Source organism: Taudactylus pleione, unplaced genomic scaffold (genome assembly GCF_031769625.1).
Source record: "Taudactylus pleione unplaced genomic scaffold, aTauple2 ptg000061l, whole genome shotgun sequence".
NCBI lineage: Eukaryota > Metazoa > Chordata > Amphibia > Anura > Myobatrachidae > Taudactylus > Taudactylus pleione.
In genome coordinates, this window is record NW_028284463.1 from 16,503,537 (window position 1) to 16,647,715 (window position 144,179).

Sequence of the window (144,179 nt, forward strand, 5' to 3'; positions counted from 1 at the left end):
CCTGCAATGGTAGGCGGTGAGGGGGGGCGTGGCAGCATGAACGTGGTCCCACCTCCCACTATACCATGCTGAGATTTCTGCCGTTGTAAAGCTGGGTGAAGGGCTGCGATGATGCGATTCAGCACAAATCGCGTCATCGGACCCCTTCCGACCACCCACTTTCGACAGGTAAGTGCGGAGGACAGTGGGGGGGTGCGGCAGCCAGTCCGGGAGACTTGCCCTCTCCTGCGACGGGCTGGGAGCGCCACACAAGTGATAGTGAGAGAGTCAGCACGTATGAGGGCCACATGTAAGCCTCTATGCCACAGGTTACACATGATTGGTCTAAACACAGCCTTGCTAGGACATCAGAATACTGCAAATAAAAAAAAAAGATGCTTGTATTTAGGAATTATCAGCTCACCAAGGCTGAAACCCCCTCAGTTTTATTATTGGGGAGGAGGGAATTCAGCTAAACAAAAAATATATATATCAGCTCTGCGACTAACAAAATATATTCTAATCTGAATTAAAATGATGTGCGTGGGAGTCAAATTCTAGGCTGCAGAGGTGAACCGCACCCCTGTGACCACTGACAGACACTGTCACACTGCTTCCTGGTGATGGTCTTGGTGGAACTGGTGACTGGAGGTTATTTTAGTCCATCCAGATGCATTATTGCAGCAGCAGATATGAGTCCTCGTATTGGCTTTTGTCATTATCTTTATTCCAAGCTGATCCTGAAAGGTGAGACCTGTGCATTTCCCCCGTCTGCTGCCGAAGCTTGACATGGGTTGACGAGTTGATGGCAGCTGTCCGACACTGACTAAACAGGGTGGCTGAAGCTGGAACAGGGCTAAATATAGACTGGCACATGCAATCGCAAGAGCCATCTGCCAAGCTAACCTGCTGGAAGCATGTGTGAGCGCGGTAAGTCTGACAACACTCTCTCTTATTTTGCCTGTGACTCTCCCAGCTGTTGGACAACTACAAGTACCAGCATGCAGGATATCTGCAATCAGCCTGATTCTACACAAACTATTCTATTGGACTTAAGGGGTGCAGATGCATATTTAAAGGCAGATTAATTTGGGTGGAAATAATGTCGGGTCGGGTGCACACTATAGGAAACACAGAGGATGGGAGAGGAAGAGAATAATAAAGCACAGGACATTAGGATTGAAAGCCTGAGGGGCCTATCCATCATACTTAAAGTGGCCCGTTAACGCAAGTTTCCGCATATTTAAGTTAATGGGCCATTCATCATCAGGGGTCCAATAGGACCACCTGGTATTCAGCAAACTCCGAAAACTGAAAGGTTTCAGAGGTTGCCTTCGAGAACATGCACTGCCCATCTTCATATAGGAGCTTATTCAGAGGCGGCCGTACGTCTACGACCGCACGGCCGCCTCGATGTTTTGCCAGTGCGCATGCGCACGAGGGAGCCGGCTTCCTCGTGCGCATGCGTGAGACCCGCTACGACCGACAGCGCTGGTCGTAGCGGGTCTCTTTCCAAAGGGGGCGAGCTGTCGATGTTGATTGACAGCTCGCCTCGTTTGGAAGGCGGGCCGGGGGGGTCTGCAGCCCAAACGGAGACGTTCCTATGGGAACGCCTGCCGTTTGGGGGAGGCCCCACTGACATCACTAGTGATGTCACTGGAGAGCTTCCGGCTCAGACAGAGCCAGAAGCTCTCCGGGGCTTACGACAAGTGAGACCCTACCCTAGGGTCTCGTCGTAAGCCCCGAGACCATCGCGACCATCACCCGAGCGGTCGTTAGAGATGTGGGTGTTAACCCACAGCCTAACGACCGCAACAGAGGCAGGCGGTCAGGATGCAAGTGGCCGCCCAGTTTCTGAGCGACCGCTTAGCCCCACTCCTTCCTATGGAAAGGAGTTCCGGGAATGCGAAGAGGGATAGGAGCAGATCCCTCCACCGCCTCCTCACCGACTCCCCGGTCACACATGCGAAGAAGCCAGCAACGGGGGAAATTCCGTCCACTTCTGAACCAGGCCCTTGATTCAGAGCCTTACGGAATCCACAAATAATGACAATGTTCACGTAGTTGAGCAACTGCGCATGCGCAAGAAACCCTATGGCGCACGCATTAAGCTAAGTGTACGCACAAAGGGGCTGTTGCGACCGATTCAGACGGTATTAGAAATGTGTTGGAAAACTGATGGGAGTTGCTGGGCGATGACTGGGAGATGGCTACCAGTGTACACAAATATGGTCCAGTGGGCGTGTTATGGGAGTGTCACGGGGGAGTGTCAATGAAAGCGGCTCCGTTCCCAGGCGCACAACCGCAGGCAGAGGAAACTGTGGTCAGAGGGAGTAACTGCACCTGCCATACGGCTAGCGCAAGTATTGATGGTGCGAGCGATGTTAGCTTATAATTATGCACCACTCAGTATTACAGCATGCACGGGAGCGCTAACAGTGGGCGTCTCAGTCCTTGCACAATCGGCTGCACGGATGTACATAAGGGAAGGAGCGTGTAGCAGACGGGCCACCACCCACAGACGCTTCTGCGTGCGACTTATAATCAGGACCTTTATGTGATCAATTATACCTATTGACGTAGTTAGTTTTAATGCTGGTCCCAGAATGAATGAATAGTTACATAAGCTCTCATTAACAAATATATGCTTAAAGCTCTGCTTGCCATACATATGTCCTGGTTAAGTAGAATAACTTACGCAATTTTAAAGGGGGTGGGGGGGGGTCATTTATTGCGGGCACCATATAAGCAAAGCACTGGCGGAAGCCTCCAGAGGTTGCCAGCACAGATGGGGTGACTGATTCCGGGCCAGTTTTGGAAGAGTCTGTCAGGAAGGATGAGAGAGAAGTCTCTTCCTCGGTCTGCGCTCCAACCTTCTATTTTCTGTACAGAATCCCCTTTTAGACAGCGGACAAGAGACTGGGAAAGCCGCCAAGGCTGCCTGTGATTCCCGGTGAAGCCAGAGACTAATTGGGCATCTGGTTAGTCTATCGGAAGCCAAGGAAAGCTCCGTAAATGGGCAATTCATTACAGCAATGGGAAAGAGGAAAAGGCTCAGCTGGGTGGCACAAGTAATGAGTCACATAGATTGTTCTCAGCCTGGGGAGGAAGCTCGAGGGCCAGTGGCCACCGGAGTGTAAGCTGCGTGCCCAGATAGGGACTGGTGTCCAATAATCCAGGAAAGCATGGTGCATTAACCTTTTACCTGCCAGCGAGCTCATCAACAGGCCAAACAGAAAAACACAAAGCGAAATCTCTTGTCTTTGTTGCGTTCATTTGTATATGGCATGTTAGTCATTTATTTCCCATTGTAGTAGGAGGCTTTTATCTAAGCATGGGACCCAAAAGGGACTATTCATAGAGATAACTCTGTATCACTATCATAGAGCCAAACTGAGTTAAGAGATAAAAGGGATTTTATGACATTGCTGTATATTTTATCTGTGAATCTATCTCCTCCCAGGCACCGTCAGCAGCACTAGGATAACCTAGAAGGCCATAGCAAATGGCCGCTACTAAACTATACGCCATACAAGCGACTGACCGCCATTTTTCCTAGATTTATAGCGAACCATTAAATCGCAGGTCTCTATTCTCCAGAAAGCTCATTTTCTATAGTGTGGTCGGAGCCTTTAAGGGATTTCTTTCCATTTTTCCTACAACTTTATTTCATCGGTATGAGCAAGCCCCACTGCAACTTACATACATTACGGCTGCCCTGATTCAGAGTCGCACAAAAAGCACCTGTAAGTGCGGCTGAAAGCCAGATTTACTACTGTACAGCTAATGCGAGTATCCATTCGCCAATGCGAATATTCATACGGCTAACGCAAGCATCTGTAGGGTTTTAAGATGGAAGCCGCACCGCCCACTGTTTTTTTGTCCATGACCGCAACCGTCATCAGTATCAACACTCACCCCTGACCCACTCTGGGTGCAAGGGATGCGTCAGAAACAGGCCTCCTTTCTACACAGGCACGGTGTAGAACAGCAGGGAACTCTATCTGCGCGCCCCACGACTCTCCCATGACGTTCCACGAAATGGATCTCCTGCGTGTGACGCCAATCTTTCCGTCCAGAGATTCCAATTCACACAAGGAGAGATCCAGCCAACATCCGTCCCACTGACTGCGGCCATATATGGCGCAGTGATCAACTCCAAATCAGGCCCAGTGTTTTATCATTCTGTCTTCTGGGTCTTTCAACAAAGCCTTATATCAGAACTGATTATACCCCTTTTTAACAGGATGCAGTTAATATACCAGCGTCAGAATCCCGACCCGGTACTAAAGATAGGCGCCGAAATCCTGATGCCTACCTTTAGACCGACGCTGAAATCCTAACAGCCGGCATCGCGTAAGAAGTTAAGCGGTGCCCTGTAAGGTGTTAGTTTTAGGGACCCCAGGGGGAGATTAGGGTTAGGCACCTCCCGGGAGGGTTAGGCTACGGGGAGGGGGGTTAGACCTAGGCACTCCCGGGGGTAGGTAAGGCTTAGGCACTCCCTGGGGAGGGTTAGGTTTAGGGTGCGGGAAGGGGGGTTAGGCACCCCCAGGGGGAGATTAGGGTTTGGCACCCCCTGGGGAGGGTTAGATTCAGGGTGCGGGAAGGGGGGTTAGAGTTAGGCACCCCGGGGGGGAAGTTAGGATTAGGCATCCCCGGGGGTAGGTTAGGATTAGGCACCCCCTGGAGAAGGTTAGGTTTAGGGTGCAGGAAGGGGGGGTTAGAGTTAGGCACCCCGGGGGGGAGGTTAGGGTTAGGCACCACCGGGTGGAGGTTAGGGTTAGGCACCACTAAGGGAGGGTTAGGGTTGGGGTGGGGCAGGGGTAGGGTTAGGCATATTTTTGCAATTGCACAGCAAACGAAATCACATTGGCGAATGCATTTTTCGTTCATCTCTAAAACAGGCCCACAGATAAGTAACCTGTGTCCTGTGGAAGAGCAATACAAACTTCTCTGCCTATAATGTATTTATTCAAAGTTGCCAGAGGGTATGGTCAAACTGACGGATTGTGGATGTCCGAAAGTAGAGTATCCTGATTCCTGACCTAACTGTAACTGTAAAAATAAAATTGTAAAGAGGACAGAAACAGAGCTTTGCTTTCACTCTCTGTGTGTTACACGGGTCTAAGGGCCTGATTCAGCAGGAGTAAGGCCCTAAAGTTAACTTCAGAATGTTGGCTCTGGGCATGTTTCTCACTTGTTTAAATATAACCTGCTGTGTGGGCGCGTGTATATATCATAAGTAATATGGACCGAATGCATAAGCAAATGCAGGGGGGTTTCCGGTTGCCTGGAACCCCCTCCCCCTCCAGCCCACACCATGACAAATATAGAAATAGTAATATAATATAATTTTATAGTGCAGCATGTTCTACTTAGTATCACAAATTAAATAATTAGCACCTTCTCCTGATCTTTTAACACTGCTATAGACCATCGATAGGGCTTATTATTAATAATAAGCTATCCGGTGCATAATAAGACCAATATGTACATATATGTCCAGGGCAGTGATTTGCTCCATTGCTCTGGAATGGTGCCCACATCTGAAATAAAAACACTCAACTCGGGCAGAATAGTCCTACTTCCGCACATAATGGCTTACTGTGATCGATGGTGCGGTATACGCTGGAATTATGATGCACAATACACTTTGTATGATGCATACTAAAGCTGGATAAGTGCTAATTATTCCCTCTTCATGGACTGACCACACTCACTCTAAAATCCAGCATTTGGAAACCCCCCCTCTAGAAATCCTGCGTTTGCCACTGGATTGTGTCATTTCCACAGCTCATCATGTTTTTGCAAAGCTGCTGGCTGGGCCACCTACCCAAAGTGTTGGCAGCAAGTACATTGACTTAGGTACTTTAAAAGGCACCATGACCTCAACGGAGCTTTGTCCTGTGGCTAACAGTGTGCAAAGGGGGCTTGTGATTATTTTAGGGAAGACTAGTATACTATACATAAACCCACTCAATTTAGAATCTTTTTTTACTGATTCAGCTGCAGGGTTGGGTATGAAAAGTCTACATTCTGAATTTCAACACCAAAATGTCGACATGAGAGCTGAACGAGACTGAGCTGCCTCGGCGATACTTGCGCTGAGCGATAAAAGGTACTTACTGCTTTGCCAGGTCACAACGGAACTTAAAGCCCGGGCTTTTTATTGCAGCGACGAACACAGACTTTTTGATGTGATTTATATCATGTTGTCTATGAATATCATGCCAAATGTTAATGTTTTGCCTTTGGCTTTAATTCCAAACACTTCACACCTCCAGCCCTCCAGGAGGGGGCAGCCAAGTCAACTTTGCAGATAGGGGCATGGCGCAGTTATGTGGGTGGTGCAGGGAGGGCGTGACAGTGCACTTGCGTCATTCTGGCCCACCCCCTGCTGTACAATGCCACGATTACCAGCATTATAACGCGGGGACAGTGCGATGATGCCCAGTGGGTCAGTATAGCTAGGAATGCCAGGATCTGATTGGCTCCCCCACTACACAAATCAAAATGCAGCACCCCAAACCATGCAGACACCCACGACTTTATATTCAGATCATCCTGTTTAAGATGGGTACCATAATTACAAAACAAAAATGCTGTTTGGCGGGTCGTTCGTAAATAGTCCTTAGTCCCCGTACACATGCAAGCGGCCCAACTGTCCAGAAAACAGTCCCTGTTTGACCGGTCTCTCCCACCATCCTGACCATTGGTAGATATGTCCTGACACATCCTGACAGTTGTATTGTTTGGCGACGTATCCTGTTCCTATGCAGATCAGTGTCGAACTGGTGCAGGTAATGAGCAGTCTAGCATGTAAGAAAGCGGTAGGCACACCATCGGCGAAGCCCGCATTGTGACATGGGCCTGCCCCGCTAAGCTAACCGATTTGCAGTGGACACAATCTGTCACACAGTCCAAAGACTTCTGACAAATATGAACCCTAGTGTGTCTGTGTGGTAGGGAATATAGCACAGCACAGTTGGTGTAATGGTTAGCATTACTGTCTCACAACACTGAGGGAATATAACACAGCACAAACTGTGTAATGGTTAGCATTACTGTCTCACTGCGTGGGGTTTCCTCCGGGTACTCCGGTTTCCTCCCACACTCCAAAAATATACTGGTAGGCTAATTGGCTCCAAACAAAATTAACCCTAGTGTGTGTACATGTTGTAGGGAGTTTAGATTGTAAGCTCCACTGGGGCAGGGACTGATGTGAATGGATAAATATTCTCTGTAAAGCACTGAGGAATATGTGTGTGCTATATAAATAACTGGTAATAAATAAATATAGAATATATATAAACTATAGGTCCTGATTCAGAGACGGACACTCTGGAAGAATGCTCGCTCTGAATCAGGGCTTTTTTTTATTTATTTTTTTCGTTCGGCCCCCTGGCCGCTCGCATAGCTGTGCGTGACCACCCACGACTATAGCGAGCAGCCAGGATGATGGTCGCGATGGTCAAGACCATTGCGACCATCAGGCTTGCGGCGAGACCCTTGTGGCAAGGTGTCGTGGCCGCAAGCCCCAATAGAGCCGGAAGCTCTCCCACTGACATCACAGGTGTTCTTCGGGAACGCCTCCGTTTGGCCAGCCACCCCTCCTGCCCGCCTACCAAATGGGGCGAGCTGTCTATCACCATCGACAGCTCGCCCCCTTTGGTACGAGACCCGGAGCGACGGAGCACCCGTCGCTAGCCGGGTCTCGTGCATGCGCACGACAGAGCCGGCTCCGTTGTGCGCATGCCCAGTGGGCAAACATCGACCCGGTTGCGAGCACTCAGCGCTCGCGACCGGGTCTGAATCAGTCCCATAGAGTGTAAGCTCCACTGGGGCAGGGGCTAATGTGGATGACTAGTCTCTGTAAAGCGCTGCAGAATATAAAAAAAAACGGTAATAGACTGTAAGAATGGAGGTCTAGGGGGACGCTCATTAAGTACATAGCAGCAACCTATGGTTTCAGCTGCACTCAGGAACACGCTTCTGACACAGTGCATGTTCTTGTTTACGCTGTGCAAGTGTCCGAGCCCTCAGCGTGTTGCTGTTTAGTCTGCACAGGCTGTTCCTGCTAGAGTATGGAAATAATACTACATACATTAGTAATACCGAGCGCCCTTCCTAGATCTGTTTACACCGCGACTCGTCCCTGCTTTTTCTCTAGCTGAGGAGGATTGTTGTAAACTAAATCCCAAAGTGTGGTCATAGGAAACAGAAGCTGCACTATAAACACACAGACCCTAAATGGAGTCCTGGCATGTGTTAATCGGACGGCCTGAGGCCACAGAGATTGAAATGTAAATGATACACTTCAGCGAGATAGACAGTTATGTGTAGCCTGGCAGAGGGTAGGAGAGGATGTGACTCATAGGGAGTGATGGGTTGGTGCCTAAACTCCCCAGAACCCCACTTTTAAGGCTTTATAGACTGCCTAGTGTATAAACTTTTAGAAGTCACAGGGAGAGATGTCCATTTAGAGCTGGGAGAGGCTGGGGCAGCCCAGCAGCTCCGGCGTGTTGGGGTCACCGCCAGCGTGACGAGAAACCGAGGAGTGACATTTGGTCATGCCCCCAAAACATCATACACCAAACGGCGGGAACAAGGCCATGTCCCCTTTGGCGCACAAAAAGTGTAGCAACGAGGTATGAGAATGTTGGTAGCCATGATCAAGCCTTGGAGCCGGATGTATCAACCCTAAAAATGTGGTCAAACCTCCGTTAGCTGCAGTTTTTGGAGGTTTGCCGCAAACTCCATATGCATAAAAGTGGCTTGCACACCGTCACTGCCGTCCCCATACAATGCTGAGGGCTACGATGTGCCCGGTATGCAGTTAAACTTTCCAGAGCTTGTTCCCCATAGACATCTATGGGCTTATGACCCCATTGTTCCCCGGACGGCCTCACAATGCAAAGAATAGCTCTTAGCAGAAGCGATGTCCTTTGCGTTTTCAATCGCATTTATTCATGCATATGGCGGTAATGAAAACAACTATGGATGCGATCAGTGGCGGGATGTATCGCATCAATATGCGCTGCATGATATATCCCGCACCTTGGAGAGAGATAAAGTGGAGAAGTTGCCCAAATCAACTAATCAGCTTCTTTCATTTCAAAAACTGTGCTAGATAAGTGACGATTGGATGCTTTGGGCAAATTCTCCACTTTCTCTCCAAGACTTGATACATCTCCCCTATAATGTTATCAACATTCATTAGCAATATCCCGGGACACATTCCTGCAGGGCTGTGGTGGAGCACTGCATCGCGTGGCCCTTTGCTCTACTCAGAAAAAAGCAGAGAGAGGATGTGTTTACTGAGCATGAGTATCCGGCACGTGCGCCCAGCGTTTGGGTCTCGGATGGTGCTGCCAATGCCCTTTGGGGTCCATTTCGGCCAGGCCCGCTACACTCAACATAGTTCAACCACTGCTGCTGGCCATGAGTATCAATGCACATCTCAGTTTGTACACATTGGGGGAGATGTACTAAGGGGGTCATTCAGACCCGCTCGCGACGGAAGTTCGTTCGCAAGCAAGTCGATGTTTGGCGCATGCGCGAGACCCAGCGAGCGACGAGAAATATGTCGCTCGGGGTCTCGCACCAAAGGGGGCGTGCTGTCGATGGTGAGTGACAGCACGCTCCCTTTGGTGGGCGTGCCGGGGGCGTGGCTGCCAGACGGAGGCGTTCCCATGGGAACGCCTACCGTCTGAGTCCGGCCCCACTGACATCAGTAATGATGTCAGTGGGAGTGATTTTGGCTCTGATAGAGCCAAAATCACTCCTGGGCTTGTGGAAGCGAGACCCTACCGCAGGGTCTCGTCGCAAGCCCGATGGTCGCGATGGTCTTTGACCATCGCGACCATCAACATGGACGCTCGCTATAGCTGTGGGTGGTAACCCATAGCTATACGAGCGTCCATGAGGCCGCTCCAAAAACAGGTAGGAGGGCCCTGATTCAGAGCGAGCGCTCTGGTCAGAGCGTTCAGCTCTGAATCAGGCCCTAAGTCTTAGAGAGCGTAAAGTGGAAAGTAATAAAGTACCAACCAATCAGCTCCTGTCAGTTTTCAAACAGCCTGTAACATGACAGTTAGAAGCTGATTGGTTGGTACTTTATCACTCTTAACTTTATCACTCTCTAAGGCTTTAGTGCATCTTCCCCTACTGCGAGGTAACTTGATATAAGCACTTGACACAGTAATAACATAGAGCTGTTTATTTATAAAAATTGTCACCCACGTGTTTCACAATGTAACTGTATAGCCATAAGGTTGTGTAGATATTGTCTCACCTTGGTATCTAGCACAGCGCCTCCATTCAAATCATGCTCCTGGTCCTCAGTACAAGTAGTGGCATCATATTCCTGTAGACTTGGGACTGACCCCTGTATTACTATGGTGGGTCAGAAAACGATCAAGTAGATTGTCTATAAGTTGTCAGTGCAATAACATTCAACACACAAAGGTGCTGATGCTGGGTTGGATGTTAATTGTTTGTAAATTGCACAAAAGAACCGTGTGCAGAAAAATTGCTAATTTTCGGACATATGCAGATCTGGATGCAACTGGTCATCATCATCATCAGTGAGTACTTCCACCAGCTCAGTACTATCATACAAAATATCCGCCTGTGTATAATCACCCACTGACCTTCGCCTATGGGAGACCGCCCCCTCACACCTCAGTTACACTTCTCCGGCCATAAGTGTAGAGGCGATGAATACGCGGATGACTGTGCACTGCTTGAACCTGCTTGCGCCCATGTCTGGACCATGAGCAGATACACTCTCCACAAATGGCCATTTGCAGGGCCGGCTAGAGGGCCGTTCCAGCGGAGCGGCTGAACAGGGGGAAGCACCACACAGCCGGGGTCCTGGACTGATCAATACTAATTATGAGTAAAGTTGGATTAGGGCGGCCCATCAACATTTCTCGCTCAGGGTGTTCGTAGACCTTGGTCTGGCCCCTGTCGTACATTCAATTGTGCATCATGGCCAAAGTGTTAACAATGAATCAGATCAATAAGTGATTTGCACAGGAAATAATAGTAAACTCTAGTTGATTATTCAACAAATGGCGGGTTCTCTCCCTCTGACACTTGTTCAAACCTACATGCGCCCAACCTGAACTGCTAACAAATAATAACACGAATTAGCTCAGACACTTTGTGGGCATATCCAATTGGCCGCGAGGATTTTCCTGCAAAAATTGGAGTGTCCAATGCGAGCAATTTTCTATTGCCGCGGGTATGCGCGCTGTTGTTACCTGCGGTATCCAATAGAGAAAAAAAATCGGTTGCAAAATGTTTTTTTGGGCAAAACCCCCTCAGGAAATGTAAATAAAAAATGGGGAACAGCCTGGACACCCCCCCATAAAAATAAAAAAAAATTGGGTAACAGTAATAGTTATTACTATCCCTAAGACAAAAAAACATTGCTGCAGGAAATGAATGATTTGTGCATTTTCTTTTAGTAATAAAATAATACACAGCAAACTTTTTTCATTTTATTGCAAACAAATAAAATAAAAAATTAAAAAAAAGTAGATTTTCTTATTTTATTTTGGGCTAATTTTAGGCCAATTAAAAAAAAATTTCAATCATAAATTATAAAGCAAGTTTTTTTTTTTTCTTTTTTTTAAATACTTGGTGTAATTAAAGTTGTGGTGCATAAATTAACTAAAAAAGTAGATTTTCGGGTAATTCGAAGTCATCGTTGGTGTTAATAATGGCATGTAATTATTGGATTAATTAGGCTAATTGAAAACTTCCAATTGCCTAATTAGTCATTATGTAGAGGAGGGATCCAGGGGGTTCTGAAGGGATTCCCGATACTTTAATCTTAAAATAATTATAGAAATTACTGCAGCTGATTTTCTACCTGGCAATTAAATATTAAAAACTTTGCAGCTGGGGCAAAAAATCATGTGGCTGCTGGAAAAACCCTGCGCCACAGGGTTTTTCAAAACCTCGTCTGCAATAGAATATGCCCCTTGATGTGCAATTTCTGATCGTAATAGCTAGTTTGTGCACGCACACTGCGAATTTTACGCATGCGCAGTTTAGTGAACATCGGTGGCGTACGACCGTGCGGCCGCAACGACCGACTCTGAGTGAGGTCCTATATGTGAGAGGGGCATGTTCAAACTCAAATCTAAATTGCAGTGTAAGAATACAGCTGTCCTGCATTTGTGGGCTACATACAAAGGCAGACAGTATTTGCCCTGCATGCAAAAATAAATATATATATATATATATTTGCACTCCTTTCATTGCAGTATGTCCAAATGCAAAGTTACCTGTTTTCCGATGCTATACTTCCTACTTAGAATCAGACCTGGGCCACGTATCAAAAAAAATAAAAATGCAGGCAAAAATAGAGTATATGCAGATTTGTATTTTCAGCCAAACTGCATGTTTGTGGACTTGGATTTTAATAGTTGGCGGCCCCTATAATGACCCATTTTGCCAGTGCCGTAAATTGTTACTTATGAGCCCCTCGAAAGCCACGGCTAGCGGATTTATAGTTTGAGAATGTTTCTGCTGCGCATCAGCCCCTGACATCACCCTAAGCAGAACACTTTGTAACCACAGATCTTTTTTTATCATATTCTCCAATACTCAGGCTGCATGCAGACAGTAAGGGGTCATCACAGTAACTCTATCTCATTCCCAGGCCCGGCTGTCTGATTTGATTATATTTCCATTAGCACAAATGGCTGGCGACAGCCATTAACTGTCATCCAGGAAATGCAGAATAAAAGCAAGCAGATGATGGTCTCGGGTGGCAGAGAGACCCTTCCCTATTGGGCCTTGGCATTATCGGTTGGATTATGTACAGTTTTATGTTACAGGGATTATTGTTATAATGTTTTAATATTGAATTAGAGTCTTTTGATTGCAAGTTATCTGCCTTCTGCCAACAAATAATATAGAAAGCTGCTTTTTTAATTCACAAGCAGTTTCCGCAGCATATACAGTACTATAGCATGTTGTACAGAGGAACATCCGCATTATGAGCTACTAGTCATTTATATATCAGTGTGCCCTTGCAGCAGCCTTTATTTGGTGCAAAAGATAGGCCTGGAGTTCCAAAGCTGCATAGCTCTTAGTTCCGCCGACGGTATGCAGCCGGGAAGCCGGCGGACCTAATCCCGATAGCTGGCTTCCCGACCGTCATATCTTGGCAAGGGTCTAAAGACAGGCGTCGATATGCCGACGCCTGACATTAGACATACACCGGGAGCCCGACGCCCGGCATCCTGATCGAAGGGACGCCGGGCACCGAGCGTGGATAGCCCCGGGGGGGGGGGGGAGGGTTAGGTTTAGGGTTTCCGGGGGGGACTCAGGGTTAGGCACCCCCCCGGGGGACTTAGGTTCAGGCGGCGGGGAAGGGGGGGTTAGGATTAGGCACTTAGAGGGGGGGATTAGGGTTAGGCCCTGGGGGAGGTTAGGGTTAGGCACCCCTAAGGGAGGGTTAGGGGGTAGAAATAGGTTAGTATATACTTACCTTTGACGATCGGGATTTCCTCCTCTGCCGGGATGCCGCTGTCGGGATTCCAACCGCCGGGCATGGGTTCGGCGGTAAATCATACCGATTCCCCGCCGACACGCCCTCATTCAACTTGCCTACATGAAAACGCCCAGTTACATCTCTTCAGTCATAAGTGGAAATGTAATTTAAATATTAAACTGCAGAACTGAATTAAAACTTCGGGCCCCGTGCACTAAAGACAGGCGGGCCTCCTTATGGTTTAAAATGAAGAGCAAAGTGTCATGTATAACACACAAGAGACAGAGACCTATGAAGGTAGGTAAAGAGGCAGGCAAACTCCATCATAAAAGAGATATTTATTTAGCATGCACCCAAACACAATAGTCCAAAATAATTTATTTTGTATAGCTGACCCAGTGACCACCCACTGAAATGGTAGAGGTAGAGATCACCTTGTATGTATCATACAATACAGATAGCATCCCAGGAACCACCATACAATACAGAGAGCATCCTAGTGAACCTGACACAGTACAGAGGGCATCCTAGTGACCACCAAACAATACAGAGATCATCTTAGAGACTACACAATACCAAGACAGAGAGCATCTTAGTTACTACTATACAATGAAGAAAACCTCCCAGCCACTGCCATACAGAACAGAGAGCATCTTAGCACCACTTGCACCCTAAAAAACCAATGATGGTAACTGCATGGTCATTCTGCAGAGGGTAAGGCCATCAGGCACAATTGAAGTAGCCAATATGCAGGCGTGGGTTAAACCAGTGGTGTATCTTTCACTCTCGAGGCCACACCACCTATCCATAGTTCTCGAAAGTTGGGAGGTGTAATGTACTTTTAATCTACAATAGGCATAAGTAATAGGATTATCGTATAAAGCTGGTCTTGTTTCCAGAGAACAATATCCTTACTTTCCAGTGATAAAGCACAGTAAACACACTTCCACTTTGAGTGGCACAGTTATCTTCAGCACTTGATACTATCAATAGCTCAGTCCCAAAGTGCATTTTAATCAGCTTATAATTAATTTTCTCACAAAATTACTTCCTGTCTTTATACTCATAGACTTAGTTGTTCAATAGTAACTCAAACAATACATATATCATGCTGTCAACCTATTCACATTTCTAGCTCAGTCTCTTGTAAATAACAGAGTTACTCAGTACTTTCAATATGCTTTCACCGTGCTTTCATTAATCTTTCACTAGGGACTTCTCTCTTTATCAGATCTCTGCTGTGGCTCCCAGCGCTGTCATACTGGGGCATATTTATTAAGCAGTGGATTATCAAACCCTTAATTTTTACAGATTTGCCAACCAAATGTCAGAGGTGAATAATACTTAATGAAAAACAAAACCGATGTTTGCATTAAATATTATTGCCCTTTTAAATATTGCAGCCAAAATCTGTTAAAAATTGAGGGTAATGAAAATCCACTGCTTAGTAAATATTCCCCACTTTCTCCAGATCTCACACTCACTCTACTGGTGTTTCTGCTGTGGTCCCAAGAGCACCATTAGTGGATTTTCAGAGGCCCTTGGCACCACTTCAGCATCGTCGCTTGCCCAGTCCTGGCTCATGGACCTGCGGCGTGGCACCTCAGCCCGCCCTCCTGCTCTGGGTCATACTCTCGTTTACCCGCAATTATGCTCCCCATGGAGCCCACTTTGCAAGGAAGTGGGCAGGATGTGGGAGGACCGCCTACTCTTCAGTGGGTGTGAGGGACTGCCTGCTAATTTGCGAGTCTCAGAAGAGGAGCATTTTTGCAGTTGTGTTATTGTACTCCGCTGCCAGAATGCCGATTGCATGGCATTCTAGGGCGCACAAAGGACACGTGATATCGGCAGTTCAAGGAAGTGGAATTATTTACTATGATTTCCAAAAATACCAGGGGGTAAGCAAAGCCTACATTTACATGGGATGCGACCGCATCAGGAAAAGCCCACCTACCTGTGATCTCATCCCAGGTGACCATGCCAGGTAAGTGGTTCTTCAATAGACTACTTAGGGGCCTATTCATCATCAATTAATTTTTACAAAAGCAGGTGACAATGAACATTTTCACCTGCAATTGTAAAAACTAAGGACCTGATGCAGACCCGCTCGCTAAGGCGCGATTGCTCGCTCTGAGCGATTTTCTCCCATCTGCGCATGCGTATAATTCGCAGTGCGCATGCGCAAGCCATTCGTTGCGATCTGATTTTGGTAGCCCGTAAGCCACTATCAGGTCGCTACTTTGAGTAACAGATAGCGCCGTTTGTGGATGGTAACAGGGGAAGGTGCCTGTAAACGGGGGAGTGGATGTGCGAACGCAGGCCAAAACGGCGTTTAAAGGGTATGCATAATTAGAAAGTTATCGTCATTGTACACGTCACCTGCACGTATTTCAGCCAGCGCTGATCTCTGTGCTTGCGGCAGGCTAAGGCAACCCCAAGGGCTGCGAGCAGCTCCGATGGCTCACAGTGGTCTCGATTAATCCTTCATTTCTTGGAGATGATGTGTGTTGTGAGTGGCAAGGGGGTGTCTTCAGACATTTGCGAGTGCACTTTGCCGTAGCTCGCTAAAACACAGTGGGCGTCCTTACGCGATGCAGTGCGAGCTCTTCATTTACACATTCGGACACTTTTTGCCAGCGAGCGATCGCATCTTGCGAGCGGGTCTGAATGAGCTCCTAAGTGTTCAGGCCATTCATCAAGAAGGTAAAGCAGGAGATATCACGTATATCTCCTGCTTACCTTCCTCAGACGGAATGGCCCTCTGTCGCCATACACTAGTATGGGGACAGAAATTAATTAATCAAGCCCCGAAAATATAATATTTTCGGAGCTTGGGTGCGGGAGCATTCGCTATTCTCTGATGCTATTTACTCCCACTTGTGTATCGCAACCCACTTCTGTCCTATGGGAAGGAGGTCCGGGTTTGGGAAGAGGGAACTTTTCGGATCGCTCCACCCCTATCCAGCTCCTTCTGTCGGACGTCGGGGCTCTTGTGTGAATGTGTGAGCTGTAGGTCACACATGCGCACTACCATCACTGCTCTGAAAGGAGCAGTGAAAGCCGCTCGCGGGACAGCTGATTTTTGCATCAGCTGTCACCGCGCCAGAGCAATGATGAATTGCTCTGGATTCCGCGGCGAGTTAGAGTGTTAATTATTGGACCCCTATAATTAACATCATGAATAGACCCCTTAATGAGCTGTATCAGCCAATGGCGAGACTCGGGGATGGCATCCACTTATTTGGGCAACAAAAAAATAACATAACATACCCTTACGTTCAAGTTTAACCAGTTCCCTCAACTTTGCACCCTGGGCCGTCGCCCCCCTCACGTAGCAAAGTTATGGCACTGTGGTTGAGATCTAAGCTGCCCACATTTATTGCTCCCTCCACTTGCAGAGCACTGTTACAGAAAGCACTAACAAACAAGGGAAAATCTGTTTATTATAGTGAGGCTGGCGCTGGCGCTGGAGATGGAGCCACGCAGCAAGTCAAATACTTTGGTTAAAATCACACAAAGTTGCTAAACAAGATGAAGCTAAAACAAATAACGAAAATCAGTAAAATACACGAGAACACACTAACACAGCAAGACTGCGATAGTTCACAAGGTCAGTCACTCTCAGGCTGATGCCGAGTTGGCAATAAATTGGGCAACGTGCAACGGAAAAAAATGCATAAATTCCCCCACGTGCAGAGCTGTCTCATGTTGCGCCCACATCTGCGTCTACAGCAAATGCACCTGGTTTGCTAATAGTCATCTCCGTGATTGGGCAATTGTACCTGCCATCAGGGCCGGCTCCAGGGGTCTGATCACCCAGTGCCGGCCCGGTAAGTAGCACCTGCAATCGCGCGCGGATAAGCGATCAAAATTGGGAGTGTGGCCTCATTACCATAGACCACGCACCCTAAGGGACATTGGCCCTGATTCAGAGCCGGACGCTCTGACCAGAGCGCTCGCTCTGAATCAGGGCCCACCTCCATAAATATGGAGCTTCCTCCTGGACGCTCGTATAGCTGTGGGTCACCACCCACAGCATATACGAGCGTGCAGGATGATGGTCGCGATGGTCTTGACCATCGCGACCATCGCCACTGCGAGCAGAAGCCTGCGGTTGAGTTTCTCAACTGCAAGGCCAGGAGTGATTTTGGCTCTATCAGAGCCAAAATCACTCCCACTGACATCACTAGTGATGTCAGTGGGGCCGGCTTGACGGTAGGCGTTTCCTTGGGAACGCCTCCGTCTGGGAGGCACGCCCACCGGCACGCCCACCAAAGGGGGCGTGCTGTCAATCAACATCGACAGCACGCCCCCTTTGATCAGACACTACGAGCGAAGGAAAGTCCTTCGCTCGTCGCGTCTCGCGCATGCGCACGACGGAGCTCCTTCCGTCTCGCGCATGTGCACGACGGAGCTCCCTCCGTCGTGCGCATGCGCAGTGCACACCATCGACCCACTTGCGAGCGGACAGCCGCTCGCGAGTGGGTCTGAATCAGGCCCATTATTTGGAGGTGTGCCCGCATGGCACGCCTCCAAATAACGTCAGGCTGGGGGTAAAACCCATCCCTCCGTCAGTGGCTGGGCTTCCCCCAGCCCTCTCCCGTCAGCCCTCTCACACTCCGGAGGTCCGGCACCGCCGCACAGCTGGGCGGTGGGGGTCCCCAACCTCCCTCACTTCGGCCTACGGGTAGAACAGCGGGACAGTACTTTACCGTTGACATCGGGATTTTGAGGAGGGGTGCGCCCGCACTGGTCGAACACCCCTAGAGCCAGCCCTGCCTGCCATATACCAGGCGCAAAAGATTTGCCTCCAAAACGGCGTATGGTCTCTTACACCCAGGTTTGCATTACCCATATTTGGCAGCACAGACAGTGTAATGGTTAGCGTTACTGCCTCACAGCACTGAGGTCATGGTTTCGATTCCCAACATGGCCCTACCTGTGTGGAGTTTGTATATTCTCCCTGTGCTTGCGTGGGTTTCCTCCCACACTCCAAAAATATACTGGTAGGTTAATTGGCTCCCAACACAAATTACCCCTAGTTTGTATGTGCGTGCGCATGTGATAGGGAATATAGATTGTAAGCTCCACTGGGGCAGGGACTGATGTGAATGTCCAGATCTTCTATTTAAAGCGTTGTGGAATATGTGTGCGCTATATAAATAACTGGCAATAAATAATAATAATAATAAATATTTGTGCTCAGTGAAGTTTGCTTATGTGAGAATGCCCTGAAATTCATGGGTTACCCGGACACTCCAGGCCTACTTTTGAAAAAGCATTTCACGGAGATTGTGAAAGCAGCACCTATGAGCGCGGCGATAAAGTGGGCGTGTACAGCTACATATGAGAGGCGTGTCATAAAATTGATTTGCATCCAAATGTAAATGACCTCCAAAGCAGTTAGTAAGATCTATTTGTTAATGAAAACACACTGATACTCTACTGAAAATGCATGTAGCCATAGGGATCATTGTGCCTTATAGCCAATGCAGGGAAATGATACTAATGATCCCATTTGAATGTATATATCTCTGGTGTTTTTTGTAATATATAACAGCTTCATAACGGGGGTAAGGTGCAATCAGACTCTTCAGGGAGACAGGGAGATTGCTACTATTTCTGGGAGTCTCCCTGGCAACCAGGGAGAATTGGCAAGTATGGGTTAGACCAGTGTTGGCTAACCTTGACACTCCAGCTGTTATGGAACTACATAACCCAGCATGCACTGCTACAGTTTTGCTATTAGGGCATGCTAAAACTGTGGCAGGGCATGCTGGGATATATAGTTCCACAACAGCTGGAGTGTCAAGGTAAGCCAACACTGGGTTAGACCATGACCCCTACCAGTAGGTGTCACCTTTTATGACTGCTAGGAATCATGACACATATATTCAGAAACACAAGGGCGCTAATTCTGAGTTGCACGCAAAAGCGCACGCAGCAGCGTCTTTTGCTGATTGCCCATTTGCGGGTTTATGCAAATGCCGCTATAAACTCCTTCCCTTGTGTACATCCGTGCAGCATACTTACCAACATCCGGGCTGCCCACTCTGGGAGGGGGCAACCAGGTTGGTGCAACAGGGGGCGTGGCGGCAGCATAACTGGGCAGGCGTCATCACAGCCTTGCCCCCGCTTTACAATGCCGATATTACCAGTATTGTGAAGCAGGGTGCGAGGCTACGATGACGCGATTCGGCGCAAATCGTGTCATCAGCCCCCCAGACCGCCCACTTTCGCTTGATAAGTGGGTGCGATCAGGTGCAGGGTGGCAGCGGCCAATCAGGGGGATTTGCCTTCTCTTGCTGGGGGGCAGAGAATGCCACCCGATTTTCGGAAGGCTCCCGGCTGTTCTGGGCGAGTAGACAACCATGCCATGCAGCCGAATGTGCAAGGACTGAGACGCCCAATTTTAGCGCCCATGCACGCAGTATTACCAATCGGTACGTCCTTATATGCCGCCCTAGGTCGCACCATCAACACTTGCGCCAGTCCTATGGCAGATGCAGTGTCTCCGTCTGACCACGGCCTCCTGTGCCTGTGTCTGTGCGCTGGATGGACCGTTTTGCCTGCACGACTAACCGCCACCCAGTCACAGCCATCACTTTTGTGCCACATTTCTGATACCATCTGACCCAATCGCAGCAGCACCGTTCTGCGTATGCTCTCTGCAGCGTATGCGCCATAGGTTTTTTTTAATTCAATGTTCGCACATGCACAGCTGCAAATAATCACTGGAATCACGTGATCAGCGTCATTGCGTGCGGGTTCCGTGCGGCGCTGAAAAAGGCCCACAGTTCCCTATGAAGAAAGTTTATGTGTTCCCCGGAACATTTATAGAAATGACTTGGAAATAGCGTTTATTTTCCCTCCTATGTTTCCGTGACAGCGATTCAGTTCGTCAACATCCCAGCATGACTAAGTGCTCATGCCAAGGTAGTGCCATCTCCGTATATTAGCAATGCCGTACAGATAATATGTACATAATAATATATGATGCTGCCATGAGGTAACGGACACTGGGCCTGATTCAGAGGCGCTCGCTATTTGTGGAGTTTTTTTTTTAAATCCGCCTCCAGGCCGCTCGCATAGCTGTAGGTGACCACCCACAGCTTTTACGAGCAGCCTGGCGATGGTCGCGATTATCGCGACCGTCGGGGCTTGCGATGAGACCCTTGTGGTAAGGTCTCGGTTCCCAGGCTTGCGATGAGACCCTTGTGGTAAGGTCTCGGTTCCCGAGTGAACTTCCTGCTCTAATAGAGCAGGAATTTCACTACTGACATCACGAATGATGTCAGTAGGGCCGCCCACAAACGGCAGGTGTTCCTTCGGGAACGCCTCCGTTTGTCCAGCCGCCCCCCCTCCCCGCCTACAAAACGGGGCGAGCTTTCGATCAACATCGACAGCCATCCTGTTATGTAGCGAGCCCCGGGGTTCGCGCATGTGCATTGCGCACGCCACACGTGCGCACTGGCCAACCATCGACCCACTTGCGAGCGCTATCCGCTCGAGAGCGGGTCTGAATCAGGCCCACAGTTATATTCTATCTGCCTTGATTCCTCTCTCTGTACTCATATCGCAAAAACGCGTTTGTAAAAGAGACGCAATTGAGTGTGCATGCAATGCTGCAACTATGCAAGATGTGCGCAGGCGGCAGTGGTAATATATGGACCCAGTTTACACCAGGCATACGGCACATTTATTACACACCCTTACTGTACGCAGCCTACATTAGCCAGCCCAACCCTGTGCCACCTCTGCAGGTGCAAGCAGCCGCAAGTGTCAGAATGGCGCAATTCTGTATAAGCGCATATGCACCAAGATGCTTTTCTGGATCTGTGCAGAGCAATTTTACACAAGTTACGCTCCGCAAACTGCTCTCACTCTGCAACAACCCCAGAGTGACCCTAGGGTGTGACTGAGTCAGCTTTCAGCATACATGCCGACTTTCTGGCTGCGTCTTCCGGGAGGCGGCAGCCAGGTCGGCGCTGCAGGGGCGTGGAGGCGCAATCATGTAATCGCTACCTCGCCCCCCCGCTATATAATGCAGACATTTCAGAGCGATTCACGTCATCAGCCCCCTCGGGACCACCCACTTTCACCAGGCAATTTTGTGTGTGTGTGTGTGTGTGTCACGGCTGGGAGTACCACTCAATTTTCGGGAGCCTCCCGCCCATTGTTGGGGAGGCGGCAAGTATGGCTCTCAGTTGTGTTTCTGCCCTATTAATAAATAACAGTGGAATTAGTCCTACATTTACAGGTCAGCCTTCACTTTGCTATTATATGCGATTTGGCGAAAGGTGTTGGTGTATAATGAAAGGTGCGGTTATAGTGGAAGCGACTCAGGGCCTGATTCAGAGGTACAGACAGTCATCGCCGCAGCTCTGTCTTTTTGCGGAGCCTCGGCGAGGATAATATGTAAATGCTACTTTCAGCCTTCACCTTGTGTACTAGCGTGCGCCAGTCAGTGCAAGCCCTGAGGCACCCATGATCATTTCTCGTACACGCTGAAACGCTGCCAGCGGTTCTGAACACTTCATCATCGCCGTACCGTCTACACTTGCACTAGTCCTATGGCAGGAGCAGTGTCTCCGTCTTATCTGATACCGGCGTGATAACGCATGCGGCACAGGGGGTTTTCAGAATATTTTGCGCATGCACAGTAGCGAGCACAGTAGCGAGCACTTAACGTGCACCTCTGAGTCAGACCCTCGCTGCGATGGCTTTATTGCAGCTTACAATCGATTTTCGATAACCAGCAAAGCAGCGCCGCGGATGTCTCTGTGACACCCTGTGTCAGTCACTTCGCTGTATTTGTTAGTTTAGTCATTACAATAATAATGATGTAAAGTAAGGGTATTGGCCTATAAAATGTGTTTGTATAAGGCAGGATAACCTTGGTGAGGGATCTGATAGCAGATGGGGATTAATGCAGCAAGCTGAGCCAGGCACGCACAGAACATCCTTCCACATTAAAAAGGGAAAAATTGTCCCAGTAGCTGGGCAGGGAGATCTTGTCTCAGACCTCATGGCCTTTATATTATCCATCTTTGTGATGTAACTGTAACTCCTGTTGCCTTGACATAGTGCTAGGGAGTGCCTTATCTCCTACCTTGCTGTATCCTTGGGTAAATGAGTAGCCCAGGTTCTCTCACCTCAGTGTCTCCTGGGATAGACCAGCAAACAGCTGTCCTGGCACACACAGGTTTAACTAGATGCAGCACTTGTGGCCGAGTACAGTCACCAGCTTATAACTGACCAAAGAACAAGGTAATATAGGGGTCTATTTACTAAGCAGTGTTAGGAGACAGACTGAAAAGTGATAAGAAAGTGATAAGGTGCCAGCCAATCAGCTCCCAACTGTCATTTTTCAAACACAGCCTGTGAGATGACAGTTGGGAGCTGATTGGCTGGCACCTTATCACTTTCTTTTCACTCTGTCTCCTAACACTGCTTAGTAAATAGACCCCATAGTTTGAATTCAACCTCCTCCTCCACCCCAGTGTTTCATACGTCCACAGTCTCAGAGTCAATTACACGCGAGCTGCCGCCGGAACACTTTTGCTGGATGCGTCTCTCGCTCTGTATCCGGATTAAAGATTGACATTGTCTAGCTAGACACTCAATCGGTCGACAGGCAATAGGTCAACAGGGAAAAAAGGTTGACAGATGCAAAACGTCGACCGACAAATGGTCGGCAGTGACAAATGGTCGACGCACAAATGGTCAACATGTTTTTTTATTTTGTTTTTAATATTTTCAAGGTTAGGGTTAGGGGGTAGGGTGAGGGTCAGGTCCTTGCCGGAGGGTTAGGGTTAGGCTGCTGAAGTGGAAGTCTTTTTAAGGTTAGGGGTTAGGGTGAGGGTTAGGCACTTGCCGGAGCGTTAGGGTTAGGCACTAGGGTAGAGATGGGGAACCTTAGGCCCGGGGGCCTTATCAGGTCCCCGAAATCTTTTGGTGTAGCCCTCTGAGCTTTTATCTGCTAGCCTCATCTGGCTAGCAGGGTACCTAGAGTGGCACCCTGCAGCCAGAATCTATGCAGCAGTGCAGCCTGGAAAGTCCTTTGGACGCTTCAGATGGTCACACCACTGCCCTTACAGCTCCCCGGAGCATCCTCAGGATGCTCCCGGGCATTGCTGTAATAACTGGTGATTGTGCCCCCATGTGACATCACACAGAGGGGGCGTGGCCTGCACCGGGCCCGCAAAGCATGTTATATATACCAAAATGGCCCTTGGCAGAAAAAAGGTTCCCCACCCCTGCACTAGGGGAAGGATTAGGGTTAGGCTAGAGTTAGGTTTAGGCACTTGGGGGAGGGGTAGAGTTAATAAGCAGGGGGAGGGATGGGGTGAAATTAGTCTTAAATTACAAAAAAAAAGGTTTCAACCATTTTTGTGTCGACCATTTGTCCATCGTCCTTCTGTACCTGTCAACCATTTGCACTGTTGTCCATATGTTTGTCGCCCATTTGTACCTGTCGACCTTTTGTCCCTGTTGACCTATTGTCTGTCTAGCACGGGGCTCGACAAAACCCGGGGGCCAGGTTGCCATGGCAACCAGGTTTGGCTGCCTGGCGACCAGATTTGCAGCACCCGCCGCTAATGTAGTGCAGACCGCGAGCGTGGTCCACACTACACAGTTTACAAACACACAGCCGCCAGACAGACTCTCATTGGCTGCTGCGTCCCCCCGGAGCAGGTGATGAGAGAGACGTCATGACATCTCTCCCATAGTGCAGGAGAAGAGCGGGCAGGGACTCGGAGCGGACAGTGGCGGTCGCATCAGGAGTGGGGATTCAAGTAAGTTGTGTGGGTTTTTTTTGTGTGTGTGTAAGGGGCACTGCATATGGGGGATGACACTACAGGGGGCACTGCATAGGGGGGGTGACCACTACTGGGGGCACTGTATGGGGGGCCGCTACTGGGGCACTGCATGGAGGGGGCGCTACTAGGGGCAATGCATTGTGGGGACTACTACTGGGGCCACTGCATAGGAGGTACTACTGCTGGGGGCACTCTATAGGGGGGACTACTATTGGGTGGACTACTACCACGGGCAATGCATAGGGGGGACCACTTCTGGGGGCACTATATAAGGGGCACTGCATAGGGGGACCGCTACTGAGGACACTGTATATGGGGACCACTACTGGGGGCACTGCATAGGTGGGGTGGTTGCTACTGGGGGCACTGTATGGGGGGTGGCCACTACTAGGGCACTGTATAGGGGCGGCGCTATAGGGGGTGCTACTAGGGACAATGTATATTGGGGACTACTACTGGGGGCACTGCATAGGGGGACTACTAATGGGGGCACTGTTAATGGGGCATTTTACCTGGGGTACCCCGTTAGTGGTGTGGCCATGGGGGTTGGTTGCCTGGGGCGTAGGTGCTCAGTAATGCTGCCCCGGGGGAAGGGGGGGGGTCTGGCTCCTACACTTTCATCTTGGCTCCTAGATTTTAGAAACATTTGTCAAGCCCTGGTCTAGCATCTGTTGTCGATATATGGAGGGTCTATAAGTAGTGTCTACCCCCCCCCCCCCCACAGGCAGAGGAGAGGAGACTGCTCAGCGGCAACAGTCTTCCTGGTCTCCCACTGCAGCCCAGCACACAGCAGCGGGTGGACTGCTGACTGGTAAGAGGCATGGGGAGTGGTGTTGGACCAGAGCCCCCGCCGTGCCCCTCCATCAAGCCCCCGCCTTGGTGCCCCTACATATTTGTTATCATGGGGTCTGTTTCAGAGATGCACGCTAATGCAATGGCAGCTGCGATCCTGCACGAAAATATGTAAATGTCGCCAACGCCGCGATATGTATTGAGATGTCCAAGCAACAGCATACACATACGCAGCCGCCGCCGCAGATCGTTCGACAATCGGACATCTGAGTAGCTCTATGGTGGCGCAGAATGGCCATCTCAACTGAGACGTTGGAACCACTTTATCTGCGTATGGGATCGCAGTTGTAGGCTGACACGCCCAGTAAACGGTCGCAACACGTCTGCATTATTGCCGCCACTCCCCATAACTGCTCCCAAACGGTCCCTGACTGCCACAGAAATCTTCACTGGGAGCGGCATCGCTAAGGTACCTTGGCGCATCCACAGTGCGACCGTGACGCCTGAGCAGTCAGATGATAGTTGCTCAGCTACGTAAACTTAGGCATTGCGTTCATATTTGAATCAGGCCCATGGTTAAGAGTCATTTCAATCTGATCTCCCGGCTAATGTACATTCCATAGATTTAAACTGAAAAGAGGACCTGACGGGCAATGATTACGCTGCAGAAAGTCGTCCTTTTTGGAGGGAAGCTCGAAATTGTTTCAAAGTTGTTCTCCAACTGGTTCTACAGTTCAAAGGTTGTCAATGAGTTCCCGAGTAGAAAGATGAAAGGAGTCTGACTGTATATTGAAGCTAGTATGAACATATCCAAATATCTAATGACTGTGCTGTATAATATTATTAAATTTTTCCATGATAAGGGCAAATATACTAAGGGGTAAATTTACTAAAGTGAGAGTTTTTAGAAGTGAGTTTTAGAAGAGATGTTGCCCATATCAACCAATCAGATTCTACTTAACATTTAACTAGCACCTTATAGAAGTTAATAGCTAGAATCTGATTGGTTTGCTATGGGTAACATCTCTTTTAAAACTATGGCCCTGATTCAGAGCCGGACACTCTGACAGAGCGCTCGCTCTGAATCAGGGCTGTCCTCCCTGATTTTTAGAGCAGCCTCCTGGCCTCTCGTATAGCTGTGGGTGACCACCCACAGCTATAGCGAGTGGCCAGGAAGATGGTCGCGATGGTCAAGACCATTGCGACCATCGGGCTTGTGACGAGACCCTTGTGGTAGGGTCTCAATGCCGCAAGCCCTGGAGTGCTTTTAGCTCTATCAGAGCCGAAGGCACTCCCACTGACATCACTTGTGATGTCAGTGGGGCTGGCCCCAGACAGTACGCGTTCCCATGGGAACGCCTCCGTCTGGGCAGCCATGCCCCTGACACGCCCACCAAAGGGGGCATGCTGTCACTCACCATCGACAGCACGCCCCCTTTGGTACGAGACCCTGAGCGACGGCTTGCACGCATGCACACTGGGCCAACATCAACCCGTTTGCGAGCGCTCAGCACTCGCGAGCGGGTCTGAATCAGACCCTCAGTTCTAAAACCTCTGTGACCCCAAAGTGGGTCGCGGCCATCTCAGCTTGGGGTCGCGACTCACATGGGGTTAGGTTGATGACTCCTCTGATCTCTCAGCCAGTGATCTGAGGAGAGTGAAACCAGTTGGTCTGTTATTTCAGACTCCTCGGAACACTGGCTGAGAGATCCGAGGAGTCATCAGGCAGCCCCGTCCCCACCCCAGTGCTCAGCGTCTCCTGTCCTCCTGCTCAGCAGCAGAAACTGACACACAGGCAGCAAGCATCAGCAGCAGACAGACCCAGAGGAGCTATCTGCCGGACTCTCTCTGCAGTCTGTGCAGATGTTCTTAAGTAAGTGCAGCCTGGGGGGCCGCAGCTGCCAGGGTGGGGGGACACAGAATGTGTGATGATTGCTGTGGAGGGGGAAGAAACATCAGCAGGGGAGCATGAGGAATGAGGGGAGTGCTGAGCACAGACCCCATGGAGCAACAAGGGAGCACATAGTGTGGGAACTGGAGGCGGGAAACAGAAAATAAATTAATTTATTAAGAACCCACTGCCTCCCGCTGTCATCCACCACCTCCCCCTGAACCGCACTGCCCCCCTCTGTCTTTCTCACTGACTGCCTCCCCCTGTCACCCTCTGCCTCCCCGTCACCCAATCACCCCCTGCCACCCTCTGTCTTTCTCTTTCACCCTCTGCCTCCCCCTGTCACCCACTGGTTCTCCCTGTTACCCACTGCATTCTATGTCACCCTTAGCCACCCCTCCCCACTGCCTCCCAGTCACCCACTGTCTTTCCTGCCATCCTCTGGCTCTCTCTGCCACCCTTTGCTACTCCTTGCCACCCACTGCCTCTCTGTCACCACTTCCTCCCCTGTCACCCACTGCTTGCTGCCTTCCACTGCCTCCTCCTGCTACCCACTCCCTTTTCCTGTCATCCACTGCTTCTCCCTGCCACCCACTGCCTCTCTGTCACCCACAGACACCCTCTGCCTCCCCCTGTCACCCACTGTTCCTCCCTATTACCTACTGCCTCCTACATCACCTACTGCCTCTGTCTCACCCTCTGACACTATCTGCCTCCCTCGTCACCCTCTGGTTCTCCCTGTTACCCACTGCTTCCTATGTCACCCTTTGCCTCCCACCGCCTGCCCAGTCACCCACTGTTTCCCCTGCCACCCTATGCTGCTCCTTGCCAGCCACTGCCACTCCCTGCCTCTCCGTCACCTTCCAACACACTGCCTCCCCATCACCCACAGCTTCTCCCTATTAGCCCCTGCCTCCTACATCACATATTGCCTCCCCAGTCACCCTCTGCCTTTCCATGCCACCCTCTGCCTCACCCTCTACCACCATCTTCCTCACCCCTGTCACCCACTGTTTCTCCGTTACTCACAGCTTCTCCCTGTTATCCACTGCCTCCTGCGTCACCCTTTGCCTCACCAGTAACCCACTGTCTCCTCTGACAGAGCCGTAACTAGACTTTTTGGTGCCCTGTGCCAGAAAGAGCATTGGCGCCCCCCTCATTTTTCATAGGTACATAATACACCCAAAAAAGTGGAATTGCCTCATGGGGATGGGCCAGGGAAGAGATAGGGGAGGCCAGGAGATGCTGGGGATGAATTAAGAGGAAACTGCGAGTAAGAATGATAATAAACAGAAATTTGACTGGTCCAAACAGCGCCCCCTGCCCTGTGGTGCCCTGTGCGATGGCACCGGCCGCACTATCCTACCTACGGCCTTGTCTCCTCAGTCACTCTCTGCCTTACCTTGCAGCATACATGCCTACCCTCCCGGTTTTCGCGGGAGGCTCCCGATTTTTCGGGTAACCCCCCGCACCCCCGGAAGGGTAGGCATTTCTCCCGCATTCTGCCCACTTCCTAGTGAAGTGGGCAGAATGAGAATACCCGCGGCGATCGTGGGCCTCCGTGAAGGGGGCGGGGCTTAAGATGTGATTCTGCATGAATCACAGCATTTGGCCCGCCCCCTATGTAAATTTTACCCAATCGCGCCAGTTTTGCCATGAGGGGGCGGGGCTTAATGACGCAATTCGTTAGGTCCCGCCCCCATCGGCCCCCTGCTGCTTCTCTTACCCGGGCTTCTCCCGGGAAGAGATTCTGAAAGGTAGGTAAGTATGCCTTGCAGGGACAGGGGCTTTGAAAATAGCTCGTCCCTGCAATGTGTAAAAAATTAAATGATTGCATTATCGGACACCTCACAGTTTTGTGCCTCCATAGTGTTACTGTGCATGAGCGGTCTGTTGACCACACGTGTGGCAGTCATTCTGCAGTAACATGCTGGGGTCCTGTAATAATTTTTATTGTTAGACGTGGTCCCAGAGCAAAAAAGTTTGAGAACCCCAGCTTTAGTAAATTTACCCCTAATGGACCGTACACACGGTCAGATTAGACAACGACCAGATATCGTTGTCTGATCGTCCTACATGTGCTGGATGATCGTTATCGAACATCCAGCACATGCTCCATTCCCCCAACTACTATAACGACCCTCGATCAACGACCGAGGGTACCTATAGTAACCGAGCTAATCTGGTTGATATTGACAAGGATGGCCTGCATGCATGGGCGATGGTCGATATCGATCATCCGTGCCCGCGCATCGTTTGGTCGTTTAAAGGTGCAAAAAAAGGTCGATTTAAACGATCAAACGATATCGTGATAGTTTAAATCGACGTAGAAATCTGACAGTGTGTATGCACCATAAGTCTCACTGTTCGAATGAAACAAAGGTAAAGATACTATATAATTATATAATTTAAGCTCGAACAGGCGGAAAATGCATTTTATAGTTTAACGTTTTATAAGTGTGAGCAGTGTGGACAACCTAATAATGCAGTGTCCACGTGGGCAGCCCGGTAACCCTTACTAATATAAATCAATGTGTTCCATCAAAGAGAGAGACACCTATGTGTAATAACATATCAGCTGGTATTTTACACAAGTCCTACAAGCTAACACAAACAGATCTGATGATGAAGCAGAAAGGATCTGGGGCTGCCAGTGAAGGCTCGGAGGGCCCTAGGACCACCTGGGCTGATTTGTAGTGTACCCACCCTGCTGTAGCCTGTCTGTACTCCCAGGCTCTGTGACCAATCATTGAGAGATCTGTGGGTCTGACATAAACCTATTTCAGCATGATGGCAATTACTATTATTCATATTTTAGAATATTCCCTGCTCAGCCTCATCCCAGCACCTGGCTAAAGTCCAGAGACAGTGCCAGGTTTTGCAGACTTGTCCCGTACAAATCTGCCAGCCAAGGAATATGCTTCTGTTCAAATATTGACCAAGTTTAAATCTGATAATGACTTCACCACACTTTCCAGCTGTTGTGGAGCTGGGAGTCCCAGCTTGCCGCAGGCTGAGACTTGTAGTTCCACAGTAGTTTGCCATTCCACTCAAAATCACCCACTTAGTAGTCTCTTGTGTTACTCCAAGGTTTCCTGTGGGTCTACTACCCACTCATTCTCCCTGGCATAGCACTATGTAACTCCTGTGGTGATTTTACTGTAATCATATCACTATTGTAGCTGTAATCCAGTGGTCAGGAAACGGGTAATTTACCTCACATGGGGTAAAAATGAAATTCCTGGGGGTAATGGACGGACAGCCGGGCATGCATATGAATCATTCTATAATATAGAATGATTCATATGCATGCCCGGCTGTGCCGCAGGGAGGTTCTAAGCCGGACGCCCGCTGAGATGTTATTACCAGCGGGCGCCCGGCTCCTTCCCTACTGCGCCGCGTTAGCCGGAGGCTGGAGTTCTCTTCTGAACTACAGCTTCCGCCTCTCTCCATGCGCACTGTGGGAGAGACGTCATGACTTCTCTCCCATAGTTCCGAGGAGCAGCCAGGCGGACAGGACTGCGGCGGATGCAGGAGCGGGGACTAAGGTAAGTGTTTTTTTTTGTACAAGCGGCACTACAGGGGCATTATATGGGGGCACTACTACAGGGGCATAACTATGGGGGCACTGCTACAGGGGCACTATATGGGGGCACTACTACAGGGGCATTATATGGGGGCACTACTACAGGGGCATTACATGGGGCACTACTACAGGGGCATTATATGGGGGCACTACTACAGGGGCATAACTATGGGGGCACTACTACAGGGGCACTATATGGGGGCACTACTATATGATTTCCTTCCTTTCAAATCAAGTGGGTAACGTCGGCATATCTAAATATATTTTGGGGTAAAAGGTAAAAAAGTTCCCTTACCCCTGCTGTAATCGTATCACTATTGTAGCTGTAATCATATCACTATTGTAGCTGTAATCATATCACTATTGTAACTGTAATCATATCACTATTGTAGCTGTAATCGTATCACTATTGTAATTGTAATCATATCTCAATGTCTATGCACACATTGTACCTGCTACCTGTCTAGAGTACATCTCTCTCTCTCTCTCTCTCTTTTTTCTCTCCTCTCTCTCCCCCTCCCTTCCTTGCAGGCTCTTGTTTCCCTCTCACCCTCCTCCCTTCTCTCCTCCCCTCATCCTTCCCTGGCTTGCTCACATCTCTCCCTGGTCTGGGGCTGCATCAGACACCCGATCCTCTTCCACCCGTGGCCTCTGCTGCGCTCTCACCCGGAGTTGGGAGGGGTGGGGGGAGAGGAACACCCTCCCTGCCCCCCTGCTGCACGCAGACCCTCCTTGGCACAGAGGAGACCCCCACAGCAGGAACAAGAGAGCCCGTGGGGTGAGTGTGTGTCCCCCTTTTTTTCAGTTTTGGGTCTGGGTGGTGTTGTGCATGCATCTGGAGGGGGGTTACTATCCCTGCCTTCTCCATCACCAGAGGACCCTCTCTCCCTCCCATCCCTCCAGCTGTACAGGGGCCTGTTGCATGAGATGTGTAAAAGGAAAAGGCCTCTTATTTTTGGGTATGGGATGCATGCACCCCTCAGCTTCCTCTCTACCCCAACCCTGTCATTAGGTCACCCTCCCTCCACCATGCCCTTAAACATTCCAGTGGGCAGAGCATGTTGGCATCTATCAGTGTACTTGTTAAAATAACCTCTGCAGAGCCTGCCCTCCCTAAAATATTATCTCCTGGCACAGGACTCTCTCTGTGCTGCAAAGTGCTGGATACAGTACATCAGCAGTGTTATATACCCCACCCTGTGCCCATAGAAGGGCACCAGTGCCCACCAGCAGTGGGTAATGAATGCATCAGTCTGGCCCCTATGTTTAGTTGTTGTTTTTTTGCACATGGCTGTTTTATTTACTAAGTAACCCAGGCAGTTAGATTGCAGTAACCTTCCTTGGAGTGGCTGAGAGGTACTGTAGCTGCTGGCTGTGGGGGGAGGTGGTGGGTAAGAAGTTTAGGACAGCAGGACTCAGGTCTTGTATTGTGCTTTTTGCATTGTTAAGAAGGGTCTTGCATTGTGTGCTTGTTGGATAACTTTCAACCCACTGGTCTCCCCCCACCAGTGCCCCCCCCTCCTAATTTTTTTTAAAAATTTTTTATACTCGTTAACCCTTTGTTAATACGAGACAGTACAGGATTCCTATGCTTTGTGTGTTTTTAAATATTGTCATTTGTGTGCACAGACTTCATTTATTTCCTGGTGATAACACGAGTGTTGCTCTGAAAATGTAGAATAACCTGCTGCATAACACGTATATATCTTATTTTCAGAGAACATTTCTATATTTGGAGATATATATATGTAGGAGTAACAAAAATGTTTTGTTGCTCTTTATTGGGGATAGGCATTTTCTACGTTGATCAGTATAATTTTTGCTTGCAAAGTTTTAATCACTTTAAGCCTCAGCAATGGGGTTAAAACAGTTGGGCGTATTGAGATTTCTACGTGGAGCATACTGTAGGAATTCACACTTTAAATTATTACGCACCGCTCAGGTATGCTGCAGCAACTTTCCGAACACATGTACTGGTTGGTCTGTCAACATTCCACAAAAGTAATACAGCGATTATTGTACTATTCCCAGTTTTATCAGATATAGTTGCAGACTTTCCCAGGGTGCACTGCAGTGCGGCCCAGGATAAATCTCGCCCAACTTGCATGATGGCAAAGACCAGTAGGCCTGCCAGAGCAATTTAACTGACGCTGGGGGCGATTTGTTAATAAAGTGCTCCCCTTGCAACCGAACCAAACAGCCGATAGCTTTAAGCACTGTAGCGCAAGTTAGACAGTGAAGGGAAAATGTGATTAGTGGCTACGGTATGAACGCATAGGTAACGCAGTTAGAATAATGTAAGCACAGGGATTATCAGTCTGCATGGCGTTGCATCAATCCTATCCCTGTGTATGCAATAAAATACAAATTGTCCATTGATGGAATTTGTTTTTTTTGAGAATGAGTAAAATTAAGTTTATCTATACTACTAATTTACACTTATGGCGTGATTCAGAGGCGCAAAGTGATGGCCGTTCCTGAGCGGTGGCCTGAAGTGAACGCAAGAAAAGTCTGTCTTATGGGCGAGTTATGGTAGTGCCGCTGGTGTGTCAGTGATAGCGACCGCAGCCTCAGAGGCCATGTTTAGGCGGAGAAACTACACTTGCCATAGAGCTGGTGTACGTATCATGCAGTACATTAATTGTAATTATATGACCCAGAGTGGGTGCTACTATTTTGTAGCAATAATTATTTTGGGGGTGGGTGAGCATTTGGGCGTGGGGCCCCCGGAGTGGCTCTGGCTGGGCCTTTTTCAGGGCATCACCACTTAATTCACATAGATAATTTTTAATCACCTTTCCATTTGTTTGTTTATTATTTATGTAATTTTAATTCTTTCTTATTATATTAACACTTATTGATTATCTTGACACATCTATACTTTACACTTCACTATCACCTTTCTTCCATTTTTCGTGTGATGCCCTGGGAGTGGTCCTTGGCTGGGTTCTTTTGGGCTGCTCTGCGCCTGGGACGTGAACCCCTTAACGTTAGGGACGCCGGTATAGAGGAGCCTTGACGCTGACCCGGCGCTTAATCATATATTTGCAAATGTATGCAACCAATACCTCTGAATTTCTATTATCATGTCGGATTCAAGTATTTTTGCTAATATTGCTGCAGTGTGCTGGAGGGAATCTTCTTTTTTTCTGTGGTACGTGTCGATGGTGCACGCTACGGTGCGCCAGTGGTGGCGTGTCAAGCATCACCGGCGGTGTTACAGCATGCAGGGATGCTGAAAGTACTTGCACCAGCGGCAGGCTTCTACAACATGGGCAGACTACTACAATAGGGGCACGCTGAAACTAGTATTGCATATTATTATTGCTCAGTTGTTCTATGTATTTTTTAAATTATATTATCGCAGCTGTAACTGCAACAACAGACGCTAGAGTGGACGCAGCAGTGTCCGCCTTTGAATCAGGCTCTTAGCGTCCGCCATTTCAGCGGTGCTTATTTTAGGGCCCCTTTTGTTGATAAAGTTCTGTATGACATACATGACATCAGTAGACAGCTCTGTCAGTACATTTTTGTCCTATGGTCTGTAAAATGATTGAATAAGTTGGGCAATCCTCGAGCTTTGCCGTGAGTCACCCACTTGTGCAATGTGTGTTTCGTTGGTGTGAATGTCGCAGCACTTTTGCACGGAAGAATGGCCAGTACATGTATCAGGTAATTATTTCTATATGTCCAAGAGGAAGTGTTTGTGATCATTAGGTTATTGTGGCAGAGATGCAATTAGGTGACGAATGCCCGGGAGTAGTGTAAGTAATAGTACAGTCTTCCTTCTGTGCTTTCGGATTTCACATATCCTCCTGATTTCCAATCTGCATGTTCCGTGTCCATGTATTTCGGTGCCTGCGGCACTGTAATGTGTAACCTGTAGCTTTCCAAGTGCCGTCGAACCATGGTCCCAGCTTGCTTGAGCCTAATGTACAGTGACTGTTACAGACTGTGTCATTCATATATTTTAAATATGGATTTAATTGGGAAATAGCTCCCTAACTTAGCTATCCTATCAATGTAATTCAGACGAGAACTGTGTAACTTCCTCCTCTACTGCAAAACTTTTTTCACAACTCGCATTACAATATCATAACGGAGCCCATTGCAAATGCTGGCCGTAATAGCACAGTGATGACGGAAGAATTCTGCATTGGACTGTTGCAGAGAGATCTCCTGCAAAAACGATATAACCCAATCTTACCAATTAAAACAAGTATACGCTCATTAGTTTACATTTATGTAATAACATTTACTTATATAGTGCCAGAATATTCAGTTGTGTTTAAAAACAGTTACTTGGTAAACACGAGTACCTATCCTATTATGGTTAAAGAAGGGGACGTTTTACGAGAGGAGAGGGCCCATGTGCAGACTCAGGCCCTTATTCAGAGCCGGACGATCTGACAGAGCGCTCGCTCTGAATCAGGGCCGTCCTTCTTAAATTTTAGAGCGGCCTCCTGGCCGCTCGTATAGCTGTGGGTGACCACCCACAGCTATAGCGAGCGGCCAGGAAGATGGTCGCGATGGTCAAGACCATCGCAGCAATCGGGCTTGCGACGAGACCCTTGTGGTAGGGTCTCGTTGCCGCAAGCCCTGGAGTGCTTTTGGCTCTATCAGAGCCGAAAGCACTCCCACTGACATCACTTGTGATGTCAGTGGGACCGGCCCCAGATGGTAGGCGTTCCCATGGGAACGCCTCCGTCTGGGCAGCCACGCCCCCAGCACGCCCACCAAAGGGGGCATGCTGTCACTCACCATAGACAGCATGCCCCCTTTGGTACGAGACCCAGAGCGACGGCTTGCCCGTCGCTAAACGGGTCTCGCTCATGCGCACGACGGAGCCGGCTCCGTCGTGCGCATGCGCACTGGGCCAACATCAACCCGCTTGCGAGTGCTCAGCACTCCCGAGCGGGTCTGAATCAGGCGCTCAGTGCGGACTCCCGCCTCTCTGGCAGTGCAGTAGGTTCTGGCTCTACTGCGCATGCTTGGGTCTCCAGGATAATGGCACCCACACCTCTACTGCACATGAGCAAGTCACTGGGAAAATGGCCGCCGTTATTTTCCCTGTGATTTTTGCTGTTCTGCTGTGCCGGCCCGGCGCTTCAGAGCAGCACTCAGGACACTGCAGAGAGGTAAGTATAACTATATATGGGTGCGGTGTGGGCCCTGCTGGACCCTGGGGCCTGTGTGCACCGATCTCCCTGCACCCATTATAGTTAAGCCATTGGGTATGGCAAATAAGGAGGCCTCCATTACAATCAGGCCAGCAGCAGTATCCCACAATGCATTGCTGTGTTACCAGCTATTATTAATAAAATACATAAAGAATGTTTTTGTTTTTTTTAATCTGGAATGATGACTTGTGCTCATGTGTTACTGAACATTTATAGAAAAAGATCTGTTCATGTGTCTGGGTCATATGGTGGTTTGATAAGTTTTGTTCCCAAGTGTAGCATTGGAATTAATTTGTTTTCCTCTATCATATCAGCCCATTCTTATTTATAGGATTGCTGGTCAGGCAGCGAACTGGTTAGGAAACTGGTTTAATGCTCACAGCATCATGGTAATGGTGCATACACACGGTCAGATTTTTCTTCAGATCTGAACGATAACGATTTAAAAAATCGTTCCTACCTGAAGGAAAATCGGACATGTCTGAACGATGAACGATGCGCGTTCCCGATGGTCAGATAACGATATCTGACATCTGATGTGTTTGCAGTCAGATTTGGACGATTCCATTAATTTTAATGCATTCAAAAATCGTTCATAGTTCAAATCGTTGGTCAAATTGTTCATCAAATCGTTCATATCGTTCAAATTGTTCATCTGACACTAAGATTTTAATTTGGTACAATTGGCGCTGAGCAACCACATCTTGTCTGGCCCACCTGGGGCTTTATAATTGCAATTAGTAAATGCCCGAACGCATCAGCCATTGGCAGCCAATTTTCTGACCTTATTTACTTATTTAGCTTAGGGCTAGTGTAGATTTGAACGAGCATTTCCATTGCAGCTACACTTCTGACCAGTGAGGCGGTACTGGGTCGCAATGGGAAGTTCTCACAAAGGCAAAATAAAGTGAGGTATGTCGATGAATCAGATTTTTATACAGCAAAATGGGCATGGGGGCTTCTCTTGACCACAGTGCGCCCAATTTACTCACAGAGCTGGATGCTGGACTGTTATCGGACACTGCGGTCATTTTGAGATGACACACAACGCTGCATAGGCTTCATGGCTGCCGGAGATTGTGGTTAGCAAAAGAACGAGGCCTTATAAAATAAACATGATTAAATGACATGATATATTGATGTGTGCCTTCGTATATATGACAAAATACAGGATAGAACAGCTGTATCTATTAACGGCTTACACTGTCTGACGACTAATTAGCGCCTCTGTGACCTGTAGCAATCAACATACAACAAAGGCTGTAAAACAAATCGCGTTCTATGAAACTGTAATAGTAACATTTGCTAATAAGTTTCCGTAAGTGTTCAGCATTTGCGCAGGCGCCAATACTTTTATATTTTGGATACTGTCTTGGCGTACTTTGGAGAAGCATAGGGCCTGATTCAGAGCCGGACGCTATTTGCGCTCGCTCGTTCAGAAAAAGGGGCTGGCTATTTAAATGAACCGTTCGCTCTTTGCGGTCTGCTCACGCCTCTATGTCTGAACCAGCGAACAAAACATGCGAACGTAATTTTGAAAAAAATGCCCCCTGGCCGCTCGCATCCTACGTCATGTCCGCTATTTATTAGATTAATCGAGTACATCGAAAGGCGTCTGAACTGCTCGCTATTCTTGTGGTTGGTTTTTCCTACCACAATCATGCGAGCAGTTCTGACTATAAAACAACCAAGTGACGTGGTCAATGACGCTGCTGTATTAATTATGCGCACCCTTAAAACGCCCGTTTTGACCTTTAAGCACGCCTGCGTTCGGATCTCCACTCCCCGTTTTCAAGCACCTTCCCCTGTTACCCCCCACAAACGCCTCATGCTGTCACTCAAAATAGCAGGCATTCGCTATTTAGCGAGCACACGATTTTCGGCCGCACTGACTGGTTCACGCATGCGTATTAAAATCCGTATGCATGCGCAGTTGTGCGAACATCGGTAGGAACGAACGAGCGGCCGCTTACGAGCGGCTCTGAATCAGGCCCAAAATCCCCATCATATTATGTTTACTGTATAGAAATAGTGCACTTTGTATTTTACATACATCTTCTCAATAATACAGATGTGAATGCTTTGTAAAGCTCTGTGGAATATGTGTGCGCTACATATATATATACGTTAAGCTGCGTACACACACAACGATTTTGTTACCAACGATTTTTTGAACGATTTTCTGTCAGATTATCTGTCAGATTTTTTTATAGTGTAATGAACGATTTTTTAGAACTATAAATGATTTTTGCATATTCCCTTAATGAAAATCGTTCAGCTGGTCAGTCTGACTGAACTACAAACGTGAACGCGCATGAACGATAATCGTTCATCGTTTTAACTCAGAAAGTGAACGATTTTTACAACGATTGAACGATAAACGATATCGTGAATGATAATCGTTCAAAAAATCGTGTGTGTATGCAGTTATAATAATAATAATAATAATAATAATAATAATAATAATAAATATTAACATGAAAGGCAAGGGTGTCCAGACTACAGCCCGGGGGCCAAATGCGGCCTTCCATCTGCTGTGATACGGCACCCCATGTTCTTGTGTGAAACTGTGGAAAGTGCCCTGGGCAGCATGCCGAGAGTATCCTGGGAGAGAGGAGTTTGTGCTAGGGATGGCCATCGACCATCGATGATTCAGAATCATCGATGGTTTATGGTAGGGATGCGCCGGCTTGGATAGGTTTAAATTTTCCCGCCAAGTTCAGATTTTTCCCGCCAAAAATCGGCTCTCAGAAAGAGGCAAAACGTCATCTTCCATGGACTTTTGTCCAGCAATGATGATGTTTGTCCATGAAAGATGACATCCCTAGTTTATGGTTGATGTTGAATTTTTTTTTACCATCGATGCCGGAGAACCATCGATGGTAGCTGATGGCGGTGACTGCTCACTGAATTGCATTAATCATGGCCGGCGAGTTACCACTGGTGTAGCCCGGAGTTTCTGAGTTTTTGTGGATTACTGCTGGATGACACAGCAAGTGAGAGCAGGATGCAGCCTATGACACTGAGCTGCCTAGCAATTTATGGCTGAGAGGGATAAAATATCTCCCCTTATTGCCAGCAGCTCCCTGTATACTGCTTTCGCCCAATTATCCATGGAGTGTGCTCTGCGGGATGCTTGGAGATTAAACATCTCTGAACGCACCAGTAGCTCCAATCAGCGTTTTTTTGCGTGACCTGGGTCGCACTGTTCACACGGCACCGTTACCTGGGACCGTGCCGGATTCAACACTAGTAGCTACCAGGGTCGGATTCCTGGGTAACATGACCTGGGTTGACCCTTTCACACCAAACTTTGACCCCGGCAATAACCTGGGTTATAAGTTTGGTGAAAAAGTGGTATAAGTAAAATTGTAATCTGAAATCATTAAAAGGGCAGGATGTATTAACTGTGAAAATGCGGTAAAACCACGTTCCCCATACGTACAACGCACCAGAATGCGATGTATTCCGGTGCTTTGTCCCGGTGCGTAATGCCATCTTCAGGTGGCTTTACCAAATAGAAGCCTAAGAGCTTCTTATCCGGACGCTCCCCCTTGGGTGGGATCCGATTGGATCCCTCCCATCACCCTTCGTGGCCCGCGGCCTTCTGCGCATAAGCAGAAGGACGCCAGAGGGACTTCTGGGTGTTAAACGTATGTGATTCTTAGTGCATCCCGTCCAATATCTGTTTATTTCAAGACACTGTTATTACTTTTTGTGTTTCTGGGAATAAGATTTACTCAACAAGGATTTAACCATGACAAAAAAAATTCTGTCCCTCCCTTAAATTAATTTTCTCTCAGAAAAAAGTTTGGACGCCCCTGGTCTAAAGCCTATAGAGTAAGAAAGGATGGTGAGAGCTGTATCTGACAAGCAGAAAATTATGTAACTAATGGAAAATATATAGGGACAGAAAAGTTTCTGCCACTGGGAATCATGTATAGGTCGAACCATGAACTTTGTGCCTTGAAGCTTATTCTTCTATACATACCAGATGTCTGTGTGAATGGTTATTGAAGAACACTACAGGAAGCCACTTGAAACGTCTTATGTTTACCTTAGAAGACATCTCACAGTGTCAGCTATCCAAAAGTTTACCCCCTTTGCCTATACTCATTATTTTTGTTTGTTTGAAGCACCCACTGCAAGTGCTAAGACTTTGTTGGGGGCTTGCGACTCTGGACCATCTCCAAAAAAAAGACCCTCCCCTTTCCCTGCAGCCATAAGGCTCCTTGGGGGTATGGGAGTCTTCAGGCTGCAAGACTTTGATGGGCCCCTTTCTCGCTATCAATAGAACCTTGCCCTGGCGTTCTGATCTCCAGCTCCCCTAGAAGCATATAGCCTCCTCTTATCTTGGAGAGAGGATAACCCATGAGGGTTTCCCCCAGACCCCTTAGAAGAATGTGACACGCACCTATTAAAAAACAAACAAAAAAACTTGAAAAAGTGAGAAGTGAATGCAAAAGTCTAAAAAAATAAATAATTAGTGACATGTAGGCCCCAACCTTTCATCCGGGAAACGTAATATGTGTCCTCGGTTAAAAGATTGGAGAAAATGGAAAAATAGTGCTGCCTGACAAATTACATGGTACCGGCTAGCACTAGTGTATTTTCAGGAACCTCAGGCCTAGGCAGCACCTGGGGCACATGCCCCATCAGGCTTCAGGCAGTCGGCCCTCGGCCCAAGGTAGATCTACATTACTAAACTGATATTTATGAGCAGTTCTTTTTTTATTTTTGAAAAAAAACATAGCGGTACTCAGAAACAAGGTTCTGGTACTCACCTAAAGTTACAAGTTGATGCAAGAATTTATATTAGCTTCCATACTGCGGATAAGTCTTCACACACTTGTTTTTACTCATTTCTGGAATGCTTTTAACTGCATTATCGCATGTAAATATAATTGGCTTCGCCTACATTTAAATTGGGAAAAAAGACATGTTAGTCAATATCCAAATAGTTACATTACCCCTATGGGGCATATTAATTTTCAAGCGCTATTTTCATTTTTCCCGCGGCACAGGGTGTTTCCTGCAGTCGCAAGGTTTTTCCTATTCGGTAGGCTGCGAGAATTTCAGTCGCTGTTATTTCAATAGGATTTAACACACTCGCAGGTGAAAAGTCAGGGAAAATCCCTTTTTTAAGTTAAAAATGTCAGGACTTCCATCAGAACTCATTGGACACTCCCCACCCCCAATGACTAATTAGGCAATTGGAAGTTTTCAATTAGCTTAATTAGTCCAATAATTACATGTCATTATTGGTGTAAAAGCAAATAGTCTCAAATTACCCCAAAATAAACTTTTTCATTAGTTTATTCACCCCAAATTTAATTACAATATTTAATTAAATGAAGAAAAAAAAATGCTTTTTATAATTTGTAAAAAAATAAAATAAAAATGACAATAATTTTAAAGTGGCCTCGAATTACCCCAAAATCAACTTTTTTACGAGTTATTGCCAGAAAAATGATCAGGCTCAATTTTTTGTTTCAATTGGATAGTGCGGGAATCGGGAGCGCTACCACAGAAATCCCGCACCTAATTGGGTATGCCCCTCCGTGAATGTAGACGTGCACTATATCATGGCTGAGATGTTTGAGATATTTGACACTGTACTTATCATCTCTCTCACTGCAAGTTATCGTCTTCTTTTATCATACCTTCCAACCGTACCGATTTCAGCGACTCTGTCACGATTGCGACTGAATTGTCCCGATCACCGGATAGTTTGCAGGTTTATCTGTTCCCCGCTACGGGGAGAAGTGCGTCATCAGACCGTGACCACGTTCCAGGAAAATGCAGTGAATCGCGAGTATGGGCAATGGCGTCATTTTAACCACACCCCCTCCATACGGACCCGCAAATCCCGGTAATATCTCTCCATCTAGGAAGTGGGCGGGATGCGGGGGTTCCACCCACTCTCCTGGGGGGTGCGGCAGGGCTGTCTTAACAGCAGTGTGGGCCCTGGGCAAAGCAATGCGCTGGGGCCCTTACCCACCCATTCACGGGAAAAATTTTTAAATTGTCAATAAAATGAAACCCTTCTGCATGCCCATCAGACCTCCCACACATGCAGAGAGACTCTGTCTGACTGGTCTGAAGCCGGCGGATGAAGTGGACCTGGGACTGAGGGGAGTACTCGTCACCGGCAGGGGATGGGGTGGGGGAGGTTAGATCAGAATACAGTACACCAGCGGCCGGCTTATAAAACTATCACAAATTTACCAACTGGCCACAGCTGCAGGGGGGCAGGTTGGCGGGCCCCTACAAGCTTCGGGCCCTTGGGCAACTGCCCAACAAGCCCAATGGAAGAGATGGCCCTGGGATGCGGGGGACTACCTGAAAAATTGGGAGTCTTCCGCATTTTCCGGAAGACTAGACAAGTATGTTCTAAGACAATTTGCATGTTAGGTTCAGTGTTCTGTGATGAGAACAAGACATGGTAGGAATAGCTCAGCTGCGATTAGATAAGAAGCCTTTTAACTGCTGGCGGAATGCACCAGCAACTAAGACAATAAAAATTAAATTCCATTGCACAACTCAGGGATTTCTATTAACCATTTAAAAGCCTGGAGAAAAAAAATAGTTTAAAAAATTTAAGGAATCATCTATTGGATATATTGATAAGTCAAAGATTCCAGCACTTGGGTCGAAGGAAGAGGCTAAAAGGGACAGCATCATCAAAGTCGTTTAGATTTATTTAAACATCGGCCTGTGCACACAGTGATTACATATTACAACAATATAGAGAAAATAAGCATTGTCTAATGATCATGTCTCTTTAAGCTCCCCTGGATGTGTTCCTCTCTCATACAGGGTGCTTATGGACAGGGTTTGGACTGTGCCGGATGGGAGCAGACGCTAACGACGTGTTGCTTGGCAACCTCAACCTGACATCACGGAAAGTATAAATGGCACGGTGCAGTTATACCCATTATGTCCACTAATGAAATACTGTGGAAAAACATTGTGGAGTCTGGCTGGTAAAGGTACACAGAGCAGAGGTTGCTAGTATACACACATTCCTATTTCAGGCACCGTTTATTTATTTGTTCTCTAACTGCACCATTGTGTTAAACAAGACATGTAGTCTTGATATTAACTGAGGATAAGGGGGCCGTTCAGACAACCCCCAGAGACATTTTATGTAAATATTTGTCTTATACTTCTGCCAAAAAAATATGTAAAAATAAAATTTAAATAGATATATAGCTAGTTAAATAAAGCTGGGTGCACACTATACGATCTATCGTATGATCTATCTCTCCGATGCGTATCGGAACGATGTGTCATACACATCGTATAGTGCGTAGACCCAATCACGACAATCATTTATTGCATCGTCCCATCTGCTGTTCCGCAAGGCAATGAACGTTCCAGTGCTGTAACATGCAGGATGTAACGGCACATTGCGCTGTTATACACCGGATCGTGGAGTGTGTACGGCGCACGCAATGTATCGTTACATCGCATCACACCATCGCTGGGTTGGGCCATCGTATGATCTATTAAATAAATATTAAAATAGTAGCTCTTAAGTACATTGAATTGGAATCTATTACTTTATGTAACAACAATACACCGGATAAGAAGAGGTATTCAACAGTACCCTGCAATGTGATGTTCCTAGTGAATTAATGATTCTTAGAATATCCAAGATCTCCTGGAGAGGCCAAACCAGGACAGTCCCGCTTTTCAGGACCCATGGGTTTTGGGGGCAGAGGGACTGGGGGCAAGGCCAGCAGCTCCCGGAGCGCAGGGCATGCCCCAGGGTAATGAAAATGGGAGGCGTGGTTCACAGGTATGGAGTGTCCCTTGAGGCCACGTCCTCTGCCATGAAGCCACGCCCTCTTTTTTGGCCACTGGTTAAAGTTGGGAGGTATGGAATAACTATTGTCTTTGTTAAAGAAGCAGAGATTGGCAACAGATTGCAATGCATTGTGGGAGATGCAGTTTAGCCACAACTCTTGTCCAGCGGCGGGTCCTTACCTGTCTGGACGGGGGGTCTGCACATCGTAGGCTGCAATCTATGCAGCCCTTTCCTTCCTGCCATCCTGGAGATTGACAGCTGATGCCACCGGGAGGTGGGGCTTAAGTGTGGCTACATCGCGGGGCGGAGCCTAATTAAGGTTTTGAGTTCGGCGCTGCTAGCAAACTGGCTGGCTTCTAGGGACTGCATAAGCTGCAGCCCCTAGAAGCCAGATAGGGCTGCCGTTATAGCACGGGAGTGGCTTCTCTTGGGAAGCCCTCTCTTTGCTATTGCAGTCTTGACTGGCAGTACCAGGGGAAGAAAACACCTCCCCCTGGGACTGCCTGTCTGCCTGTGATCAGCTGGGAAGGCAGTCCCTTCGAGTGGTGGATTTTACTGAGGGCGCTTCAGTCCCGCAGCCCTTTGGTAAAATGAGCCACTGCTCTTGTCTTTTTGTTAATTAGCATACCTGTTTAAAATGTATTAGATAAATGGTAGGTTGAAGCTGATCGCATCATATTGGCCCCGCACCCTTCCTACTGACCCGCGATTCCCGGTATTATCTCCCTAGCTTGCTCACTTCACTAGGATGCTGGAAATCCACCCCACTCAGGGGACTAACCAAAAAATCATGAGTCTCCCTCACCAGACCTTGCGGGAGAGCAGGTAAGTATGGTTTTACGTTTGCCTGTGTACATGAAGATGAAGATTTGTGTGCAAGTGGTATTTTTGTGGGCACCCAGCAGGTGAATTGGCCTGTGCCATAGATACTAACAGATTTGGGGAATCTTCTGAATCAGTACAAAAACAAAATGACTTCTTTGCAAGGCTTCTCAATAATTTTATTTTTAAAAAGAGTTTTATTTTTCAAAGACAAAAATTCTTCAATCAATTAAAAAAGTTTTTTTCAATATGTAGGTTTGATAATGGCCATAGAAAATTTTTTTTTTTTTAATCAATTTTATTAATTTTCACAAAGTGTCAGTAAAGACGTATAGAAAAAAATACATGTGAACATTAGCATAAGGATTGACCATAATAGCGGACATGGTAAAAGACAGACACATATTACAACATTGGCCCTCATTCAGAGCCGTACGCTCTGAGCAGAGCGCACGCTCTGAATGAGGGCCGGGCTCCATTTTCATGGAGCGTCCTCCTGGACGCTCGTATAGCTGTGGGTCACCACCCATAGGCTATACGAGCGTGCATTGTGATGGTCGCGATGGTCGAGACCATCGCGACCATCGAATTTGCGAGCCGGAGCCTGCGGTTGAGGTTTTCAACCGCAAGCTTCGGAGTGATTTTGGCTCTATCAGAGCCAAAATCACTCCAGTGGGCCGGCTTCTGACGGGAGGCGTTCCCGTGGGAACGCCCCCGTCAGGGAGGCACGCCCCCGGCACGCCCACCAAAGGGGGCGTGCTGTCAATCAACATTGACAGCACGCCCCCTTTGATCGGACACAACGAGCGAAGGACTTTCCTTCGCTCGTCGCGTCTGGCGCATGCGCACGACGGAGCTCCCTCCGTCGTGCGCATGCTCAGTCCATAACATCGACCCACTTGCGAGCGGACAGCCGCTCGCGAGTGGGTCTGAATCAGGCCCATTGTAAGGATATTATACAATCTGCTATAAGTATTAGAAGGACTAACAAAATATAGGCCCTGATTCAGAGCCGGACGCTCTGACCAGAGCGCTCGCTCTCAATCAGGGCCCACCTCCATAAATATGGAGCGTCCTCCTGGACGCTCGTATAGCTGTGGGTCACCACCCACAGCCTATAGGAGCGTGCAGGATGATGGTCGCGATGGTCTTGACCATCGTGACCATCGCCAGTGCGAGTAGAAGCCTGCGGTTGAGTTTCTCAACCGCAAGGCCCGGAGTGATTTTGGCTCTATCAGAGCCAAAATCACTCCCACTGACATCACTAGTGATGTCAGTGGGGCCGGCTTCTGACGGTAGGCGTTCCCTTGGGAACGCCTCCGTCTGGCAGGCACGCCCCCGGCACGCCCACCAAAGGGGGCGTGCTGTCAATCAACATCGACAGCACGCCCCCTTTGATCAGACACAACGAGCGAAGGAAAGTCCTTCGCTCGTCGCGTCTCGCGCATGCGCACGACGGAGCTCCCTCCGTCGTGTGCATGCGCAGTGCGGACCATCGACCCACTTGCGAGCATACAGCCGCTCGCGAGTGGGTCTGAATCAGGCCCATAGTTCACAATGATCACACTAGAAAAACAAAAGTGTTATAGTGTTTGGTGGGGGGTAGAGAGGGGAACGGAAAAGACACACGAGGACAAAAACAGGTAATTACGAGCACTAGACAACAGAATACATCTGGCAGCAGGTTGAAGTATCGGGGGGTACAATTTCTGTATTGAAGGACCATAGAAACTGTTCATTCCAAATGTTTCACTAATCTGATGTGTAGAAAGATATGAACAGGTGCAAGCCCAAATGTAATAGCCTGTGATTTGCAGGCAAATTGGTTTTGGCCTAAAAATGAATTGCCGCTTTAATTCTAGTTGACATCAACAAAATCGTGCCAGGGCCCACATAATGCAAAATGCAAAAAAAGCGTCATTTTAAATGCTAAAAACCATGCTGCCATTTATCATGTTCAATTATATCTCTAAGATACAGGAAGTCATTTATTATCATGTGGTGTAATGCTGAAAACAGCGCATTTTCAAAGCTGATGATTCTCGGTGGCCTTGACCGCTGAATTTAAAACGGCAATAATGATAAATGTGAGATCAGGCCTGTTTATCATTTATTGCTATTGCCGTTTTAAATCCAGGGGTTAAAACCCGCACTCGAATCAGCAGCTTTGTACATCCGACATTTTAGGTTTTTATGACAGTGGCAAAAATCAAGTTTTGATGTAGTCTGATAACATACAGTATTATGGGGGAGATGTTTGTAAAACTGTCCCATCACTTGCCTTAATGATCAATGCGTCTCTGTTAGAAAAGTTAATGAATCATAGACAACTCTATAGCCATCCCTGAGTATAAAGCCGTAGTGAACAAAGGGCCTGATTCAGACACACTTGCAAGCACTATGCGCTCGCAAGTGGGTCGATGTTGGGACTTTGCGCACGCACGGTGTGCGCAATGTGCGTGCGCAAGCCCCGGAGCGAGTGAGAAATTCACTCGCTCCAGGGCTTGCTACAAACTGGGTGGCTGTCGAAGTTGATCGTCAGCTCGCCCCGTTTTGTAGGCGGGGAGGGGGGGTGGCTGGTCAAACGGAGGCGTTCCTGAAGGAACGCCTGCCGTTTGAGGGCGGCCCTACTGACATCACGATATTAGAGCCGGAAGCTCTCTGGGGCTTGCAGCAGACGGCCAGGAGGCTGGTTTATTAAGAAAAACGGCCGCCCTGATTTGCGAGCGGCTCTGAATCAGGCCCAAAATCCACATTCAATAGCATGGTGCCCATTGAAACCAATCAGCGTCTAATTGTCATTTTTCAAACACAGCCAGTAAAATGACAGATGACGATTGGTTGGTACTTTAGCTCTCTCCACTTTATCCCTCCAAAGTTTGATACATCTCCCCCTGGTTGCTCTGGCCCACACCTCCATTTTTCTTTATTAGAAGTTTTGGTAAATCTACAGCCAATCGGATATTGGGCCTGATTCAGAGCCACTCGTAAGCGGCCGCTCGTTCGCTCCGAGCGATGTTTGCCCAACTGCGCATGCGTACGGATCGTTATACGCATGCGCGAACCAGTCAGTGCGATCGAAATTCATGTGCTCGCAAATTAGCGAATGCCTGATAATTTGAGTGACAGAAAGAGGCGTATGTGGGTGGTAACAGGGGAAGGTGCTTGAAAACGGGGAGTGGAGATCCGAACGCAGGCGTGCTTAAAGGTCAAAACGGGTTTTGTGGGTGTGCATAATTAATACAGCAGCGTCATTGACCACGTCACTGGGTTATTTTATAGTCAGAACTGCTCGCAAGATTGTGGTAGCAAAAACCAACCCCAAGAATAGCGAGCAGTTCATACCCTGGTCGATGTACTCGATTAATCTAATAAATAGCGGACATGACGTAGGATGCGAGCGGCCAGGGGGCGCAGTTTTCCAAAAAACGACCGCAAGTTTTGTTCGCTCGTTCAGACATAGAGGTGTGAACAGACCGCAAAGAGCGAACGGTTCATTTGAATAGCCACCCCTATTTTCTGAACGAGCGAGCGCAAATAGCGTCCGGCTCTGAATCAGGCCCATTGTTTTTTGTTTCCTAAACTGCACTAAGACAAATGACAGCTTTGTGCACACTACACAATGTCATTACATAAAGACTGTGTCGTTATGTATAAATATTGTCATTTTCTACAGTGTCAGGTCCGTCAGTGCATGCTGAGATTTGTAGTGTGGCTATTGGTGCGATCAGTAGAATGACAGTCGGGTGAAAAGAGTGCATTTAGTGGACCCTCCTGTCTGATGTAAGTCTGTAACATCCTGAGCGCTGCCATTCTGCTGTATCCATTATCCCTACGCCAGAATACATTCCATGTGTTTGGACACGGCCCAAAATAAGTGTGCGGCTGTCTGCTGACAAGCGTGCGCTCAGGAACCTGTGTCGACTTGCTTTATTACCTAACAGGATGCAGGCCTAAGGGATTATGTCCTTATAAAGACACTGCAATGTGAGCTCTCACTGGGAATTAGCACTTATACAGCCAGGATTGTGGAGGCTCGTAGACGCGCTGCTGTAAGTAAGGTGCAAACCCCGGTATTACACTATTTAACGGCCTCTCATAAGGTGTTGTTGTATATACTGTATACAGTACATATATAAAATATTACTGCTCTCTAACTGTGTCACTTGCAACAAGTAATACACATTTTGATACCCATAGTAACGAAGTGCACAGTGGGCCTGATTCAGAGCCGCTCACTATTTGCGGTTGTTCGTTTTCTAAAAAGGGGTGGCTATTCAAATGAACCGTTCGCACTTTGCGGTCTGTTCACGCCTCTAAGTCTGAACGAGCGAGCAAAACTTGCGGTTGTAATTTTGAAAAATACGCCCCCTGGCCGCTCGCACCATACGTCATGTCCGCTATTTAATAGATTAATCGAGTACATCGTACAGTGTATGAACTGCTCGCTATTCTTGAGGTTGGTTTCTTCAACCGCTATTTTGCGAGCAGTTCTGAGTTAAAAAAAACCAAGTGACGTGGTCAATGACGCTGCTGGACTAATTATGCACACCCTTTAAAACGCCCATTTTGACCTTTAAGCACGCCTGCGTTCTGAATTCTAAATACTAGAATACTGAATACTAAAGGAAAAATGCGTTAAAAACCCTGTTTTCTGTGTTTTTACCGCATTTCCATATGTACTAAGCCCCGGCCACCCTATTATCGGTGCGGAGGGTAACGCCAGAAAAACCTGGCGTTACCCTATGAAAGCCTATGGGCTTCTTACCGCACCCGATGCTTCGCCACCATCGCCCAGCAATGGCCCCCACTCACCTGACTCTCCATGGTCGCCGTCCCGTGCTTCTCCTGGGTCCTCCGCCTCCTAATCTTCTTCCGGGTGCAGGGAAGAGGAGGAGGAGCCCGGCAGAGGTCACCAGCAGGAAGTTCCAGGGGCTCGGAGGGGGCGGAGTCCCACGGAGACCCCCTCGCACGGCGTCGGCTGCTACGCAAAGGGCAGCTCTTATCGCAAGAGCTGTCCTTTGTGATACTAATCGCATCTGTTAGTACATATGAGACTAGTAAGGCTGCGGTGACTGGCGGAATGGTCACCACAACCTTAGTACATCCCGCCCATCATACGATGGACCTTCAATCTGCAATAATTGTGGGGTGGGGTGGAAATCCTTAGTTATCTTTACTGAGATACTTGTCCCACTTCAAAATCAGTTTAGGTCTAGCTGTGCCGCGTTACAAGGATGATTTCCTCATTCCGGAATAGTCCATGAATATTCTCTTTTATATCCTCGTGTTTCATGAATCACTCTCCATCTCTGTGTAAAAACAGTGGAGGTTATATTCTCTTCCGCTTCCATATACTACAATGCTCACTTGTCTCCCTTCCTGTCTGGGATACCGGATGACCAATCACAATATCCAGTGCTGTAGTATAAGGCTTGGCACATCTAGACAACTAGCTGTAATACATAGCGCAGAAGTCTGCCATGCATGTTGAGATTTTGTAGTTACACAACTGTAAAATGTCAGGTTATTAGGCAGGGAGGCTGGTAATGTTGGACCTCTGAAGATGCTGCTTGTGTGATGTTGCAGTTCTCATTTCAGTGTAAAGTAACCTGTTGTTACAGCTGTGAGCTGGTTAAGGATCCATCTGAAAACAGCAATCCCACATAGAGGCTTCATTATTATTGTATTTCTTTAAATATTTACTTATGTTCCTTTTAAGCATGCATCATTTTTATAGCTGTCCTGCGAAATCATTATCTCCTTTTCAACATCTCTTTGGAAGTTGCAAAATATAACGTGAAGGTGCAGTGGCACTCCAAACGGAATCGGTACGGTATACCGCCGGACGTTAGCCCAGCGGATGTCATACCGATGCTGGAAAGCAGACAGTGAGGATCCCAACGGATGTAAGTACCCCACTATCACTAACCTTCCCCTAACCCTCCCTTAGGGGTGCCTAACCCTAACCTACCCCCCTAGTGCCTAACCCCCCCTGTAAGTGGCTAAACTTAACCCCCCTTCCCCGCAGCCTAAACCTAACGCTCCCGGGGGGGGGGGGTGCCTAACCCTAACCTCCAGCTTACCTTCGTTCGGTATGCCGGTTGTTGGGCTCCCGGCGTAGATATAATGACAGGCGTTGAGATTTTGACGCCTGTCATTAGACCCCTGTCGGGATTAGACAGTCGGGAAGCCGTCGGTCGGCATTTAGACCGTCGGCTTCCTGACTGCATCCTCTACAAACCTGCAAGGAACTTCTCTTAAGTCAGCGTAGGATGTAAGGGCTGGAAAAGGCATTGAAACGTTGATTCACACTACGCAGACTTAAGAGAAGTTCCTTGGTGTGCCGCACCACCTTTAACTGTGATGGCACCCAGCTAAGTATCCTGTTGCGCTAATTACCACCGGTCCGGCACTCCCAACAATAGGTCCCAACTGCGGTCGATGCCCTCACGAGTATCCAATCCACAAGCCAAAGGTCCGGCACTCAAGACTCAATAAGTCTGAGTTTTTTTATTGAGTCTTAAATGTTTGTTTGATCTAACAATGGACAGAGCAGAACTCAGGGCCTGATTCAGACCCGGGCGCTAAGCTGCGAACGCACGCTATGGGCGATAATCGCATGTTTGCACATGCGTCAATATGCGCATGCGTGAGTCACTCACTGTGCTCAGGAATTGTGCGTTCGTAGTACACAGACTGGACGCTAATTTGAGTGACAGATAGCGCCGTTTGTGGGTGGTAACAGCGGAAGGTGCTTGTGAACGGGGGAGTGGTGCTGCGAACGCAGGCGTGTCTGGGCGTCTAAACGGCGTTTTATGAGTGTGCATAATTAGCATGGAAGCGTCATTGTAGACGTCACCTGGTTGTATGTCAGCCTGCAGTGATCGCAGCGCTTGCGGTGGGGTAGGGTCTACCTCAAGCGCTGCGTGCAGCTCCGATGGCTCTCGATGTTACTGATTAATCACACACTTCCTGGAGATGATGTGTGTTAAGAAAGAAAGGTGGGCGTCTTTATACCGGCGTGCGTTCGCTCTGCCGTCGCTCTCTGAGACATAGAGGGCGTCCTTACACCAGACAGTGCGATTGCGGCATTTGCATACCCAGCCCTTTTGGCTGCGTGAGAGCGCAGCTAGCCGTCCGGGTCTGAATCGAGCCCTCAGTGCTTTTTAAAAAAAAAAAAAAAAAAAAAAAAGCTAATTAATCCCTATAGCTGCACACACACATGAAGATTTTCTGTCCAACCATCCAACTAGTTGATTGGTTGGAATGAAAATCTGGTAAGGTATGAAAGTAAATGACAATCAGCAATTTGCTCCCAAACACCGGAAAATGGACGAAAACTGTTGTTTGAACAAATTGTTTAGATCAAACATTTAACAAACTTGTCTGACGACCATTTCCATCTGTTTTCTGGCATTTAGGAGCAAATTGCTGATGATCAGTTACTCCCATACGTTACCAGATTTTCATTCCAACCAATCAACTAGTTGGATGGTTGGACAGAAAATCTTTACTTGTGTATGCAGCATTAGATGGGGATTAGGTCAGTGGTTCCCAAACTCGGTCCTCAAGTCACCCTAACAGTCTATGTTTTAAGGATATCCATGTTTAAGCACAGGTGACATAATTAGTACGTTAGTAAATTTGATTAAACCATCTGTGCACAATCATGGGAATTCTTAAAACCTGGACTGCTGCAGAGCCTTGAGGAAACCCTGATCTAGGCTGTTTGGTACAACACATGGAAAGTGGTAGTTAAACAGGACACAGCTCAGCCATGCGACTGACCACCCAAATGCATGCTCCCTAAGATTTTTAGCACCAGTTGTTAGGACTGGTAATGACTGTGCGAGTGTACAAAACCCAAACGAAAATCCGAATTTATACCATACATGCCTACTCTCCCGGGAACTACGGGAGGCTTCCGGCTTTTTGGGTAACCCCCTGCAACCCCGGAAGAGTAGGCACCTCTCCCGCATTCTGCTCACATTCTAGTGAAGTGGGCAGAACTGGAGGAATTTTTCTGACGATCGGTGTTCGGGCGAGTAGCCGGGCGGAGCTTAATGACGCAATTCTACAAGAATTATGTCATTTGGCCCCGCCCCATAGTTAAATATGCAGTATTCACGGTAATTTACTGTGAGGGGTGGGTCTTAGTGAAGTGACCAATCTGGCCCCGCCCCCCCCCATCACCGCCCACCTGTTTCTAAAGTAGGCAAGTAGGATTTATACGTGAATAACATTGTCTTGGTGTAGCTGAAAAATTAGTTGGCCTTATATTTCCTGAGCTTGTTGCAAATTGTAGCTGTATTGTCTGTGGCAGATGTTCCCAAACTCATGCTTGAGCACAGGTGACTTAATTAGTACCTCAGTCAATTTGATTTCACCATCTGGGCTCAAGCCTGCATATCCTCAAAATCCAGATCGTAATGGCGGAGTTGGGAACCTCTGGTCTAATGGCTACATGTAAGATACAGCTTCTGTATCAGAAGCCACATGTGTTCTGTGGCCTCCTGTGACTTTGAACAATGATTATACATAAACACACTGATCATGTATCCTGCCCACCGGCACGAGACCATAGGCAGCAGATAGCAAATACACGTTATGTCAGGCTTGTGTCACACGGGCGGCTTACAAGGAGAATTAGTGCTGCGCCAGAGCTCCTTTAAGAGCCGCAAAACTGCATCAGAAATGCTCTTTTGTATTGTCACATGCCTACAATTTGTGCTGATACTCCTATTTCCCGAGGATGCGCATGAAGTTGCGTGCTAAGATGGCGTCTGTGTTCATTTGAAATATGTTATATCTCAACATGGAATTAATAAAATTAAGTTTACAACAGTCATTTTGTGCTGTCTTATAGGTGGGTAAAACAATCAACCGTTTGGCTGCAACCTACCCCTTTTTTTTATAATATAATTCTTTCAATAATAGCCATGACCTTTTGTGAGATCACAGACCCCCTGTCATGGGTCCCCCACCCACATGAGCACATCTGTAATGCTATTATAACTACTTCAATGTGAATTTTCTACTAATATGTAAGGCCTGGCAATTTCATCAATACATGCGGAGGTTGCAAACTCGCAGTAAAATCTTTCCCTTCAGTTTAAGTTTAAACCCAATCAGAATTTCTATGCAATGCTCTATATCTGACTCCTATCTGCTGCACACAGCTTTCCATGGTGAGTATTCCCCAAGCAATAGCAGCTTTATTGCACACCAAGGGAATTACCTGACAGAAGCTGGAGGAGGAGAGCTACAATATTATAATAATAATACCTTGTGTAATCCCTATTTTTGCTCATATTGAGGCCCACTTTGCACCAACCGGTTGCAGTTTTGCATTCATACAATATTTCATAGGCCAACATAATAAAAAACATTGAAAGCAAAAAAGTAAGACTAGAGAGGAAGCGGTTTGGTTTTACTCGGGTATGTTCAGATTTTAAAAATGGCATCATATTGGCTATCTGTCTCATGTGTTTTGGATAGCCAATAAATTAAATCCAAACTAATCTGAACTTGTGCTAATTTGGTTAAAAGAACCGTGTCAAAACCGAACTGCTCATCTCTAAGTGAGACATAATGAAGGAGCTTGTCAGGCTCTGATTGGCTGTATTTTATCGGCAGGATAAAATAGGATGGGTATGAAATACCGGCGGTGGTGCCTAACTCTAACCCCCCCTCCCCCACCCTAAACCGAAGCCTCCCGGGGGGGTAGGGGGGAAGGGCTAGCCCTAACCTCCCCCCGATGGTGCCTAACCCTAACCCCTCATCCTTGCAGCGTGACCCTAACCCTCCCCGGGGGATGCCTAACTCTAAGTCCCCCCCAGGGTGGCTAAACCTAACCTCCCCCCCTGCAGCTAAAACTCATCTGGCTCCGGCATCTTATGATCGGGATGCCGGCTGTTGGAACTCCTGATCCCTAAGGGGGTTACAGCGTCGGCAATTTGCCGGGCAGCATGATTCCGGTGTCGGTTTATCGACTGCTAGCATCCACTCCGCCAGCAAAGTAACTACATCCCGATAAAACAGCTCCTGACTGGCTATTAACTAACCAAACAATTTGATTTTAAATCATCTGGGGAGCTTATATATGTGGGTATTTGTTTTGTTTTTTTACAATCCTTTTGGACTACTTTTAATCAAGCCAGGAAGGAGATAACAAGTAAGTATTAAGTTGGGTAATTATTATTATTACTATTATTACGTGGGTTTTTTCTGCGTGCCATGTTTTTTTATTTTCACAAAAATAGGGGCACTACTTTTTTTATTTTATGAATATTTTGGCGCTGTTTTATGTTTTAGTTATTTTATTTTATGGGGCACTATTTATAAGCAAGGGAGAAAAATTATATTATTCCTTTAAATAAGGGACACTATTTTATTTTATCTTATTTTAAAGAGGGCACTACTTTATTATATATTCTGTTATAAGACCACACAAAAAAAATGTAAAAAAAAAATAATATATATATATATATATATATAAATAAATTATAAGAGATTACACTATGTATTATACCCTGGACTGAGGATGTCAACATGTTGCCTGTCGACAGTTTGAACCATGACGATATTCAATTGTCTACATTTTGAATGTCGACTTGGTTACTGTCGACTCTCTGACCTGATAACCCATGGTGGGTGGAATGCTGAACAGAGTGCTATCTCTAGGTAATGGGAGCTACCCCCATTTTTTATTTTTTTTTAATTTTTAGTGGGTTTTGAATTAATTGTTGGCAATTTGGATTTCACGTTCCAAATAGCTGGCAATTAAATCCGGCATTTTAAAAGTCAGACAGCTCAATACAAAATCTGCAGGGTATTACAATTTCTGTGATGATACGCAATGGACACTTAAAAAGTATAACTTTTTTAAGATGAAACATCTCTGAATAACACGACTTATGAATAACACAAAACATATGAAGACCGACATAGAATAAATGAAAGGCAGGAAGCCATTTCCATATATTTACATCTATGTTTGTTGTTGCAAATTCTTCGGATGCTGGAACTTAAGAACGGCCTGGAATTGGCAGAGAAAAAATGCACATTATGGCCTGGGGACGTTTGTATAAAGTATATTTGACTCCCAACACCTCAGAGATAAGGTCAGCTCAATCTTCACTCACTCAGGGTAGAGATAAAGTGGAGAAGTTGTCCATAGCAACCAGCTACTGTCATTTTATATAACGATTGTACCCCATATCGTCACCTCCCCGTTCGGCCAGATTGGACAATGGCCCTGTCACTCGCGCCATGTGGCAGATTCAGCCAATGAAGGATAAAGCTTCTCACTCCATCTAATTAATATGTAAATAGCTGCTCACATCTCACAGCGAGAAGCCTCACAAAGACATGTACATCCAAAGTCCGTTATTTGCCTGATACTTTTTGCCCTTGTGTTTTGATAGGGAAATAACTTTAAACCTATGCAGTGTTTAATGCTGTGTCCAAAGCAGACGTAAAAGGGTATTCTGTATTGGTAATAAGTTGGTGACATTCAATATAAGGAACGTTTATTACTGTACTTATGGACTCCCTCAGGTGTCAGAGTTTTGCCTTTGGAACTGTCCCTGTTTTTCCCTATTGGCCATCTGCAGGGCACATTGTGCTTCTGTCTGAGGGGTCTATTTACTAAGCAGTGCTAAGAGACAGAGTGAAGAGTGATAAGGTACCAGCCAATCAGCTCCCAACTGTCATTTTTCCAACACAGCCTGTGAGATGGCAGTTGGGAGCCGATTGAAAAGTGATAAGGTACCAGCCAATCAGCTCCCAACTGTCATTTTTCAAACACAGCCTGTGAGATGGCAGTTGGGAGCCGATTGAAAAGTGATAAGGTACCAGCCAATCAGCTCCCAACTGTCATTTTTCAAACACAGCCTGTGAGATGGCAGTTGGGAGCCGATTGAAAAGTGATAAGGTACCAGCCAATCAGCTCCCAACTGTCTTTTTTCAAACGCAGCCTGTGAGATGGCAGTTGGGAGCCGATTGAAAAGTGATAAGGTACCAGCCAATCAGCTCCCAACTGTCATCTCACAGGCTGTTTTTGAAAAATGATAGTTGGGAGCTGATTGGCTGGCACCTTATCACTTTTCAATCTGTCTCCTAACACTGCTTAGTAACTAGACTCCTGAATGTGAGTAGCAACAGCCTGTATTATCAGGACTGAATAACTCAGGAACCCTCCTCTTCTTACTGATAATAACATGATGATTTTTGCACCCTTTCCCTTACATGTTTATCCAATTCCATTGCATCTGGGCCAAGTGGTTGTTGTCATTTTGTAAGTTTAGATTGGTGCAGAGGAATGTGACACTCGTCAGGACCGGTGGCCAGATATAAACCTGTAGGCGGCAGTAAAAAGCCGACATGGCTGAGAGCAGTGTGGGGAAACAGACAAATATTTGGGTGATTTAAACATAACCGTATAATTTGGTAAAAATAAAAACAAGAAAAGCGCAAAATAGTGCAGTGTGTACAGTAAAATCCCAATGGGAGCTATTCAATTCACTGCGCTGTTTGCTTAGTCGCTAAGCGATTAAGTAGGAGAATGCCGGTACTCGTGACTTTACCTGGGTGTTGAGACGTGAGAACCGGCATTCTCCGACTAAAGTGTTGGTCATCGCCGCACTAAGCATTAAAACAGCCGCGCAGCCAACAGTTTAGTCGGATTTCTCCTCGCATCCCCAGGGGGGTGCAAGAAGAAATCCTTAAGTTTGACAATGGCGCTGTGAATTGAATAGCCCCGGGGGCTCCCTCCCGAGGCTATTCAGCATTGCGCTGAATTGAATCACCCCCAATAGGTGTATTTAATGTGCTTAAATCATTATCTGGAGTCCCTCTCTTCTTTTTCATTAATGGAATTTTACGGACCCTTGTAGGAAGGACTTTTCATATCACACCCTTTATGTTGACATTAATTATGTTGACAACATATGCCGACGGAATGGTCTATTTACTAAACCTTGGATGTAGATAAAGTGAACGGAGATAAAGTCCCAGCTAATTAGCTCCTAACTGCCAGGCTGTGTTTTAAAAAATGACAGTGAGGAGCTGATTCATTGGGACTTTATCTCATTGCGTATGATAAAAGATGCCAATCAGCTCCCAACTGCCATTTTTCAAACAGATGACAGTTGGGAGCTGATTAGCTGGAACACCTTTGTCATACGCGTTATATCACTCTTAGGCCCGTATTCAATTACAGATGAAAAGTCGGCAAAGTTTTTCGCTTCTCCGACTTTCCGTCTCATTCGCCTGTTTCATAGTAGAAATCGTTGCGTGCGCGTCCTCTCTTTTTGCCTTATTCAATTCCAAAACAGGCGCAAAATGGAAAGCGGCCAATGTGGAACAGGTGGAAAGTACTGAAAGAATTGGGGAAATCAGTCTGTACCCCAGAAAATGTTGCACTAACATAGAAAATCAAAATAGATGTGTACTAATAGCCCTAATAAAACTATTTTGGGTACTTAAGTTGTGTAAGTAGCTTGCTATTAGCACCTTTGGAGAAGAGGTGAAGAATAGCATTTAGCAGTATTTTTTGTGTGAAAATAAGTAGTCCAGTCAAATTTCGGGTACTTGAAAATGGGTGCTAGCATATTTTTATGTCTCTAAAGTGAACTTCGAAAAAAAACGGGAAAAATCCACCTGCTGCATGCACCTACAATCCCAAAAACACCCTCCTCATCCTTGCAGTCTCCCAACAAGCCAATTTCGATAGTTTTTATACTTGTCCCCCCACTTTTTACTTTTTTTGGCGTAAAAATTATTATTCTTTTTTTTTTGGGTGTTCTTAGTTTTTTTGTTGTTATTTTTTTGGCTGATTTGTCCTTTGGGGGCTGTTCCAATGGTTCTGAATCATTTCCCCACATTTGCACCCCAAAATAAAGACTTTGCACTTTTTTTCACCTGCTATTCATTGGAGAAACTTTTTCGCCTATTACAATGCGTTGAGTTTCCGCTTAGGCGAAAAAGTCCTGGAATTGAATTAGGAGATAAGTCGAGAATAGGCGAAAAACGGCAATAGGCGAAACGTTTTGCCGATTGCGGCTTTTCGCATCTAATTGAATCCAGCTCTTAATCCTATATAGTACTTACAGAGTATATCGTAAAGTGGGAAGACAGAGATTTATTTCTTTCACTTTGTTTCACAATCACCATCCACCAATCTTAAATAATTCAGAGATTTCTTAAGTCCCATTCAATATCAGAAAAAAAATCACATATCCCTTCATATAACTATTTTCTTCCAGAGATATTTTGTATTTTGTATAAAACAAAAATGATAGTCTCTCTGTACTCAAATTGTTTCAGTAGCAAAAGTATCCAATCTTTTGTCTCTTTTCCAAACTCCATATATAGGCACACACTTTGCAAGGCAGTCAAGTATGCATAAAGGATAAAAAAGCTTCTTTATTTACTAAAACGATCCAAACAAATACATTGCTCCTGTGCCTCCGAGCCTACACCAGCAATATAAAGCAAAAACAACCAGGGAGCTCACCAGACCTTTGGAGACCAACTGTTATGCTGTTCACACGGCTGTGTTGCAGGAGTAGGTCTCGGGTGACAGATTCAAATCCAATACATAAGTTTATAGCTGCATACACACACAACAATTTTGTTACCAACGATTTTATGAACGATTTTCTGTCAGATTATTGGAGCGTACACACGGTCAGATTTGTCAGACTTGTCAGATTTGTCAGATAAACGATTGAACGATTAAACGATCTGAACGATTTGGACGATTTGACCAAAGTTTTGAACGATTTGAACGATTGAACGATTTTTAACTGCATTAAAATGAATGGAATCGTCCAAGTCTGACTGCAAACCCATCAGATGTCAGATAACGTTATCTGACAAACGGGAACGCGCATCGTTGATCGTCCATCGTTCAGGCATGTCAGATATGAACGATTTTTCATCAGATATGAACGACTGAACGATTTTTAAATCGTTATCGTCCATATCTGAAGAAAAAATCTGATCGTGTGTATGCACCGTAAGTCAGATTTTTTAAAGTGTAATGAACGATTTTTTTTGAACTACAAACCATTTTTACATATTCCCTTAATGAAAATTGTTCAGTTGGTCAGTTTGACTGAACTACAAACGTGAACGTGCATGATCGATAATCGTTCATCGCTTGACTCAGAAAGTGAACGATTTTTTTTCAAACGATTATCGTTAAATTATATCGTTTAACGATAATCGTTCAAAAAATCGTTGTGTGTATATGCAGCTAAGTTTATGTATTGGATTTGAATCCGGCACCAGAGACCTACTCCTGAGGTGGTAACAAAAAAGATTGGATACTTTTGCTACTGAAACAATTTGAGTACAGAGAGACTATCATTTTTGTTTTATACAAGATACAAAATATCTCTGGAAGAAAATAGTTATATGAAGGGATATGTGATTTTTTTTTTTATATTGAATGGGACATAAGAAATCTTTGAATTATTTAAGATTGGTGGATGATGATTGTGAAACATAGTGAGAGAAATAAATCTCTGTCTTCCTACTTTACGAAATTCTCTCTGGACTATATGGGATTTAGGGGCCTATGGGGTCTATTTACTAAGCAGTGTTAGGAGAATTGAAAAGTGAAGAGTGAAAAGTGAAAAGGTGCCAGCCAACCAGCTCCTAACTCCCATCTCAGCTGATTGGCTGGCACCGTATCACTTTCTTATCACTTTTCACTCTTCACTTTTCACTTCTCCTAACACTGCTTAGTAAATAGACCCCTAAGTATCAAAGCTGGGGGAAAGATAAAATTGTAACAAATAAATCACCAACCAGTCAGCTCCTAACTATCATTTTTTTAATGCAGCCTGCAAAATGTAAATTGGAAGCTGATTGGTTAGTACTTTATCTCTCTCCCAGCGTTGTTACAGAGGCTCCTATGTATCAAAGCTTGATGAGAGATAAAATTGTGAGATATAAATCACCAACCAATCAGCTTCTAACTTACATTTTATAGGCTGAGTTTGAAAAATGACAGTTAGGAGCTGATTGGTTAATACTATTTCTCTCACAATTTTATTTCTCATCGAGCTTTGATACATTGGGCCTGATTCAGAGCCGGACACAATTAGCGCTCGCTCATCCTGAAAATAGGGGTGGCTATTCAAATGAACCGTTCACTCTTTGCGGTCTGTTCACGCCTCTAGGTCTGAACGAGCGAACAAAACTTGCGGTCGTTTTTTGGATCAATACGCCCCCTGGCTGCTCGCATCCTATTTCATGTCCGCTATTTATTAGATTAATCGAGTACATCGCCCAGGGTATGAACTGCTCGCTATTCTTGTGGTTGGTTTTTGCTACCACAATTTTGCGAGCAGTTCTGGCTATAAAATAACCCAGTGACGTGGTCAATGACGCTGCTGTTTTAATTATGCACACCCATAAAATGCCCGTTTTGACCTTTAAGCACGCCTGCGTTCGGATCTCCACTCCCAGTTTTCAAGCACCTTCCCCTGTTACCACCCACATACGCCTCATTCTGTCACTCAAATTATCAGGCATTCGCTATTTTGCGAGCACATGAATTTCGACCGCAGTGACTGGTTCGCGCATGCGTATAACGATCCGTACGTACGCGCAGTTGGGCAAACATCGCTCGGAGCGAACGAGCGGCCGCTTACGAGCGACTCTGAATCAGGCCCTATGGCCCCTAAGAACATTAATAGCAGTGATGTTAACATTCACACAGTTTTCTTTTCATATGCATGTTTGGAGCAGTAGGTTGAACTGCTCATTTGTGAGAAACAGCGGCAGCTTGGAAGCACTAGGGCACCTATGTACTAAAGCTTGATGAGAGATAAAATTGTGAGAGAAAAAGTATTAACCAATCAGCTCCTATCTGTCATTTTTCAAACACAGCTTGTAAAATGTAAGTTAGAAGCTGATTGGTTAGTGCTTTATCTCTCACAATTTTCTCTCTCTCTCTCTCTCTCTCTCTCTCTCTCTCTCTCTCTCTCTCTCTTTATCTCTCTCTCTCTCTCTCTCTCTCCAGTCTTTGATACATAGGCCCCATTTAATTAGAGTTTTTCTATTTGGCAGTTTGAGTTATATCACTCGTTGTGAATGATAAAACCTGTTGATAAATAAGGCCGTTAAGGGCCTATAGTCATCTCTTAAGTATTGAAAAGATCTTCCCACTGTGCTAAGCAAAAGCCTGATGTGGCATCATCACGCTGGCTTCCGTCCGCCACTTCTAGGTTGCCCCATGTCAGGGCGGTTGCGGGACTCTATCAGAAGTTCCGTAGATCACCCGCTATTTCGAATGTCGGCTACTATAGTATGCTTACATACGTACCAGAGAACGCAGTGCAGGGTATATAGTATATACTAAGCGCCATTGGCCTCGCCATTGGCATAAAGACGCAGGCGCAACCGTGGCTGTGTCTGAATCAGTCGCTAAGTACAGTTTTATGTTACCCTTTATATGCTGTATTCAATTAGCGGCAAAAAAGGCAGTTTTTTTTCGCCATTGGCGAAAACGGCCGTTTTTCGACAAAAACACGGCGATATTTTCGCCAAGAACTGGAGATAAGTTTTCTCCATCCCAGACCAGGCGAAAAAAAATGCAAAATCCCTATTTTTGGCTAAAAATGTGGGGATTTCTTTCAGAACCCTTTGGACACCCCCCCTAATAATAAATTATCCCCCCAAAATTTCTTAAGTTGCGCACTTTGGCGAAAAACGACCGCGCAATTTTGGGGAAAAAAAATAAAACCCGTTGAAAATGATACAAAGCAATTTTTTTCCGGGAAATTACTGTCCCACGTAAATTGAGGGTACATTAAAATGCGTGCAAGTATATTTTCGTGTCGTAAAAATGCATTTTTAAAAACCATAAAAAGCCGCCTGCTGCGACCGCGTGCGATGTTTGAAACACTTCACACATCCATTCCGCCCCGCGAAAATTCAGACCCAATACATTAAAACCATTTTCAACTTTTTCTTTTCACCCAAAATTGCGTGGTCGTTTTTCGCCAAAATGTGCAACTTACAAATATTTTTGGGAATAATTTATTATTAGGGGGGGGGGGGGTGTCCAAAGGGTTCTGAAGGAAATCCCCACATTTTTGGCCAAAAATAGGGATTTTGCATTTTTTTTCCGCCTGGTCTGGAATGGAGAAAACTTATCTCCAGTTGTTGGCGAAAATATCGCAGTTTTTTGGTGGAAAACGTCCGTTTTTTCGCCGCTAATTGAATACGACCATATGCTGGCTATGAGCTAATTTATGTCATTGTGTCTGCTCAGCTCTTTACCGTCTCACTGCAGCCTCCGACCCAGCCCCCACATGTCACACGTATCCCTTACGATTACTCCACACCCCAAGCTATCGTATTGTCAGGGCATTATCTCACCTCCCAATACACTGACAGGGTAGATCTGGGAGGAAATAAAAGGATTATGGCAAAATCGGCAAACAGATTTACTGGCAGCATCATACAACAAGATAAAAACATGAAGCATGAACCATATGAGACACTCATCCATTAATATTTGATTGGACAAATCAGTGGGGAAAATAAGGCCAGAGACCCTTTAAATAAGTAATAATAGCGGCAGCGCTTTAATGGCTGAAATTTGAACATGACGATAAGTGAGATGTTAGTAGTATGTGATTGGTTAGCTGCGGCAACGTCCTTTAAACTTGTGAATACTACATGGAAACTAATACATTGAAGTGCTGTATTTCATCCATAAGGAAGCAGAAGCATCGATAACAATATTATCTTTCACTGAGGGAAACAAATAAAGATATAATGCATGAATAAAGTTGGGGTATTTTTATAAACAATATTGGGTGTAGATATCCTTTAAACATACATGGGACGCACCCAGATTTATCCTGCGAATAAAGTTGTGTGAAACTGAATGAGATGTTTTGCCTTTATTAACGTTTATATTTTTATGTTATTATTATTGTTGTTAGTTGACACTTTATCTTTTTATTTTTTTATTATTTAGCTTCCGGGGTTTAACAAAGTACGTTGGCTGAGGAGATGCTTTTAACCAAAACTGGGCCACATTTCTTCTCATGCGTGAAAACACCCCCCGACTCCTGCGGAGGATTTCCTTCTCTACCGTGTAAGGCAAGGACACCTCGGTCCTGGATTACCACAGTCTTTTTGTGATTCAAATTTGTTTTTAATTTAAAAAAAAAGAAAAGAAAGAAAAAAAGGGCCGTTGAGATATTTTAGTTGTTTTTTTTTTTTTTTAGTCCTTTACAAAAATGACGACCTCGTCCATAAGGAGACAAATGAAGAACATTGTTAATAATTACTCTGAGGCGGAGATAAAAGTCCGGGAAGCCACCTCCAACGACCCGTGGGGCCCCTCCAGCTCCCTCATGACGGAGATCGCTGACTTGACCTACAATGTGGTGGCTTTTTCCGAAATCATGAGCATGATCTGGAAGAGGCTAAATGACCATGGGAAGAACTGGAGGCATGTTTACAAAGCTTTGACCCTTCTGGATTATCTCATCAAGACTGGCTCCGAGAGGGTGTCCCACCAGTGTAAAGAGAACATATTTGCCATACAGACGCTGAAAGACTTCCAATACATTGACCGGGATGGCAAAGACCAGGGGATTAATGTACGGGAAAAGTCAAAACAGTTGGTGAGCCTCTTAAAAGATGAGGAAAGGTTGAAGGGCGAGAGGGCCCAGGCACTAAAGACCAAAGAGCGAATGGCTCAGGTCGCCACTTCGGTAGGGAGCAGCAACCAGATCAGTTTTGGCCGAGGATCTAGCCAGCCTAACCTGTCCACTAGCTACTCCGAACAAGACTACGGGAAATCTGGTGGCTCTCCGGCATCTTACCATGGATGTAAGTATCGCTATGTGTCTATATGTTTTTTTCTTAGGAACGCTTTTCAATTATTAGCTTATTGCTACTTTTTAAAGGAGCGATACATTGTGGTCATTAATAGGATTTAATCAAAACATTGGTTAGACATAGACATACTGGGTCTGATTCTCAGTCTCACTTGCTACTGTACTTGCGCGATCCGTCCTTCATTAAACTACACAGCCCCGCATGCGATATTATGTGATTGGTCGTGCAGCAGGCCAATCATACGATATCGCATGCGACGGTGCACGCAATCTCGAGTACACATTAGATGATCTGCCCGGTATATCGTTCGAACCACCTCATAACGATATATATTGGACGATATATTGTCTAATGTGTACCCGGCCTTAGGTGTAGATTCTGTCAGCTGCAGTTATCCAGTCAGGATTAAAGCGAGAAAGGTTCTTAATCCAGTAACTACTCGCAATGTGGGCTGCGTGAGGATCTGACGGAACTGCTTGTTTACATTATTGCATTGTTTTTTTACTTATTTCGCCAGCTTTACAATGTATCTGTAATTCTCGTATTTTTTTACCTCAGTGCCCAAAGCCTTCAGTAGCAGGGTGCTTGTTCTTTAGTCTTATGTTAATATGTCATTTATGTTAATAGTGGGAGCTGTTGACCTTGCACAGTCACGCACTTGCCTTTACCTGCTTTATTTTTAGCTCCATGTCAGGGAGTCTTACTCATGTGCTCTCATTTTAGAAACAGTCACATGACATTGATACAGAATAAATCTAATCCATGCCGCTGTGTCAGCCGCCATAAAACAGAATCATGTGTGTGCTGTGGGCAAAATGTAAAGTCCTGCAAATGTGGGCGTTATCAGGTCTCTTGCCTACAATTGAGTATATTAGTCACGTCCCTACTCCATAGTACAGTCTACCAAAGATTGGTTCAGCCCACAAAATGGCTGCCTCCTCTCTGTGTAGGTACATGATAAAGGCTGCCACGGCAGAGATTTAGCGGGCTGAATTAATATTCACAAGAACACTGCCTATCAGTTCACTAGGGGTATTGATACGAGTGAGGCATGAGGCTCTTTTGTGATTTGATGGACTACTGACATAAAACGCTGGGTGCAAGGCATACTTGTCTACTGTCCCAAAATGTCTGAGAGACTATCCAATTTCGGGGAGTTCTTCCGCACTCCTGTCTCAGAGATCCCACCCTCCCCAGAGAACTGGGCGGTCTGGGGTCTTGATGATGCGGTTGTCAGTGAATCCCCTGAAGGCCCCCACACATCAGCAATCGATTGTCGCAATTCCCGGATCCCCAGACGCCTGGGTTGCGGCATTGTGAAAAAACAATATTTTGGATTTTCGCTGATTTGCCGATGACGACCACAAAATGATCGGGATTGGCAAATCGGTGATTTTTAACATGCAGAATTTCCCAGATTCCCAAACAGATCACAGATCGAATCGGCGTTGGGGGATTGGGGAATTGTGGCGTAGATGTTTGGGCCCCTTTATAGGGGCCTCGCCCCCACCTGCACAATACTGCAAATAGCAGCACTGTACGTGGCACCTCGTACCTCTTTCACCTCTGAGAAGGGATTGAAAAGTCAAAAGTACAGTGTAAGTAAAGGATCCTTTTCATACACCTGCCCCACACTACCTAAAATTGGTCCCTGTATAAAATAATTGTTGCCAACTTGCCATGTGAAGGAACAGCCGAGCATTAGGGCTTCCAGACCTTATCTGTAACAAATATTCTACATACATGTTATGAACAGTCTCTATACATGTGGTGTCAGGACACACAAACCCTTCCCTCCACCTTATATTATTATCGCTCCCGGCTAATCCCATTTAGCCGTCTTTTGAAATGGAGATCGGCATTCTGCCTGCTGACTGGCTCCAAATTAATTACCCATTGAAGGAGACGGAGTGTTAAAAACATTTTGCTCTTTTTTTTTTTTACTTTTTCTCCTTGCAGCGCAGGGAAACCGGGAAATAAGCGGCTATTTGTCAGTGCATTTCTCATTCATTACATTTTTTTTTTTACTTTTATATTAAATTGGAACTAAACTAAGAAAAGTTGAGTTAAACTGCAAGGAAGACACTTAGGGCCTGATTCAGACCCGCTCGCGAGCGCACAGCACTCGCAAGCGGGTCGGTAGGTAGGGCAGTTAGCACCGACGAGCCCTGTAACGATTGAGAACTTTACTCGCTCGGGGCTCGCAGCAAAACGGGGCGGCTGTCGATGTTGATCGACCGCTCGCCCCGTTTTGTAGGAGGGGAGGGGGGTGGCTGGCCAAACGGAGGCGTTCCTGAAGCAACGCCTGCCGTTTGTGGGCGGCCCTACTGACATCACCAGTGATGTCAGTAGTGTACTTCCTGCTCTATTAGAGCAGGAAGTTCACTGGGGCTTGCGGTGGGCGAGACCCTCCCACAAGGGTCTCGTCGCAAGCCCGATGGTCGTGTTAATCGCGACCATCGCCAGGCCGCCCGCACAAGCTGTGGGTGGTCACCCACAGCTATGCGAACGGCCTGGAGGCTGATTTTTTTTAAAAAAATCCGCCTTAATTCAGAGCGAGCGCCTCTGAATCAGGACATTAGTTATATCTGTGTATATATATGTATTCCCACGTTTGCTCAGACTGTAAAATTGATGAGATGTAACTGTGAAAAATACAATTTATGATGGTACTTGTGTTATATAGATATCTCATTCTTACATAATTGGTTTTATTTTTATATTTTGTATTATTATTAATTATTATGATTATTATTATTATATGTAATGTGCAGCACAACCAATTAAATGCAATGTTATTGTGTTATCTCCTGCCACCTGTCAGTCATGTGTGAGGTCCTAGCAGGTGAGTGTCAGACATGGCGGGCTTGCACGCTTGGTTTGTGTAAGGCTGATGGTCAGACGGGGTCCAGCTGCATGGTACAGTCCCTCCTCCCATCCCCCACAATAAACAGACCCGCTGTTCATGAGAGTGAGATGAGGAGCCTGCTAATACAAGCTTACATAGAAGGCCGATTGTACCCAGTCTCTTTCACCCAAGACTCCTATTGTGATGCCACCGGGACATGGGACTCCCCTGTTCCAGATGCGCAGAGCTTCTCTAGTTCCCGGCTAGTGCATAGCAGACAGATCTAACCTATGACAAGCAATTAGACATTTGCTGTCACAGGACTGATGGAAGCTGATAGGTGATTGGCTGCATTGTCTACCCTGCTGAACACAATGAACAGTGGGGATGCGAAGTGAGAGAGGTTATATTGGTAAGTTATGTACAAGCTGTAAAAACTTATTTTAAAAAACATGCAGCACATCCCCACCTAGAGCTCCATTTACCAACACATCTTATTCCCAGCGGCATATTGTGTCTAGTAACGCAATAATACTAATGAATATGCCACTGGGATTCAGCATTACTCACCTCTCCATCGAGGTCCGGCAACGATCTCCCTCCTCAGCGGTGTCTTCTGCTCTGTTGCTGGCAGCCTATCGCATGACACCTTCACCCGCCGGGGACCCTACAGTGTCTGGAAGCCTTTGCTGAAGCTGGAAAGTCTTCTGCCGGGTCCCCATTTCCGGTAATGGGGACTGTATCGCTGTCACCATCTGAAGATGACGTAAGCGATACAGTGAGGTCTATTTATCAAGCAGTGAAAAGCGTGGAGAAGTGAATCAGTAGAGAAGTTGCCCATAGCAACCAATCAGCTCCTACCTATTATTTTATAGACTGTACTTGATAAATGCTACTTGAAAGCTGATTGGTTGCTGTGGGCAACTTCTCCACTGGTCCATTTCTCCACGCTTTTCACTGCTTGATAAATAGACCCCACAGTGACAAACAGCGGTAATCTTAGATTACCGCTGTTTGTTAAATATTGAAAAGATGACAGAACCCCTCTAGCGATTGCGTGTGCTAAAGGAGTTATGTATCGTTGATAAATGGAGTCCTAAACTTGGGCCTCTGGCTGTCACTTTCCACAATGCGTGGCTCTCTTTGTAGCAACAGATATCCCAGGCCGCAGACGCAGACCTGGAAACATCGGAGATGTACGTTCATGATCAGATGAACGTACATCTCGGAATCAGGTGTCTGGTTTTGTAGAAAACATCCGAGTGGATGGAAAAATCGGGTAGTTTAGCCTTGGGGCATAAAGGGGGTTTAAGTGCTCCCAGGCATCTGCAAGCCCTACAGGGAAATAATATTCTCATATATTACTCCTAAATTCTCCCGCCACCAATCTAAGACCAATCTAAGACCAATCTAAGACCAATCTAAGACCAATCTAAGACCAATCTAAGACCAATCTAAGACCAATCTAAGACCAATCTAAGACTTGCCCCCTTTGCTCTAGACATGTACAACTTATTTTGGAAATATGTATTTCACTTTCAGGCCCCCATTGACCAACGAAGGTAAATACAAGCAACATTTTTCGCTTAGTATTACTGTGATACTAGTGAAAAATTCACTGGTATTTAAGAAATAGTTATACCTCCGGCGAGGTCCCGCGAAGTCCTCGTCTTCGGTTAGGTGCTCCGCTAGGCTGCTGGCAGTCTAATGCTGCCAGCGACGGGGATCCGGTGATATGCGCATGTGCGACGGTCCATCTGCGCATGTGCATGGCACGGGGACGGGACCCGGCATTGCCTGCAAGGCTTTGATGGAGCCTGAAAGGTGCCGCCGGGTCTCCATTGCCGCCAAAGGGGACCGCATCGCTCTCGCCATCTAGAAGATGGCTAGAGAGTTGCTGTGACAAACAGAGGTAATCTTAGATTAACGCTGTTTGTTAAATGCAGAAACGAGGACATAACCCCTTTAGCGAGCGCTAAAGGGGTTATGCTTCCTTGGTAAATGGGGGCCTCATCATCTTATATATGGAAATGTGGATGAAAGGGTCACATAAAGCTGTGGAGCTGCTACCCTACATTTATGGGCAGGGCAAGTGTAATGCACATTCCGATTTCTCCTCCTACATGTATTTGGTCACCTCTTGCTTTCGCTGTCTATGCTCTATCCCTTTGGCTGAGGAAAGGTTTTGCTGCCTGTGGCTTTGCATGGCATGGCTCCAGCACAGGAGGTTATCTTAAAATCCTGGATCATGTATTGGCATCCTATGGTTTTTCCAGCTGTTGTGGAACTACAAGTCACAGGAAGCCCCGTCAGCCAGAGGATACAGTTTGTGTGCTGTAAACTGGAGAATAAAGAGTGCGTGTGACAAAACCCCTCTGCGCTTACGGGCCTATTCATTATGTTAATTATCGGGGGGCTGGGTGTCTCCGCGTACCCTCCACGAAAATTAGCACTGCCAAGTCTGACTCGGCACTGCTAGTGCACTTGTGTGAACTGGGCTTCACACAGGAGCACAAAGCCCCGGTGTCCTGGCGAAAGAGCAGGTGGTGAAGGGATTTGAATGGTGCCCTCTTTGCAACCGCATGCGCCATCTGAAGATGGCGAATGTTCCCGCTGTCAAGCTCCGAATATATTGTATTTCTGGAGCTTGATAAATTTATGTCTCCATACTAGTGAATGGGGACAGTGGGGCAGATCGGAGCTCTAAGGTAAACAGGAGATATCAGTGATACCTTAACACCCAGAAGTCCCTTTGGCGTCCTTCTGCGCAGAAGGCCGCAGGGGGTGATGGGAGGGATCCGATCCCCAAGGGGGAGCGTCCCGATAAGAAGCCCATAGGCTTCATTGAGTAATGCCACCTGAAGGTGGCGTTACCCATCTGGGCAAAGCTGCTTAGTACATTTGGGGAATGCTGTAAAACCCCAAAAACTGTATTTTTGGGGATTTTACCGTATCTTCGCCTTTAGTACATCCCGTCCTGTGAGAGGCCTCCTCCAGCTGTGCGTCATGTTTCGTATGCTGGAATAAGCAACGCCAAGGGTTTTGAAGCGTGTTAGGAATGTCAGACAATATAGCTGAGTAAAACAGAGTAAAAGACTATAACTGTGTAACAAATCAGACCCTGCACATTTATGTATACCATGTAGGGAAATAGCTCCAACTTCATGTGTCTGGTACTATTAGCAGAGATTAGGGAAATTCCACTTCACCATGAGACACTTATTAATCACGAGAATGCAGACTGTGACTTCACTATGAACTAGGGACACCACAGAGAGCCTCAGTAATGTCACTTGTTCCTACCCAATGACACTCTCATGTATGTAGGTTCAGCCCACAAAATGGCTGCCTCCATTGTATCCATGCGATGACCCTGGTTACTAGTGAATTGACAAGCAGCGTTCTCACGAATGATGACTTGGTCTTCAATATGGTTGCTTTTTTGACGGTGAGCTATGTGCTTTGGGTGTCTGATCCGATGTACTGTACAGGTTTTAATAATACTAGACAACCTGTCGAAAATTCTTGAAACCATACCCATAACCTGAATATTGAGCAAGATTCACAACGACTAGCTTAATGTTTGCAGCCAGCCTCAGTCAGTGTCTCTGACAGGTGCCCGCATCAGCCGTTGGCCCGCTGGCGGCAGCTCTGGCACAGAAAATGCTAAGTTTGAGAAGAGAGGAGAGGAGAGACAGATGGTGTGATGGGAATCCTGCTTTAGTGATTAATTTCTACTCTGCTGGATGCAAGCAGGGAAAACCAGCCTCATTGTTGGTCAATAAGAGTATTGGGAGTTTCCAGATACGATGCTGCCCCATATATGGCATGGTGACAGGTGTATGTACTAATCATTAAACTTCACTCATAGCAATAAGTGGGCAGATAATTGTTACATGCCCAGTCAGTGTATTACTGTATTTTGATATGAAGCAAATAAGATTTGTGTCATCCTGTTTCATTGTGTCAGTCCTAATATTACAGATTATATAACTCCCAATGTTTGTAATTCACGTTTCGGGGCAGAGTGTGCCTTGCAGCGTGGATAGGGGGCATGGTTCGTAGATATGGGCACACAACATTGGCCTCCCACAGTCCCCTCCCCTAAAAACACCCCTTAAATACAGCCTGCACCTGCCGCTGGGCACAGCCCAATTGGGACATACCGCCAAACTGTACCCCAATGATTCGGTACAAAATTAATTTTATGTGGGACGCAGGGACAGTCCCCTCAGATCGGAGCTCTCCGTCTTGAATCGGAACATTGGGGTGTATGCAGATTCATAACTTGGCTATCGGTTCCCAGGTTTATTGCTATGCAGCATTTTAAAAGTTTAGCTTTTCTTTTTATCTACAGCGGAGGAAGCCATTTTGTAAGCTGTACCTAATATTCACTAGATACTAGTAACATCACAAGTACATGAGGCATGGAAAAGGGAGACTATTAACACTATTAACTAGTGACATTACTGATGCATGAGGCGCTAGATACCAGTGAATTTCTGTGCCGCGCCCTTGTGATTATTGAATTAGCCCACAAAATGGACGCCCGCCTCTGTGCAGACTGAGGTGATTATTTTTTAAAATGTTGATGAGCGGAGTGGCCACAGATTGTGCAAGTTCTGCAGGACAGCACGACATGTTTCTGTACACTTTCTCCACCGCATCCCAGTACGGCATGTCCCTCTCACAGGAATTCCGGGAATGAGGCCCTGTGACCCTGTACATCCCATAGCACTGCCCCTGCTTCCTGCCTGTGGGGTGATGAAGTATTTTAAGGTTTGCTGACATCACCAGCTCTGGGAATCATTGTGCTTTCCAGTTCCCCCTCATGTTGAGGCCTTGCTGCGCCCTCTGGGCGATATTTTGACGGTGCCACTTGGACAGCTGTGAGTCTGAGATTGTGCAACATGGCAGCGTGTCTGCCCATCGCTGTTTCGGTTCCCACACTTTCTGTGCTCTGTGGATGTACGTACTTGATAGCGGCAGAGCAATGGAGGGTAAATGCTGCAATCTTTCTGCTGTGTAACCAAGTATGGTATACAAAACTCATTATTTGAGAATAGTCCCATTTATAAGTAACAGGTATACATTTTTGGGTTCACAGAAGCTGCCTTTCCTGCATATGTACTTATGCTATTATCAGCCAGCTGGCCTGCTCCTTAACTTATCACATTCCCAGAGCTACCAACATCTGTTTATATATATATTCAGGGACGCTTTCCTGCTGGGTGTAAGGGTAAAATGTATCCAAAATAATACACCGTGGCTTCAGGTGCGCCACACAGCCCCTCTCCGCGTGCTAGGCCCGGGTGACTCAGTTATACCAAGCGTCTTTTTACGCTCAAAGGCCCTCATTCAGACCCACTTGCGAGCGGCTGTCCGCTCGCAAGTCGGTCGATGGTCTGCGCATGCGCACGACGGAGGGAGCTCGGTCGTGCGCATGCGCGAGACGCGACGAGCGAAGGACTTTCGATGTTGACTGACAGCATGCGCGAGACGCGACGAGCGAAGGACTTTCGATGTTGACTGACAGCACGCCCCCTTTGGTGGGCGTGCCTGCCAGACGGAGGCGTTCCCAAGGGAACGCCTACCGTCTGAAGCCGGCCCCACTGACATCACTTGTCAGTGGGAGTGATTTTGGCTCTGATAGAGCCAAAATCACTCCTGGCCTTGCGGTTGAAAAACTCAACCGCAGGCTTTTGCTCGCAGTTTCGATGGTCGCGATGGTCAAGACCATCGCGACCATCATCCTGCACGCTCGTATATGCTGTGGGTGGTGACCCACAGCCATACGAGCGTCCAGGAGGACGCTCCATATTAATGGAGGTGGGCCCTGATTCAGAGCGAGCGCTCTGGTCAGAGCGTCCGGCTCTGAATCAGGGCCAAAATGTGCATCTTATTCGCACAAGTAAAACTGGAAGCAACCAAAATTCTTTGCTAGATTGCTCTACTTTGCTGCGATACGAATAAGATGCAAATTTGAAAGAGAAAAAACGGCACGCTACGCACCTCTCGGAGAGGCTCAGTTACCTCAGGTGAGGGCACATCTGTACGTGGAAGAAGTGGTACTGTGCAATACGATAGTTTCTATATTGGTTACATCTTCAGACAGCTGTGAGGATTTCAGCTTTGCCTTCTTTCGTATAAACCCATCTAGACATGGTGGATTTATTTTGTCTTTTTCAGCCTCACTTTGGGGGAGATGTGAGATAAATTGGATGGAGATGAAAAAAAAAAACCCAACCAATCATCTCCTGACAGTTTACAGGCTGTGCTTGAAAAGTGACAGCTAGGAGCTGTTTGGTTGGTACTTTATCTCTCTCCACTTTATCTCTCCCCAATGTTACATATATGTAACGCTTTATCGATAGCAATCAGTCTGAACCAGTATTTTCCACTTGCTTGCTGAACAAAATTGCTTGAGATCAAAGAGTATATTTACTGTCTGTGTTGGTTTTATCTAATACGCTAATGATCGGCAGCTTTGAAAGGTGGATTTAAAGGGGCAAGAGAAATAAATGGTAAAATCAGACTGCTTTAGCATTATTTTTCTGTTGCCGTTTTAAATCCATCTGTCAAAGCTCATCGGTGACTTTGATAAACCAACGGACAGTGAATATACCCCCAAGTGCTTGATGTATGTGAAGCAATTTCTATCAACCAATGGATCCTAGGGGGCAATTAAAATTATTGGGGTGCTTACATACTTCCCAGCCCCATATCTCTGAAAAAATGGCATATGATGTTTAGTAGTCAAGTATTGGGGGTGGTCAAACACCCACAGAGCTGGCACTTCTGCCCAAGATAATCAGTGGCACTGGAACAGAGAAATGTTTTCATGAGAAGATGGATCATGTTATCCTGTCTAGATGAGATATTTCTGGGGCATGGGAGCTGCCTTTCAGTGACCTCTGTCTGTGTCGTCCCTTAGCTACCTCCCCCCGCGTCTCGTCAGAGTTGGAGCAGGCCCGACCCCAGACAAGCGGAGAGGAGGAGTTACAGTTACAGCTGGCGCTCGCCATGAGTCGAGAGGTGGCGGAACAGGTGAGTGCACCAACACTATCATACAAATGCCGTGTATACCAGAGGGTGGGGGGGGGGACTCCTACCATTCATGTAATGCAGACCCTTCCATTTTAGACCCTTCCCTTAGGGTTATGTCAAATAAAGAAAGTTTTATTTAAAGAGATTGCAGCATGAACGATGTCCTTTCCTTATGTGCATAAGAAGAGAAGAGGAATCTGCTAGTAGAAGTTGGATAATGGTAGAGATTCATCTTGGAGAAGGCACTATCACACAGAGAGGCTTTATACACCATACCTCCCAACATGACCCACTCCAGGAGGGACACAATGCTCTGGTCCTGGACTTCCCTGGTAAGAGGTGGGGCTGCAGCGCAGTTCAAAATTCACATAGGGGAGTCACACCAACTGTCATTTCACACACTGCCAACATCACTGGCTGGGACTCACTGGCAGTTGGTGTGACTACCCTATTTGAATTTTGGACTGTACTACAGCCCCACCTCTGGAGCCGCCACCAATCATAAATTGCCAGGGAAGTCCAGGACCAGAGCATAGTGTCCCTGCTGGAGAGGGTCATGTTGGGAGGTATGATACACAAATGTTCATTCTTTACACATCCATACAATTATTCAGGTGGAAAGGGTGCAAAATGGGTCTGTAGTGGTTCATGGGCATCTTGACAGAAAATTATAGTTAATTATTATTAGACCTGTTCTCTACGGCACGCCTGTGGAGTGTAGATAGCTGTGCAAAGATCTCGGCTCTAACCCCATCCTACATTTTATATTCGGAAAGGAGGAGCGTATCCGTCGAGGCGATGACTTGCGGCTGCAGATGGCACTGGAAGAAAGCAGAAAACACACCATTAAAGTCCCCAAAAAGAAATCGGTGAGATCAATAACGAAAGCACATTGCTTCAAGCAAAGTGTCCTACTTTGGTTTGTCTGGGGAGGATGTTGGGGGATGATCAGTACGCTAAGAGGAGGGGTGTTGGTGGGCAGTATAGAGGCAAATTACCCATAAAGTGGTGAAGACTAAAACAAAACATGCACACTCTACTTTCCAATGGATTGAATAGTACATGGATCCCTGGCAGGGAAAAATCAGCTAACGACTGCTCAGGCCTGGAGAGTCACTGCTGTTCTGTAACAGAAACTTTTATCAGCTATCGACTGTTCAGGCTTGTGGAGTCACTGCTGTTGGGTAGCGGAAATGTTTATCGGCTATCGACTGCTCAGGCCTGGAGAGTCACTGCTGCTCTGTAGCAGAATCTTTTATCAGCTATCGACTGCTCGGGCTTGGGGAGTCACTGCTGTTGGGTAGCGGAAACGTTTATCAGCTATCGGCTGCTAAGGCCTAGAGAGTCACTTCTGCTCTGTAGCGGAATCTTTTAACAGCTATCGGCTGCTCAGGCCTGGAGAGTCACTGCTCTTATGTAACAGAATCTTTTATCAGCTATCGGCTGCTCAGGCCTAGAGAGTCACTGCTGTTCTGTAGCAGAAACTTATATGTAGGGGGTCACCATTTTCAGGTGTCTTTCATTTATTGGCTGATACCTTACTTGGCGTGACCATACATATTTTTAGTTTGTGCCATCACTTTATTCATAGTATGCTCATATATATTTATATATAATTTTTTTAATTAACAGCAGCAGCCTTCACTGTTGGACCTGATAGACACACTGCCTGCAGGGGCCGCGGCCTCACAGAAATCCGAGCCTTGGGCCGCAGTAGCAGCGACAACATCAAAAAGCCAGCAGGACCCCTGGGGAGGCGCAGGTGCCTCCCAAGCCTCTGTAGACCCCTGGAAATCTTTTGGTAAATACTCACCTTTTCTGCACAGTCATTACACCTCCCTTCCCAATGAGCTGAGAGCTAAGGTACTGTCACTTTAAGAGTAACTTAAGCCGCATATCCACAGGTTCTTAAACTCGGTCCTCAGGACCCCAACCAGTGCATGTTTTCCAGGTCTCCTAACAGAATCGCAAGTGAAATAATGAGCTCCACCTGTGGATCTTTTAAAATGTGTCAGTGAGTAATGAATACACCTGTGCACCTGCTGGGTGACCTGGAAAATGTGAGCTGTGTGGGGTCCTGAGGGCCGAGTTTGAGAACCACTGCTCTACACGATTAAATGAACTATAACGACATCGTTATCGTTCATTATATTGTGCAGTGGACATTGAGCCCACACTGAACGATATATCGTTCAGTGCCGGCACCCTCCCTCATCCCCGAACCTGCACAACTTGGTGATAATGTCAGGTGGGGCAACAGGTTTGGGCGATGAGCGACGGCGTCAACGATCAACTGGAGCGTGCATCGCTGGTCGTTGACGGCATATCCACTGGATGATATTGCGGACGATAGAACGATAATGATGTCGTTATCAATCAATCGTTTATTTTATCATGTAGTGGATACGCGGCTTAAGGCCCCTGCTTATGTTGCCTGCTTTAATGTTATGTAATGTCAGAAGCAAATTAGGTTCAAGCTGATTTCTTCTCTGGCAAAAACTATGTTACATTTAATATAACCTCCCTACACAAGTCTTGGGGGGGATGTATCATGCCTTGGAGAGTGATAAAGTGGAGAAGTTGCCCAAAGCATTCAACCAGCTTCTAAAGCTGCATACACACACAACGATTTTGTTACCAACGATTTTATGAATGATTTTATGAACGATTATCTGTCAGATTTTTTAAAGTGTAATGAACGATTTTTTTGAACTACAATCGATTTTTGCATATTAACTTAATGAAAATCGTTGAGTTGACAAGTCTGACTGAACTACAAACTACAAATGTGAACGCGCATGAACGATAATCGTTCATCGTTTGACTCAGAAAGTGAACGATTTTTTCAAACGATTATCGTTAAACGATATATTTTAACGATAATCATTCAAAAAAATCGTTCTGTGTATATGCAGCTTAACTGTTATTTATCTAGCACAGTTAGTACAGTCTTTGAAATGACAGTTAGCACAGTCTTTGAAATGACAGTTAGCACAGTCTTTGAAATGACAGTTAGTACAGTCTTTGAAATTACAGTTAGTACAGTCTTTGAAATGACAGTTAGTACAGTCTTTGAAATGACAGTTAGCACAGGTCTTTGAAATGACAGTTAGCACAGTCTTTGAAATGACAGTTAGTACAGTCTTTGAAATGACAGTTAGCACAGTCTTTGAAATGACAGTTAGTACAGTCTTTGAAATGACAGTTAGTACAGTCTTTGAAATGACAGTTAGCACAGTCTTTGAAATTACAGTTAGTACAGTCTTTGAAATGACAGTTAGCACAGTCTTTGAAATGACAGTTAGTACAGTCTTTGAAATGACAGTTAGCACAGTCTTTGAAATTACAGTTAGTACAGTCTTTGAAATGACAGTTAGCACAGTCTTTGAAATTACAGGTAGTACAGTCTTTGAAATGACAGTTAGTACAGTCTTTGAAATGACAGTTAGCACAGTCTTTGAAATGACAGTTAGCACAGTCTTTGAAATGACAGTTAGCACAGTCTTTGAAATGACAGTTAGCACAGTCTTTGAAATGACAGTTAGTACAGTCTTTGAAATGACAGTTAGCACAGTCTTTGAAATTACAGGTAGTACAGTCTTTGAAATTACAGTTAGTACAGTCTTTGAAATTACAGTTAGCACAGTCTTTGAAATGACAGTTAGCACAGTCTTTGAAATGACAGTTAGCACAGTCTTTGAAATGACAGTTAGCACAGCCTGTGAAATGACAGTTAGCACAGTCTTTGAAATGACAGTTAGTACAGTCTTTGAAATGACAGTTAGCACAGTCTTTGAAATTACAGGTAGTACAGTCTTTGAAATTACAGTTAGTACAGTCTTTGAAATGACAGTTAGCATAGTCTTTGAAATGACAGTTAGCACAGTCTTTGAAATGACAGTTAGCACAGTCTTTGAAATGACAGTTAGCACAGCCTTTGAAATGACAGTTAGCACAGTCTTTGAAATGACAGTTAGCACAGTCTTTGAAATTACAGTTAGTACAGTCTTTGAAATGACAGTTAGCACAGCCTTTGAAATGACAGTTAGCACAGGTCTTTGAAATGACAGTTAGCACAGTCTTTGAAGGGACAGTTAGCACAGTCTTTGAAGGGACAATTGGTTGCTTTAGGCAACTTGTCCACTTTATCTCTCTTCAGGGCTTGATGAAGTCTGAAACTCAGGACCCCCAAAACACTCCTTCAATGCTGCGTGCACCATTCACTGGTAAATGGCAGAAACTTGGGAGATACCTCCCAAAGTTCCCCTTCCACCACCTCTGCCCTTGTTATGCTAATGAATATAAAGTGTGTGGTTAATTGAATGCCTTTATTCTGCGTACCTTTATAGAATACACCTGATACAGATACTTTTTCCCCGCCTAATCCATCATCCTGCATACTGTTCCCCATGGGAAAAGAGTAGATTTTCATGTCTAAAGACGGGTGTGGGAAATAAATAAAAAAACTATTTTCATAACAAAGCACAGGGAAAAAATTTTTTTTCAGAGGCCAAAAAAAGGACATAAAAAGAGAAAGTTTTTACACTCCCCAAAGTCCTGTATTGTTATGAATATTGGTTCATCCCACAAAAACGTCTCCCGCTACTCTGCGTAGGCGAAAGGTACGCTCTATAACACAGAGGACTAAAACACAGTACAATGGCCTAAAGCTATTAAATCCTTTGGCACGAGGAATGTTAACCTGTAAAGCGCCAGCATAGTGTACCCTACTACTAGCCCCGGCTTGGTATTGCCCGCAGGACTCCTATTTCCCGTAGCAGCGGAGACAGTGGGAGGGGGAGGGGCGGCGTTGTTCTGGGAAATGTTTAGGTATTGTTCCAGGAGGCCATGGTAATGTGGCTGATGCGTCAGACACCTGCCCTCCTCCAATACACAGGAGCTCAGTGTTGGCCTGACATGACATAATTCATTTGGAAAGTTTCTTGGCAATTCTGACACATTCCTCCGTGTAAGGTCACAGCAGCGATGCCGGAAAAAATATTCCTCTGGAATTTGAAAGGCAGGTCTAATTCCAAGGCCTACGTAGGCGCGTCTGAGCACTTAGAAAGCCCTTATTGTATTATGTAATCGTAGACTACTGTCAGCATACATACAGAATAGCCGTCATGTCTCCTTACATCTTGGGAAAGTACAAGTGTTCCGTAAACCATAGCAACCAATCAGAGTTCTGTTTTTAAGTAATAGGGCATGATTCAGTTGATTGAGTTGTATGCTGCCGCAGGAGGTGACTTGTGTAATTAGACGCCTCCTGTCGGCTTCTGTGATCGGATACTGCGTCTGAGGATGCAGCATCGGATCACCACTGGGCACCCCCAAAACAGCTGGAGCCTGTCAATCAGGCTGCGGCTTCCCCGACACAGCGTCCAGAGCCGCAGCTGCAACGCAGCACGTGCGCAAAGCACCTGGCTTGCGTGCATCTCTGAATAAGGCCCATAGCCCGCTATTTGCTGGAACCAACACGACTTCAGCGCTGGTTTTGCCTTAAAACTAATTGCACTTTAAATCTAGCGGCACTCTCGCCAGGATCGCGCCAGTGCCTCAACATTGCGGGCTGTTACTTTTGGGCTGATATCCGATTGGCTGCTATTTTACATCATGTGCACGAGAGAATGATAAATCATTGAATCAAGGAAATTTGTATGTCCAGGTCTCTATCCCAGCATTTCATATGCCATTAGGGAAAGCAAGTAAATCATTACTGCTACTAGGCATTGATCACCTTGTGCCTCCTCCTGTGGGGAACATACCTCAAAACATTCCAGATAATCATTGACTTGCTGTATATTTAAATGGAAAATATAAAGCGTTAAGGATCTCCACTTTTCTACTTAAATCCCCTTTCGCCAAATGCGAGACCCTTGTGTTTCAGCCATAGATACAGCCCCCTGCCAGCGCCTCCTCTTGATCAATTCTGGTTGAAATCCATGGGGTTATATTTACGGAGCTCCCACTGGGATTTGACCTAAAAATTTAAAGCGGCATTCACATTCACACCGCTTTAAATTCATACCCGCATAGAAGCGGCGCTGCGCAAAAGCCGACGCTTCGCAAATATGCCCCATGGAGTATTTTTAAACTTGTAGAAACTCTGCCATGTGCAGATTAATGGTGCATACACACGGTCAGATTTGACAGACGGTCAGATTTGACAGATGAACGATTTTACAAACGGTTTGAACGATTTTACCAACGATTCGAACGATTTCTGACTGCATTAAAATGACTGAAATCGACCAAAACTGACTGCAAACACATCAGATGTCAGATATCGTTATCTGACCATCGGGAACGCGCATCGTTCATCGTTGCAGGCTCACATGTCAGATTTTCCTTCAGATATGACCGATTGAACGATTTTTAAAATCGTTATCGTTCAGATCTGAAGGAAAATCTGACTGTGTGTTTGCACTATAAGACTGCGGCAGTCATCCAATCAGATTTGCTTGTTTTACCCTGGCTGGCCAGCAGCTGTCCAATCAGCTTATTTCAACACCCTGGCCGATTTCCTATCAGACCCAAATAAAGGACAGGATTTGCACCGTAAATGAAGACGTATTTAGCAGGGAAGTGTTTTGCTTCCTGCAGTTTGTGACTTGTGCGGCACACATCAATGTGTTAGATGTAACATTCTGCTGTTAATGTTCGCTGTTACACTGCATTATATGGGCTGCTTGTATAGCAGGTACAAAGGCCACTGCGACTAGCGACCCTTGGGGAACCAACGCAGCTTCTTCGACACAACCTCTTCCAAAAAACCAAGACCCCTGGGCACCATCACCGGCCACGGGAGCAGCTAATTCTACAACCGATCCCTGGGGACCTGCTCCAGCAGTTAAACCTAGCACAAGCACAGGTAGGAAGGTCCATGGGATGGGAATACTGCATGCTATTTTGGCTACCTGGCTGTGACTGATCATTGCAGTACCGTTTCTGGCCATTGGTGGCATATTAATGAACAGTTCCACCCATCACAGTCCCAGTTTTCATAAGATAGTCCTGATTTTCAGTGGACAAAATGGCTGTGGCCTATCACATTGAGGCAAGCGAGTGGCCTGGGTGGATTAATGCATGTTCTTTTATAATGATTTTGATTTATTTTATTTTTAAAAATATATATTTCACGTCAGCAGGTGGCTCGTCCTTTGACCCCTTCAGCAATTTAAATGGGAGCGCGAAAGATGATTTCTCTGAGTTTGACAGCCTGAGGTCTTCTTCCAAAGTATCAGGTACATGACGTGTAATTAAAACCCTTTGGTTCAATCGTCCATATTAAACATGCAAAAATAAGTTGCTGATCTGGGAGTTTGGTGGCTAGTTACCAGCGGATGGCTGTTTTTGCAGCTGAAGGTTGGCATCTATGGAATAGCTGGGTCCTGGTGCCAATCGCCAGGCTTTCATTGGCATCACCTCAACACTAATAACCTATATAATCATCCATAGACACCTCTCTCAGCCATAGAAGGTTACTTGCATTGCCTGTCTGCCTGTCTTGGGGCTCCAAAACCTTCTTCTCATTTGATGCCTATCCAATTATGGCTCCATGATACCCTCTCAAGTCTGTTTCCTATTACTTTTTGTCCCCCCTTGTCTTGCGTGCTCCTGTCTTTGTCTAATTCCCCTTGTCATAATTTTCTGTCTTTCATGGCCAGCTCCAGTTCTCCTTCGTCTGTCCCAGCAGAACCATCAGTGTAGACTGTCCAGTAGTTATAAGATACGGTTGAGTCTAAATCCAAGTTGGTTAAAGGACCTTGTGGCTCCCACTACCCCTCCCCTAACCCTCTCCTCCTGCAGCCTAACACTAACTGTCCCTGCCCGCAGCCTAACCCAAACCGCCCTCTCCCCCCAGCATAATCCTAACCGCCCCCCCCCCTCTCAGCCTAACCCTAACAGCCCCCCACGACTTAACAGTCTGTCCCCCCCGCATCTTAACCCTAACTGTTCACGCCTCGAAGCCTAACCCCTAACCGTCTGCCTGCCACAGCCTAGCTCGGGTCATATGATTGTGATTCAGAGGTCCATTAGCCCGTTGGATCTAGCATTTACCATTTTCCCTTTGTGCTATAATTACTGCATTCTAAAGTCCAGACATTGTATGTATATATATATAAAGTGTCTATGAGGCTTTAAAGTGTGGGGAGTGGATCTCCATCTCTTGTAGAGCTACAAGTCCTTCCTCATACAGTTTCTGGAGACAAAAAAAGGTTATCGCCATCTCTGGTCTCTACATATACTTTTGTAATCTCTTGGCCACTTACGGGTTGCAGCCCCGCGGGCCAAACTGCACGTCCTGCTCCTTCCCTACTAAACATTCAATGACATCCCGACACCGTACATTTTCCTTTATGCGGTATCACAAGTCGCTCTTCAACACAGTGGGTCCCCCATGCACCTCCAACACAGACAACAGCTGCAGAAGTGGCCTATGGTGCATTAATCCAGCAGGCACATTCCTCCTATAAACTGAACCACCACTTGCTCCGTGTCCAGGACATTCCAGAGGCGACCCTGAAGCGGCAGGGATTCCTGATTTCTCTTCCTCTGCATAGTGAAATGTGATGTATTCCAGGTGCCATCGGGAGCTGAACATCTGGCAGAATCCTTGGCATAAATTGCAGAGAAATTTGGATGGAGTGTGGGGCCAAAGGCCCCACGTGTGCTCAAACCCCCCCTTAGTCATGGGACATATGGAAAGGAAGAGGCTGCAATCTAAACCTGTGCAATAAAAGAAGCCGAAAGGTTTGTTCTGTAATGTATTGCAGCTGGATCCTTACCTTATGTTACATGCATTACATCCGGCGTAGCTCATCGTCTCTCCCAGGTGGAGGTAGAGCGGCTCTGTTGTTCAACTACAAGTCCCAGCATGACCTTCCAGCAGATCTCAGGGCAAAATGAGGCATTAAACAAAAACTATAAATTTACTATGGAGCAAGTGGGAGAGCCCCAGGACACATTCTCATACTGGGCCAACTCTTAGGGGTACATTTACTAAAGTGAGAGTTTTTAGAAGTGAGTTTTAAAAGTGATGTTGCCCATAGCAACCAATCAGATTCTAGCTATTATCTTCTAGAAGGTGCTAGTTAAATGTTAAGTAGAATCTGATTGGTTGCTATGGGCAACATCAATTTTAAAACTCACTTCTAAAAACTCTCACTTTAGTAAATTTACCCCTTATTGTAGTAAACTTTTTGACTGTATGTCTGATGCAAATGTTAATAAATGAATGTATGATAATTTCCATGTAGCTGCTATAATGGAGTCACTAGATATGCTTGCTGCATTTCATATTCAGTAGATCAGGGGGTAGGCAACGTCTGGCACTCCAGCTGCTGTGGAACTACATATCCCAGAATGCATTGCCACAGTTTTAGCATGCTCTAACGACAAAACTGTGTCAGGGTGTGCTGAGATGTGTAGTTCCACAGCAGCTGGAGTGCCGCACATGCCCTGTAGGAGAGAACCATTGTTTTGTCTCTGGGCATGATTCACTACCGCACTCAACTGTGATACGCACGTAATTCGGCGATTTCTGCGTTCTGTGCATGCATCACGGTGCACGTGCGCAAACTAGTTATTGGGATCGGGACTGCGATCGCAGAGGCTACGCAGACCCCTGGCAGATTGATTGACAGGTAGCCACCGTTTGTGGGTGGTGACGGGAGGGGGGGTGGTCGGGGAAACGCAGGCGTGACAGTGCGTTGGCCCGCCGTCGCAAGGGCGTGCATAAATTATCCACTGGGATGCCGTACGCAGTATGAGGTCTCATAGCGTGCGTGGCTGTTAGCAATTTCTGAGTAACGGTCAGAGCTTGTGCAACTGTGCGTACGGGTCCGATGGTGCTCGATTGTGATGGTTTCGCTATTCTGCGACCTACTGCGGATGTGTGCAATGTAAAGTGGTCGTCCTTATGTAGTGCTGAGTTTGCTTTGCGATCGCAATGGATTAACATACTGTCGCAGTTGAACTGCGTGCGTACGCAATGTGTAGTTCCACGCCGGAGTGCCTTAGTGAATCAGGCCCCTCTGTCCTATAATTTCCTTGTCTTCCCCAATTCTGTCCCCTGTAAATCTTATTCCTGCGTGATGATCGTCTCACAAGGCAATAGCATGGGACCAAGGTCTAGCACTGGGAACCAGCCCGATAGGCAATATGGCCAGGACTGTACTAGGCACAATCAGTCGGATCAAATTTTGGTGCCAATAACATAAATGTCTTTCTCACGCCTTCATTTCTTACAGCGGACTCCATTTCTACTCTGACGTCCTTACGCAGCGGCACCACCAGTCCAGACTTATTTGATTCTCAGTCTGTCACCGCGAGCAGCAAGCAGGCCATAGCTCGGAAAACCCCTGAATCCTTCCTGGGCACCAACGCCACCCTAGTCAACTTGGACACGCTGGTCACCATGCCCACACAGCTCACCCCTACATTTAACCCATTCTTGGCATCAGGTACATGTCATATAATGCTTTTACATTCCATGCATGAAATATTGGTGAACATTCTGTAATGAGTGTTGCACAGGAAACCAGTCATGACTAGGGATGGCTATCGGTGGGTCGGTGATACCATTGGTGGTTATTCTTGATGGTATGAAACCATTGACACAGGGATCATCAATTTTTTTGACCACCAATGGTCATCCTTTATTACTCGCATGGCCACGAGGTGGAGATGGGGCTTCGTGGGTCATGTCAGGAGGCGGAGCAAGGCTCTGTGTCCCGGCGTCAGTGAGAAAGGAAAAAAAATTCCATTGCTGGACTCTGGGGCTCATTCAGACCCGCTAGCTAGATGCTTTCGCTCGCTCCCAGCATATGCAAATCCAGCGGCACGCCCAGCAAGGCGGGCGATTGCACGGCAAGGCATTAGCACGCCCACTATGTCTTGGCGTGCGATCACTTTGTGTATGGAGACGCCCACCAGCCATTCTTAATGCGCCCACTTGCGCACGTCATCTCCTGGAAGTGCATGAAAACATTGGTACATCGAAAACCATTGGATGCGCTCACAGCGCTTGAGGTTGATTATACCTTGCCGCAAGCACTGCAATCACTTCAGTGTGAAATACAACCAGGTGACGTGTACTATGACGCTGCCTGTTAATTATGCATGCCTCTGAAAACGGTGTTGAAACACTCAAGCACGTCTGCGTTCGTACCTCCCGTTTTAGTGGCCTGCCCCTGTTACCACCCACAAACGGCCTCTCCTGCCACTCATTCAGCTGGGCTGTCTATGCTGGGCGAGCAAACGCTTACTGATCTGTCACAGTGCTTCACACATGCGCATTGCGAAACATACAAATGTGCAGATTGCAACTATCAGCCAGCTACCAGCGATCGCATCCTAGCGAGCGGGTCTGAATCAGCTCCTCTGCACCATTGATGGAACGTTTGGATCTCCTCCATCGATGGCAAAACCATCGGCCAACTGTGGTTAACCATTGATGATTGTTGGCCATCCCTAGTCATGTATTCCCTTCTCTCATTGACGGCCTGATTCAGAGTTGTGCCACATTTGTGGTCGCTTTGCTTGCTAGAAAATAGATGCGGACACCCACCTGTATTCAGAGTTAGCCTCATATGTGCGACCGCTCCGCCCTATGCCTCCGCCTGTGAAAGTAGCAATCATCACTATCGGAGCGCATTACACCAGCCTGATAATTGCTGCATGAGATCTGTGTGACATCACCAGCCGGATCTCTGGGGCCTCGCACCTGTGACTAGCTCTCCACACTCACTTGGGAATGCCCTGTTGCAGCGTTACATGCAGCGTTACATCCATCCATTAATGCAGCTGACTCTGTATAGCAGAGATGCGTATGTGCGTGGGACTTCAAATCAGGACCTGAGTGTTGCAGGACCTCGCTCCATCCACTCCGTTAGCACAAGTTCTTATGTAGTAAATCAATAAAATAACATCAGACGGGCTGCTGGATGGTACTTTATAAGCTGCTCTCGACATCATACTAATTGCAGACTAATGGTGCATACACACGGTCAGATTTCCCCGGTCGATTTGAACGATGACGATATATCGTTATCGTTCAAATCGACCAATTTCTGGCCCCTTCCATGACCAAACCATGGTCGATGCGCAGGCACGGATGATCGATATCGACCATCACCCGTGCATGCAGGCCAACCTGGTCGATAACCAGGTTAGCCTGTTTACTGTCGGGACCCACGATCGTTAATCGCGGGTCGTTATAGTCGATGGACGGGTTGGTGCATGTTGCTGGATGTTCAATATGGAACATCCAGCACATGCAGGACGATCAGTCAACGATATCTGATCATTGTCTGATCGTCCCGTGTGTACGGGCCATTAGGGACCCATTTATCAATGAGTTTTATCATACACAACAAGGTTTGAAACTCGTTGCGTATGATAAATGGTGCTCCAGCCAATCAGCTCCCAACTGTCATTTTTCAAACAAATGACAAATAGTGGCTAATTGGCTGGAGCGCCATTTATCATACGCATCGAGTTTTATCACTCGTTGTGTATAATAAAACTCGTTGATAAATGGGCCTCTATTTGCGTACTAATAACTACAAACTAATAAAGTATTACTTGTATATTTATTTTGCTCAAATGTAAATTTTTGCTATGTTTATCAAAAATAATATAGTTACTTAGGAAACAAAACATAATTAAAATAATGCATATTTTTAATTAAATAATATGTCCAGTATTGGGGATTTTTTATTTTTTCCTTTCTTTTTTTTCTCCTTATCTCTGACTTAATTAGATGCAAACAGTAATTTTTGTAGACACAGGTCCTGTCCTATATGATTTAGATCTTCAGATTCTCAGGGCCTGATTCAGACCCGGACGCTGGCTAAAAGGGGCCGGCTATTTAAATCATGTGCTTGCACTGCGCCGCGTAAAGCCGCCCACTAAGTAATAGCGAGCGGCCGCACTATGCGCTCTCACCTGTACAAAGACGCCCCTTTGACACTCGCAACACACGTCATCCCCGGCAGTTGTAGGATTAATCGGGAACATCGAGAGCCATCGGAGCTGCTCGCAGCGCTTGTGGTAGCCTTTTCCCACCACAACATTGCCAGCAGTTCTGGCTATAATACAACCCAGTCACGTGTGTAATGACGCTACTTTGCTAATTATGCACACCCATTAAACGCCATCTGACGGTCGGGGACGCCTGTGTTCGCACATCCACACCTCCGTTTTCAAGCACCTTCCCCTGTTACCACCCACAAACGGCGCTATCTGTCACTCAAAATAGCAGCCCGACTGCGGGCTACGGGCGAGCACTTTCCCATCACAATGACCGGTTCGCACACGCGCATTGCGACTCATACGCATGCATAGATTGCGAAAAATGGCTCAATGTGAGCAAGCGCAGCATAGCGTCCGGGTCTGAATCAGGCCCTCACTCCACAAGAGATACTGGGGTCTATTTACTAAAGTGAGAGTTTTTAGAAGTGGAGATGTTGCCCATAGCAACCAATCAGATTCTACTTAACATTTAACTAGCACCTTCTAGAAGGTAATAGCTAGAATCTGATTGGTTGCTATGGGCAACATCTCCACATTTAAAAAAACTCTCCCTTTAGTAAATATGTATCTGGCACCTACCTGTTCTTTCTATATGTCTAGTGTGCACAAGCCGAGCCCATATGCAGGGAAATGTCTCAGAACTGGGGATGTGAAAGCCGAGGACGGTCCAGTACGCACAGCGCTGAGGGGCTCATCCTGTAAACATTGCTGGAAACTGTCTTTAGAGTGTATCTGATGGTCTGCAGTTACTTAGGGATGTTATTAGGTGCTGATTGTTTGCAGAATAGTGAAATGTAGCAGTTCAGTGCGTATGATCTGGGTCATGACGAGAACCTCTGATCTCAAACTGGGGAGACTGATATAAATGCTGACTGATGTAAATGCTGACTGATATAAATGCTGACTGATGTAAATGCCTGTGTTTGGCTAATTTGGTAGGAGGCACAGATAAGTGGGAGTCTGGGGAGCAGGAATGCTGCTTGTGAATACTGAGAAGGGCGATTTGACCCTTTGTAGAGCTGAACACAGAGTACAAGGCCCCCTCAGTGTCTGCAGCTGATCGCTGTGGGACTGTGCCAGCCATGCATCGCTGTGTTGTTCTTTGTAGCCCTCCTCCTCCCCGAGGGAATGAATAGCAGGCAGGAATGAGTTAACGGTGCCTGGAGTGTCCTGGGGCTCCCAATCCGTTCTGGCCCCCAGGACTTCCTTGGATAATCCCGTTCTACAGGATTGGCCTGGAGAGACTCCATTTTTTTTCAGCAGAGACCATTGTAATTGGCTCTGGCTCCCGGCCAGGGGCTCTTAGTGCCGGAGAAAGTTCCTTTCCTGTGTTTTTCCTGTCTGCCTGGAAATCGGAAATGACCTGTTTACATTGGGGATTCCTGAAATACCTTGTGGGCCGCCCCCCACCCCTGCTCCACACAGCAGTATAAAGAGGCCTCTCACAGTACAAGACAATCTCGCCTTACAGCTGGAGCAGTTTCCCAGGGCTCGCCAGATCCTGTCCCTAGTTTCAGAAGGATTTGATCATTTTACATGTTGTTTTGGTTCCTGGGTTGATTAGAGCTTCCCCCCCCCCGGGCCCCCCTTCCGATCTGTCTCAGGCTCATCCCGATGGACAGCGCACCAGCGTCTGTTGGTGGTCGTGCATCTGCAACTCTAAGCAAATGGCCTACAAACTCCTTTCCCAGTGTGCATCTCTGTGCCGCCAAATGTGCAAGGACTGAGGGCCTGATTCAGACCCGCTCGCGAGCGTTGAGCGCTCGCAAGCAGGTCGATGGTGCCCAAGCTGTCGCTCCGGGTCTCGCACCAAAGGGGGCGTGCTGTCGATGTTGAGTGACAGCACGCCCCCTTTGGTGGGCGTGTCAGGGGCGTGGCTGCCAGACGGAGGCGCTCCCATGGGAATGCTTACCGTCTGGGTCCGGCCCCACTGACATCACTAGTGATGTCAGTGGGAGTGATTTTGGCTCTGACAGAGCCAAAATCACTCCAGGGCTTGCGGTCAGACCGCAGGGTCTCATCGCAAGACCATCGCGACCATCATCATGGACGCTCGCATAAGCTGTGGGAGGAGGACGCTCAAAAAAACCCCCAAAAAACGCCCTGATTCAGAGCGGGCGCTCGTTCAGAGCGTTCGGCTCTGAATCAGGCCCTGAGACCCCACTTCCAGCACCCGTGCACGCTGTAATACCAAATGCTGCCTCTCTTTACACCACCATCTGCAGCTACAGTTCCTGACTATGGGCCTGATTCAGAGCCGGACGCTATTTGCGCTCGCTCGTTCAGAAAAAAGGGGTGGCTATTCAAATGAACCGTTCGCTCTTTGCGGTCTGTTCACGCCTCTAGGTCTGAACGAGTGAACAAAACATGCGGTCGTTTTTTTGAAAACTACGCCCCCTGGCCGCTCGCATCCTACGTCATGTCCGCTATTTATTAGATTAATCGAGTACATCGACCAGCGTATGAACTGCTCGCTATTCTTGTGGTTGGTTTTTCCTACCACAATCTTGCGAGCAGTTCTGACTATAAAATAACCCAGTGACGTGGTCAATGACGCTGCTGTATTAATTATGCACACCCTTAAAACGCCCGTTTTGACCTTTAGGCACGCCTGCGTTCTGATTTCCACTCCCCGTTTTCAAGCACCTTCCCCTGTTACCACCCACATACGCCTCCTCCTGTCACTCAAAATAGCAGGCATCCGCTATATAGTGAACAAACGATTTTCGGCCGCACTGACTGGTTCGCGCATGCGTATTACGATCCGTACGCATGCGCAGTTGGGCAAACATCGCTCGGAACGAACGAGCGGCCGCTTACGAGCGGCTCTGAATCAGGCCCTATGGCCTCTGATGCTTGCAGCTCTGCACCTGTGAGTGCAGCCGCTTGCACTGACACGCCCACTGGACGGACCAGTTTTGCGCGCTCTCCTAGCCACCTCCCAGTCACCACCCAGCCCTTCTCTGCCATGTTTGAGTGACTTATACCGCAAGTCCCGGGTCTGACTCGAGATTTGGAACACAGGGCTCGATTCAGACCCGCTCGCTAGATGCGTTCGCACGCAGCTAAAGTATGCAAATACCCGTGATCTGAAGGCAAGGCATTAGCACGCCCACTATGTCTTAGCGTGCTATCGCGGTTCCATCCCCAAGAAGTGTATGCAACAATCAGTAATACCGAGTACCATCGGAAGTGAACGCAGAGCTTGTGGTTGACCATACACTAGCGCAAGCACTGCGAGTGCTTCAGTGTGTAACTCAACCATGTGACGTGTACAATGACGCTGCGTCTTAATTATGCACGCCTCTGAAACGGCGTTAAGATGCTCAGACACGCCTTCATTTTCGCCTCCACACCTCCGTTTTCATCGACCATCCCGTCACCTCCCATAAACGGCTTGTCCTGTCACTCATTCTAGCGAGCTGGCTATGCGCAGCGAGCGAACGCTTCCCGATCGCATGGACTAGTTCGCGCACTGCGATGCATACGCATGCGCACATTGCGAAACGTCGGCAGCTACGTGCGAATGCAGCCTAGCGAGCGGGTCTGAATCGGGCCCCCAGTTCCAAAACAGGTCAGACCCCTTTTCTACTGCAGCACCAATTTGGGTTATTCCCAGATCAGCGCTGTTCTCACAGCACACAGGAGGAACACTTCTCCCTTTTACACCTCACAGCAGGGTAACCCGAGTTTTAGCTGTGGTGTAAAAGGGATATAGGGTGAAATATAGAAGTAATAAGAGTAGAGATAAACAAGAATGGTAAAATTGTGGCACCACTGACCGACTGTGGCCCTGATTCAGAGCCGGACGCTCTGACAGAGTGCTCGCTCTGAATCAGGGCCGTCCTTCTGAATTTTAGAGCGGCCTCCTTGCCGCTCGCATAGCTGTGGGTGACTACCCACGGCTATAGCGAGCGGCCAAAAAGATGGTCGTGATGGTCAAGGCCATCGCGACCATCGGGCTTGCGACGAGACCCTTGTGATAGGGTCTCGTTGCCGCAAGCCCTGGAGTGCTTTTGGCTCTATCAGAGCCGAGAGCACTCCCACTGACATCACTTGTGATGTCAGTGGGGCCGGCCCCAGACGGTAGGTGTTCCCACGGGAACGCCTCCGTCTGGGCAGCCACGCCCCCGGCACGCCCACCAAAGGGGGCGTGCTGTCACTCACCATCGACAGCACGCCCCCTTTGTAGCGAGACCCATAACGACGGCTTGGCCATCGCTACCCGGGTCTCGCGCATGCGCACAACGGAGCCGGCTCCCTCGTGTGCATGCGCACTTGGCCAACATCGACCCGCTTGCTCAGCGCTCAGCGCTCGCAAGCGGGTCTGAATTAGGCCCTGCGTCTTTATAATCAGGGCCGACATCAGGGGGGGACTGCCTGGACTCCAGCCCGGAGAGAGAGGGGGCCCGATTGGCAGCGGTGCACATTGCACTGGTTGGCAGACAGAAGAAAGAGCATTCGCATCGGCTTCGTTTGAAATAATAAGCCGTCCCGCTAGCCAATCATAGCTCGCGGAACGGCAGCTAAACAGGATCGGCCGCTGCTGATTGGCTGCCGTTCCACGAGCTGTGATTGGCTCGCGGCTGGCTATATTTGAAATGGTAGTATCTAGATGCCCCTCACGGAGCGGACCCTGTCACGGCGCCGATGCTTTTTCTCTCTGCCGCTGCTAGGTGCATTGTGCAGCGCTGCCAATCAGGCCACCTCTCTCTCAGGAAAACGAGGTAAGCTAAAAATAAGGTCACCTGCTAACCCTGCCCTGACCCCCCCCCCAGTCCAGCCAGCGTTCCCTGCCCCCCCCCCCTACAGTCCAGTCAGCCACAATGTCTTCCTTGCCCTAGTCCAGCCAACCTTCCCTGCCCACCCTCTCCCCCCAGTCTGGCCAGCTTACCATCCCTGCGCCCAACCCCAGTCCAGCCAGCCACCCTGTCTTCCCTGCCCCAATCCAGCCAGCCTTCCCTGCGCCCCACCCCCAGTACAGCCAGCCTTCTAGTCTCCCCAGCCTGCTTTCCCTGGGCCCTCCCCCAGTCCAGCCAGCCTTCCTTGCGCTCCCCACAGTTATAACAAATGCCCCCACAGCCCAAACTGAGAATTTTTAAACTGGTTTACGCACAAAATGATGCCCCACCCACATTATCCACCCACCTCTGCCCTATATCCTGGGGAAGGGGGGGCTGCCTATTTTGTTTGTACTGGGCAACACAATTTCTGATGGCAGCTCTGTTTATAAGGTATGCAGTCAGGAAACCGGCTGCCTTAATACCGACAGCCGGCTTCTCGGCTGCTTTAACCAGGTGTGGGATAAATGACCGGCGTCTATATCTAGACGCCTGTCATTTATCCGACAACGGGAGACCGGCGCCCGGCATCCCGATCGAAGGGATGCCGGGCGCCGCGGTGGGGGAGGGTTAGGTTTAGGGCACCCAGTGGGGGACTGAGGGTTAGGCACCCCCCCGGGAGGGTTAGGCTAGGGGGAGGGAGGGTTAGGCTCCCCCAGGGGGAGGTTATGGTTAGGCACACCCCCGAAGGGGGGGTTAGGGTTAGACACTTGGGGGGGGAGGTTAGGGTTAGGCACCCCTAAGGAGGGTTAGGGTTAGGGGGTTAGTTTATACTTACCAGAGGGACGATCGGGATTTCCAGCACTGTCGGGCTTCCGCTGCCAGGAACTCTGCTGATCTGTCGGGCAGCCGGGATTCCATACCGATTCCGTTTATAATATATGTATAAATGCAATATGAGGGTCTCTGGTTGGGGTACTACATTACACATAAATCATATATTAATCACAGGGATAGATAATACTGTCTGGGTATCCTAAAGCTATAACGGTCCTTGGGCCTGATTCAGAGCCGGACGCTCTGACATGAGCGCTCGCTCTGAATCAGGGCCCTCCTACCTAAAATTGGAGCGGTTTCCTGGCCGCTCGCATAGCTGTGGGTGACCACCCACAGCTTATGCGAGCGGCCAAAAAGATGGTCACGATGGTCAGGACCATTGCGACCATCGGGCTTGCGACGAGACCCTGCGGTAGGGTCTCGCTGCTGCAAGCCCAGGAGTGCTTTTGGCTCTAGTGATGTCAGTGGGGCCAGACCCAGACGGTAGGCGTTCCCATGGGAACACCTCCGTCTGGGCAGCAACGCCCCCGGCACACCCACCAAAGAGGGCATGCTGTCACTCACCATCGATAGCACGCCCCCTTTGGTGCGAGACCCATAGCGAGGCTATTCGAGTCTCGCGCATGCGCACGACGGAGCTCCCTCCGTCGTGCGCATGCGCGCTAGGGGACCATTGACCAGCTTGCGAGCGCTCAGTGCTCGCGAGCGGGTCTGAATCAGGACCCTTCTTCAAGTATGTGCAATAATGGAGTTAGAACCGCATCTTATATTCACAGATATATTAGCATGATATTGCTTACACAGTAATGTCAAACACTCTCGCTAGAGTAGCCAGATATAATAATAATCTGCTATGTACTAACCAGCATTAGTCATAGGCATTTGTGGATCAATTGCAGACAACATAAATTATTCATTTATAAGCAATTCATGAGTATCTTAAATACCATAAACAATAAATCATTGCAGGGTTGATTGACATATCTAATCCCCACAAGTAAGGGGAGAGGATGACAGCAAAAAGCCTGTACACTTTCCTGCATACACAGTAATGGCAAACATTCCCGTTGGAGTAGCCAAATGTGGTCTCCTATGTACTAAGCGGCATTAGTCACAGGCATTTGTGGACCATTTGAAAAATTAGAACAGGCCTGGTCCGTTCATAATCAATTCATTAATAAGGTAACCATTAAAGCATTGCAGGGTTAATTTATATATCTGTACCCCACAGGTGAGGGGAGAGTGTGAAAATAAACAGCCTGTGTAATTACATGGGCAACAATCTGCTGTTTCCAGTCTGCCAGCAGACATTGAACTGGGAATGAGGGTTGTAGTACCCACACCACAGTAGAAAGATAGATACATGCTATATCTGCTGTCAGGGGCAGTCTTGAAATGGTGCCCTGTTACATTATGCAGTATGGTAGAAAAGGCAGCTAATGAGAGTGCTGTGTAAAAGGCAAAGATAGAGGACCTGTGAAAGAGTATTACCCAAAAGGACTAGGAGAGTGGCGCTGGAGGTTCACTGGGCCTGAGTCAGACCCGCTCGCGAGCGTACAGCGCTCGCAAGCAGGTTGATGGTTCCTCACTGCGCATGCGCAAGACCCGGCCAGCGACGGGCGCTCCGTCGCTACGGGTCTCGCACCAAAAGGGGGGGCTGTCGATTTTGATTGACAGCTCACCCCGTTTTGGAGGCGGGCAGGGAGGGTGGCTGGCCAAATGGAGGCGTTCCTTCCGAAGGAACGCCTGCCATTTGGGGGCGGCCTCAGTAGTGAGTGTCCGACTCTATTAGAGCCGGAAGCTCACTGGGGCTTGCGATGGACGAGACCATACCACAAAGGTCTCATCGCAAAAGCCACAGCTTAGCGAGCGGCCAGGAGGCCACAGCAACAACAATAAAAATAACGCCCTGATTCAGAGCGAGCGCTCTTCAAGAGCGTCCGGCTCTGAATCAGGCCCTCTGTGCGCACAGGGACAGCCCCTGTGAGATGCCGACGTACGTTTCGCCGGGGGCTTGATCACAAGAGCTTGCGTTCCAGTCATGTTGCTAGCACAGATGGTGTAATGGTTAGCATTACTGCCTCACAGCACTGAAGTTGTGGGTTCAATTCCCACCACGGCCCTAACTGTGTGGAATTTGTATATTCTCCCTGTGCTTGCGTGGGTGCTGCGGTTTCCTCCAACACTCCAAAAATATACTGGTAGGTTAATTGTCTCCCAACAAAAATTATCCCTAGTGTGTATGTGTGTGTGCATGTGGTAGGGAATATAGATTGTAAGCTCCACTGGGGCAAATATTCTCTGTAAAGCGCTGCGGAATATGTGTATGCTATATAAATAACTGGTAATAAATAAATAAAAATAAAGTAAATGTAAGTATGCAGCCAACAGAATAGGTATGTAATGCCTGCTGTCGGGATGCCTCCTGACACAATACCGACAGCGGCATCCTGATGGTGGGAATCCCGACAGGGGCCGGGTAAGTATACTATCCTTCTCCTCCTAACCCTCCCTTCTTTTAGCCTAACCCTCCCCACCCCGCACCCTAACCCTCCCTGTTAATGCCTAAACCTAAGTTTTCCCCCCTTCGTACCTAAACCTTACCCTACCCTCCCCCCTTAGGGCCTTACCCACCTTACCCCAGGGGTGCCTAACCTCTCTCACTCAAAATCTAACGCTAACCCCGCTAACTTACCTAACCCTTCCCCCCACGGCTAACACTAAGGTTGCCCCGGCTTACCTTCGTTCAGGCACTCGTCCTCCTGGATTCCGGCATCAGAATTAAGATGGGCATCGGTATTTCGACGCCTATCTTAAATCCCTTGTCGGGATTCCAGCGTTGGCATTGAGACCGGCTGCTGCTATCAATTGTCTAATCCTATCATCTGTGCAATATTAGGATGGACATATGTTATAGCCTATCCTACATCTTTATAATGGGGGTGTGTGTCTGCATCTAAAAAATAGCCATACATCTGGCAGGCAGAGGAATACTGCGGTTTCATTGATGTGCAGGGAAATTAGCTAAAAGACTTGGCTATACAGCAATCCAATGAGAGATGATCTGAAGTAATAAAATCAGGTAGGCATAGTAATGTGATACAGTGGTACACAATTCACCTGGGTGAACACCGACACTGTACGCGGATTGCGTGCTGCTCAGAATCGGGCACTGTAAGCGTTGGAATCTAGATTGCAAAAATTAGCAAAATGAAATCAAACAAAAATCTATTACAATATTTAAGTGCTGACTTAGTATTTCATTCAGACCCGCTCGCTAAGGTGCAAACGCTCGCTGCTGCCGATGGTATGCAGTGTGTATGCATCGTGCGCATGTGTATACTGTACATAGCAGTGCGTGCGCTTACCTTAGCGAAAGTTCACAATGCGTTCACTCGCTGCACACAGACAGTCCAGCAGAGCGAGTGACTGGGGAAGCCGTTTGTAGGTGGTAACAGGGGCTGGCAAGTAAAAACGGGGGAGTGGAGGTGCAAACGCAGGCATGGCTGAGCGTCTCAACGGCGTTTTAGAGGTGTGTATAATTATAAGACAGCGCCATAGTACTCGTCACCTGGCTTGTTATTACACTGAAGTGATCGTAGTGCTTGCGGCAGGGTATGGTCAACCTCAAGCGCTGCGATAGCATCCGATGTACCGATGGTTGCATACACTTCCTGGACATGACGTGCACAAGTGGGCGTCTTAAGACAGGCTGGTGGGTCTGTATACACTGTGATCGCTCTCTAAGACATACTGGGCGTGCTAATGCTACCTACGCAGTTTGCATAGACATTGTGTGAGCGATCGCATCTAACGAGCGGCTCTGAATCAGCTCCTTCATTATGAAACCTACAGGTAGAATACTGTTTTTGGAAACGTGACTAATGCCTATTGCAAGAACCCCAGAGTATTACTCTGTGATGTTTATTACCGTTTCCCTTTAGTTCTCTTCATTGAAATTTCAGTAAAAAGAAACAAACAAAAAGAAAACATTTTTTATATTTTGCCCATTTTGGTAACATTTTATTTCATGTGATAGAAACACTAATGATATATTCTGAAAATGCGATGTCTGCTGTAACAACACGGTATAGTTTGCGTGGGTGATGGCTAAAAAAATTAGTGATGTTGATGTAGGAATTCGACGAGCGCAAACATTAAAAAATGGGCTCAGCACAGGACTGATAAAGCCCCCAGCGAAGGGGTTAAAGGGCCATTCTGGCCAGGCAAAAAGCAGGGACACATCAATGTTTTTATTTAATTATTCTAATTCTTATTTTGTAAAGGTAAGTTACAGCTTTAGGCCTCGTACATATCAGAACAATGGCCAATCGTGCAGATGGTCGGGGTGATTTCCCTTCGCCTCTGGACCATCAGAGATTGGCCGTACACACTACATGATGTAATGAAAAACGGAACGTCACCTTCTGTCCTTTATTAAACTGTACAGCCCTGCATACGATATTGTCTGATTGGCTGTGCAGCACGGCCAAACAGAGAATGTCACATGCGACCCGCAGGTGCGCGCAATTGTGCGTACACACTAGACGATTTGCCGTACCAATGCGGCAAATTGTCCCGATATCGTTCTACATTTACTTGTAGGTTTAAATTCTCTTATCCTGTCCAGAATTGCTAATTGTTTTGTATTCTTTTTTATTTTTAGGAGCCCCCGCACCAGTATCCGCTCCCCTCGTCAACCCCTTCCAGGTAAATCAGCCTCAAGCTCTCACTCTCAACCAGCTGCGTTCCAGCCCCATGATGGGAGTCAGTCCGTCCTTTAACACTTTGCCAGCCATGGCTAGTGAGGTCTCCATGCCACCCCCGTTACCTGCCGTGCCCCCAACGGGACTGGGGATAAATATGAACATGGCGGCTACCCTTCCCCACCACAGCGCGTCCATCACGCCCTCGTCAGCACAAGCCATGAATGCCACCAACCCTTTCTTGCTATGAAGGGGGAGATGTTCAGAGCGGGGAACTGGACTTGATAACTTATAACTACACACTACACTATGGAGTTACACCGCGAAGCTGCTGGTATCTCCCGCTAATGAGCGACGTCTGGCAGGTCCATCTTCTGGGGCGGGAGGAATGTGGGCCTGGTCGCTTGAACCTACTTTCTGGGAATAGCTAATGACAACCAGGAGCTCCTTCACGGCAAATGTAAATGAGACACTCCTCACCAAAGCTGGGCCTTGTCCTTTTGTCTTTTACAACGTTGCGGCTTATCACGGTATTCCTGACGGTGCACAGTCTCTTGCCCAACGAGGCTCCATCCAGCGCTCACACCGGCCAGGATGTAAGGCTCGTTTTGTGCCGGCGAGTGAAATCAAACAAGCAGCTTGTGGATTTGCAGGTGATATCCCTGCAAGAAGATAATAAAATGGGATCTTGCTATTTCTATAGATGGAGAGTTGATGAATGAGGACAACTGTGGCGGTGCGGATCAGCCATGAGAATGCATTGTGTGCCTACAAAAACACCTACGCGGTTATGTTACCCTTTTAGATTTAATACGTCCACGCCAATGGGTTTGATTTATGAATTTTTCTGTAACAGAGATGGGATCCTGAAGCGTCACTATACTGTAACATATTGAACTTACAGACAGAGGCTTAAAGCAGTACATGCCTAGTACCTGTAAAGAGCCCCAGTCGCCTACAGCCAGCGCAGGCAGCGATTTTTGCAGGCGGAATTAGTATTCACGGAAGTGCAAGCTCGCCATACACCAGGAACTATCAACATCAATGAGGCTGTTCGCTCTTTCTGCCTCAGTGTTGTCGCTAGCAGTTAATAGTAGGTTGTTTGGGAGAACACGGGCTCAAAATGGCTGCCTCCTCTGGGCCTAAACTAGGGGTGGGGAATGAGCAGCCTCCCCAGATGTTGTAAAACTACACATCCAAGCATTCCCTGCCACAGTTTTGCTATTTGGCCATGCTAAAAATGTTGCAATGCATGCTGGGATTTGTAGTTCAACAGCAGCTGTAGGGCTGCTTATTGACCACCCCTGGACGAACGGTACTCCTTGAAGATTACCAAACAACTAATGTATGAGGTGTGCGGCTGTATCTGGGAAAATGATTATTTAAAAAAAAAAAAAAAAAAAGAATATATATATATATATATATATAAAAAAAATATTTGCATCATCACCAAATGAAGCCCAGGATCGTGTCTATAAAACTATTCTTTACCTAAAATAAAACCTATATTTTCATCAATTCATCTCTGTCTCTATTCCGGGGGGAATATTGGTGGTCTCTGAAGGTCATCGTTGTATGTCTCCTGGTACAACTAAACATGGAGACTTCGGTGTAGTGGGGACAAAATTGCTTATATGTAAAAAAAATATATTGTTCTCCTGTGTTTTCATTCTGTCACGCAGTCATTTTTCATTCAAAAATAATTAGTGAATTAGGAGATCTGGTGCAAATTAATATGTATTCTGTGCAAAATATACCACAACATTTTAGTCTAACAAGCGACCCACATCAAGGTGAGTGCATGCTATTAAATTATACTTTTTGCTTTTAATGGAGACAACACAAGTGTCATTAAAATAATCACCTTGCAACACCAAGTGTAACCACTAGATGTCACAATTGTACATAATAACTTTTCGGCAACAGGATAACTCAAATAACCTGTATTACCCGCATTGTTCATTTGTGCATATCATAACTGAATACAGTACCCCATCATAACCAGTGTGCCATTACACCTCTATGGGGTACGGCAAAATTTCTGATATAGGTGGTTGCAAAAGGCCGTCAATCCGACGGATCTCCTCGGCCTTGCCTGCAATTGAATGACCCACATAATATAAGGTTTACTTAATATAAGTTTTACTTACTATTGCTCCCACCCCCAACCAGTATATCCCTTGTGCGTTTGTTTTCCCTCTGGTTTAGCCTTGTTTATTTTCTCCGGTTAGCTTTGAATGCGGGCCGAGCTTGTGCTGGTTGTTTGGACAGTGTAATATGGGCCTGATTCAGAGCCGGTCGCTATTTGCGGTCATTCGTTCAAAAAAAAGGGGTGGCTATTCAAATGAACCGTTCGCTCTTTGCGGTCTGTTCACGCCTCTAGGTCTGAACGAGCGAACAAAACTTGCGGTCGTTTTTTGGGAAACTACGCCCCCTGGCCACTCGCATCCTACGTCATGTCCGCTATTTATTAGATTAATCGAGTACATCGACCAGGGTATGAACTGCTCGCTATTCTTGTGATTGGTTTTTGCTACCACAATTTTGCGAGCAGTTCTGGCTATAAAATCACCCAGTGACGTGGTTAATGACGCTGCTGTTTTAATTATACACACCCATAAAACGCCCGTTTTGACCTTTAAGCACGCCTGCGATCGGATCTCCACTCCCCGTTTTCAAGCACCTTCCCCTGTTACCACCCATATACGCCTCTTTCTGTCACTCAAATTATCAGGCATTCGCTATTTTGCGAGCACATGAATTTCGACCGCACTGACTGGTTCGCGCATGCGTATAACGATCCGTACGCATGCGCAGTTGGGCAAACATCGCTCGGAGCGAACGATTTTGACTGACGAAAAACACATGTAATAGCGTAGTCCATTAAAGCACCTGAGCCTTGATTTTTATTCTGTGTTGTGTCTTTCGTCCGTGCATTGAGCCTTTTCTATGCACTTTGGGCCTGAGTAAGAGATGTACACAAGCCCAATGGTTTGCGTACATATCAGATGGTTGCTGATTGACGCATGCGCAGGGTCTGTACTACCCATGTGGCGATTAGTGTCTGCTGGATTGCTCGCAGCGACCCCAACCCGCAGCATAATTGCCACGCTGAGGTCTTTTGGGTGCGGCGTCATGGCCCGATTTACAAACCGTTTTGTAGGCGTGCCGAGATCAGGGTCCGCGTCTTGCGTCGCAGATGCCCTGGCAGAGTAGTTCCAAAGGTCAGATGGAGTAAGCTTAGGCTTACTCAATGGCCGCGACAGTGATTCGACTCTGCGTCTCTGGATGCAGCACTCGGACCTGCCATTCCAAGAGGAGGCGTCTTTTGTTCTTAGATTCTCCTATGGTATTAGAATATTAGCTGCACAGTATTGCAGAGTCACTGCCTTGTTTCTATTGATCAACTCAAAAAGATTCTATAATATATTCTACATATAGGCCCTCATTCAGAGCCACTCGCTAGCGGCAGTACGCTCGTTCCGAGCGATGTTCGCACATCTGCGCATGCGTACGGATCGTTATACGCATGCGCGAACCAGTCAGTGCGGCCGAAATTCATGTGCTCGCAATATAGCGAATGCCTGCTATTTTGAGTGACAGAATGAGGCGTATGTGGGTGGTAACAGGGGAAGGTGCTTGAAAATGGGGAGTGGAGATCCGAACGCAGGCGTGCTTAAAGGTCAAAACGGGCGTTTTATGGGTGTGCATAATTAATACAGCAGCGTCATTGACCACGTCACTGGGTTATTTTATAGCCAGAACTGCTCGCAAGATTGTGGTAGCAAAAACCAACCACAAGAATAGCGAGCAGTTCATACGCTGGTCGATGTACTCGATTAATCTAATAAATAGCGGACATGACGTATGGTGCGAGCGGCCAGGGGGCGTTTTTAACAAATAAACGAGCGTATGTTTTGCTCGCTCGTTTAGACTTAGAGGTGTGAACAGACTGCAATTTGCGAACGGATCATTTGAATAGCCACCCCTTGTTTTTGAACGAACGACCGCAAATTGCGAACGGCTCTGAATCAGGCCCATAATGCAGAGGGTATTTAAAAAAAAAAAAAAAAAAGGTAAACAACATGGAAGTTGCAGTAAGGATCCTGTGCAGCTTTGCGCGGCTCTAAGACTCTGCCCAGGTTCCTTACAGCAACTGGGCAGAACATATTACTGTGATCTTTTTTAGATTTGTTCATTTATTACTTTCCACAAACTTTTTTTTCTAATTAAGGGGACTATTTACTAAGCAGTGTTAGGAGACAGAGTGAAAAGTGATAAGGTGCCAGCCAATCAGCTCCCAACTGTCATTTTCAAACAGCCTGTGAGATGACAGTTAGGAGCTGATTGGCTGGCACCTTATCACTTTTCACTCTGTCTCCTAATACTGCTTAGTAAATAGACCTCTAAGACTCTTTTCTAGAAATGGTTTGAGCCTGCGCCTAGTGGTTACAATGTATATTGTTACAAGATGAATATTTAAACCTCCAATGGCTTTTTTTTTGTAAAGGTGGCATCGGAAACCTAAGGTATATCCGTGCATTTGAATATTTATATACTTTTATTTTTTTTACTGAAGGAACAATAGGTGAACATAAGCTATGGAAAGCAGCATGTTCACTTGAAGCCTTGGGATCCGATAAGGAGTTCCACGCAAGTTGGGTTTATTTCCTGCACGGAAATAAAAGTAACTCTTCCCTCTTAAGGCTCATACATACTAGAGGATGTGATGAGTGATATTGGTGAAAGATATGGGGTGTACACTCTGGGCCAGATTCAGAGCTCAACGCTCTGACCCGAGCGATCGCTCTGAATCAGGGCCCTCCTACCTTTTTTTGGAGCGTCCTCATGGATGCACGCATAGCTGTGGGTTACCACCCACAGCTATAGCGAGCGTCCATGATGATGGTCGCGATGGTCTTGACCATTGCGACCATCGGGCTTGCGACGGGGACCCTGCGGTAGGGTCTCGCTGCCGCAAGCCCTGGAGTGATTTTGGCTCTATCAGAGCCAAAATCACTCCCACTGACATCACTAGTGATGTCAGTGGGGCCAGCTTGAGACGGTAGGCGTTCCCATGGGAACGCCTCTGTCTGGCAGGCACGCCCACCAAAGGGGGCGTGCTGTCAATCAACATCGACAGCAGGCCCCCTTTGGTGCGAGACCCGGAGCGATGGAGAGCCCGTCGCTCGGCGGGTCTCGCGCATGCGCACGACGGAGCTCCCTCCGTCGTGCGCATGCGCAGTGAGGGAACATCGACCCGCTTGCGAGCGTACTGCCGCTCACGAGCGGGTCTGAATGACCCCCTCTGAACGATATCGTTCAGTGACATCATCTTGCCACATACCAGAACAGGCACTTTCTGACGATATCAGATTGGCCTGTATGTTTGAACGGGAGCTTGGATCGTTGGTCGTTTGGTGCATACACACTGGACGATATGAACGATATATCGTTGAACGATATCGTTATTGTTCATATCGTTCACTTTTATCGTCTAGTGTGTATGCCCCATTAATCACTCCCATCTGTGCAGACATAGCACCCCCAGCCTTGTCCTTGATCCAAGAGATCCGTCCGATGGACCTTTGCGTGTGGTCACCGCTGCCCATGACATACCCTCTGAGTACCCAGATGTCCATTACATCCATTCAGCCGCAAGTGGAGATGGAACTGGGGAAAAAATCGCTAGTTGCGCAGTTACGTACAGTCGGCTCAGGCACGTGCGCAGTACATAACATTGCAAAATCCATCCGCAAAACAGACTCGTAATCATGAATCAGGCCCTTAACCCCCATGATGAATCTGCTATTTTCTGTATGTGTATAAATTATTACAAGCTTTATTTTCGGACCCTCATTGTGGCAATGCCTTGCAGTTATGAGATATGACGTTTGCTAAGGATTATGGTGTTATTATTAACAGATCATTTAGGCTACATATACACCTATGTCATATAATTGCGTTTTAAGGGCCTGATTTAGATGTGGACGCTAATTCAGTCGCAGCCGCGCTTTTGTACGCAGGGTGGCGTGGGAAAATATACTAATGCTGTAGCCACCTGGGAATGTTTTGAGACGCCCACCGGCGGCCTCGCAGATCCAAGTATGTGCGTGCAGACATACAGCGGCGGTCACAGATCCTCCGATAATCGCCCATCTGAGTAATTCTGTATTTTCTGCGTACGGGATCGCAGATGTAGGCAGATACACGCCCAGGAAATGGTCACAACGCGCCTGCGTTATTGCCGCCACTCCGTTACCTCCCACAAAACGTCCGCTGTCTGTCAATCACGCGGTTAAGTTCTCACTAGTACAATAGTCGCATTTGATCGCTTTTCAATCGCTCCGCGTGCCCATTGAGGCTAACACACCAATAACAAGCAATGGTCCTGATTCAGTGCTGCACGTAAAACGCACGCGGTGCCGATGGTAAACGTAGTTGAGTGATATTTTTTTGCAACTGTGCATGTGCGAAAATTACTAAAGACTCCTATGGCGCATGCGTTATAGAAAGTGTACGCACAAAGGCGCTGTCGTTAGTGCCATGTCAGTGCAAGCGGCTGCGTTCACAGGAGCAGGCATAGGAGACACTGCGCCTGCCGTAGGGCTGATGTAAGTTTCAATGGTGGGACCGATAGTGGTGTGTAAGGATGTACACGGATGCTAAAAATGGGCGTCTCAGCCCACATTCACGCATTCGGCCGCATTGGATGTACATAAGGGAAGGAGTTTGTATCGGCATTTGCATAAGGTCGCAGACGGCCGACCACCAATAGATGCTGCTGCGGCGCCTCCACCTCTGAATGAGGCCTAATGTGCCAGCACTAGCTGCAGGATGTCTTCATTATACACTGAGGGCCTGATTCAGACCCGCTCGCAAGCGGGTCGATGGTGCCCTAATGCGCATGCGCACGACGGAGGGAGCTCCGTCGTGCGCATGCGCGAGATCCGGAGAGCGACAGCCAAGCTGTCGCTCCGGGTCTCGCACCAAAAGGGGCGTGCTGTCGATGGTGACTGACAGCACCCCCTATAGATGTAATTTAGGTGTATATGTATAGGTAATGTTATAGTAAGGTAATGGTATAGATGTAATACGCCGGGTTTATATGTGTAGGTAATGTTATAGATGCAATACGCTGGGTGTATATGTATAGGTAATGTTATAGATATAATACGCCTGGTGTATATGTAAGGTAATGTTATAGATATTATATGCCGGGTGTATAAATATATATAGGTAATGTTATAGATATATTACGCTGGGTGTATATGTATAGGTAATATTATAGATGTAATATGCCGAGTGTATATGTATAGGTAATGTTATAGATGTAATACGCCGGGTGTATATGTAAGGTAATTTTATAGATGTAATACGCCGGGTGTATATATATATATATATATATATATATAGGTAATGTTATAAATGTTGTATGCTGGGTGTATATGTATAGGTAATGTTATAGATGTAATACGCCGGGTGTATATGTAAGGTAATGTTATAGATGTAATACACCGGGTGTATATGTATAGGTGATGTTATAGATGTAATACACCGGGTGGATATGTATAGGTAATGTTATAGATGTAATACGCCGGGTTTATATATATAGGTAATGTTATAGATGTAATACATCAGGTGTATATGTAAGGTAATGTTATAGATGTAACATGCCGGGTGTATATGTATAGGTGATGTTATAGATGTAATACGCCGTGTGTATATGTAAGGTAATGTTATAGATGTAAGACACCGGGTGTATATGTATAGGTAATGTTATAGATGTAATACGCCGGGTGGATATGTAAGGTAATGTTATAGATGTAATACGCCGCGTGTATATGTATAGGTAATGTTATAGATGTAATACGCCAGGTGGATATGTAAGGTAATGTTATAGATGTTATTCGACGGGTTTATATATTTGGGTAATGTTATAGATGTAATATGCCGGGTGTATATGTATAGGTAATGTTATAGATGTAACACGCCGGGTGTATATGTATAGGTAATGTTATAGATGTAATATGCCGGTGTATATGTAAGGTAATGTTATAGATGTAATACGCTGGGTGTATATGTAAGGTAATGTTATAGATGTAATACGCCGGGTTTATATATATAGGTAATGTTATAGATGTAATATGCCGGGTGTATATGTAAGGTAATGTTATAGATGTAACACGCCGGGTGTATATGTATAGGTAATGTTATAGATGTAATATGCCGGTGTATATGTAAAGAAATTTAATAGTTGTAATCAGGGGTTAAAGTGGGCAGAAAGTGGGCGTGCCGTCGCTTCTATTTGGAGACGGAACCAGTTTTTGTGTGTATGTGCACGGCACTATTACAGGGGGCATTACTGCAGGGGGCACTATTACAGGGGGCATTATTGCAGGGGCCACTATTACAGGAGGCATTACTGCAGAGGGAACTGTTACAGGGGGCATTACTGCAGGGGGCACTATTACAGGGGGCCTTACTACAAGGGGAACTATTACAGGGGGCATTACTGCAGGGGGCATTATTACAGGGCATTACTGCAGGGCACACTATTACAGGGGACATTACTGCAGGGCACACTATTACAGGAGACATTACTGCAGGGCACACTATTACAGGGGACATTACTGCAGGAGGAACTATTGTTCCCAAGTGACTATATACCAGCCAGCAGATGTGGTCATGTGATTATATACCAGCCATCAAATGTGCCCACGTGATTATATACCATCCAGCAGATGTGCCCACGTTATTATATACCATCCAGCAGATCTGGCCACGTGATTATATACCATCCAGCAGATCTGCCACGTGATCATATACCATCCAGCAGATGTGCCCACGTGATTATATACCATCCAGCAGATCTGGCCACGTGATTATATACCATCCAGCAGATCTGGCCACGTGATCATATACCATCCAGCAGATGTGCCCACGTGATTATATACCATCCAGCAGATCTGGCCACTTCATTATATACCATCCAGCAGATGTGGCCACGTGTTTATATAACATGCAGCAGATGTCGTCACTTCATTATATACCATTCAGCAGATGTGGCCACATGATTATATACCATCCAGCAGATGTGGCCACGTGTTTATATAACATGCAGCAGATGTGGCCACTTGATTATGACCCGCGGTATGTACCCGAAGACAGGCGGCATGTACCGCATTGCGAATGCAATGCTTAGTACACCCCGTCAACAGCCTATAAAGTGACAGCTGATTGGTCGTCCACTTTATTTCTCTCCAAGCAGGGCAGTTTCTAGGGTCTGAGGCTCCCAGTGCGAGCAGTCAAAATGTGCCCCCCCCCCCCCCTCGAAGCAGTAATATTGTGGAGTGGGCGTGGCGTCATCGTGAGGGGGTGTGGTATCACAGTAGGGGAGCGTGATCTAGAAAGACCACAGAATGACAGCCACCGTGACTACTGAGTACAGGGGTGTCTAACCTGTCAGAGGCAAAGCGCTGAAAAATATATGTAGCTAAACAAAAGATAGACAGCATGCGCGCGCCGAGGCGCGCACTCAAAAAATGGGGTGTGGCCTAGCTGTCACAAGCCCACGCCGCATTTCTGTGTGCATGCTTTTGGTGTGACATTTGCAGTGGTGGCTCCCCCAGCAGAAGTGCCCCCAGTAGTAGTGCCCGGGTGCCCCCAGTGGTAGTGCCTCCCCCCAAGTATTGTCCAGGCTGCCTGCACACAAAAAAAAAAAACAGTAATACTTACCTTCAGCCCCGCTCTGGCGTCCGCTCCGCTTGGCTGCTCCTGTCTCTGCACTATGGGAAAGACGTCATGACGTCCTCCCATAGCGCACATTGTGGGAGCTGGAAGCAGGAGCCTCCGTCTCCGGCTGCTCTGCCGGGCGCCCGCTGGTAACTGAATCTCAGCGGGCACCCGGCAGTTAACAGGCTGTTTCTGCAGCAGGGGTAGGAGGCAGCGCGCCCCGTGCGATTGCACGGGTCGCCTGCCCCTAGAAACGGCACTGTCTCCAAGGCTTAGTACATCTCCCACTATATATCAACCAGTAGAGGTGCCACCATGATTAAATATTAGACAGTAAAGGTACCACTATGATTATATACTAGCTAGTCAAGGTGCCACTATGACTATATATATATATCAACCAGTAGAGTGCCAATATGATTATATATAAGCCAGTAGTGTCACCATAACTATATATCAGCCAGTAGAGTGCTAGCATGATTATATATCACTCAGTAAAGTTCCACTATGACTATATGTCAGCCAGTAGAGTACCACCATTACTATGTAACGGGCAGTAGAGTGCCACCAGTAATATATAACAGCCAGTAGAGTGCCACCATTAATATATAACGGCCAGTAGAGTGCCACCATGACTATATAACAGCCAGTAGAGTGCCACCATGACTATATAACAGCCAGTAGTGCCACCATTACTATATAACAGCCAGTAGAGTGCCACCATTACTATATAACGGCCAGTAGAGTGCCACCATGACTATATAACAGCCAGTAGAGTGCCACCATGACTATATATCAGCCAGTAGAGTGCCACCATCACTATATCAGCCAGTAGAGTGCCACTATTACTATATATCAGCCAGTAGAGTGCCACCATGACTATATATCAGCCAGTAGATGCCACCATGACAATATATCAGCCAGTAGAGTGCTACCATGACTATAAAATAGCCAGTAGAATACCACCATAATTATATGTCAGCCAGTAGAGTGCCACCATGACTATATATCAGCCAGTAGAGTGCCACAATTACTATATAACGGCCAGTAGAGTGCCACCATGACTATATAACAGCCAGTAGAGTGCCACCATCACTATATCAGCTAGTAGAGTGCCACCATCACTATATCAGCCAGTAGAGTGACACTATTACTATATAACAGCCAGTAGAGTGCCACCATGACTGTATATCAGCCAGTAGATACCACCATGACAATATATCAGCCAGTAGAGTGCTACCATGACTATATAATAGCCAGTAGAATACCACCATAATTATATGTCAGCCAGTAGAGTGCCACCATTACTATATAACAGCTAATAGAGTACCACCATGATTATATATCAACCAGTAGAGTGCCACCATGATTTTATATATAGACCTGTAGAGTGTCACCATTACTATATAACAGCCAGTAGAGTGCCACCATGACTATCAGCCAGTAGAGTGCCACCATGACCATATGCGAGCATCACCCTTATAATTTCCAACTAGAGTGCTTGGATGATTGCATGCAGAGCTGCTTAACAGACCCATCTGGCAATAATTCCAGCAGTGACTGTCTTCTAGGTGCAGAGAACCAGCAGTAGGGGCGCTGATATCTCTTCAACATTTCCTTCCCATCTAAAACTGCATTTGGGGCACCTACTACACAGGAAATTCCCAAAGATGTCATCATTACATCAATAGGTTACCCATAATTCCAACTTCATAGAATGGGCTTTGAATGCAGAGGCATAATACGTAATACGGTTCTTGCCCCTTTCCACCTGTCAGTAATTACTCAGGTCCAAAGATGGCGGAGATTCAAGAGGAAACCTAAAAAGTCGCTTTGCAGACAACTTATTTATTGCGACCAGTTGGCAAATGGTTAAAGAAAGAGTTCTCTTGGCCTGTTTCAGCAAAGAACGCACGGAAGCACTCGCACGAACCCGGCCGATGCGAAAATATGTTAATGCATACGCACGGCAATCGCAGCTCAAGATGCAGACGCCCAGCACTACATAATGCTACCCACCTTTCCCCTGATTGACAGCGTAAACATCGGTAACATCGAGAACCATCCACACATTTGCACAATAGTGGTTGACCTGAGGGCCTGATTCAGAGCCGAACACTCTGACCAGAGCGCTCGCTGCGGTAGGGTCTCGCTGCCGCAAGCCCTGCAGTGATTTTGGCTCTATCAGAGCCAAAATCACTCCCACTGACATCACTAGTGATGTCAGTGGGGCCGGCTTCAGACGGTAGGCGTTCCCATGGGAACGCCTCCGTCTGGCAGCCACGCCCACCAAAGGGGGCGTGCTGTCAATCAACATTGACAGCACGCTGCCTTTGGTGCGAGACCCGGAGCGACGGAGCGACTGTCGCTATCCGGGTCTCGCGCATGCGCACGACGGAGCTCCCTCCGTCATGCGCAGTGGGGCAACATCGACCCGCTTGCGAGCATCCTGCGCTCGCGAGCGGGTCTGAATGACCCTCACAGCTCACTCAGGGCCTGATTCAGAGACGGACGCTCTGAACGAGCGCTCACTCTGAATCAGGGCGTTTATTTATTTTTTTTGTTCGGCTTCCTGGCCGCTCGCATAGCTGTGGGTGACCACCCACAGCTATTGCGAGCGGCCAGATTGATGGTCGCGATGGTCAAGACCATCGCGACCATCAGGCTTGCGACGAGACCCTTGTGGTAGGGTCTCGTGGCCGCAAGCCCCTGAGAGCTTCTGGCTCTAATAGAGCCGGAAGCTCTCCCACTGACATCACTAGTGATTTCAGTGGGGCTGCCCCCATACGGCAGGCGTTCCTTCGGGAACGCCTCCGTTTGGCCAGCCACCCCCCCTGCCCGCCTACCAAAAGGGGCGAGCTGTCAATCACCATCGACAGCTCGCCCCCTTTGGTACGAGACCCGGAGCGACGGAGCAATCGTCACTAGCCGGGTCTCGCGCATGCGCACGATGGAGCCGGCTCTGTCGTGCGCATGCCCAGTGGGCAAACATCGACCCGGTTGCGAGCGCTTGCGACCGGGTCTGAATCTGGCCCTCAGGATCTTGGACGCTTCCTGTCTGTAAGGAGATGTCTGACTGCATACGCCGCCGTACAGCTTTAATTATGGACGCCCCTGTAACAGCGTCCCAAAGCAAGGGCACGCTTGTGTTTGCCCGACCAACCCTCCCCCCCGTAACCACCCACAAATGGCACTTCCTGTCAATAAACATCGGTGGGGTCTCCATGCACACTGCGTTAGTCGTGCAAACCTTACCCGGCCGCAATGACTGGTTTGCGCATGCGCAGTACAATGTATACGCATGCGCAGAACTAAAACATCGGCCCGCAGCTTGCGATCTCTCACTTGCATTCCTTGCTGAATCAGGCCCTCTGTTATATGACTTATTGGGAGCTCTGAGGCCATGATTCAGAGCCGGACACTCTTTATGAGCGCTCGTTCTGAATCTGGGCGGCCTCTTTTGGTTTTTTTGGCGGCCTCCAGGCCGCTCGGTAAGCTGTGGGTGACCACCCACAGCTTTAGCGGGCGGCCAGGTGACGGTCGTGACCATCGCGACCATCGGGCTTGCGACAAGACCCTTCTGGTAGGGTCTCGTTCCCGCAAGCCCCAGTGAGGCCCCCACTGCTCTAATAGAGCCGGAAGCTCAACTACTGACATCACTGGTGATGTCAGTAGGGCCGCCCACAAACGGAATGCCTCCGTTTGGCCAGCCACCCCCCCTCCCCGCCTACAAAACGTGGCGCGCTGTCGATCAACATCGACAGCCGCCCCGTTTTGTTGCGAGCCCCGGAGCGAGTGATTCCTCGCTCGCTGCAGGGCACGTGGCGTGCGCCCTGCCCGGCCATCGACCCGCATGCGAGCGGGTTTCAATCAGGCCCTGAGCTCAGTGTGCATGCAGATCCAGCCTTTTCCAAGGATCCGGATTTTGTCACCTGTTGTGTCTCCGCCATCTTTGGCCCTATATATAAACTATACAGGAAATAGCGTCTCCTTCCCTCTATAACCTCTTATCAGGCATGACAAGGCAGCTGAAGTTGGGCGCATATTTAAAAACAAAACAAATGTGCATTAAAATAGCGTATTTACGCCCATATGCTGAATTGGAGGCATCTGAAGAAGCATGCAGTGCTGCACCAGTAGTATATTATGCGCCAGTTTGTGTCAGACGTACATGACATTAGACACACTTACATTCAACCAGATTTTTTTTATATATATATATATATAGATATATATATATATATATACATATATATAAAACATTATTCACTGGTGTGTTTTAAATAAAAAAAATCCGTGTAAGGCAGCAGGTATAATCTTCCTTCTTGTGTACACATGAGGGCGTGATTTTAGTACGGATCGCAATTGCGAAATTGCAAGCAGCGCAATTGCTAATGCCTGCTACAGCTCAGCCAGCATAAAGACGCCCACTGCTGCTTTCTCCCATCCGTCCAACCTCGCACTTCTTCGTAAACATCGGTGCCATCGACGCACATCGGCCCGTCACACAGCATTTACAACAGGTCTGACCAGCCGCACGCAGTGAGTGCTCAAGCTGAGTATGCAATCGCAGTGGCTAATTTATGCACGCCCATGCAACGGCGTTCAGACGGACTGGCACGCCTGCGTTTTATGACCACTCCCCCATCACCCCCTCCAAACGCTCGGGTGAACGCACGTGTGCCAGTGCGTTTCAACGCTATTGCAGGGGCGTGCATAAATTATCCACTGCGATACCAGATGCCGCATGAGGCATCACAGCGTGCGCATAAGTAAGCAATTCCTAAGTAAGGTCTGGGCTTCTCTAACTGTCCGATGTTACTCGATGTTACCGATTGTTTCATTATGTTCCCCTTGTATGTGGATGTGAGTAAGGGGAAGTGGGCGTCCTTATGTCAGACTGCGATCGCAATGCGAATGCAAACATTTAAATAACTGCTGATATTGCGTTCGTATAAGTGGAATAGCGATCCGTAGTGAATCAGACCCTCTGTCGTTAGGCTGGGAGAGTCCCCATCATTTTTGGGACTCTCCCGGATTATAAGTAAACAGTTGAATTTCTAGATTACATTATGATTCTAGCAAATAGCTATTTTTTGCACATTCGGATCAGGAAACAGAGAGAATATTGGGGGTCATTCAGACCCGCTCGCGAGCGGCAGAACGCTCGCAAGTGGGTCGATGTTCCCCACTGCGCATGCACACGACGGAGGGAGCTCCGTCGTGCGCATACGCGAGACCCGGCGAGCGACGGGCTCACCATCGCTCCGGGTCTCGCAACAAAGGGGGCGTGCTGTCGATGTTGATTGACAGCACGCCCCCTTTGGTGGGCGTGCCGGGGGCGTGCCTGCCAGACGGAGGTGTTCCCATGGGAATGCCTACCATCTAAAGCCGGCCCCACTGACATCACTAGTGATGTCAGTGGGAGTGATTTTGGCTCCAGGGCTTGCGGCAGCGAGACCCTACCGCAGGGTCTCCGTCGCAAGCCGGATGGTCGCGATGGTCTTGACCATCATCATGGACGCTCGCTATAGCTGTGGGTGGTAACCCACAGCTAACAGCTATGCGAGCGTCCATGAGGACGCTCCAAAAAAAGGTAGGAGGGCCCCTGATTCAGAGCGAGCGCTCTGGTCAGAGCGTTCAGCTCTGAATCAGGCCCATTGTCATCTATTTAAGAAAATCTGACAGTCGATTACAATCTTCTCTAAAATGACTGGTATATAACTGGTGTTAAACTGATTCATTATGGATCGCTATTGTGATCGCAACTGTGATTACGCACGCAGTCTCACTCCGAAATTATGCTAATGATTGCAATCGCAATGCTGTCGCTGCCAAACATGCCCACTTTACTTTACACACATCCGTAATCCTTAGCAAGTCCGGCGAAACCATCGGTAACATCGAGTACCATCGGAGCCTCACGCACACTTGCACAAGCTCTGACCTTACTCAGGAATTGCTAACTTCAGCGCACGTAGTGACAGCCCAAGCTGTGTATGGCATCGCAATGGCTAATTTATGCACGCCCCTGTAACGGAATTTAAACGCACTGACACGCCTGCGTTTTGCCGACCACCCACCGTCACTAGCCCCAAATGGTCACTTCCTGTCACTCACTCTGCGATGGGTCTGCATAATCACTGCAATCACAGTCCCATCGCAGTGGAGTCTTTGTGCACGTGCATTGCGATGCATGTGCAGAACGGAACAATCGGCCTATTGCGTGCATAATCGCAGTTGCGACCGGTAATGAATCAGGCCTATTGTTTGTTAATATTGGATTTCTTTAATGTAACATCTTTTATGTTATAGAATTTTATGACCATTAGTTACAGGTTACAGCAGTGGTGTCAAACTCAGACCATCCAGCTGCAGTGGAACTACACATCCCAGCATGCACTGCCATAGTTTTGCTCTTAGGGCTTTCTAAAATGGTGGCAGTGCATTTTGGGATGTGTAGTTCCACTGCAACTGGATGGCCCGAGTTTGACACCACTGGGTTACACCGTTCCAAAACATACACGTTATTGTCGAAGTATTTATGTTCTAAACCATTATTATTATATTTTATCCGGATGGAAGTCCCAGATAGGGAAAGTTGACGTTACCCATTATCTACCATTATTTCTACAGGGAATATAGAAAACCGAATACTGTGAAAATACCCTAAAGCAGTGAATATAGATTTGCTGTTTTCATTTGTTACAGAAATATTTCAATTAATATGACAAAGCATTTCTCTTACATGGGTAAATCCCACAGACCATTGCGTAGATTAATTGCATTCTAAATGGAACACAGGTTGAGTCTCCCATATCCAAAATGCTTGGGACCAGGGCTATTTTGGATATCGGAATATTCCGTATTGTGGAATATTTGTATACCATATTGAAATGACTTAGGAATAGGGCCCAAATCTAAACGCAGAATGCATTTATGATTCATATACACCTTATACACACAGCCTGCACGGAATTTTATACAATATTTTCAATAATTTTGTGGCTCAAACAAAGTTTGTGTACATACATGAAATTAATTTATGTTTCATATACACCTTATACACACAGCCTATAGGTTATTTTATACTATATTTTTAATAATTGTGTGCCTTAAACAAAGTTTGTGTACATTGAACCATCAAAAATCAAAGATTTCATTATCTCAGTCATGCTAAAATATTCCGTATTTCGGAATATTTCGTATTTTGGAATATTTGGATATGGGAAACTCAACCTGTATAGGAAATACCATGTCCAGCTGTCACATATTATGTGTATTGTTCGGCTGTCAGTTATTTTTCATTTGTATTTACAAATCCCACTTAAAAGTCCTATTTTTCCGACAAGACAAAATTTAGATTTTAATATGAACGCATCACAGTTCTGCGCAAGCATAGAGATAGAGACTGATCATTATTGTATTTTGTGTGTACTCATTGTATGTTTTGCAGAGTGACTAATCTAACCTTTGCATTAGGCCACGTTTGGATTGCAGTCCGGGGATTTGTGTGTCTTTCCTTAGTCGCTCTGCCCACCTATCCCTCTCTCCGTCACATGACCAGCCAGAGGGGGTCATTCAGACCCGCTCGCGAGCGCAGGACGCTCGCAAGCGGGTCGATGTTCCCCCACTGCGCATGCGCACGATGGAGGGAGCTCCATCGTGCGCATGCGCGAGACCCGGCGAGCGACGGGCTCTCCATCGCTCCGGGTCTCGCACCAAAGGGGGCGTGCTGTCGATGTTGATTGACAGCACGCCCCCTTTGGTGGGCGTGCCGGGGGCGTGCCTGCCAGACGGAGGCGTTCCCATGGGAACGCCTACCATCTAAAGCCGGCCCCACTGACATCACTAGTGATGTCAGTGGGAGTGATTTTGGCTCTGATAGAGCCAAAATCACTCCAGGGCTTGCGGCAGCGAGACCCTACCGCAGGGTCTCCGTCACAAGCCCGATGGTCGCGATGGTCAAGACCATCGCGACCATCATCATGGACGCTCGCATATGCTGTGGGTGGCCACCCACAGCTATGCGAGCGGCCAGGAGGCCGCTCCATTTTCATGGAGGAGGGCCCTGATTCAGAGCGAGCGCTCTGGTCAGAGCGTTCGGCTCTGAATCAGGCCCAGAGTTCAATCATTGTTAGTGGTACTTTACTCTGGATGTGGTCAGGAAGCCGACGGTCGAAATGCCGGCTGCCGGCTTCCCGACTGTCTAATCCTGGCAGGGGTCTAATGACAGGCATCGAAATCCCAACGCTTGTCATTTTACCTACGCCGGGATCCCGACGCCCGGCATACCGATCAAAGGTAACCTGGGCGGCGAGCGCAGACAGCTGCGTGGAGGGAGGGTTAGGTTAGGGGCTCCTGGGTTGGACTTAGGGTTAGGCACCCCTCCGGGAGACTTAGGTTTAGGCTGTGGGGAAGGGGAGGGTTAGGTTTAGGCACTTACACGGGGGGGTTAGGGTTAGGCACTTGGGGGGAGGTTAGGGTTAGGCACCCCTAAGGGAGGGTTAGGGGGGGTAAGGTTAGTGAATATTTAAAATACTTACCTGTCGGAATCTTCACTGCCGGTCTTCCAGCGTCGGGATTTGAACCGGCTGTATTTCATACCGATCCCCTTTACTCACAGTCTTCACAATTATGTTTCAAAGAAAGATCATTAATACAAAATTTGGGTATGAACAATCATAAAAATAATAAATAACTGTAACTATAAAAAACACACAATAACATACAAGATGCTGCTATTACTTTGCTTTGTAAATTATGATCTCAATTTCCTGTGTTTAAATTAGGACTTAGGGCTTGTTTCAGCGTGCACTGGTGAACGCAGATTCCCGATTATCGGGAATCTGTGCGTGCTCAGGACCCATTCTGCGAGTGTGTAGAATGGATCCTGCTCAATCGCACGCAAGCCCTTGAATGCCTCTGCCTGATTGACAGGCAGAAGCATTTAAGGGGCGGTGCGGGGGCTGCCGGCGTTCCCAGAAACGGGGCGTGCCTGCCTCGTTTCCCGGCGTGGCCAGCCCAGAGACTGCGTGGACGTATGCAGTCTGCTGGGCTCGGAAGCCGGCCAGCCTGAGTAAGATGAGGCTTATATATAACACAAATGTTTCGTAGGCTGCGCACTGGAGTGGGTGTGTCTGTACTGGGTGTGCAGCTAGTACAACAATTGTCCAATTCTCTAGGGGATACAGTACTGGTAGAAATGACAGCGCTTACCCCTTACAGTGGTTCAGTGGTGGAGTGTGATGTTAGGTGATAAATAACTGTTCCTCTGGTATATGATCAAAAAATCGTCAGAAGTTTACCATAAAGGGTGATCTACACAATCTGTACCAATTTGGATATATTAATAAAATCGGGGAAGGTATTACAAAAACAATAACAATACAATACCCAGGATGAAGAAAATGTGTACATACATACAGAATAATACAATAGCTGGGTTGTCTATAGATTGTGACAAGCCCTAAAGTGATTGGTATCTGTGTTGACTGACACAGAGGATGCACTTGGGTCGGGTAAGTGCATATAGGCTGGTGGTTGTAAAGTTAATTGTCCTCTGGGGTGAGGTCCAGTAATGGCATCCCGTTACTCTCCCTCAGATAGTATGCAATAGCAGGGTAAACAGATGGAGGTGTCTGTGCCCGGGTTGCCTTCAGGGCGGGACAGTGTGGCAGGGGTCCCTGGCTGAGGTGGCTTGCCGGCGTCTGGGGTCAGCGCCATGCTGGTCGTGACACGGCACTGGGTCCCAGCTACACGGCAGTCTTCCTCTGCCTAGGGAGGGGATGAGACCGGTTTCGATCTCTCGATCTCTGCCGGGCACCCCCTCTCCAATTCGGGAACTCACCTGACTCTTGCCACGCTGCTGCATGTCCCCCTCTTCGGCCCTCTATGGAAGTCAGCTTGGCCTGTGGATCTGGATGGCGTCTCCGCTTCCTGGGTAACTTCCGGGTCTCGTGGCCGCTGCTTGGGGGATGTTTTCTTTGATGGCGGACTGGGTTGGTAGTGGATGTGTTTTTGCTGGTGGTCAAACTGGATGTATAATGTGTGACCCAACGCGTTTCGCCTGCTGTCGGCCTTCCTCTAGGAGTGCTGTTATTGGGTATGGCAGAGAAGATTAAATCCTTGTATAGGTACACACCCTCATTCTGATAGGTGGACCATGTTTTCATCATGATAGGCAGCCCGATGCATGGTGCTCAGTCATTGGCAGGTGCATTTGTCAATCTACACACACAAACTGTGAATAGATTGTTGCCAGTGATCTGATTGTTAATTGGCGTTCAGTAGTCGCCTGAACTGATATTGTGTACCAGGTAACATAGTAAAGGTGGTTATGTAGGATGTACAGTTAAATGATTTCTAGTAGAGCCTTGTTTAGATGTACTGCATCAGTTCGTGCTGCGGTGGTGATGGCTGTATTCATATGAGTCACCTTGTTGTGCAACAGGATTGGGTATGGTAGAATCATAGCGGAAGGGTTGCTTATTGATCCGTACTTATATGCAAGTGACATATTGTACTGATTATGTTGTTGATGCCTATGATTGTGTTAGCATCAAAAGGTATATAATGGCACTTGTGTTCGAGTAGTTGAATTGTTTAATTCATATTAGGTGACAGTGATGATAGTGTATAAAAGTTAATGTGTCCCTCAGAGCACATAGCTAAAAAGACATATAAAAAAGACATGGGGGCGGGACAGTCATTGATGTAACGGGTTAGTATAGTGAATATCACATAGACATGTAGGGTTATAAATTATGTTAAAAACAAAGAATAAAGGGAAATACAGATCTAATATGGATTCTCCTCCAGGATTCTGCGTTAGGGTCTATAGCATGTACAATTATTTGGGTAGTGATATAGGGAGTTCCTCATGAATCTGCTGGAACTGCCTTCTCTGGACAGTCGATGATGGAGTCTCCTGGTCCAGCATATTACAATACCGTCGATTTAGGTGCAAATAGTAGATTAATACGCCTTCTCCGGCATGGTAAATTCTCATTAATTTAGGTACAGATAATCGATTTCACCTCGTTGTATATATTGAGGCCATTTGGTGTCAAAGTGTCTAGGATTACCATGTGTCTAAGCTCCTCCTTATTAATCTGTTTTATGTAATCGCCCCCCCCTCCTTTACACTTTTGATTCCTACAAAATCTAAGTGTATTGGATTGCACTGATGAAATTCTTTGAAATGTATGGATAGGGGGTGGTCCTCTGAACCTTTTTTGATGTTACGGATATGTTCACTAATTCTGATTTTCAGTTGTCTGATAGTTCTCCCAACGTATTGTTTCTTGCAGGGGCATGTCAATAGGTATATGACTCCTTTGTTGTGGCATGATAGATGGTCCTTAATCGTGTAATACGAATGGTTAGAGGTGGATGTTATAGTTTGATAGGTCTTGTACTTGTGTTGCTGGTGGTTTTGCATGCTGGGCAGGCTCCACACTAATGGAAACCTCCTCCCAGTGGAGCGCCGGTGAGTGTGGTTTGCATAGATTCTTTTATTTTGAAGTGGTTCTTGGTCAATTTGGTCCTACAATCTGCTGCTTTCCGGAAAATTATTCTTGGTTGGGGTGGTAGAAAAGTGGATAGTGTCTCATCTTGCAAAAGGATAGGTCAGTGTTTTTTTTACTATGTTTTTGACTTTGTTTGCCTGGCTGGTGTATTGAGTGACGAAGTATACTTCTTTTGGTTCCTTATTATCTACTGGTTTGGGTTTGTATTGTAACAATGGAGCTCTATCTGCGGTCTTCACTTCCTGGAATGATTTACATATTATCGTGTCGTCGTACTTTTTTTCTAGTAGTTGTGTTCTAAGGTGTTGTCCCTGGGTGTCAAAGTCGCTGATATTGGAACAATTCCTCCTTAGCCTCTTGTATTGTCCTATTGGATTGCTTGTAAGCCAATTTGGATGATGGCTACTGGTGGCAAGAATAAAACTATTCACGTCTACCTCTTTATGAAAGGTTTTTGTATGGATTTGATTATTGTTGATGAATATGTACAGGTCCAGAAATTCTATTGATGTTTGACTATATTTGGTTGTGAACTTCAGGTTTAGGTCATTCTTATTCATGTAGTCCTGGAATTGTGTCAATGAGTCCAGGTCACCTCGCCATATGAAAAAGACATAGTCTATGAATCTTGTCCAGAGGACGAGGTTTGTGCCAAGCTCGTCATGGGACCAGATGAAATTGTCCTCTCAATGACTCATGAAAAGATTTTCATAGCTTGGCGCAAACCTCGTCCCCATCACTGTTCCTATGATTTGAAGGTAGTGGTTATCATTAAACCAGACATAAATTATTTTGTAATATGAATTGTATGCTTTTGGCGATAAAGTCTCTTTCTTCGGGTGTCATCTCAGGGTCTTGTGAGAGGTAGTGGTCGATACTGGCTATGCCTTATGTGTGATTTATGACACTGTACAGTGAAGTGACGTCACTTGTAGCTAACCAAAGTCCCAGGTGATGTTCTGAAGTTTGTTTAAAATATCGGTAGTGTCTACTAGGTATGATTTTTGTAGATTCACATATGGTTGTAGATGTAGATCAAGATATTGAGATAGGTTTCATGTTAATGTATCTATGCCGGATATTATGGGTCTACTGGGTGGGTTATTTTTGTACTGATGGATTTTGGGTAAGTAGTAGAACACTGGGATTTTTGGATATGGTATGTCTATGAATGAATGTTCTTGGGGTGTCAGTATTTCGTTGTCTAGCCCTTGTTTGATTAGGCTTCTGAGTTCTTTTTGAAAATCGTGTGTTGGATCCTTGTGTAGTTTTTTGTAGGTGGTTGTGTCATTCAGTAATCTGTTGGTCTCTCTGATGTAATCTTCTATGCGTAGGATAACTATCCCCCCCCCCCTTTATATGCAGGTTTGATTACAATATCATGGTTGTTACTTAATTCTTGCAATGCTCTGTGCTCTGTTTTTGTCATGTTGTTATTCTTGGGTTTTGTGTTTTTGTTGCATAGTGATTCCCCTTCACATGACTGGGGTAGAATTTGGAGGGTGGTTTGAGATCAGTGTGTTTGTATTTCACTACATCTTTTGGTTTGTGTTGTGGTATTGGCGTTTTCTGAAGCAATTTCTTAAGGGTGAGTTTTCTGGTGAATTTCTCTATGTCCAGATATGTAGTAAATTTGTCCATGTTGGTAGTGGGAGCAAATTTCAGACCTTTATCTAGCACATTGATGAGGCTTAGGGCCTGATTCAGAGCCGGACGCTCTGACAAGAGCGCTCGCTCTGAATCAGTGCCCTCCTACCTAAAATTGGAGCGGCCTCCTGGTCGCTCGCATAGTTGTGGGTGACCACCCACAGCTTATGCGAGCGGCCAAAAAGATGGTCGCGATGGGTCTCGCTGCTGCAAGCCCAGGAGTGCTTTTGGCTCTATCAGAGCCAAAAGCACCCCCACTGACATCACTAGTGATGTCAGTGGGGCCGGCCCCAGACGGTAGGCGTTCCCATGGGAACACCTCCGTCTGGGCAGCAACGCCCCCGGCACACCCCCCAAAGGGGGCGTGCTGCCTCACCATCGACAGCACGCCCCCTTTGGTGCGAGACCCATAGCGACGGCTTGGCCGTCGATATGTGGGTCTCGTGCATGCGCACGACGGAGCTCCCTCCGTCGTGCAGATGCGCACTAGGGCACCATCGACCCACTTGCAAGCGCTTAGCGCTTGCGAGTGGGTCTGAATCAGGCCCTTAGTCCGCTGTCCGGCAGCCTGGCGCCATCCACCATCGCAGCCATCGACCACCGATGGTCGCGATGGTGAGCCCAGCCTGCGACCTCTGTCACAGTGCTGTGATCGCAAATGCAGCAGGGGGTGTCATACACCTCCCGCTGCATTTGTATTATTGCAAGGATGCAATTGCAAAGCTGCCTGCATGCATACATCATATGCTGTATCTATAGCCTACGTGCATACATCACAGGGCCGAAACTAGGATATCTGTCACCCGGTGCAAGCCAGCAATTTTGCGCCAACTCCCTTCCCGTACCTGGATTTTGTCCTTGCTCCTCCATAAGGCAGTACCACACACCAGAAAGCCCATTACACATTATGCCACACACTGTAATGCCCATTACCAAAGTGCCACTTACATATTTGCCCGACACCATTTTATGCCCCACAGTAAGGCTTCTAATTACTTTAAAATTACCTGCTCGTTGCCATGGGGTTTCATGCTCGTTGCCATGGGGGTTTATGCTCGTTGCCAGGGGTTACATGCTCGTTGCCAGGGGGTTTCATTCTTGTTGTTAGGGGATTTATGCTCATTACCAGGGGTTCCATTCTCGTTGCCAGGGGTTTCATGCTCGTTGCCAGGGGGTTTATGCTCGTTGCCAGGGGTTACATGCTCATTGCCAGGGGTTACATGCTCGTTGCCATGGGGTTACATGCTTGTTGCCAGGGGGTTTCATGCTTGTTGTCAGGGGATTTATGCTCATTACCAGGGGTTCCATGCTCGTTGCCAGGGGTTCCATGCTCGCTGCAAGGGGGTTTATGCTCGTTGCCAGGGGTTCCATGCTCGTTGCCATGGGGTTTATGCTCGTTGCCAGGGGGTTTCATACTCCTTGCCATGGGGCTTCATGTTAATTTCCAGGGGGGTTTTTGCTCGTTGCCACAGGGTTTAGGCACGTGGCCATGGGGTTTATGCTCGTTGCCAGGGGATTTCACGGGAGAAGATGCAGCTTTCAGCATCTTCTCCTGGCAGCGCAAGCATTCCCGGCACTTCCGGGAACGCTGTGTGCATTGCGCTCTGCTAACACACTAGAGGTACAGTAGGACCTCTAGCATCTGTCTCCTTCTTGGCGGCAGCCATTTTTGGATGGCTGTTTTCAGCAGGGTCCATGCGGACGGCTAGTCCGCATGGAATCTGCTGAAAACGGCCATCCAAAAATGGCCGCCGCCAAGGAGGAGACATACACTAGAGGTCCAGTAAGGATCTCTAGCATTTGTCTCCTCTTTGGCAGCGACCATTTTTGGATGGCTGTTTTCTGAATCTGCAGCCCCAAAGCCACCGCGAGCAAGCTTTTTTACCCCCCGCAATCCGGCACCCGGTGCACGTGCACCTCTAGGCCCCCCCTAGTTGCGGCCCTGATACATCATATACTGTATCTATAGCCTGCATGCATATATCATATACTGTATCTATAGCCTGCGTTCAGCTTTGCAATTGCGATCCTTGCTGAATCAGGCCCTTATTCCGGTACCCAGCAGGATGATTACAATTAGGCAGAATTATTTATTGAGTGGAGTTACCTTTTAATGAAGCCAAACACATCTAGTTGTGAAAAATACATCATAAAAGCAGTTTACATTATCCAAACAGCCTTTTGCATAGTGGAGATATTTACTTTTCTTTATGTTGCTTTCATTCCACTCAGACCGGCCAGCACAATTTAAATTGACCTATAAACTCACAATGCATCTTCCAGTCACTGGGTCATGTCTCACAATGAAAAATAGGGAGTTGGGTGGTTATATTGACAATATATCCTGTGTTCCTTCTTTTCTAAGTCCTGAGTGTCACCTTGGTTTCCCTGGAAAAGAGGTGTAGGATGGGGGTCAGTCCTGCATTCTCACGGTCAGAATGAGATAGGGTATTCGCCGCTCCTGATGCCCAGACTTCATATGGAAAGTCTTAGAATATTGGGGAATTGTCCCACAGGATCAAAATATCGCACTCAAATGAATCTTTAGACTTTGGTATCAAATTCACATTCTGAGACACACTCGCTCCTCTAGTCACCTTCGTCATAAGCCTCCAGAGTCTGGAGGCTTATTCTCAGCATGCGGGCGCAGATGGGACGCCTGTTTCAGACAGGTCTTTTCCACCCAGCATGGGGGGGAGAGGGGTGCATGCCCCGACACTAAAGATAAAGACCGCAGGCAGAAAAACAGTGGGTGACCCGTCCTTCCGCAAGCAGACGTACGGATAATCAAATATAATACAGAATATACCTGGCGCCAATCTAGTAAAGACCGTAAATTAAGAAAACAAGGGGTTTATTAATAGATGCTGATTCTGCAGCTCTCTCAATGGGAGATCTACTCAGAAACCTCCTAGCCTAATAGGTGATCAGAAAAAGTAGTAGAAGAAAGCGCTGAAAACAGCAGTATTATAAATATATTTATTAGAAAATTAGCATAAAATTATATTATTGATCAACATATAGCAATTGCCGACCAGCAACAACACAATCCAAGAATTAGTTATTGGTCTATAAAATTTAAATAATTACACACAAAAATATAAAAATAATTTCCCATAAGAATATAAGTGTGACCTATTGCATTTAAAGGGTGTTCAATGAGATATTATACACCCTCTGAAGACAGATCACAGAATAGAAAGGAAAAAAAAGATTATAACAGAGAAAGAGAGTCAAAAGATTGGGACTTCACACTTAAAAATACTCAGATGGTGAACAGTATACACCAGAGTGGAAGTATAAAACAAAATATAATAAATCTGAGACTGATGATGAAAATGAATCCCCCTTTAACAGAAAACATTTTTTAGAGAGGCGTCGCCATACAAGATTTGGTCTAAGGGAGACCCCGAGGGGCCAAATAAAAAGAATAAAGGAACAAGAGCTAGAGGCTCAAGGGGAGGCAGGAGAAAATCCAACAAAGAATCTATGTATAAGATAAAAAAAGGAAAAGATAAAGGAATCTTTAACCTGTCTAACAGAAATCTTAACAATGATGAAAAAAAACTTTTAGAAAAGGGCCTAACCTTTGCCCCTGTGACTAAGCCTAACTTATTCACCCTTTTTATTGACTTAAACAAATATGTAAGGACCCTTAGCAGAAAGAGATACTTCGCTCTCAAAGCCCTTAAACAATCGAAATTAGAGGGAAGTCCAGTACTTCTAGATGAGAACGATAAAAATATGATAGAGATACTGGAATCCCTACAACATGAAGATCCGGTAGAGAAACAAGAGGAAGTACGAAGTGTGTGTAGCGTTCCCGCTAGGCTGTTTTAGCGGGGCGTGGCGCCCTGCCCTCCTTCTGGAGGGCAAAAAGCACCCTGCCCTCCAGGAGGAGGGCAAAAAGCACACTGCCCTCACAGCCTGCGGGAGCCGTCCTCACCCGCGGGACGCAGTGTCCCGCGGGTGGAGAAACATGCGGTGACCCGGTCACCGCCGGAGAATAGACGCCGGGCGCATGCGCCCGGCATCTATTCTCCCTGTCTGCAGGGCTTGGGGGCACGCCCCCAAGAGTGACGAAAAGGGGATGTGTCTTATAGACACGCCCCCAAGAGTGACGAAAAGGGGACGCATCTTATAGACACGCCCCCTTTTCCGATGACCATGCCCCCTTCTTGGTCGCGCGCGCGCCTTCGGTGCGCGCACGGGCATGCCCTCTCTAGCTCCGGCGCCCTGCCTCCCGCCGGAGCTAGAGGGAACACTATGTGTGTAATTATTTACATTTTATAGACCAATAACTAATTCTTGGATTGTGTTGTTGCTGGCCGGCAATTGCTATATGTTGATCAATAATATAATTTTATGCTAATTTTCTAATAAATATATTTATAATACTGCTGTTTTCAGCGCTCTCTTCTACTACTTTTTCTGTTCACCTGTACGGATAATCAGCTTATTCGGGTGGACACTCACATTAGCATAAAGCAGTAAGCCGGCTGCCTCGGCTATACAGAACAGCAACCGCAGATGCGTCAGCACCTTTATGGCAGTGCGTTGAATTTGTTTTTCTGTACTATGGATGACTTGTCTACCACGCTGTCTGACGCTGAGGAGCACCGTGGCGCCCCGCAAATTGCCGCAATAATAATTATAATTCTGGAGCTAAATAAAAGACACTTTGGAGAGAAGTGGGGATGGGTGAATATTGGTGGTTTACAGAAAAGGTAAGTACCGGGATTCACCACACAGTCAGCAACCAATCCACATGTAGCCGTTTTGTCTCTTAATCTAGAAAATGGGAGCAAACATCTTATTTGTTGCTAGTGGCTACAGCCAAGGTCAGAGTAAGCTCTGGGGATGCCCCTGGGAGAGAGGTGGAACCTCCTTCCCCCCTCGCTTGGCATTGTGCCCTCAACCCATACTTGACCTTTTGGCTGACTCCTCCGAGAGGAGTCAGCCAGGTTGGCACTGCGAGGGGCGAGGCTTGGTGGAGGTGGGTTGGTCTGGACGCGGAAGGAGGTAGGGCTCGGTTGAAGAGGGTGGGCCTGGAGGGTGTCAACATGATTGCATCATCATAGCCCGGGCCCCCCTCTATGTAATGCCAAGGTTACCTGCATCCAATGCCGATATTACCTAGGGAATGCTAAACCTGTGGCAGGGCATGCTGGGACTTGCAGTTTCACTACAGATGGAGGGCAACAGGTTGGCCAGGCCTGCTGTAGACAAATGTCTGCAAGAAAGAGAGAGGAACAAACAAATACAATTGTTTCCCTACCGCTATCTGGTAAAAATGAGCCTGACGTGTTAAATGTCCTGCAGTACGGGTTAAACTTATGGACATTTCCTGTTGTGATTGTGTTTTTTTTTTTTTAGCAATTATCCAAAGCGTTACTGTGTCATTAACAGGAGCCTATTGATTCATTGCCGTGTTGCAGCAATTAAAAATCATGCGGTGTAATTGACAGTAATTTGAGTTCTGCCTGAGGGGAGCGTCTGGCATAATGCTCTGCAGCCGTTTGAAAGGATCCACGCAGAGGATTGACTGTGCCCCGTGATCTATAGTGCCACGGCCACTTACTTTTCTTTTGATATGATTATTATTGAAAGGTTCAAGAATATACTTGGAGCAGATGGCTTTGCCTGCTAAGTACCAGCAGCACATTCACCTCTGTAGATGGAGTTGGGCTCCGCATTACACCTGTTAAGCTTCCTTGGTCTCTTGGAACAACCCGTGTTGCAACGCAAGGGGTTCAAGTGCTTTGATTTTTTACACTAATGGAAAAGGAACAGCAATGCCAAATTAATATGCCTACTAAAATATACTGTAAATTAACAGTGCGGACCAAATATTTTAATAGAGATGAGCTGTTCACTTTTTCTGAAAACGGAACACACCCCAACTTTGGGGTTCCAAGTAGAACCCAGGGCCCGATTCAGACACGCTCTCTAGGAAGCGTTCTCACGGAATCGGTATGAAATACTGCCGGCCGCATGGTTCGATTCCCGGCAGCGCCTGTCCGACAGATGAGCAGAGCCCGGCAGCAGAAGCCCGACAGCGCTGGAAATCCTGATCGTTCTAAGGTAAGTATATACTAACCTAACCCTCCTTAGAGGTGCCTAACCCTAACCTCCCCCCCAAGTGTCTAATCCCCCCCTCTAAGTACCTAACCCTAAACTTCCTCTTTCCCGCCGCCTAAACCTAAGTCCCCCGGGGGGGTGCCTAACCCTAAGTTTCCCCCAGGGGTGCCTAACCCTCCTTCCCCCTAGCCTAACCCTCCCGGGGGGGTGCCTAACCCTAAGTCCCCCCGGGTGCCCTAAACCTAACCCTCCCCCCGTGGCTGTCCGCGTGCGGCGCCCGGCATCCCTTCGATCAGGATGCCGGGCGCCTGTCTCCCGGCATCAGGGAAATGTCAGGAGTCTACATCTAGACGCCTGGCATTTCATCCCTCGCCGGGATATGACAGTCGGGAAGCCGGCTGTCGGTATTAAAGCAGCCGGTTTCCCAATTGTATACCGTTCTCACGGGAGTCTGCATACATCTCTAAATTTTAGTAATAGAATATACAGTCAGGTGCATAAATATTGGGATATTGACAGAATTTTCATATTTTGGCCTCTAGTCACCACCACAATGGCTTTGAAATGAAACAAACAAGGTGTGCTTTAACTGCAGACTTTCAGATTCAATTTGAGGGTAATTACATCCATGTCAGGTGAACGGTGTAGGAATTACAACGGTTTCTATATGTGCCTCCCACTTTTTAAGGGGCCAAAAGTAATGGGTCAAACTAAACAATCCTAAATCTAACTTTCACTTTTTAATACTTTGTTGCAAATCCTTTGCAGGCAATTACAGCCTGAAGTCTGGAACGCATGGACATCACCAGATGCTGGGTTTCATCCCTGGTGATCCTCTGCCAGGCCTCTACTGCAAATGTCTTCAGTTCCTGCTTGTTCTTGGGGCATTTTCCCTTCAGTTTTGTCTTCATCAAGTGAAATGCATGCTCAATCGGATTCAGGTCAGGGGATTGACTTGGCCATTGCATAACATTCCACTTTTTAGCCTTAAAAAACTCTTTAGTTGCTTTTGCAGTATGTTTCGGGTCATTGTCCATCTGCACTGTGAAGCGCCGTCCAATGAGTTCTGAAGCATTTTTTATTTTTTTGAAAACTGTTTATTGAACAGCAAAAGAGAAAACTCACATAACATATGAATGTACATTTCAATTGATCGGAATTTTGCATAAACACATACAAACAATGTTAGTTTAAAAGACAAATACAGTAATTACTGTCCCCTTTTTTTTTTTTTTACAATGAAATAGAGATAAGAAACCATAAAAATAACCAAAAAATAAAATAATAAAATGAAAGAAAATAAAATAAAGTAAAATAAAATAGAATAAAACGACACGTGCATCACACAATGGTATTTCAGTTGATACAACAAGGTATACACTCCTGTGAGAGTTAAGTGTTTCCAGCAGGGTTTCACAAAAAGTTCCCATGTCATACTCGGGTCAAAACTTATAATATCAGGAAGTACATTTACAGGTCTAAGCACTTAAACTCCCAAACCAGGTACCGATCCATATAAGAGGTAGAGAGGAAGAAGTGGTAAAAGTATAATTAAATGGGTATTTAAACAATTTGTCTCTGTAAGAACCAATCCGTATGTTCGAATACCTTCCAGATGTTATCTTGTAAATGATCAGGTAACTGGGCTATATATATTTCCCACTTTTTGGAGAAGGTCAGAACGCCTCTTTCTATATCATACGTGGCCATCCGCATCTTGTGATATAACACTTCTAGCATAGCAGACTTCCACTCAGCTAACGTAGGTGCCGAACTGGATATCCAATGTTTGAGGATCAAATGTTTAGCCACTGTGACCATAACAGTCAACAAGGGTTTCCAAGATTGCAAAGAATGGATTTTCTCCCAAGAGGAGAATTCTGCAAATATGAATGGCGCGGCTGTTTTGGGTAACCGTACATGTAACATGGAATTTATGTATTCCAATAGTTTGTTCCAAAATTTAGCGACTTTACCACATTGCCAGAAATTGTGAGATAGCGAAGCTTCAGACTGACCACACTTAATGCAATTGCCCGAATCAGAGGGAACAAAATACTTTCTTTGGATGGGAGCTATATAAGTACGGTTTAAAGTATGGATGTGTACTTCCTGTAAACAAGCGGATGTAAGGGCTGGTAAAATCTTGTCTAAACAATCGAGAATGGATTCGAAATCCGGTAAATCGGTTAATTCTAATTGCCATGCCTGGATGGTGGATGACCACGTATGAGGAGATGCTTCAACCAGATGGGAGTACAGGTGTCTAATACGAAATTTAATTAGTTTACATGAAGATAATATTGATAGCAATACATCTGGGGAGCCGGAGGTAATTGGAGGAGAATTCAAGGATTGAATGTACTGTCGAATTTGTAAAAACATGAAAAAGTGCGTTTGGGGAATATCATACTTCTCCCGCAAATCTGAAAAAGAAAGGAGATGACCACCTGGGTCAAATACTTCTTTAATAGACATTATGCCCTTCTGATACCAGATTCAAAAATTTGAGTTAGTGAGAGAGGGGATGAAAGATGGGTTACCCCAGAAGGGTATATAGGGAGATGAGAAAGGGCTCCTCTTTAGTCTTTTATTTATAGTAATCCATGCTCTATAGGTATCCCAGAATAATATATTAGATCTAATCTCTGAGGGAATTTGTGCGGTTGGGGTGTGAAGTAGAGCTGCTGGTGTATACGGATGGAAAAGGGCTTCTTCTAGGACAGGGTCAGTGAAGTTGCTAGTGTGTAGCAGCCAATCTGTTATATAACGAAGGAGGGCAGATCTGGCAAACCCCTCAATATGTGGCACACCAAGTCCACCTCTAGTTTTGGGTAGATAAGTGCGGGATCGACTCATCCTAGGTTTACGATAGTGCCAAATAAATTTAGAAAAGACCTGCGTGCATAGTAGAGCATCAGCCTTCGTGATCATAATAGGTCGCATTTGTAGCAGATACGCCAACTTGGGAAATATTATATTTTTAACTACTACTACTCATCCTAATAAGGATAGTTTAAGGTCTTTCCAATGTAATAATTGGGATCGGATTTTTTGAATAACAGGTGAGAAATTATAACTATATAATGATGAAAATGTTGTTGGTACCCAAATATTTAAGTTTATGCGGTACAACTGCAAATAATGAAGCAATATGAGGATGAGAGATCAAGAAGGAGGGTGCACTAATTGGAAGCAGTTCTGACTTATCTATGTTAATACGGTAGCCTGCAAAGGAACCAAACATATCAACAATTTTTAGTATGGCTGGAATAGAATGCTGGTCTTGAAATAAAAAGCAACATATCGTCCGCAAATAAGGACAGCTTGCATTCCTGGTGTCTAACTCTTATGCCAGTGAAGTCTTGGCTTTGTCGCAAGGCTATGGCCAATGGCTCGAGGGCAGCTGCAAATAAGAGAGGGGAAAGGGGACATCCCTGTCTCGTACCTCTTTGTATGAGAAAAGAGGGGGATAAATATTTATTGGTTAAGATTTGTGTTTTAGGGGAAGAGTATAGAGAGGAAATTAAGTGGATAAAAGCAGGGGGCATGCCGACCCTTTTAAGAGTCTCGAACAGATGATCCCACGCCACCAAGTCGAAAGCTTTTTCAGCATCTAGTGAGAGAAGAAACCCGGGATCATCCGTCGGAGAGTCGCGAAGGAACTGCAAAACAGCAAGAACTTTCCTGATATTAGTGGCTGAACTACGGCCCCATATGAAACCGGTCTGATCCGGGTGTATAATAGAGGGGAGTATAATTTTAAGTCTATCTGCCAATAATTTAGTAAAGATTTTGTAATCTACATTAAGTAGAGATATGGGCCTATAAGATGAAGGGAGGAGTAAGTCTCTACCAGGTTTTGGTAGCACTTTCACTATAGCTGAGTTAAAGTGTTGCGGAAGGGGTTCCCCGGCTAGTAAAGAATTATAAAAGTCAGTTAACGGTTGTACGATATGCGGACGGAGTATTTTGTAAAACTCCCCACTAAAACCGTCCGGGCCCGGTGACTTCATGGGTTTAAGCAATTTTATAGCTTGATCGACTTCATCAGTAGTGAATTTATTAGTTAAATTCTCCATTTGTGTTAGTGATAATTGCGGAAGAGATACTCCGTTCCAGAAGGATTGTTTTTGTGAATCAGATATAGGTTCCTGAGAGTATAGCTTCTGGTAATATTGATAAAAGATATCTGCTATTTTATCTCCCTTGAACTGAATGTTTGAGTGTTCGTCCCTAAGTGCTGCTATGTTAGTATGACCCCTTTCTCCTTTTAACATATTCGATAATAAGCGGCTAGATCTGTTTCCATGTTGAAAAAAAAGAGATCTACCAGACCGATGGTATCGGTCATCAATCTGGGTAAGAACTTGGTTAAAATGTTGCCTGCATTCATAATAAGCTGTTTTATTAGCCGAAGAGGGAGACGCTTTAAATGTTTGGAACGCATTAGTCAGGGAAGATTGAGCAGATTTGTACGTCTTCTTGGTCAGTTCTATATTTTTTCATGAAAGATACAATATCACCACGTAGAACTGCCTTAGCAGTTTGCCAAAAAAAACTAGTATCATTTTTGTGGCCTTGATTATTAACCTCATACTCAGTCCAAGCAACCCCCAACCTAGCCTTAAATTTAAGTGAGGAAGCAAGTTTAGCTGGAAACCGCCATTGTGAGCACGGACCCAGAAGGAACTTCCCCTGCAAATCTATCCATACTGGTGCATGGTCTGAAATAGAAATGGGTTCGATGGCTGTGTCTAAAACCATTGGGGATAAAGAATTAGAAAGGAAGAAATAGTCAAGCCTGGAGAACGTATTATGTGTAGCTGAGTAGCAGGAGTATTCCAATTCATCTGGGTGCCTCATTCTCCAAATATCCGCTAAATTTAGTTGGGACGCCATATGTTGAAGCCCAACTTTGGGCTGATTAGGACGAGTGCGTGAGGTAAATTTTCTATCCAGAATTGGAGAAACAACTAAATTGAAATCCCCGCCCAATATAATTTGGGTATCAGCTAAAGGGTACAAAATATTTATTAAATTCAAAACAAATTTTTTGTCGTAACTATTAGAACCATAAACATTGCACAATGTGTATCTTGTGCCATCTAAGGTGACATTTGCTACAATATATCGACCATTGGGGTCTATGATAGTCGAATGTATAGTATGAGAAATCCCTTTTCTAATTAATATAGCCACACCACGTGCCTTGGAAGAGTATGAGGAAGAAGCCAGTACTTTTTGATGTAACATGTTTAACTTGTCATGCTCAGAGGGGGAGAGGTGAGTTTCTTGGAGATATGTTTCAATTTATTTAAATAGGTTAGTATTCGCTTCCGCTTCACCGGGGAGTGAATCCCCCTGACGTTCCAAGTGCAGAATCTAAGTTTGGAAGTCATAATGAAACATTAGCATGGAGTAATCTATGGTTCAATAAGCAAAATCGGTTAATATACCCTTTTTTATATGACCTCCTTTGAGAGAGATTTAAGTTTTGAAGGTCACCAAGGAGGTAGCATGGACAGCAGGAATGACATGAGTAGCAAAAGAACTCAAAACTTTGGAAGATAATCCCCTCATGCCTCACAAGCTCTAATAATTTACCACTGCTAGAAAACACATTTGAAAATATTGTATAAAGAAAAACACAGAAACTAAAACAAAAATAACACCAAAATAAAATAGAAACATGGTAAAGAGAGGGTGAATTTGCCATAACAGCGCAGTCACAGCCAAACATATAAAGTTATAAACTATCCAAAAGTTAAAATTGACTAGATCAAAACCAGTGTATAGGAACTAACTAAAAAAGAGAGTTCCCATCAAAAATGACCAAAGAGTACAAGGAATTATCTAATACTAGGAATTATCTAATAACATGCTCCTTCAAATAGAACAAAAGAGCCATATGTAACAGAGATAAGAATAAACCTCAAATTATCTGTAAGCTAGAAAAAATTAGTTAAACAAATTAGTTAAACAAATGTCAGCATTAAATGGATACTTAAGTGAAATTGAGCTTAGGACCAATATGAATCTTGAAGGGCCAGAGTCCTATCAGTCAGCTTGATCCATGCTAGGCGAGCCGGTTTCCTGTTCCAATTCCCGTAGGTAGGCTTGGGCATCCGACACCTCCGTAAAGTCCTTTATGCCTTCGGGCGCAAAAATACGGAGCGTGGCTGGGTACATAAGAGTAAATTTAATTCCCTTTTTGATCAGTTGGGAACATATAGGTGACATACTTCTACGTGCCCTTAAGACCTCGGCTGAGTAGTCCTGAAAAATCATGAGGCGCTGGCCTTCGTATTGCAAAGGACCCTTCTGTTTTGCCGACATCCAGATAAGTTCCTTATGTTTGAAGTTTAGACATTTAAAGATTACAGCTCTGGGTCTGGAGTTATTAGTGTCTCTGAAAGGTCCCAGACGATGGGCCCTTTCAATCTCCAATGAGCACAATTCCGAGGACAGGCCCAGCAAATCGGGAAGGTCTGACATCAAAAATTTGGTAAGGTCTGGACCCTTTACAGACTCCTTCAGGCCTACGAGTCTGAGATTACTGCGTCGAGATCTATTTTCTAGGTCGTCGACCTTGGCTAATAAATGAGTTTGATTAGACGTTAGGGATGAGACCTGTTGCTTTAGTTCAGAAATCTCATGGAAATTAGTCCCGATTCTATTGTCATTCACCGATACTTGATGTGTTATTGAGGATATTTGTGATTTTAAATCAGCTACAGCTTCCATGAATTTGTCTGCCTGTTTTTGAAGCAAAGGTTCCACTGTCTCCTTTATAGCTCTGACAATCTCAGCATAGGATAGTGAAGGAGTCGCGGAGGTAGAACTAGCAGTACGGTCGGTAGTGTTAATTGAGGAAATAGATGAGTCGTCGACGGTATCCATGGCTTGATCACCCTTTCTGCCACCACCCCTAGCTCTTTGTGTTTTAGGGGTATTTGGAGCTACAAATGTATCCATAATGCAGTCAGAATGTTATGGGTAGGAAGAGCTAAAATGACACGTGTTTGATAGTCAATATCGTAGTAGGATGGCTGTGACAATGCTCGTCACGAAGGTTCACATAGTGATATTCAGCAACTTTTCAATGAGGTGGGTTATACCACCATCTAGTGGTGAATGATAAAATTGTATATGAACAAGGAAAAAGAAAAAGAGAGAGAGAAAAAAAAAAAAAATGCAATAACAGCCAAATGTAGAATGAGCCCTTATATAAGGAGGCCTGACCCGCAGATCCCCACCTATCAACAAGGGCTAGCAAACTTGGCTTATGGTGGCTGGGTGATATCAGTACCTGTGGCAGGGAGTGCAGACAGGCACTCTGCAGATGTTATGTGCCGTTACAAAGCCACCAAGCAGTGTCACACGCTATAGTAGGGACAATTACTCCGGAGCTGTCCAAAGTCAGCTTGCTGTTAAGCCACGTGGCCGGAGGTCCATACACTGCTAGTCAGAGTGCAGGGTTACTCATCTCCACACCTGCAATATTAAGGTCGCGGCTCCAGTGATGTGTATGAGGCTCGGCTGTCTCAGTGACTCCAGGGCTCCGGGGATCGTGCTGAAATCCGCGGGTGCCGCACAGCTGGGAGCGGTCAGTATGAGCCGCAACTCCGGGAACCACTAGCTCCAAAGACCCCGCAAGGTAGGCAATGTCTGGATAGCGTGTCGAGGACATGCCGCAATCCAGTAGCGCTCAGCGTCTCTCCAGGCCAGGCGCAGCACAGGAGGTCGGGGATGCCAGCAGTCGAGAAGGCCTCAGTAGTTCCGCCACTCCGATCCTCTCCCGAGAAGCCAGGCAAGGGGGTCACTAAGTCACCGACTGTCTCCCACCGCGATTCAACCCTCAGGGTTACCGTAAAATGGCAGATATAAGCCTTTTTTTTTGTTTAATTGCAGGAGCTGCATGATGGCACGTCCACTCTGCTTGCACTCCAGGCCACGCCCCGAGTTCTGAAGCATTTGACTGAATATGAGCATATAATATTGCCTGAAACACTTCAGAATTAATTCTGCTTCTTTTGTCAGCAGTCACATCATCAATAAATACAAGGGTACCAGTTCCATTGGCAGCCATACATGCCCACGCCATGACACTACCACCACCATGCTTCACTGATGAGGTGGTATGTTTTGGATCATGAGCAGTTCCTTTCCTTCTCCATACTCTTCTCTTCCCATCACTCTGGTACAAGTTGATCTTTGTCTCATCTGTCCATAGGATGTTGTTCCAGAACTGTAAGGCTTTTTTAGATGTTGTTTGGCAAATTAATCTGGTCTTCCTGTTTTTGTGGCTCACCAATGGTTTACATCTTGTGGTGAACCCTCTATATTCACTCTTGTGAAGTCTTCTCTTGATTGTTGACTTTGACCCATATACACCTACCTCCTGGAGAGTGTTCTTGATTTGGCCAACTGTTGTGAAGGGGTTTTTCTTCACCAGGGAAATAATTCTTCTGTCATCCACCACAGTTGTTTTCCGTGGTCTTCCGGGTCTTTTGGTGTTGCTGAGCTCTCCGGTGCGTTCTTTCTTTTTAAGAATGTTCCAAACAGTTGATTTGGCCACACCTAATGTTTTTGCTATCTCTCTGATGGGTTTGTTTTGATTTTTCAGCCTAATGATGGCTTGCTTCACTGATAGTGACAGCTCTTTGGATCTCACATTGAGAGTCGACAGCAACTGATTCCAAATGCAAATGTCACACCTAGAATCAACTCCAGACCTTTTACCTGCTTAATTGATAATGAAATAACGAGGGAATAGCCCACACCTGTCCATGAAATAGCTTTTGAGTTGATAGTCCCATTACTTTTGGCCTCTTAAAAAGTGTGAGTCACATATAGAAACCGTTGTAATTCCTACACCGTTCACCTGATTTGGATGTAATTACCCTCAAATTAAATCTGAAAGTCTGCAGTTAAAGCACATCTTGTTTGTTTCCTTTCAAAACCATTGTGGTGGTGAATAGAGGCCAAAATATGAAAATTCTGTCAGTGTCCCAATATTTATGCACCTGACTGTATCTACAGATAGGAACATGCATAAAATCAATATTGCCATCCTACCGCACTCAGGGATAATCAACACAAGATAAAAGCTCACCCAAATGGAATTGGAATAAGTGATATTGTTGGCAGTACCAGTGAAATAGCCATATTTCCTTTTAGGATGTTTCTTCTATGTTCCAAAAAGCATTCTTTTAGGTTTCTGGTAGTGCGTCCTAAAAGGAAATATGCTCAGAAAAGGCGATAGATTTAGATCTCTATGTCGTCAGGAGTTATTTTGGATCTTCCAAATGAATAGCCTATATCCTGATGGGTTAAATGAACAAATAGAATTAAATTCTATGTTCTGAGTCCATTCTGTCACGCTCTATATAATTATTATTATATTTTTTTTGTTTATCTGCATGTTGTATATAATTCCTTTCATCTATTCTATATTATTTTCCTTACCAATAGGGCATATTATCTATACGACTGTAGATAAACCACCCAAAATAATATACATATTCATGTATATATTTTGTGCGGTTCTATTATATAAAGTATACCTCATGCATTCTATCCAATTTATACTTCTATCTATATTTCCATTCTAGTTTTCTATGCTTAGACTTATGGCACATGTGTCTAAATTGATTATAATAAATAATAAAAAGTAGAACTTTTTTAATCTATCGAATACCAACTGTTTATACCACCATGATTAGCCTTTTAGATCGATTTCTGATATTATTATCTAGTATTGGGTAATTAATTTATATTTCTGTAATAAGCTAATATCTCCTAGTTCTAGTGATATATGTAAAGTTTGTTTCATATATTCATTTAAATGAGTGTTTATGTTTTATTTCCATTTTGGGAATCTAAATGTTTTTTTGTATAATATGCTTCTCCCAATCTGGCTATGCATGTAACTGACAAGGTTCGTTTTTTTCATCAAGTGTTTAGAATTGACTAATCAATTATGTTAAGTGAGCCTGTAGTGCTATAAATTTGAGACACAGGCATTTTATCCACACCTTGACAAAGACGCCTGAAGAGCGTTGAAACGCGTAGGTGCCAGCATTTGAAATATCCCTGGATTATCACTGCGTTACTCTGATACCTGTCTTGTATGGCAATTACCATCAACGCTGCCAGATATATACATGCATGCCCTGTATCATCTTGGTTCCCACACACAGGGCAGCCAAGAGCCGCGGCGGGCCCGGGTGACAGGGGGCATGGCCTAATCAGGGTAGGCGTGGCCATGTCCCCTTAGGAAAAAAACAGAATAAAAAAAACATTTTAGCAGCGCCGCTTCACTTGGAGGGGGGCACTGTGAGCCCCTCAGCCTGGCGCACAGCCAATGGGGGTCACGATCAGCATGATCGCTCCCTCCATAGGCATAGGAGACTGCTCCAGCTGCTGCGAGCAGCGTGTGCTGGGCTGCTGTGATGTAGGAGGGAGGGGGGGCGGTGCCGGACCAGGGCCCCCGCCATGCCCCTCCAGCAAGCCTGGGCCCGGGTAATTTGTACCTGCCCCCCCCCCTCTCGGCGCCCCTGCCCACACAGCACGGAGATTTCTACGAACTCAGGCTACACAGGCACTTCCAGTTCCCCACACCTGGGTTGAGCTGTGTCTCTGCAAGCCATCTCAGCGCCTGTACAGCCCGTTCCTTCTGCTGAACACCACAAGAGGAAGGTCAGCAAATCACCAGCTGTGCCTCCCACGCTTCATGCTGAAAGCTGCATGCGGGGATCAAGTCTCTCCAATACGAGAATCGCTGCCGCTGCCAACAGAGTTGTCATACGGAGATCCAAGCTCCCTAGTCCTAGGTGTGAGCTTTCCATCGTGACACCGTACTGCAGACCGCTCATTTCACAAAGGCACAATCGGCCTATCTGAAGTATTTCCCCTGTTATCCAAAGGAAACTTCCTCAATTACTTTATAACACAGTGGTGACAAAGTGTATCTATTTGTATCATCATCTCCTGGATACAAACTTTCACAGCCAGCGGGCCAGCAGCTATTCAATCTGGACACTGGTAAACCTACAGTAAGATTGCTAATGTGTTTTAATGTACAGTTTCTTTAATTAGATTATCCAGGGTCATATGCTTATAAATTATTTTAATTGTCAATAAATTAATAAATTTTAATATACGAACCTTGTCACATATTATTACTTTACCCCCTGACACACTGGCTGGTTTTTTCATATAGATTGTACCCCCCATAAGATGGTCTGATATGGGGGATCACTATGGGTACCCTCGATTTGACCAGCTGAAGGTATTCAGGGTTTTTAAATAGCCTCTGACTTTTCGCCACAAATTGAATATGACCCACAGTATCTTGCATAATCAAATTTGACAATCGCAGTGATCTGAACTGTTGAACCTGTCAAGCAAGTTATCATTATTAGTTTTTATGTGGGGCCTTAAGGGGTCCGCAGAGTACAAAGCATATACAGTACAAGACATTACAGAGTACCGGAGGATACCATTGGTGCATATACAGGGGTGTCTTTAGAGAGGAGGGGACCCATGTGCCTTCCCCATCCGGGGCCCCCTCCTCTCTTCCCAGCGGCCAACAGCCGACTGACGTGGCTGGCTGGCCACCAGAGCATTAGTAGATTCTGGGCACTAAAGTGTGCCTGGAGTCAACTGCGCATGCGCAAAACGCCAGAGAAATAGCCGAGGCAGCCATTTTTCTGGCTTTTGAACAGCGCTGACACCCGGCGTGGTACCTCGGATAATATGGGTGCAGGGTGTGTGGTGCAGGCCCCCCTGGACCCGGGGGCCCATGTGCTCCACACACCTTACACCCATTATAGATACGCCCCGGTATAGGGGGCTATTTATCATTTAGGGTGGGATGTACTAATCATCGCATCCGCAATGCGGTACAGCCCGCCTCTCATTGGGCACATACCGTGGCTGATTACCGCAGTATGTGCTTAGAATATTGCAAAGGACAGATCTCCCGATATGAGCTGTCCTTTGTGATGCCCCCAAATAGAGGGACTTCCGGGTTTAACATCCAGAAGTCTCTCTGGCGTCCTTCTGCGCATGGGCTGTGGGAGGCAATAGAAGGGATCCGATTGTATCCCTCTCAGATGGAGCGTCACAGAAAGAAGCCCATAGGCTTCTATTGGGTAATGCCACCTGAAGATGGTGTTACCCACCGGGACGAAGCACCAGGATCCATCGCATTCTGGTGCTTTGAACATATGGAAAATGCAGTAGAAACCCCGAAAACTGCATTTTCCGGACTTTTACCGCATTTTTCCCGTTATAGCCCTTTATATTCGCAGCATATTCCCCGAAAACACCTGTAAATATTAAGTGTCACCAGAATGTACCAAGGAGAGACAGCAGCAGCAGATATACCATTCTCGAAAGCAACCGCAGCCCTCACAGGCTTCTATGTAAAGCGGTCAGATTTACCATGATGGCGTTAGTCGCTGTAGCCTACGGGATACATTCTTCAGTGATTACCAAGAGAGTGTTTCTTCAGGGCCCCGTGGCAATGGCCACTGCACAACAGGCCGTGCATGTGCTGTAGAGGTGATGGGTCACAGTAGAGATGTGAAGTCACGGCTAATGCGATCACTTCACGTCTAACACATCACAGGGACGGGCTGCTCTCAGGGCCCCTGTCCCTGGATGTAATTTTTGATACATACAGACGGTACCTCATTTCTTATTGCCGCAGATTGCAGCTAAAGCCCACACAAGAAGCCCGGCTTAAGCCGAAGGTTCAGTGCCCCTGTTGTCAATGGGGAGAAGAGATGACGGCATAAGAGAGGGAAAGAAGGTCATACGGTCAGATGTCAGTCTCCTCACTGCCTCTTCCACGTCACCCACCTATGGGTGCTCCCTATCACGTCTGACCCAACTCTCCTCCAGCCGGCAAATCTCATGCTCCCTCAATACACATCTCTTTACTATTGGCTACCATTACCATTGGCTAGCACCATCCTTGCCTAATCTCCAGGAAAGTCTGATAGACTCCCGAAACCCTATCATATCCTCCTCCACTCCTCTAGTGATGATCTGTGAATGGTGCAAGCATTGTCAGCAACAGTTGGGCAGAGCCTGTAACACAACAGTATTTCAGAAGAATACTCCAAAGGCAAGGTCAAGGCAGGAAGGTAACAAGCAGAGTCACACACACCTATAGGACTATGATAAACAGGGCACCCAGAAACCTAAAAGTAGCTATCACGGGTACCACACAGTGGGGTTGATTCTGAGATGGATGCAGTTATGTCAATGAGCCGGCTGATGGACATCCATTGAGACGGCCACCGGCAGCAGTGCGAATCCGGCGATGTGGTTGGAAAGACACACTATCGGCAGACCATTGGTTGCATCATCGTACGTTGCACCTGTCTATGGCAGGTGTAAAATGTTTGAGGGACCACGGCTGCTGGTGTCAGAGTAATCGGGTCTTTAAACGGAGTAGCCAACACCAACATGCCCCACCTCCCCCAATTATTACCCAGAAATGCCCATCAAAATTGCATGGAACCCCATGCAATTTCAATATGCGTACCTCGGCGGTAACCATGTGTAGAGGGAAAACAGCTTTCCCTGCATCACTCCCAGTGTGTAGGTTCTTATTGGTTTCTCACCGTCCCTCCCACATCAGCACACCTCATTATTGGGCATATTTATCTTTATTCCTGATTTAGACCCAATAATTAGAATTTCTTTTCGCCACAGGTTGTGCCAATCAAAGAATGAATTATCGGGGCAATGTATCAAAGAGAACCTGCAGGGACAGTGGCTCCGATAGGAACCAGTACCTACGGCGTGTACAAAGTGATGGCTTATATGACCACTTTACTGTACTTCCGGCTCTGGACTAGGACCCCTCTCCTGAAAAATGTGGCAAAACATAGCCCATGGGCTGCAATGCCATCTAAGGACGTCATTAGCTACAGGGGCCAAGCTCCAGGAAAGGGTACTGTAGCTTTTTGGAATTTGATACACTTCACATTTTTGCAGCCTCCATAGAAACCATCAGGGGCTGCTTTTGCGATTGATAGCGGAGGGGCCGTAGCAGATATCTGAGATTATCACCCCTTCAGACACTTGGGGGTTATTTACTCATGTCTCTCTGGCAGGACGCAGTCACCAGCCTAACAGCAGCCTCTCTGGGTAAAGGACTATACAGTATGACATCTTTGCTGATGTGCCAGCTCCTCTCAATGTTCTCTTACACATCTCTGAGAAAACTAAATATACTGCTCCATCTAGTGGTGATAACTGTAACTAGCTGTACTGTGCACAGATTTTGGACAAAATTTACAAAGCAGTAGGTCCTAAAGTTAAACCCTGGTGGTTTGAAGGTGGCAGGGTTGGACTGGCCCACAGGAGTACAGGGGAAATCCCCGGTGGGCCCCCCTGCTTGAGGGCCCACCCTCTCCTCTGAATTATACATTGTCACTCTAGGAGCGGGTGTCAGGTAAGTGTTTTTTTTTATTTTTTTATTATGTCTCTACTGCGGGGGGGCGGATTACTACTGGGGGCACTACAAGGGGGGGGACTACTGGGAGCACTACAGGGGGGGAATACTACTGGGGGCACTACAAGGGGGGTGAATACTACTGGGGGCACTACAAGGGGGGAATACTACTGGGGGCACTACAAGGGGGGGACTACTGGGGGCACTACAAGGGGAGGACTACTGGGGGCACTACAGGGGGGGAATACTACCGGGGGCACTACAGGGGGGGAATACTACTGGGGGCACTACAAGGGAGGGGACTACTGGGGGCACTACAAGGGGGGGACTACTGGAAGCACTACAGGGGGGAATACTACTGGGGGCACTACAAGGGGGGGAATACTACTGGGGGCACTACAAGGGGGGGAAATACTACTGGAGGCACTACAAGGGGAGGAATACTACTGGGGGCACTACAAGGGGGGGAATACTACTGGGGGCACTACATGGGGGGGAATACTACTGGGGGCACTACAAGGGGGGCTACTACTGGGGGCACTACAAGAGGGGGGACTATTACTAGGGGCACTACATAATGGGCACTGCATAGGGAGGTACCACTACTGGGGGCACTGCATGGGGGGGGAGTACTACTGGGGCACTATATAAGGGGCTTACTACTGGGGGCACAAGAGGCACTGCACTGGGGGGACCACTACCGGGGGCACTGTAAAAGGGGCACTGCATAGGGGGGGCGCCAAAAAAATACTCGCTTACCAAAAATTTTGGGCTAGGGCCGGCCCTGCTCCCAGCACAGCACCCATCACCTTTCACAGCACCCTTTTCCCAGCACAGCACCCATCACAGTATCATTCATCCAGCACAGCACCCATCACATCTCACACAGCACCCATCACCCCTCACAGCACCCCTATCCCAGCACCCCTCACCCATCACCTGGCTGGCTGTGCACTGTGTCCGGTTCAGTGGGTACACCCAGAGCTGTGCTTTGTGGGGTGGTTAGCACTGGCAGGCTGCAGGGAGTGGAGTCAGTGCAGGCGCTCTGTCTGCTGGACTCCACAAAGGCCCATAGGAGGAGGGGCTGCTGCAGCTGGGTATGTGCAGCAGCCCTCCAGCGACCATTTCTGTTGTTACCCGCTGCCCCCACTGACTGTCTCCCAGGCCTGTTAGAGCTGCCCAATCGGAGCTGAGAGCTCCTATCATGGTAGTCGGCAGTAAGGTAGCTGCATCTAACAGAGCAGAGTCTCCCAGGCGCCCGCATCCAGCAAGTCCCTGCGGCATGCCCCAAACCTCCGCTGGCGCTCACCCTAGGCATTCCAAATGCCCTAGGCATAGTTTGCCTAGTTTGCCTATGGGGTCGACTCATTGAGTGCACATTTAAGTTATTTATGTTTTGTCCTAAACAATAATAGAGGTGTCAGTAGTATGTACAGTATTGTGAGTTGGCAAATATGATAAAAAAATTTATCTTCTAATAAGTTAGACATGTTACATACAGGAGTAAATGTGTATCCAACATAGTAATGACCTCACTGCTTCTCTTCATTATGGAGGGCTTCATGATTCTTCCTCAGCATTCAGCAAAGGTCACACAGACCCATTAGCAGCAGGCATTGCCTCAGATGCATTCCTCCCATGAAGCTGCTGCTGATCTCCACGGGTCAGAGAGGCAAGTGATGAGCTTCACCAATCAGAGCTTAGCACATGCTCGATCCCTACATGTAGCTGGGGGATGTAGTTCGGAAGCCGACGGTCTAAATCCCGTCCGCCGGCTTCCAGACGTTCTAATCCCGGCGTGGTACTAATGACAGGCGTCTAAATCTAAACGCCTGTCATTAACCAGATGCCGGAATACCTTCGATCGGGATGCCGGGTGCGGACAGCCGTTTTAGATTTAGGGCTCTCGGGGGGGAGGTTAGGGTTAGGTTAGGGGAAGGGGGTGTTAGGGTTAGGCACCCCCGGGGGGAGTTTAGGTTTAGGCACCCACCTGGGAGACTTAGGTTTAGGCTGCGGGGAAGGGGGGGGTTAGGTTTAGGCACATGGGAGGAGGTTAGGGTTAGGCACCCCTAAGGGATGGTTAGGGGGGGAATTAGGTTAGCGATACTTACCTTAGGGACAGGATTTTCACCCTTGCCGGGCAGTCAGGATTTGAACTGCCGGACATGCGTCCGGCGGTAATACCTACTACACCCGTAGCTGGCACCTCTCTCAGATGTGTGTGTGTGTTTGGGGGGCAGTCGCCCCCTTGCCCCTTCCCCCAGTTCCGGCACCTATGGACTATTCTGATGAGCGTTGGTATTATATTTATATCCTCTGCATTTTGCATCTCCTCTGTCTGTCGCTCATTTCCGATTGCTGTTAGCTGGTTTGAGGATGAAAATCTTCATCCTCTTCTAATGTATGGTGATCAGCCACTTCACAATGCATCTGTCGATTTAGTCTGTTGTGAAAATGGGAACAGATGATCATCTGGAATTTTCAGAGATAAATCCTCTCCTATCTAAAAATGTCAGATCTTCCATTTCCCAATAGTTATAATCGGTGTGATAACAAATAACATTCATTATTGGGCATATTTGTTAATTATCAGGTCCTAAGGGGTCTACTTAGCATTCAATATTTGCGAGATATCCCCCAAAACTTTCTGCTGGTGTACCCACATATATTAAGGGGAATACATACGAATTACTGCCGTCCGGCGGTTCAAATCCCGACAGCGGCAGGCCGACACAGCTGAAAATACCGATCGTCCCCAGGTAAGTATGAACTAACCTAACCCCCTAACCCTCCCTTAGGGGTGCCTAGCCCTAACCTTCCCCCAGTGCCTATCTAACCCCTCTAAGTGCCTAAACCTAACCCCGCCTTCCCCGCTCGCCTAAACCTAAGTCCCCTGGGGAGGTGCCTAACCCTGTCCCCTCCGGGGGTGCCTAACCCTCCCTCCCCCTAGCCTAACCCTAACCTCCCGGGGGGGTGCCTAATCCTAAATCCCCTCCGCGAGCCCTAAACCTAACCCCCCCGCGGCTGTCCACAGCGGCGCCCGGCATCATTTCGATTGGGATGCCGGACGAAAAAAAAAGCTGTTTTAATTGGATATTACATAATATTATTTGATAAATAGGTCTCAATGGCTGCCTGACACAGACTCTCTTCTCCCACCAGCACAGCT

General features: G+C 46.8%; 1 protein-coding gene across 4 annotated transcripts; it reads left to right on the plus strand.

Annotated features, from left to right (window-relative positions):
• Window positions 1-31,135: 31,135 nt before the first annotated feature.
• On the plus strand, window positions 31,136-98,947 carry EPN2 (epsin 2). Of its 4 annotated transcripts, XM_088464808.1 has the most exons (10): window positions 31,137-31,359; window positions 63,406-63,525; window positions 63,659-64,268; window positions 74,060-74,172; window positions 74,949-75,041; window positions 75,805-75,973; window positions 80,873-81,046; window positions 81,321-81,419; window positions 84,429-84,641; window positions 97,498-98,947. In XM_088464808.1, the coding sequence occupies exons 3-10, from the start codon at window positions 63,671-63,673 to the stop codon at window positions 97,785-97,787; spliced, it is 1,749 nt and encodes a 582-aa protein (XP_088320934.1). In that variant the 5' UTR covers window positions 31,137-31,359; window positions 63,406-63,525; window positions 63,659-63,670; the 3' UTR covers window positions 97,788-98,947. The 4 variants fall into 4 exon arrangements, with proteins under 4 accessions (XP_088320936.1, XP_088320934.1, XP_088320933.1 ...); XM_088464810.1 differs by having other exon boundaries at window positions 31,136-31,359; window positions 63,406-64,268; window positions 75,808-75,973; XM_088464807.1 differs by having other exon boundaries at window positions 63,406-64,268.
• The last annotated feature ends 45,232 nt before the right edge of the window (window positions 98,948-144,179 follow it).

Excerpts from the sequence above, each read along its gene's own strand:
- EPN2 (XM_088464807.1), top strand. The coding sequence starts at position 63,671 with ATGACGACCTCGTCCATAAGGAGACAAATGAAGAACATTGTTAATAAT. Across the intron at positions 75,974-80,872 it reads AGACCCCTGGAAATCTTTTG|CAGGTACAAAGGCCACTGCG; the intron begins GTAAATACTCAC and ends CTGCTTGTATAG. Across the intron at positions 81,420-84,428 it reads GTCTTCTTCCAAAGTATCAG|CGGACTCCATTTCTACTCTG; the intron begins GTACATGACGTG and ends CATTTCTTACAG.